The 102672-nt window shown below is 40.4% G+C and overlaps 3 protein-coding genes across 4 annotated transcripts; 1 reads left to right on the forward strand and 2 right to left on the reverse strand.

The window, feature by feature from the left end:
* Positions 1-2194: 2194 nt before the first annotated feature.
* On the reverse strand, positions 2195-68372 carry chchd6a (coiled-coil-helix-coiled-coil-helix domain containing 6a). 2 transcript variants are annotated; one of them, XM_062392655.1, is made up of 9 exons: positions 68170-68372; positions 64605-64698; positions 62896-63094; positions 61952-62096; positions 43849-43872; positions 42578-42661; positions 36898-36968; positions 26090-26225; positions 2195-2778 (listed from the first exon to the last, which is right to left on the reverse strand). In XM_062392655.1, exons 1-9 carry the CDS (start codon positions 68251-68253, stop codon positions 2755-2757), a joined length of 861 nt encoding a protein of 286 aa, XP_062248639.1. In that variant the 5' UTR covers positions 68254-68372; the 3' UTR covers positions 2195-2754. The 2 variants fall into 2 exon arrangements, with proteins under 2 accessions (XP_062248639.1, XP_062248640.1); XM_062392656.1 differs by lacking the exon at positions 43849-43872 and having other exon boundaries at positions 68170-68371.
* A 398-nt stretch (positions 68373-68770) lies between these two features.
* LOC133956251 (E3 ubiquitin/ISG15 ligase TRIM25-like) lies at positions 68771-74501 on the reverse strand. The gene is made up of 4 exons (XM_062391154.1): positions 73751-74501; positions 72571-72710; positions 71410-71577; positions 68771-71171 (listed from the first exon to the last, which is right to left on the reverse strand). The coding sequence occupies exons 1-4, from the start codon at positions 74375-74377 to the stop codon at positions 70463-70465; spliced, it is 1644 nt and encodes a 547-aa protein (XP_062247138.1). The 5' UTR covers positions 74378-74501; the 3' UTR covers positions 68771-70462.
* Positions 74502-95765: 21264 nt separating this feature from the next.
* Positions 95766-99652, forward strand: LOC133956888 (twist-related protein 2-like). The gene is made up of 2 exons (XM_062392247.1): positions 95766-97409; positions 99072-99652. The coding sequence occupies exon 1, from the start codon at positions 96113-96115 to the stop codon at positions 96755-96757; it is 645 nt and encodes a 214-aa protein (XP_062248231.1). The 5' UTR covers positions 95766-96112; the 3' UTR covers positions 96758-97409; positions 99072-99652.
* Positions 99653-102672: the final 3020 nt, after the last annotated feature.

Here is a 102672-nt window from a genome sequence, read left to right on the forward strand (position 1 = left end):
AAAGAGCTACAGACCAATTCTAATCACAGGTGGGAACTGATGTAATTATAAGTATACATTACGTTAATATCATAGAGTAGTCCCCTTGTATTTGCATCACACAAGTCAGATGTTAACACCAGATCTGGACAGGGCCTAATTCATTCAGATCAGGGTTATTCACCTTTTACACTGGTTTTGACCCCTTATTAGGAGGTTAAACCCTATAGGACCACTCACCATGAAAAAAAAAAATATAGGTCTTCAAGTGATTCCTGTCCAAGTCCAGTTGTTCTCAACTCAACCCTTCTTGGACATCTCAGGACATGGTCTCCATTTATCTTCATGGCCTTGATGAGCACAGTTTAGTGACTTGCTGACTTTCTGGAAAATCATGGGCAGACATAGCCTGACGTTGTCAGACTCACAATTCTAGTCAGAACGTGAACTGCCCGACCAAAAATGTTGTGGGCGGGGGCTAAGTTCGTCTGGCATCCAGGCTAGGGCAGACATACAGTACACACTATTCAACACATCTTTATTGACGAATACACTCACAAGACACCATCAATTTCCTTAACAATCAATATTTCTTTAGTGTCTCATTGATGATCATACTTAAGTTCTCTAGTTTTTTCCCCTCAATGGGAATAAAATTGACTGAAAATGAAGAGAACAAATTATACTTTGATTGGAGATTTTAATCACGTCATCTATTTGAGTCATTTTCATCTGCAATGCTTTAATGGCACTGGCTGGAGGACGAGCACCATCTCAGAATATCAACATAAGCATTGTTGCAGTAGTTGTATTGAATTGTGCTCCACATCTTGGTAGAAACCAATTAAGACTCTGCTTCCCATTTCAGACTGGACACAAACCCACTAACACTCATGAACATTGTTTTTTTCTCTTAAGTGGGAATGGTTATAATCAGTATTCTTATCCAGGTCAAATGCCTGCTCACCAGTCACAGGTATTAATCTGTTCCAGTGGTTATGAATGACTTGACAACAGAGTGGACACCGTACCTTCCACCACTTCTCAGCCGCACAGGTCTCCATCATCCAGGATAATTATCATACAGGAAGTCAGTAATTTCTGTGGCCATCTGTTTCCGTTCAAGCAACACCACATCATTCAATCTGTATTTGTGTCTTAGTTTGAGAGGCTGAAGGGAAAGATATGTAAAAGCTACAAAGGAAAAGGTAGAAAGCAACATGAAGGCCACTTGACATACAGTGTTACACAAATAATAAAATAACTGAAAAGTAAACTTTCTAATGGCAATGTGAAATGATGCAATCCTGTTTTCAGAAAGCGTACCTCTGTTTAATGTGTATGTGTCTAAATGTTGTTGTAAAAAGGTGTTTAGGTGTATTAACGGGTCTTCATCATCAGCAGCTTACCTTTTGTCTGTCTATTTCACAATGTTTTTGTAGTCACTCCTTAAGTCACTTATCCTAACAGCAGTAAAAAGTTCATCAGCTCTACCAAGGAGTTTATGTTCTAGTTTGTTTGTTAACAAACTCACAGACAACATGTCGAGGCAGAGGGACGCTCACGCTGGTTCCTGATTTCAAGGGTTTGTTTTTCCTCTCCTGTTGCGAAAGTGCTTGCTCATTGTGGGAAATCGTCGGGTTTCTCTATAATACTGTGAGGTCTCCACTTCACTATGGAATGTGTCTCAGGATAATGTGAGTTTTAATGTGCTCTATAATTGAATAGGAATATCTAAAAACTTCTAAACGGTAAAAGGATGGGACATGGGCCAAGAAGAAATCACTTGCATTTTTTCATTAAAAATTAGGGCCTTATTTTCATATTTTCACTGATTACCAGGGAATAATTCATGGATCTTGATGAAATTAACCAGGATAAGAAGCAGACTGAGATCAATGAGTGTGATAAATTTGGTGCAGCTTGCTTGAATTTAAGGGAACTATTGGGCCTTGTCTGAGATATGTGCTCTACTTAGTGCTATGCTAGTTAATTTTTGTATGTATATCCAGAAATCTTTTACAGCCAACCGTTGCAGTATAGTTTCCATTGCCACCTACTCACATTAATATTGAGTTTGAGTTGAAATCTGACTTCTGAGGAAACGATTAATCACTTAGTTGAAATCAAATGTGCAGAGCATTGAATCGGAATTTAACATATACATAAAAACTAAGTGTGGGTTGAATAAAACAAAGTACAACCACAAATGAGACCAGGTATGAATGGTTTTAATAAAATCATATATTACAGCACAGGTCTGATGAATTAAAGTCATGGCCAGGAGCACCTGAGCTTGTTCCTATGTGGTAAAAAAATTAAACGAACTAAAAAACTTCAAAGCAAATCAACTCAATCAGTTCTTTCAGTCTGAGATCAGAGCAAGGACGATCCCCAAGGGCCCAATTCAGCTCCAGCCTGAATGCTTTACTGCGTTCTCGAGTACAAAAAGCAGCAGAGGTTTGGACGTGAACCTAACTCTATTCAGCTGACGGAGGAGTGACCCTGACTGTATCTGAACACCTCTCTGACTCAGACCATGAACCAAATACACACACTCGTTCAAAAGTGTCCCTGTAAAATGTATTAGTGCAGAATAGTGGAGCAATGTCAGCGGAATATACCGCAGATAAATAGCATAATTTGAAAATATTGAAAACAAGGCATGCCGACAGCAAATCAACTCTCTCAAAAGTAAAAACAGGAGTGCAACCATTTCTGCTCTTAGTGCCAAAGTAAAAGCCTTCGTCTGTGTCACCCTTTTCCTCCCACTCTTCATCCGTGGTTGACCTGCAGGTTCTAAGAAAAAGAAAAAGAGAGGAAAACAAGTGATGATTAGACCATTTCAACTAATTTCCATACAGGTATGACCTTTGAGATGCTCTTAGGCGCAAGGACCTTCCATATTTTGTGCACACTTTGCCACCGTTCACAGATCACAATGCAAAGGTCATACCTGGTAATAGTAGGGATTATCGCAGTAATGGAGAGAGGTGAACTTGTTGACTACTGTTACTGTTTTTTTTATATCGCAAAAAACTGTAGCTCCACATGGAAGAGAACAAGAAGAGAATTTCCCTCTTGTTCCCATCCGATGTTGCATCTTATTGCTGATGAAGTCTCAGTTAAGCATTTGCTGTGTAAATTTTACGAGAATTTTCTTTGTGACCTACTATATAACCAAATAATTAACCTTTAATCTTTAACGCACACAAAATTTAGACATGGAATGTTAATCTGACCTTTTGCGCTACATTTCATAAAATCTCTTTACAATAAACCTCTAATTGCAAAGCCTCTTTTATAGCTGAACGCTCAGCTAATGGCATCTGACGAGTTTACCCTTCATCCTAAAGGTGGCTTCATTAGCTGTGCTGCCAAGTGTATCATTTAAGAGCAGCAAGTTGGGAACGTGGTGTAATGAGGTGAAATATATTAACAGCAGCATCAAACCCAACCAATTATACTCTTTTCAAATCTGTGCCTGCCCCACAGATGCAGTGGTTCCTAAGATAGAGGAGAGTTAAGCTGTTTAAGTTATGTAGGCTTGATTTAAGTAATGAAATAAACCATCCATTAGTGAAAAACTTGGATCTGAATAACAGCTGACTAATTTCATGTGAGCCATATGACAGGTCTTCATACTTATACCAATATCTCTATTAGTGAAATTTGCCTTCAAATAATAGTATTTTTTTCAAATTACCATAAGCAATTCTCTTTTACTGGTAGATTTGTCAGTCAAACATTTCTTCATCGATTAAATAACAGAAACATTCGTAAAAATAGAACCATTTAAAACTCTGTTTGTCCCAATTCAAAAATCTTGAAGTGGGGAAATCCATCTTGTTGGGAGGATGCGACTGAGCGCTCAAAGTAGAACTCTTAGTCAAGAGATCCTTTGGGAACCTTTAATGAAACCCTCTTTAAAAGGTTCAGTGGAGAACCTTCTGTCCATCATTTCATCTTGGCTACAGATTTTTTTTTAATTAAATGGGTTATAGTGATACTTAGAACCAATCCTTATGCAGAAGTACTACCTGTAACCCATTTCAGTTGCAGGTAAATGCTCATAAACAATCACAGCACTCCTTAGCATGCTGGTCCTCTAAGGGAGAGTCAGTAACCTCAATTAGTAGTCCATCAGGTCTAGCTAACTCCTATATGGAAACAGATACATGTGATCAATAACAGGAGAGCAACCTCCACCTTTATACAGCAGATCAATGGGGTCCTTGAAACCCAGATACCATTATTCCCCAGTTACAATATAAAACCAAGAGGACTTCAATCAGGTTGTGTTCATCAATTAACACCTTGAAATCCTGGCGAGACGTTCCATAGAAAAACAGACCCTATGAATCCAAGGTGATAAATATGAATAGAGCTTTGGCATCTTGCAGACCTGATTTCAAATTGATCAATATTGTTTAGTGATACACAGCCTTGCTAGTGAGATTGTCTAAACAGAACATATTTAGTAACAGGGCATCATAAGATGCTCATTGGCGTTAAATGTTAAATGACTGGCCTTCTATGTGGAGGTCAATTAAGTCTTTGAATCCTTATTAGTTATAACATATGCTTGTTGAGAGAGATAATATCCAACAAGGTGGCTCCTGGCTTCGATCGGATGCTGATTACAAGGGAGGCTTGACCCTGACTACTTCATCTCCCACACAGAATCACAGTAAACAGCAGATCAGATATAATGAGGATTTTGTACAGTTGCAGATGCATACAACTCTTGGATATATGCATTTAAAGTGGATTAATTATACAAGAACAGTTCAAGGCTGAAATGACAGTGTGTGTATCATTTACGTGAGTGTTTGCAAGAAGTCCCACTATTTCTTTAAGGGGAGGATCACGCATATAATCTGTGAGCCTTTAAGAAGAGTATGATTATTATTGCACTGGATATATTAAAGTCACACAAGTTGGGATGATACGTTTTGTGGAGGAAAATGGATTGTTTTTGAAAAGCAGTACATTTACTCAGATGGGAGAGTACAACATACAGGGAGGGTTGTTACTAAACACAAAACATGAATGAACCCATGTTCTGCAGATATATAAAAAGCATCACATACAGAGTGTACACACCACAATATGATCTAGAGATATGAACTGTATCAATTAAATAGATTGATTAAGGCTGGAGATCAGAAATCTACAGCCATGCTAGCTGCCCTGTTGGGCTGCACTAAAGCAAAATGGTTCTTTTGAGTTAATGTTTATATTGAATAGCATGACCAACATAGTCACAATGCCAATGTTTATATGCTGATGTCTACGTTTATTATGCTAAGCATATTAGTTATGCAAACAAACTATCGATAATAAGTATTTTTGTAGTATTGGACAAAATTATATTTGAGCTAGTGACGGTCCTCTATGATCACCAAAGCTACTACAATTCATCCTACCGGGTTTCTGCTTCAAACTTCCTAGCAATTTATCAAGTGCTTGTTCAGGCATTTTAGATAAAACTACAAATGTCAACCACATGTTTGCCCCCCCAAAAAGGTTGGAGGAATCACCAGCCATGTTCTAATCTGGATCAACATTATTGATGGACTGCCTCACCTATAAATACCACCAACCATGGAGCTACACTGTAATTATAGTTAAAATATATGAACTGATATAACTGTTGGCCTACCTAACTAGAGACACATTATAAGAGATGAAAACATAGCAATAATAAGTTAATCAATATCTGATATTGTTTGTGGTTTGTTTTAAAAAAAACTGAATTTGAACTTGACATTGAACAAACTTCACTTTTCTTTCTTTTGATTGACAGCGACACTGTTTACCTCACTACTCCAGTGAGATAAGAGCTTTATCAACAGCATCTCAAGATGCTGCAGTCGGAGCTGCTCGACCATAACTTAACAAATATCAACATTTTATCACTCCTAGTTTTTATCAAGTGGAGTTGAAGTGTGACCACAGTAAATGCTTAGGAATAAAGATCAATAGAATGTATATATTTTTTTTTTACTTGACGATGTTGACAGTTCCCAGAAACGGAACCTGTGCTCATGTTAAATCAAATGAGCATTTATATGGTCATAAAATCATAAATCTACAGTCAGAAATCAATCAGACTCAGCCGTGCTTGGCTTGAGAGGCTGGACAGGAGCAGGGTTGTTTTAGATGAACACGGCTCCCACTGAACCTGCAATCCAGCTCCTGCAGTCCATGTGGAACGATGCAATGAGCTAAACTGACAGAAAGCTAGGGAACATTGACCCACATCCCGCTAGCATAGACTGTGTGGTGTATATGCTTGGAAGTGTGTGTGTGTGTGTGTGCCTAGAGAGCATGTTATCGGCTCTAGGCACTGCAGAGTTCAGTCCAGCTGTGAAACTCAAACCATTAAAACCACTGAGAGACTCACAGAGCAGGGTGATCAATATGGCTCCCTGCTCCTGTCCTCTCATCTCATCCCATGGTTTCCTCTCACACTCTCACATTCTCTTCTCCTATCGGCTCCACTATATCATTTGTTCTTTTCTTCTCTAAACCACTCTTCTGTTTTACAATTTTTCAAGATCTCCATTCCTCATTTCAACTTCTTCCCTTTCTTCTCTACTACGGAGCTCTATGTCCGGAAGTGAGAAGGCTCTTGAGCGCTCAAACTAAGGTGGAAAGAATGGCAACATGCCTTTCATGGCTACACAGACACATTGAAGGACAAGAGGTGGTGGCCTCTGACTTGTACTAACACATTTCATCAGGTAAAATCAGTACCTCTCATATAGCTGAGAACCTGCATCCAGGTGTGGGTAACCTTTGCCTTGCAGTGTCTTCCACTTACGAGGTAACAGGATTCTGATGCTATTCTACAAAGATATATTTCCTTCAAAATAGCGAAGTGTTGTAGGTATTATAAAAAAGGAAAAAGAAAAGTTAGCTTTTTCCCTTAATTTATAATTATCACTGACAGACTTTAATTACATACAAAATAAACTTCCTCTTCAATCTAAAAATAATCTTTGCAGTAAATGTGATAGTATGTAATTTCCTCAGCAAGGCATCGGCAAGGACTTAAAGCTCTGTTTGAACTAATCTCCATGACAACTGGAAAAACCTCACCTGCTTAAGAACATTTTTCTGATAAGAGCAAAACTCCAGAATAGCAACCTAATTCACCTTTTGGTCAGATCATCAACATGATCTGTTATTGACCTTGTAATCACAAAGCAAAAATTAGGATTAAAAATTTGTATAGGCCAGTGCTACATATATGTTACATTGGTATAATTGAATTTGAACTAGGAATGAATTGGTCCTATATAAGGATGAGGCTGGAGTTAGTCTTTATTTTTCTTACTGTCAATACATTTAATGAAAAGATAAAACCACCAATCTAGTGCATTTTTTAAACTTCCCTCTCCCTTTGCTCAGCAAAAAGTCAATTGCTCATAATAAAGACTAAATTCAGCAGTAACACATATATAGCTTCGTATAAAAAAAAAAAACTATAGTTGTAATTGTTTCAAAAACAACTGGACACTGTAGATAATAAGCAAGGGTAACATAAACAGAGAAAACTGTACAACAGTATATTTTTCAATTTTTATTTCCATCTCTTTGTACAATTTGGTCCTTCAATTTAGTTAATTTACTATGACAGTAGGACATGTTGTCACTGTACTGACTTATAGATCAATCGTCATGAAGGAACGTCACACAGGGCTACAGTGCAACTATGGCAACACTGGAGATCTACGACACAGAGGAATATAATTGATCAGGCTTTGGAAACAGACAATATTTAATTAGTGGGATTAGTTTATGGTTTGGTATTTGGTGACAGAAAGAAAAATCTGAACGAGCATCTGATATATATTTTAAAGACCCGGTCAGGTAATGATCATGTGTTCATACAGATATAGAGAACCTTCAAGGTACCTTTTACCAAGTACTAATAAGTTTGCTTCATATATGACCAACATTTTACAATTGTGGGTAATCCATGTTTTCACTCTCTTTGTTGCAAAGATTCAAAAGTAATTGTAAAGGAAGAGGGTAAAGGATGATGAGGGGAAGAGATGTGGATGAGAGAACATAACGCAAAGATTGTTTCAACCTACTAAGTTATTTCAAGGCAACCTAGACAACCAGCTCTCCTCCATTTCTATCAACTAAAAATGAGTAAGAACTAAACAATAAGTTGATCGGTTCATAATATTTTCATATAATCAATTCTACCAAAAAATGGAAAAAACCCTCAGGTCCTCGTGTGTGAGATGCAGGAAGCTTATTTCAAATGTTTGCTTGATAAACAACTGAAATCATTTATGTTTAATCAACCTAACGACCAACTGGACACCAGAAAAAAAATGGTTCTGTGTAATAAGTACACATAGAACCGCTCTTAAAACTGTATCTGTGCACTTGTACTGTATTAGAGAAACCTGGTAACACTTCACAACTCACCCACTAACAAACTAATGGATTTCCCACCTGTTGCTCTAATTGAAGATCCATCCTGTGTTAAAGCAGACTAAGAAGACGTGCTGTCGTTACATCACACTGCCACCCAGATAGTATGTTTGGTCCCTGGGCTTTTACAACGAGCCTATTTTCATTTCATGTGGCTCTAGCCAGTAGATGAGAGACAGCGGGATGGGAGTGGAGACAGAGACCAAAAATAGTAGGAGAAGGAGAGAGAGAGAAACCAACAACAAGCAGAAAGTCAGGAAAGGTAGACGAGCAGCAGAAGTGTGCCTGTCCACCATTTTACCTGACCCAGCCTTGAATTGATTGGAAATCCAGTTTATCTGATGACTGGCAGGCAATTGGAGCTCCCTGGTGATAGGCTAAGGCTCTGGGGTTGATTCGCCTGAACACTCCACTACTGTGGGATGGAGATGGAGGGGGATGTGGAGGAGAACATGTTCCCCAAAGATTGTCTCCACTAACAAACTTGATTTCAGGTTATCGTGATAACCACCTGTCCACCACTTCTTTCAAACATACATGAGCTACGGCTGCAACTAAAGTATATCTCCACCATCAATTAATCTTAGAATTTTCATAAAATCAGTGCAAAAAACAAATTTATTTACAATGAAATGGAAGAAGCAAGAACCATGTTATTACTAATATTCATGAGTTGTATAGAGACACCGTCTCCATCGTGGTCCGAATAAGTGTCCCGGTGACATTTCTAATCGCCTTATTTAAAGGGATAGTTCATCGGAAAATGAACATTCACAAAACACTTTTAGAGTTTCTATGGTTTCGAGTTGAAATTTTAATATCGATGCTCACAAAACACTTTTGATACCACAATCCGATTGAATTTGGCTGCAACACTGTTTACCCCTAAAACTGCAAAAGTTTTTTGTGGACTCACCCACCCCTCTGTCAGCAGAGTGGTGAATAGATATTGAGGGAATTTCCATTTTAGGTTGAACTTTGGCATGCTAACGATAAGACTGTTAGCATTAACTAAAGCATTAGCAGGGATGTACTGGAGCCTCTAAGTCTTGATAGGGTTACCACAGGGTTCACTCTTCATTTAGAATAGGAAACGTTTCATAGACACAGAGTCCCTTGCTGCTAAAAGCACTGAGAAGAAGTGGAGAAACTCATCCTACTGCTGTATTTAGTGCCCAAAGGCGAAGATGGCTTAAAACGATATAGCCAACACTCAAAGCAGATACCACCCTCAGGCTAATTGTAAGGTGAAACTTTGAGTTACATCAACTAGTAGCATGGGCAAAGATTTTTACTTGACAACAGAACACCACAGGTGACAATATCATTAGTCATCGTTCTGGTGCAACATCGATATATGCTGCCTTCTGTACATTTGCCAGACAAATCATTGTAAAAACCTGCAGTACAACAACAAAAAAAGCAATTTTCAGAGTTTCACATTAAAGTGAACTTGTCAACATATCACTGGGAGCAAACAATAATGCAATGGTATTTATTTATTTACAAAAAGGCCAGAGGAAGAAAACATCGATCTCCTTTGGAAGTACAGGGTGTGAATTGAACAACAATCACAAAAGCAAGGCAGGCGTCAACTGAAAAAGAGAAAGAGAAGGTGGAGAGACAGATGGATTGAGTGACAGTGGGACACAAAAGAGAGGCTGGTACAAAGTGGACTGTTCCGACAATGTTGAGGCTGCTTCGAGGCGACAAAAGCCACCTAAAAGCCTCGCTGTTGTCCTCACTTATCGCAGCTGGGGTTCTTTCTTCCACAAAAGCTCCTCTTAAGTGTCTGCGAAAGACGGTGATGAAATTCTGTCTAGAATATTGGTGTGAAATGCTCTCAGTATGTAAGCATGTCTAATGCTTATGCAGTTGAGGTCGCTTTCCGCGGAACATAATACAGTGCGATGTTGAATTATGAGTGAGACCCCCATCAGTGAATGCAAAAAGAAAAGAAGAAGGTTGGGGGTCTGGTGGTGCAAGCAGACCAGCCCGGTGGCATACCGAAAGGTCAGGGTACAGCTAGCAAGGGGGACAAAAGCTGGTGAAAATACCTCCCTCAGAAGGCTGTTGTGCGTTCCCTCAACTCTTCCCCCCCCCCACGCTCCAGGTCCCCACGCTCCCCCGACCCCTTCCCCCCGTTCAAAAGCTTTGAGGCATCTGAGGGCCACCGGGGAAACTCGAGGCAGATGAAAGAGGAAACAGAGGCTCTAGATTTGGCTTGATGTGACGTTCGATTGCTCACTGCAGAGCAACAAAAGACGGGAAAATGGGACAACAGGGGGGGGGCTTGGTAGAGAATTGGCAGATAGAATACCAGCAAGAGTTACAACTCTCAGAGAAAAATAAGAATACAAAAAAAAAAGTCACACGTGCAACACAGCAGTAGCCATGTTGAGTAGAACAGCAGCCACACTGTAAAAAGAGTGTTGTATGCAAACCAGAGGGTATCACAGAGTTTCAGTCCACATGCTGCCACACATGCTGCCACAACAAGATAAACTAGGTCCTATTTTACAACAGTAACTTCATCATATGTGTACGTTTGTACCTCAACTTGCTTGCATGTGTGAAAAGGATGCAGTGATACATGTGCCATGGCTGTTATGACCTTAAGGCTTTCTACCATTGTTTCAAAGGGTATTTCAACCATTCTCTATTACAACTCCATTAAATTGACGAAGTTACAAACAAGAGTCTCTTGTTTGGGTGACAATATCAAAACAACGGATCCTTCAGTTAACGTAATACAATAAAGTAGTGTCTTTCATCAAAACTTCCTGTTTCACTTTTTAAAGGAAGTCTCAAACATTTCATCAAGCTTCTTTTTTCAAAGCCACAAAATACTCACTCTTGATTCATATTGTGTATAGTGTCATGTTTAATTACTTTCATCTTTATGGAAAATTTAATTGAATTTTTCCGTTTTTTTTTAATAATATTAATGAATGCTTCGTTTAGTATTTTCTCTGTTATTGACATGCCGGCACATTGCCCTTTACATTACCTCACTTAATGTACACGTAAAAACACTTACAGTTCTGTACCTTATTTTTCATTCTTGTATCCTTTTTTTAAATCCTTACTCATTTAATATTTTTTTCCCTCTCATTCTGTTGTTTTATCTTTTCTATTTCATATGCTACGCTTTCACAACCCTGGCTCTGTTATTATTTCCTACAATGAGAACACAGCAGGACATGTAATTTACAGAGCAGACATGTAGGCTGTTGCAAAAAAGCTATTTAATTTTGGTCGGACTCTAATTCTAGATTATCATAACGATGTTCATATTCAGTTAAACATCTGTTTGAAATGTTTTACACAGCACTGACTGGCTCTGCACTCGCTCACAAACACATTCAAAATGGTGTCTATTTGCAAGAACAAAAGTATGCTTCTGATCGTTTCTTATCAAAGTTTTGCAATGCTGTTTTCTTAAAAAGTCCTCAGCCTTCCTACTGAGTGAGTAATTTTCTAATTCTGAAGCCTAATTCCCTACATAAACACCTGCTGGTACAGGCCGGCCATTTCCCTGGAGCTTGGAAAGGCAAGATAAAAAGATAAAACCCACAGAGTACACGACACGAGACAGACGGACAACAAAAGAGAACGAGTAAGAGCAGATAATGATGCTCAGGGGTGATTGGTTGTGATCAACTGTACAATGATCAATGCCGTCTTGAAAGGAGGAAAACCTGATGGTTTATGACGGACGGAACAACTGCCAACAGTATGAAAATGAAATCAATAAGTCGACTGCAGAGCAGGGGGAGAGAAATGGAGGAAGCAGCTCAGAAAAAAAGAAAAGAAAGGAAACAGAGGAGGCCAGGTGGAATATAACAAGGGAGACAAAAGAGTGGAGCGGACACGGAGAGAAAGAGAAATAAAGAAATACGGACAGACGCAGAAGCTAGATGAAAGGTTGTGATGTGAGAAGGCAGGCAAAGAAAAGCACAACTGACAGATGAAGCAAGATTTCATTAAAGATAGATAAAAAAGAAGGAGAAAAAAAACGGACAAACATTCAAGTTTTCTACAAACCGTGAAAAGATGATGAAAGTAATTGTGTGCTACTATGTATGTGTTTATGTATGCAGGTAACAAAGAGCTGCTCTACACATGGTCCCTTGTTCTCTGTTCTCAATTAGCCTGAGCAGAGAAACAATGACCACATGTTAGAGCAGTCAGAGCAAGCAAGGCAAGCAGTGCCCGACCAGTTAAAGCTGAAATCAGACATAAATCAGAACAATACCAAAGTGGAAAAGATATTTCCCCTGTACATCTCAGACCAGCAGCCTGTACCATTAGGGATCTGATATTGTCTGTTTAAATCATAGAAAGTATAGAGGACATATCTGCACATGTAAGTGTATTTAAATGTCATATTGACAAACTCTAGTTTGAAAAAAGCAGCACTTGTCGGGTCTTTATTCGTGTCAATTTGTGGATTATCTAGCTCTAGACAAGTGTGTCATCGTCCTCCAAGTGTGTCATCGTCCTTCACTCAGTTTCAGCAGTTCTGAGATCAGTCACGATATTTCACACATTATGACACACATGCCCAGATATGCTTGAAAACTGCACTTGTGTGTTTCAGATGTCTTTTTTTCTAAAGCTTTAAGAAGAAATGGTAGAAAGTAAACAAGCAAATCATGCTGTAATTGAATAAACTGGTCTAAGTTGTCTCACTATTAATCTAGTGAGAAGTGAGGCTGTACTGTAGAGCGATACATCAGGGAGAGACTGCATGGAGGATATGGAGAGAATACTGGATTCTCTATTGTCACTAGAGTCTGACATTGTAAGTTAATGGGAAATATGTTTAAGCTTATCATAGAAGCGTTCCTCTAGATAACTTTCCTATATATTGCAGATTCGATGTTAGTTCAAATGAAAACTATTAGGTTGGTTCTTTGATTCTGCTCTCATATTTGTAAAAGTCAACATATTCCACCACGTTAAAGATAATCACTGCTTCATAAATCAACATTGTTTTGTCTATATTCAACAGGATATAGGTCAATGGAAAACTGATTCTACACTGACACTAATGAGTGTTCAAAAAAACATCCCTTGATTCCTCAAAACAATATTGGCATCCAAATTTATACAGCTAAAATGCAAGTAGCCACATTCTCTACAAAGGGATTTATAAAATCCTAGTAAGAGGTCAAATGACCACCTGTACAAATCATAACAGCTCTGACTCGATTGGAATTGGAAAGCAAAATATTATCATGCTCAACACTCACACTACTGTATCATCTCAACTGCTCCAAACTAAAAGCATAAAGAATCCATGTTGAACATCTGTCAGCACGAGTAGACTGTCACACAATAGTTTAAGGTCAACTGAACCCTCCTGCTGTGGAGTGTGCAGGTTCTTTGGGGGCCAGATCATTTGTTCAAGAACTCACAGTTAATCATGACTCTTTAGCTGCTTTCAGACTTGCACTGAACCCCTGATAATCCCCTGAAATGATCTGGAGGGACTGTGTGTTAAAATACAAATGTCAGAGTCAGTTGCTACGGACATTTTCTGTCGTTCATGTATGAGTGGTTTCTCATTATACATATCTACAATTATGTTTAATTACTATATATTATATTAAATCATAACCGTCAATTCCAGTTTCAGATAACTAAAATCTAACTCTGATTAATCATTATTCAAGTTTAATTTATATCTACAACATCATACTCAACTAGCTGATAATTAATTCAAGACATCTCGAATTTGGATTATGACTAATCAGAATTAAATTGTCAATATCTGAATGTGGAATTATCATCATAAATAAGTTGCAGATATCTGGAACACATATAAACAGCATCAGAAGATCAGAAGATATTGTCTTTTCATCCAATGAATAATATATTAATGGAAAAAAGAATCAACAGATTAATCGACAATAATTGAATGTGTGACAAGGAAAAACTTCAGAAGTCCAGATCTAATTGTGTTGATTTTCCGGGGTCCATGTCTGAAAGCTGCTGATGTTTGTCTGTATATTTGGGGACCTTGCTGTGTTACAGATGGAGAAAAAAAGAACATCTGCAGTGCCTTAAAAGTTTGTAGAACTGTTGTATGGAGAATAACTGAGTGAAAAATTGACAACTTGTTGGTACATGCCCAGAGTGAAGGTCTGGTGAGTCTGAAGGGCATCCAGCAGCGTGTGATGCATCTGAAAACATCTAGAGCCTAAGGCTGGCACTATCAAGTAACCGTTCTAAAATAAATACATTTTCAAACTGTAACGAGAGTGTTGGAAAATACAGTCACTGATCTAATGATTGTCCTGCTGGTAACTGTTCCCTTTTATTAAAACTCAGAAACGTAATACTGGCACCATTCTTATTATTAGTTTGATGAGCAATGTGAGGAAGCATTTTGGATTCTACGAAGAAAAATACAGAATAAATGTGAAATTGCTGGCACATTTTAGAATTAAGTGGCATGGATTCATACTAATTTCAACAAATTGCACATTTGTTGCAATTTGTTCCCAACAAATTGTTCCCAACTGGATCTTAATGGGACATTGGTGTTTATAGTCAGAGTCTTAACCTATGATCCTCAGCGACGCCCCTGCAGTCATTACCACTGTTCTGTTTTGTACTTACGCCACAGCTCCAGAAAAGCTGCACTTCCATCCTGGGATCACCACATCGCTCTACAGTATGCCGAATACTGATTACTACTGCTAAGATAACTACTGCCTGTGTGTGCATCAGAAAGTGTATGACCAGAGTATGCCAGAGATTGTAAGTAATTACAAAATTTACATACAAAAAAAATACCACACTACACCACAGCATTCATTTTACATACACAGACGTAACAGCTAATGACAAACAAATAACTTCCTTGGTAAGCTGCAACTTCAGTTATAAGAAAGAGATACAAAATAAAAGTTTTGGTCGACAGAAATTCATCACAGCCCTGATTATGATACCGTGTTCTGGTGAGTCTTTATCAACTTTAGTTCAAAGCTGTAAGCTGGGGCGGAAAAAAAAGTTTGAGGATTTCTTTTAGGATTTTTTTCCCCTTGTCTGTAGGCAGTCACAGCTAATGAGGGGAAAAACAGCCCTTTAACTCGGAGCAAAGAGGAGCAAGAATCTGACACAAATGTTCTCCAAATGCATGTCACCTTTTTAAAGCAGTTCTACACCTGCACACAGCATGAACGACAACCTCTGAATAATTGATTAATATATTATTTTCCCTCTATGTTTTATTCCTGTTTTCTCTGGTGGGCACGAACTCAGAGTGGTTGGAGCACAGAGTCATAGGATCGTGTCAAAAGAAAAAAAAAAGGTCTTTTCTTCACAATGGTACGTCATCTTTGGAGAGAAGTTCTTGATTTAGAAAGTGGATAGAGAAAAATGGAGGGTAAAGCAGGCTACACTATTTCAGAAGCTTACTGTGAAACTCCATGCCTGAGTTTTGAATCTAAGAGAGATTCTCTCAGAAGAATTAAAACAGAGAATTTAAAGAAAGCTACAAGACACTGTTATATTTATTCATAGATAGCAATGTGGTGAATATGGAGTTTGACAATTTGATCGCTTCATAAATTTTGTGTCACAACATGATAAGCAGATAAGCAGGGTATGTGTGAAACTTTCCCGACGTCAGTGTCAGTGAGTGTGTGTGTGTGTGTGTTGGTGTATGTGGTCAGTTGCAGGTCCAGCAAGCAGCTCAGGCTCCTCATTCTTCTTCATTAGTGCTGACTGCTGAGGGGCCTGCCTCCTCTTCCTCTCTCTTTCTACATCTTTTCATCCTCTGTCCATCTCCATCCCTTCTTCCATTGCTATTACTCTCCTCACTGTAGCACCCATATTTTCCATTCTCGCAATTTTATCCTCCTGATCTTCGCTCTTTTCTACAAATAGCTCGCATCTGGACTCACGCCTCCCCCCATCTGGACTTGTCTTATCTGTCTCACTCTTTCTTCTCCATCTCCCTGCCTCACAAAGGGTCCTCCCCCCCCATCAACCCTCGTCTGGCTCCACCTCTGTTCTTCAACCTTTCCCCTCCCCCTCTACTCCCCTTAATATTTCAGTTGCTAGTTTGTTTCTTCTCGTTCATTACTCTGGTATATGTTCATGTAATGTCTCTCCGCTTTGCTATAATATTATTCAGTGGTGGTCTGACACTTCAGTGATATATTTGCTTGTACTTGTAAGGTACACAATCATAAGGTGCACGGGCAATTGGATGAGCACAATGTCTAGCGCAAGTGCATGTAGGACTCGTCCAAATCCAGTTTAGCTACTTTCGTGGTGGGAAAAATGGTCGCTGCAGTAAGCACATGGTTCAAAAGATTTGTATTTAGTTTCTTGATTATTCACGAGTGTGTGGTGGGTGTAACATGTAATAGACCAATCAGAGTATAAGCTCCCATTCCCTTTAACAGTCAGGTATATTTGCCCCATGACCGACTGATATTCTAAAGATGGATTTGTCACATAGTAATAAAGAATGCTTTCCTGCAGAGGAAATGTATCTACTTGTGCGCAAAGTGGAAGTGTACAAGAAAATGTATGTGTATAGTGAGCATAAAGTATGTGTGTTGTGAAGCAGTCCCATTGCCCTTAAAACAACAGTGAAATACTACAGCCTGGAATTTAAACCAGATTATGTTGGTCTATCAGGGATTCACTTACCACAGCTTCGAGATGGGCTCTTAGCCATTTAAACATCATTGGAGCTGGATGGGAAAACTGTGACAGTCTGACACTATCAAAGATGTTGTGTATGGCGTTGCTTCGCTCTGCGGGTAAGATAGAATCCTGAGACTTTGGGCTGAGAATAGAATAGATATTTCCAAGGCAACATCAATCTGATGCCATTTGATGATTACTAGGTAGTTATTCATCAACAGGAACAAACTAAATACATATTGATGACTAGAATGTAAATAAAGCATTTGAAATATTCACTTTCTAGCAGTTGAGGTGTTTAAATCAGCATAAAAATGAGAGTGTATTGTGCTTCGAGCAGTAACCTCTGTAAATCAGTCTGCAGTGATTCTTACAGTGTCTGTTGTCACAGCCGCTTTATAAACTTTATGAAAAGTTTCTCGTTCAGGTCTTTAAATCCCTGTAGCCATCTGAAGGCAACAGAGTAAGACATGTTGATAAATTTGATATGAAAAGTGCTGTGTCAAAGCACAGTGGCACTACAAGCAGCTGCCTGTGTTAAACCTTTTGATAAATCTTGGGGAAATGACACCAGGCTGCCACAGAGTAAACCCATACAACACCACATACATCAGATTGGTCCAGGGTGACTTGGTATTCTGTTGTTAAAGTGGAAAATGTCAGATTAGAGCGGCTCATCAATCCAGTGCGTCCTTGCCTTCTCACTAAATTTGTTTTAAAGCAAAAGTATTATCCCATGTTTTAATCTTGAAGTGCCCTCCATTGCATTGCTGTTGTGCCACATTTTATGGTATGATGTAACCGACAGACACATGTGACAGAGTGATCAGATAAAAAGGCTTCATCAACAATTTATTTTATTTATTTCTATCATCAATGTACATGTTCATTCAATAAAAGCCCACACCATCTGCCACTAGATGTTCGCATGGTCATGCCACGCTGCACCATCCAGACAATATACTTTCTTGGAGAAGCCTTTTTCAGGTTGTTGTGCAGTCTCTGTCGTGCGTCACTGGGATTACCGCAGCTGTGATGAGACCAGTAGTATGACTGGTTAAGAATGAATGTATTGATCACCACAACCTCTTTTATAATCCAACTCAGCCAGTCTTTCTTAAGAGTTCCATTGTCACAACCTCCTCCACCGTTACCATGTTGTTGTCAGTGCTGATGGATGCATCGCCTCACAACCATACCAACATAAAGTATGCATGAAAGCATGTGGGCAGTGAAGGTAACATAGTTTGAAATGGAAAAATCTATTTTAGAAGGCAGCATAAATGAGCCTTTTGACTGTTATAATACTTTCATCAGTCCTCAGCACAAGGTTCAAATACTTTTGTTCAACATAGGCTGTTTGGGTTCTTTTACTTAAAATATTACATTTTTCACTCCTCATTTGAATGTTCTCCCATTCCTTGACCTTTCTACAGTAACTTGTTATCTTTATCTTTATCCATATATTTGTCATTGGTCTTTCTCATCCATCCCCCTTATCTAAGAGTGTCAACTTGTGTGTATCTACAGAATCTCTTTTTTGTACTTGTCCTTAGCCCTCTTTTTGTATTTTTTTCTTCTGTAGGTTTGTCTATATTGTTTTCTGTCAGCAGTGCAGCTGAGCTGCTGTGATCTTTGTACCAACATGATTCCTGTTCAATCAAGAATAAGAGGGAAGGTAAAAGAAAATCAATATCACCACTGTGATTCACTGGCTTCGCAAAAATCAGTGTGCATTCAGATTGGCAACAGATAGAGATTTATTATCATTGTGTCAGTATTGTCAATAGGGGTTTTCTTTCCAAATGGACTTATCAAAAGTTGATGAAACTATTTTCTCTTTCCTCCCATTTTCTGGCGTGCCATCCACAGGGACTCGTACTCATACAATAAGTATTCCTCAGAAGCAGCACGCGGGCTACTGCACATTGAAGCTGTCCCATTTTGTTAGGCCGTAGTAGTGGTACCTCATAACTGCTACCCGAGCAGAAGGTGTTATGATAAAAGGAGTCTTTCACCTTAAGGAACTAAAGTCAGCCAGATGTTAAATGTGATGGATACATTTCTAAATTCTGCCACTGAGAAAGCTCCATCTTGACACAGCACATAGGAAATCTGCAAAGGGGCCTCTGATGGGCAGTAGTGATAATTGATCATCCTTTCTGCTATCTCACTAACCTGTAGCCCTGGAATGACAAAGCTGTCAACAACTGAACAACCCAGCAACCCCGCCCTTGATATCGACCACTGTTCAAGGATATCTGCCATTTACCTGACTTCTTCCAGGAAGCACCACAAAGGAACAACAAGCTGTGTATAACTAGGTGTTCCCAGGCCAGTGGAAATATGTAGTCCCTTCAAAGAGCTCCTGGTCTACCTATGGGTCCCCTCCCAGTTGGGCAAATCCGGTGAAATGACCAAACCCTATCAACTGGCTCCCTTTAACATGGGATAGCAGTGTCTCTACTCCAACCTCACGTTGAGCCTAGACACCTTACTGTCTCTGTATGTCAGCCCTGTCCAGGATGTACCCCACCTCTTGCCCAGTGTACTGACCTCTGTCAGACCTTTGGCTGAGGTCAGTCGATGCAGTAAACAAAGTGATGCTAAGTTCTGATTTGACAGTATGTAAGCTATCTGTTTAGCTCTTGCTATAGAGTGAAGCAGCAAACATAGCTCATCTGTCAATTTCAGTTAATGTTCTCTGACTCCGTCACAGTTACTCTGTTGTTAGATCTGTTTTTACCATTAATTATCTAGACTGAAGCGGCCTGTCAGATTTACATCTTTCCTGCCAGCTGTGTGCCTCCTGGTCCATATAGTTGTTACCGTTCACACAGTCAATTCTCAGTTTCAGGTGCATTTGTGTGTAAGTGGCATATCGTTCTGTCTCTCCTGTAAAAACTGATCATTCACTTTATAGTGTTTGTATTTGTCACTCGGAATCTTTTGCATGACAACCACATAGATCGACAGCAACTAATAACCAAAAATCTTAAACATAATCATGTTTACATTTTAACATGACAAGGCATAAAGCAGAAAAGTGAATCAAGACAGTTTCAGGTATACAGAGGTAGAGGTGTTTTGAAATCAGTTTCTCAGTCAGCCTGCTGCTCCTCAGCACTCTCTAAACTTTTTTTTATATTTTTTGCTTTGGCTTTTGCTCGACTCTGATCCTACCTCCTTCTCTATCTCTGTGGTTCCATTTCGGCATCTCAATCTTCAGTCCGACAGGCAGCTTTTAACTTTAGGAGCAGCTCTCCGGGTATTAGCCCCAAAGCCTGCTATGTCTGTACTCCACAGCAGGGCTCCGGATATATACCTGTGAATGTGTGTACGCCTCAGTAGTTGGCCTTGCTGAAGGGGAAAATAACAGCATTTAAAGATTCAGAGCTTTAGACTGCTGAGCAGATCCCAGCCTTGCTGCAGCTCCACATGCAGTATATCTGGGAGTGGACACAGTCGACTATATGTTTTTTTTTAATTTTTTTTTATCCCAAACTCTTTTTCACTCCATATATCCTTCACCAGCCCAATTTTTCCTCTCTATGTTGGTGTTTTCACTCTCACCTAAACAGTCTTTTCTTTATTTCTCTGCTCATATTTTGTCTTTTGCTTTCTCTTTTTCTCCATTGTGAACAGAGACTCTGACACTGATCAGCATCCATGCCGGTCTCTCTCTGAGACTGGCGCTAAATGACCACAGAATCCTACCAGGTTTACGGACGATATGTACATGTATGTGTGTGATGTTTATGTGTCTGCATCTGAGAGTGCAGATGAAAGACTAGATCATCCCCCTGGACCGGGCTGTGTGTATGTGTCCGAAGTGGCAGTGCCCATGTCAGGCTCAGTCTCCCAGAGAATAATGATGAGAGTTTGTCTGCTCTTTCTCTGCAGACTCCGTGGGGACCCCCCCAGCCCATTTGCCATCAAAAACACATGCACACGTGGAGATGTTAGCGTAACCCAGCTGGAAGACTCCTTTGACATGCAGGCCTGTTCACTGACCTGCTGTGACACTGATCAAAACATATCACAGTTGTGTCTGTGAGACTGGAAACATAACAGAGACCCTGGAACAAAATAAGCCTCAAATTAAGACCTTTTGCACACAAGCTCAGAAGTCATTGTCCCTCAGAGGTTTTCTTCTATCATTGAACTCTTAACGTTGATTGAATGAATTAGCAGCAGTCTCCTAATACAAAATTTAAGAGATTTAAACTCAATTAACCGGTCATGTGAACATGAAAACACTAGGCTTAGAGCACACATGTATTACAGAGAGGATTAGCAAACACTGTTTTGAGGACATGGTAAAACATCACAGTATCATATCGCCTTCCAGTTTGTTGGAATCAAACACCTAGCACTTCAAAAATTGAATATGACAATTAATTATGAATAACTTAACATGAAAACACTTCACACTTTGATAGAGACAAAAAGGAAAATCCTCGAGAAGAAAGTGCTGAACTTTGAAGTTCACTTCAAAGGTTGATAAGGTGAATTTTTGAGGCTGGGATGAATAATCTATTATAAAACATAAACCAAAATACTGATTAATGCAAAGTCACTAATCAGTAGAAAAACAAAACTACTTATATTTATGATCTTTATATTAACATAATTAATATTGATATAGTAAACGTAATATATTGTCATACCCCAATTGGTGCTCATCTTAGAGTTCACTAAATATGAGGCGAACCGTTCGAAAATATGCAAATTGTGCCAATTTCATCAAAAGTACAATACTTATGATCTTTTCATACTACTGCACAGCTTATACTAGATCTGTCAATTGAGATTTTGATTTTGTCTTTGAACGTGGTTTTCTCAAGGTGATGGGTTACAAAGATTTTTATTGTATCTTCCTGTCGTGAACAACTACTTGGCATCTTTTTAGGTTATCTAAATGCAGCAAAAACAAAGTTGGGCAAGGAAACGATTATTGTGACAGATACTGCGAATGAAATATGGATCAAGATTTTAGCTGGAATGGTACCGTGTGGATTTCATTTGAATCCTAATAAAAAACAATAATGATGTTAATGTGATTTGCAACTTCCCCCCGTAAAAAAAGTTATCAGGGATACCCAAACTCACTGTGACAGCTTCTAAAGACAGAAAATGGAGGAAGAACTTTATAAACTTTCAAATTGATGGGGTGAAAGTAAGAGAGATGCCTTGGGGGCCAATCAGAAGCAAGACCTTGATGTGTAGGTTTAAGCAGACTGCAATATAGCAAGCTATTCACACACCCCCCACACACGCACAGTGTATGATCTGCTGTGCTCTTTTAAAGACGGTCTTCAAAGCGTCTCCACTTCACTCCTCGTTATCTCACACTAGCTAATGTGAGAAAGAAAATTTTTCACTCTGTTGCGCACATGCACGCTAGCACACAAAAACACACACACACGCGCACACATGCACACAAACACACAGACACACACACACACACATAAAGAGCTCACTCATTTGGTTCTCAGAAGTGGACAAATACAAGAGCGCAAACATGGGGTCAAAACCCATGTATATAAATGTGCTTTTTTGTCTGCATGGTGTAATACAAGGCATATACAAAGGCTCAGATGATATTGACAGGGCACACACGTACATGCAGCCTCACTCACAAGCACATTACATTAGCGCGACAACAGAGGAATCAAGTTTTGGCGGCGAGCTGATTATCACATGCTGTATTACTGTATGCCAGGGGAAGCCTCAGTACCCCTGAGCAATGCAGTAGAGATGTGAGCTGGGAGCAGCATGAGGTAGATTAATACGTTGTTTGGGTGCATGATGAGCAGCTATACCTTCAAATGCTTCTACTGTAAAGACTTTTGAAGTGCAGCCCCCCCCCCTCCTCCTCATTCTCCTCCTTGCAATTTCTCCTCTAACTTTCTGTGAATTCATAACTCAAAACTGCTGCAATGATGCAAATACTTGAAGAACTTGTCTTTGCTTTTGAATAATACAGCAGCAGGTCCCACTGAGGAAGGTTGAGCACTGAAAAGTAATGTACAAGGGCTAGGTTTTACTGAGTGCATGCATAAGAAGGGATTCTTGTCTGCTCTCTATGTTGCAAATAAAATTACACTGCTGAAGAGGAGAATCATCAGACACGTCAAACACATCATAAGTTAGATATATAAATGAGAATATTTAAAAACAGTACTGAGTTTTAAAAGGGTTTCAAAGAAGTAAAGTTTAGGTTACTGTTCCCCTTCGTTTCAAACAAGTTGCAAACTACATTTGAACTAAATTTATTTTACTCCTCAATCTTTATTTTTCACCATCTCCGGTTTTACATTTCTTTTCTTTTTTTTCGGTGGTGGTGGTGCATATCAGCTCCCTGACCAGAGCCTCTTTCTTCGTTCTGGTAGCCTGTCCAGGAACTTGGTCATGCTAGTGCCTTCCAGCCCCTTAAAACCATCGCCCCTCTTTACATTGCTCAAGTGAAATGGCTCCACCTCTTATCGGAGGTAATGTAACAAGGGAACATGATTATTCCCACCCGTTTACCACACTGTGATGGACTGAAGACCACACAAACACTGTGGACACACCTGTCCCCTGCCCATCACGCTGCTGATAAACCAAAAACACCACGGCCTCACCTCCAGGAGTTAACGCAAGGCCGAAATAAGTTAATTTACCAAGCATCTCACATGCAGCAGCCAGCTGGATTGCTTTTTGTTAGCTCTCCTGGACACAGAGAAACTTTATTCAGTTGTGCCTCTGGTAATTTTTATAGGGGATGCACTACTTGGCCCCACCACACACATTGATTGTATTGGCAACAACCTGGTGAGAACACGGCACAAGGGGGGAGTTGTGGTCGGAGGGAGGCTGGTGGACATAGCCAACAAAGCAGTTGCTTTGAATTAAAATTCTGGTTCAAGCAGCAGCCGTGGAAGTCATTTATATATCAATGGCGCTTAAAATAGAATTGACTCACTTACTGTTGTCTTTCCATTATTTATATATTATTTTTATTGCTTTGCTTTTCTTATCTCCTTTTATTGCATATTTATGTATAAGGTTTGGAATCAAATTCCTCAAATTACAGGTTTCAAACCTCACTTCTTTGCTGTGATTAGGGACTTGGTTAAAAGATGAGGTGTCGCACTTAAAATATTAAAATATATATATAATGCTAAAAAACATCAAAAAGCCTTTAAACAGTCTACTATTACACAATCTGATTTATAGTCAACCAAAGTCTGCAGTGCAAGCATTTTGGTTTCCCACCCTCCTAGAATTCTAATGGTGAGAATGCAGATACAGCCTCATCTGACTGGATGAGCCTCTCTTATTGACACCATTTTTCTTCAGTCGATAAGTTAACTAACTACCCCTAAATTAATAGCAAATATCTGGTTTTACATTCCCTTTAACTGCTTGCTTTCAGAAGACAGCCTGTTTATCTTAACTCTCTCCAAATCATGTAATGCCTGTAATTAGAACCAAAAGAGAGCTACAGTGCCCAGGAAAACTTTAACTGAAGACTTATTTTATCACAGCCTTGAATGAGTTTGCCTTGAAGAGGTGGCACTGGTAGGAAAACAAGGTTGACAGTGCTGAAAAAAATCATTCTTTTACAAATGCTCAATCTGAAAGCTGATTTGAATGACAAGGCTGTTATTGCTATGTAAAAACCTGAAGGGGTCGCGCTCAAAACCCTTTTAACCAGATTCTCCCTCCTTTACTTGCACAGAATTATCTTTAAAAGAATATGACCTTTTCTGTAACATCAAAGTGACAGCAGCTGTGGAAATAAAAAACATTTCTCTAATATGACATTAATAATTCTTTTGTAAGAAAGTTGCAATTCAAACCAAAATAAAACTCAAACACACTTTCAAATCTGTCACCACCACTGATGAACAAAAGTGAAAAACAACCTACAAATGTGGAACTTTGCAATCCCACAGTTAAAACACATTGTCTACTGTATTTTTTTTTCTTCTATTTAAGCAGTTTTCTTTTATTGGGATTTAGCCATTCTATATTGACAGTACTTGCCGCCCCATGTGAAAACCTTACAACAAAACAAGACCCATTTTGGAGGGGCACCATTGCTGCGTCCTGGGGTTAGTGTCGTCCAAGACTATTGTTATTGGTTTAAAGAAATACAAACAAGTAAGAGCAGTTTTTTCACCCCGATAGCAGAATGATAATGAGTACAGCCGGACCTCGATCCAGCTTGGTCACAGCACCGTGGAGATATGTCAGTGGCCATGTGAGACTAACGTTGTTTTGATGTTGCGTATTGTAATTTGGAATCACTGGTGTGTGAATCACTGTGTCTGATATAAAACGTTGGGGGGGGGACCAATATAGCAAGTTATTGTTTGTTCTAGTTTTATTGTGAATGGATTTTGACCTATTGCTTAACATTAGGACTATTATCTCAGTAACTTCTCTATATAAGTTTCATGGGCTGCAGTAAAATACTAAGCAGTGTGTGTAATTAAAGATGTGTTTTTTGTGCATAGATTCTGTATTTACTCCATCAGGATATAATGATGTCTATGGTGATTGTGCTGGTGACGGAAAACATATGTATTTTTGAGTAAATCTGTACTATATTTACCTTTATCTCAGAAAAATCCATTGACGTTCATCAACAATTCTGGTCCTTCACTATTGACCATACGATGTGATACACTAGTGATTTTTATTTAATATCATTTATTCGTTCACTCTTCCCCTCCTTCATTTGCTGATGGCGTTCTCTAGCACTGTTTGATGTCTTTGTGGGTTGATGGTTGCGTGGTTGTCATATGGCATGTGAAATGCCTGACGAGAAATGCATAACCAAAACCAGGTGAATTTATGACCATTATTATTAAGTGTATTGACACCAACATGCCTTAAGAGACGGCTGCTCATAATTGTTGTTTGTGTTGGTGAACTATGTAGATATATTAAACCATGAGATCTAGATTTGAACAACTCTTACCTTCTTTGCAGCGTTGATACACTGCATGTATGTTTTGGCGAGGTCTGAACACTTTAGAGTCTGGTCTCGGTTGTCCTTGTAGCAGGATAAAATCTGAGTCTGGAGGCCAAGACACACTGGGTCTGTGTTACGAGGCCTGCGAAAACACGGACAATAGAAAACAGTTAGGTTTGCTTCTCCCTACCTGACTAAATTCGGTCTTGCAGCGAGATAATAAAGTCAGAAAAAACTAGTAAAGAGCAGAAGCTGAAAGATTTCTAACAGCTGATCTGCAATATTGAATGTAGACAGTCGACAATCTAAATGTTCCTCTTGATGTTTTCTTTAAAAAAAAAATTATGAATCTGAACCGAAGAGTCTGTTTCTGTAAACAAGCTGAATCCAGCTTCTGACAGTGTAGTATAGAACATACAGTGAGAAAAACGAGAGAGAGAGAAAAACGTTCTGTTCACACAGATGCAGCCTGGAAATGAAAACTGAATTTACTGATAAGTGCCAATGTCTTGAAATGATCCCAATGTGCGAGCGAACAGGCATTTTTCAAACTCTTTTCTAAACTTGCTTTAGGAAGAAATTATGCCTTTAGCCGTGGTATCCATGGTAACCATGGTAAAAGATGGCAGCAGTTACAGACATACAAATAAAAAATGCATGACAAACATGTCCTTCTTTCTTAACAAACCGACCAAACAAAAGAAAAAATGTGAAATGAAAAGCTATTCCCAAGCGGGGAAAATGTATCTGATTAAATGAAGCAAGACAAAGATGAAAAAACAATTAACATTTACACCCACTGCAACCTGCTTAACAAGCTAAGGTGTGCATAGTAAGTGCTTCATTTCAAATCATGTAATTAGTGCTAAATCACATTTAATTAGGTGGATAGGAGCATACTGATCAAATACAACAGAAACGTGTGCACTGAGAGACTGAGCTTGCTTAATTTGATATGAGGGCTGTATTATAATTGGTCTTTGCCCGTCTATCTGTCAGATTGTTAACGATGGCGGGTTTACCTGTATACCTCACTGTAATGGATTCTGACTGATTGAAGCAAGACCAAGCAAGCCATGAACACCCACGCAAGTATAAAAAGGCAAGTGCACAAATGCACATGGCCACACACTTTGGAGCGCACTGTCAACATGAAAGTACTATGAACATGTGCAACACACAGACACACACACGCACGCACGTCTCCTCCACGTTGTGCCCAGAGCATACACACTATCTCTGCGAGGAGCAGCTGACACCAGATTTCATTGAAAGCCAAGTTAAAGGCTCTTTTTGGCTTTGATTCACAGAGGAGAGCTGACCCCAGTGTTTCATAGTCGTAGCCACACAGGCAAACACACACTTGCATGCTTTTTCAGCAACAGTATCGTGAAGGCAAAGGCAGTTGATGAGAGAATGGATGAAAGAAGTAAAAGAGGAAAATAAAAAAAGAGGCCCAGGGAAAAGTGAGATAGAAAGATGAAAAGGGAGGGATGAAAAATCCACTGCTGTTCACTTAGAGGCCCATTTCAAAAAGAGGAACGACAGTCAATCATATCTGTTCCCCCACACCACCTCTTATGGTTAATCTTCCCTATTTAATCTGTCTTTTTTTTTTTTTTACTTGATTGTCTTCTCTTCAACTCAGTCTCCTGTCTTACTACTCCCTCGCTCGCGCCCTACATTTCTCTTGTTACATTAACAACCTAGAGAAGATGACACCAAAGTGTGCCGTCTTTATCTCTCTCTCCATTAAAGGCTCCCGAAGATAAGGAACTCTCCTTTAATTTGAAATAAATGGCCTTCATCAGGGAAGCCGAAGCCCCCTGATAGCGCGGCGTGGTTTATTAAAGGCGCTTGAAGCAGAAAATTGCTTCAGCCGCAGCAAAAGCTAAAGCTCTGTCCACATGCTACAGCAAATTGAAGGTGAGGTCTTAAATCAACAATATTAACTGCGCCGCTTCCAAAATAAATAAATAAAGAGAGGGAGAGAGAGGCGGCGTCTGCTTTTTAACTGGAGTGAAGTAAAGCAGCATCCCTGACAGCTCGTCGAGCCATGGAACGGCGCGTTGTGGTTAATGTGTGCGTATGTGTGTGAGTGCGTGTTTGCTGCAGGAGCAGTACATTTTTCTTTACGCATCTGTGAGCGGAAAATGTGACAAAACATAAACAGTAAGATTAGCTGCTTAATTAATGGTGCTGCCCATTATTTTTAATCTTCAGCAGCGAAGGCGGAGGCGGACGGAACACAGAGGCTTCCGACTCGTGGACATCGCAGACCAGCTTACCAAGACGGAGAGAGGGAGGGAAATCAAAGGGGGGAAATTGGTAAATGGAAAAGACACACAACACACCAAGAACTACAAAAGTTACTGGCAAAGCAACAAGCCTGATAAGAAGAATGCTTTATTGCCTCAAAACCATGCTTAGTTAAGAGTGACAGTTTTTTTCCTCAATAGCTTGGGCTGTACATGTGACACATTGTTTTCTTTTATGCACCATTTATTTCTATCCTGTCAACTACAAAGTGTCGGTATCTCCACTGCGTTTCAGGCAAGTAATTAGAAAATCTTGTTAACATCTCATAGGAAGCAGTGCCTTAGGAGGGGAAAATTAAGGGAATCCAATATTGTGACTGACTTGAGTGCTACAACACAAGTGCAATCAAACTCTGCAACATCTTGTTAGTGAGAACGAGTCCTAACTTTTCCCCCTTTTAATGTATGTTTTTAATGTGTGGAAATATACGGGTTCATCAAATAAACATGATAGCAATGATAAGGAGTGGAAAGACGAAGCCGGGTAGTGCATGTTACTGATTTTCTCCTCAGTCCGGCAAGAAATGTCTCTATCAGGTTTCTCTGGCCAGTCATCAACCTGGGCATTTTGTCTATTTTTGTCGACCTTCTGTTTCTGGAGTCCAGAAGCAGTCTTTGCCCTGAACAACTTGGGCTCCCACTATCAATCATCGTCTGTTTTACTCTCTCCTCCATTTCTTCCCCTTCCAAGTCTTGTTGATTCATTGTCTGATACGTGACTTATCGAGGCAGCTGCTGCAGCCATTCTTGTGTTACTGTGGGGTATATAGGCCCGTGTATGAAGGGGACATATGGCCTATATCTGATTTGATGACTGAAGAGAGAAGATCTATAGCCCTCTGATATTTGTATTCCAGGCGTTAGCTTAGAATAAAAGAGGCGGAGAGAGAAATGAGAAAACACCAACCTGCACCACTGCAACTAATCAATCAACACAATAGGAAGCTGCTTCTTCCAGTTTCACTAAGTTTTACTGCACCACATGTTAAACATTGTGTGTAATGTACAGGAAAAAAGGTCTTGCCGACACTTCTGCTGTTGATTCAAGCCAATTGAGCGAATCGCATCAAAGTCGACACAGCACTTTCATGTGCGCTTCACAATTCACATTTGAAGAGTGAAGCTGATAAGATGAATGGTTCTTAGATATGCAAGCCACATACAGACAGAGATTTTTAGTAGATTAGCAGATACATGTCTAGCTATTCTTTTGGGGAAACCGTCTCATTCTAATCCAGCATTCAAATAATTTGCTCACTACTGGACAGGTCCAATAATGAGAACATGTGTACTAGAGACTCTGGTGTACACAGATCCAACTTTACTTTCTGAGGCATAAACTGTAATTTGACTAGTTACAGGGTCAGCATTCCTCTAATGATGGTTGTACCATGGCTGGCTTGATTAATACTAGTGCTGAGGTGAAGTAAAGAGAAACCAAAGAAATTATAACAAGGGAAGAAAAGGGCGAGAGAGGTGAAGAGGAAAACAGCTTGAGAGACAGAGTTGCCTCTTATCTCCAGCCTGTAGCTTGTATGCACCTGCACCCTGACAGCTTTTCAATTGACTGAGGGCACATATCCTCTTCTTCTCTATCTTGTATCTCCACTCTGCTTCACACGTCCTCCCCCATCTCTCCATTCCTATCACACCTGCAACCAGGAAGAGAGTGCCCTCTATGTACTAGAGCTCAGTATTTACTCTGTCTCTTATATAAACATGGATGATGAGGCACAGTATATTGTCTCTTCTGATACTCCTTTGTCAATGCTGCCCATATTTTTTTCTTCTTACCGCACTCTGTAACGTGACCCTGCATGATACTTCATATATACATACACATGTAATGAATATGTCTAGGTCCAACTCTCTCCTGCTTATAAATATCCACTAAAAATATTTTAATCGCATTATAACAGCCAACCCAATAAAACCTAAACACAAATTGTTTCCCATTAAATCAAGGTCAGGATCATTGCTCTTATGAGGCTCCTCGTTACCATGGACTATTTTGTGGGTAGTATCAAAATTCATTTGTGAGTTTGCCACAAAAACTTCACTGACCTAGGGACTGTGCATTACATACCAGTGTCTGTTTAACAAATTGAGCACTGTACATTGTAGCAAGATGTCAGCCACGCTTCTCACCTGTTCTACAAAAATCTGACAACACCATGTCTAATATGTAATTTTCACATTATTTTACAGGTAGGGTTTTACAGTTTTTAACTATACGTTTAATTGCCCCCCCTTGAATGGGACAGACACCTAAAGGACAACCTTGGCTTTTTTCAGCTTGTAAAGTAACTTTACAAATAAAAATCACACTGACCCTAGTTTGAGCCCATAAACGTTTAGTTTAATCAAAAACTGTTTTACTCCGGACATTTGAAGCTTTTGTGGTCACATATCTAAACAGCTACTAAACTAATAAAAACTCCAAACAGCAGAGAGACATTTATTATGTTTTTTTATAAAATCTCGAGTGGGCAGCTGCTGATTGGTAAAAGACGCAGGCTTATGATAGGAAAGTTGGCAATTTAAAAACCTGCACTCAGATACCACCACTCCACCCAGTGAAAGGGCTGTGACTGGACTGGACGGCGGCGTAGAGCCTGACAGCTCTTGTGATGGAGTGTGTTGAACATAAGCACTATACATTCTCAGGGTTGGAAATGAGAAAATTTGAGTAAATTGTTCAAATGTGCACATTTGTCAGTAAAACAAGAGTTGTTTCTTATAAAGCATCACATTCAGGATGAACAGAAATGGCCTCTTCTTATACAATGAATACCTTATATTCCTGACAGCTGTACAATCAAGGCGGACTGCGGTTGCATGAACAGTTGCTGTCCACTTGATAAAGTTAATAACACAGCTACCATTACCATTCAAATCAGGGCTAATTATTTAGTTTTTCTTCAAAAGGCCACTTTAAAGTTCAGTGGCATTTAATGGACACATCTGAAATGTATCTGGGTCCAACTTCAGTGAACGACATGTTTTTGCCTGGCTTTTCTCTTACAGCACAGCAACACTGCCTTTTTCAATCAGACTTGCCTTGCCAATGTTTCCAGCCGTATCTCTGAGAGATCTCCGCTGGCTGGTATCATCTGACAAAGGCTGGGAGGATCTGACAAAGGCTGGCTATTAAGGCTAGTTCAGCTACTACTGTTACAGACAGCTGGCCTTGTTAAAAAGCCTTGGATACTGACCTGAGCTGCTAGACGTGGACATCTGCCTTGTCCGTCTCCCTCTCGCTCCCGTTCTATTACTTTCACCATTGAAGAGGAGGAGGTTGTCTCTCTTGCTCTCTCATACAAAATGTATCTGAAAAGGCAACAGTTTCCGTCCTCCTGTCTCCCTCAGTCTTTCCGTAATTACACAGCTGAAGGTTGTGGACGAGTGACGGAATTCAAAAAGCCTTTGTTAAGTAGCCACAGTGAGGTGTAGCAATCACTGTGGCATTGTGGGCCTGCTGCCACAGACCACTGCTAAGAGGCCTTGGTTTTCCGGTGGCAGCACCAACAAGAGTGTACACATGTCATAAGGCAGGGAAGCTGTGCTGAACCACTGCAAATATCATGTTATATTTGTTTCAAAGCTATCGACTGACTCTCACTGCAAGATTGGACCTCACTTAGACTTTCAGCGCCAGTAGTCTCACCCAGGTTCAGCAATGCACTGTCCCAATTCACTCCTTCACCCTACTCCATCGTTTTGCGAGTGAAGGGATGGTGTTGTCCCATTTCTCTATGTGATGCACGGGTAGTGGCCATCTAGTTTATTCAGGACCCCCCTGCAAACGAAGGGGTAGATGAAAATTCCTAAATGCAATATGAACGGAGGAAAACAATCAACATGGCGACTGCCTGGGGAAAATTGCTCATAAATTCAAGTATGAAATCTACAAAAACAACCATGAGAAAATGTCTAAATCTAGCCGAAACTCTTTTTTTAATCAAGAAGCAAATTAAAATGTAATGATTAATGCTACATTTACATAAGCGATGTTAACATGCCAACTGATTGTGTGTTGATCAATAGATCAATCTTTCCTGCAGTGGTCAGATATAATAATGTTAGTTGATATTGTTTGTCAGCGTAATAAAGTTGGTCGGTTGCTGATGGAGTAGCGAGTAGTGTACCAATTCACTGGTGAAGATTTTCTAACCCTACTCCTCGTGGCTCCGTTTGGAGGGGGACACTCCCAGGGAAGGGCACTTCATATCTAAGGGTAGAGCCAAGGGAGAGGAATTGGGACAGGGCCTAAATCTACACAAGCTGCAGCTGGAGCTTTAGTGTTCAAATGTACAGAATCATCTAGAGACCCAGTGGTGTAGACTTAAGTTCTAAAGTTGTCTTGCTGATGCAAGCCTGAAGTCACACCAACATCTACAGCATTATGTAACCTGACGAAATCTGTGGATTTCTGTGAGGTGGAAGGTCTACGAAACTGTGCTTCAGTGCTAATACAGACTGGAACATGTGATGAGAAGTGGTTGATTGGGGGCCTGTGGTATTTGTATAATTTAACAATTATATTGTTTAACTATTTATTAGCATTTCTTGCTCTTTCATGTATAGTATTGATGCTATATGGCTGAATGTCCTGATAGTGTTGTTTTACTCCCCTTAACAAAGAAAGAACAATTATTGAAGCTTACATTATGTGCTGGAGAGGACAAATTATTAGTGTGACTGTGGTTGTTGAGTTATGTTCTTGTGATTTAAAAAACAAAACCAAATTTTTAAATAACTATATATACAGTACATAATCTATGCATTTTATTCATGACCTACATTGGTGTTGTTAAATATTTAAGCTTATAGACATAAATGGCATATGTTAGTCTAGAAGATTTTTCTCTTCTCCATTTGGTTTTCTCTAACTTATTTATTTAGTTATATGTAACTTGGATCCCTGGTGAGCAGTGCATACAGTCAGTACATCTGTGCTGCAAATATGAAGGTTTGGTCAGAGAAAGCAAACCGAGACAGGAAGAGGAAAAGACAACAATAGGAAACCTGATGATTTTGTTCTTCTACGCTTCGCTGAGTTTGATATTTCAGAGCGCTACAGGTGTCATTCTCTCTCTTTTCATCCTCTATATCTTTCGTATAAACACAAAGGACAATGACACAGAGTGGCCCTGTGATTGTCTGGGTCTCTCAAACCACAGTATGCCGGAAACTAACACTGCCATTTCACTTCAAGGATTAAAACTGGATTAACACACACACAGACACACACACACACACACACAGGAGCCAGGGGGGGGTTAGACACCTCAAATATTATAGGGGCTTTGTTCTACCGCTCCGCACTGAGACAAAATTCACTCAAAACTGTTTACAGTTCAAAACCAGAGTCTGTCAGAAGTTTCCCACTGATTTCTCAGGAGCTTTGTCATCTGAAAATGTTAGAACACCGAATTGTCTTTTGTTTTCAAATACACACATACATACAACGTCTATCAATTTCCTGGCTCTACCTCTCTTTTACTAACAGCAAAGGCATTTGGAATTCAATTAATGTGAGACAATTTTCAGCGTAATCAAAGCTGCAGTCGTTACAGCAGCTCAGGCAGTTTGCATTTTAAATTTAAGATTTAAACCTTGGTACTGAGCTAAAATCATCTATCTGATGCAACTATTTAGTCAAATTCATTGACTGTTGAGTGAATGTAATTCTGGTCTGGCTGACCTCTTGGTATCACATGTTAACATCATGTGAGAAAATCATTGTTGTTCACCTTATATATCTCATATATTAAGCAATAAAAAAAATACTTGAAAATCAAGTTACTTGATACAATCCAAGGTTTCTCCTTATGCCACAAGGGGAGAAAACGATCAATCTGCGACCTGAACAATTAAAGTTGTTTGTCTCTACCCACTCAGGACCCATTGAGCATCTCCTAAGATAAAGCTACTTTTAGGTCGGACATTTTTCTTCATGATTACAGTGAAGAGCATGTGATGTTCTTAGGAACTGTTTTAGTGTGGTAAGGATTTTGAAGAAACACTACTCGGTAAGGTTTGGGGAAAGATTGTGGTTGAATGAAAAGAAGTGGTTCAAATAATATACACAGGTCATGGAACTGTCATTGATCATAGATACCTTGGTGACTTCACTGGTTCCTTTCACACGGGAAACAATTTTATTGAACCTCCAATCTCAACCCAACCTCACTTTGCAAAGATATGATTTGCAAAACGTTTTGTGGTGACTAGACCATAAACACCCCAAAACTTGAACATGAGGTTCATTATTGTTACAATGGAGACAGAGGTGCAGTTCATCTGCGGCTGGTAGGTTCCAAGGACAGGGACAAACAATATATATTAGGTTGTTTAGTTTGAAGGACTTGTTGAAGAGATCACACAGCTGAGGACGTATAAGGAGCCAGACATGTATCTGACTTATCACAGTGGGAAAGCACCGGTGTAACTAACATTACAATGACTCCATTCTACTGAAGTGAACCATGGTGTAACCACTTAAGTACACATAGGCAGATCAAAAACATCCCATTTCTGTATTCTGACAAAGGTTAGGTTTAGACTAGATTATAGAATCAATGAACACCAATCCATTCCCTAAAGCCTGCAAAAGCCCCATATAATTTACCATAAAGGTACTGCCATACAGGAAGAGTTGGATTGTTTTATCTTCCTTGATAGAACACTCATGGATTCAGAATACCCTCCTTCCCTCTCAACACACACACACACACTCAAGCAGAGGATTAGAGGTATTTCTGTACGGTTTTCCCTAGAGGTAAGATCACCACGGTCTTCAACATCAGCACGGATCAAAAGCATGCTGCAGTAGACTAATGGGAATCTCATATTCCTAAACTGCAGATAGCAGTGAACAGTCACTCAAAATTATGGAGAGGATGTGTTAACCTCCATGCGAACACACATTGAGCGGAGTATAAATGCATGAATATAGTCCAAAGCTTATTGTTGTCGCTCAACCTAACACTCTGTACAAGGTTTAGTTGATAAAGTAAAGTCAGCAGGTAATCCTCTATTCTTTGTTGGTTTAAGTCATCCAGTTAGAATTGAATGATCATGCAAATGTAAAACTCTAAATCCTTGGTACAGTTTCCTATTTTTGGAGGCTGCCACCCTTAACTTGATCACTTAGGTGCTTTATTCAGGATTTAAAGATAATGGAAAGAACCAGTGTTAGTCATTGTTTTCCTCAATGCCTCAATTTAGTTTGTCTCAAGGTATAATGTATACTTGAAAAGCTTTGAAGAATAATTATAGTAATTCACAGCTAATTTGCTTTTGTCCAATGCACCTATATATAGGTTTATAAACATGTTGACACTGGAGTGAAAAAATAAATTGACATGGACGACGGCCCTGCCTTGACAGCATTTGGCAGCTTGTTCAGTCATGAGGGAAAGAAAATTACACCAGTCTGTGTTTCATCCATGCAAGGCAACTTTTAATTGTCTTAACTGTCCAGCTTTGGTGCGTCTGTGCCCAATGCAGCCTTAGATTAATGTTCTTGGCTGAAAAAAGAGCTTCCCTATGTGGTCCTCTGTGGTTGGAGCCCATCCGTTTAAATTATTTCTGCGCATGTCCAATGTGGATGATTGCCTTGGGCAGACGCAGAACACACTGGCTTGGGATCATCCCTCAGGAGGAGGGAGAAGATGTGATGTGGTTAGGAAGGAGAACATGAACAAGGGCAGCAACCACCATTGGTCAAAACTAAACTAAGAAATTCGATTTTTACAATGGGATGTTTAAGTTTACCATTTGTCATAACTAATGCCTTTTAAATACATTTTAGAAATGTAGTTTTTTTTTTTTCTAAAAACCCACATGATCTTCTTTTTCATTGGCTTTCTTTTTTATTAGCAAGGTTGATAAAAAATTCAAGTTGTGGACATAATATGAGAAAAACATTTCCAAGAAGTTGGCCACAAGTTTAAGTCTGCCTTCGGGGATAGGGACACACTGAAGGACATAAACAAGTATATTTTGTCCTCACCCATTAACACTGGCGTGGCTGTACGCTTGTCTTTTGAAAGCACCGTTACTGGTGTGACACCAAATTTAACAGCAAGTCAAGGCCGGGTCTCCAATGTGAATTACAGCTGTGTGGTTTACAGACTGCAGAGGTAATAATTAGGTACCTTCTCCCTGGCTGTGGCTCATTACAAGTCCACAGTGGGAGGCGAGGATGGGGAAATAGGGTATTGTTAAATTTAGCTTAATTAAAGCAGCCAATTAAAACACTTAGCACATTAGTCAGGTTTGCTCAAGAGATTGTATTTGTTTAACTAGTTAAGAAATGAGGAAAAGTGCAGATTACTATCAATCACCGCTTGTTATTCTGCTGTTACATATGCTCATGTGCGTGTGTGAGTTGGTGGGTGCGTGTGAGAGGCTTCAGGGAATAATATCACCTTAGGAACTGCAAATTAGCTTGTGAACATGTGTGTGTGTTGTGCATGTGTGACTCACCTCACGTGTTCTTCAGTCTTGGAGGCAGCTTGGTGGAATTGGTCCTTGCTCTGTTCGTATCTTTCCCGATTCTAGACACAGGAGAACACAGGAAGACAAACCAAAAGCATTAGTTGAGCTCTTTCCTTTGTTTTTTTTAAATATGTTTTTTTTATTTTCTTATGTTTCTAAATGGAAAAAGGCTTTTAGAGGCTTTTTGTAGTGGATTACTAATTCAGTTTTGTATGAAAGCACATTTACTATTACATTTTAGTATAATTGTCATGCCATACATCTTTTAAGACAGTTTTGTACACAAGTACTTCAACTGAATTCCAACGTAGTTACAGTTGTGTTGAATATCTATAGAATATTCCTTTTAACTTCCTGGAAAACTGACATTTGAGTTCAACAGCCTAACTTTAATGATAACAATATACCATAAATAAATTGTTCACAATCGTTTGTGGATTCCCATTATTGACTCTTTTATCAAATCAAATAGACTTCTTGCCTTGGTCTAATAGTCATTTTATTTTCATTTACTCTGATTATTGTCCCAACATAAGACCAAATAACATTTTTCCCAGTCTTAAAGTTTTAGAGCCTGGAAGCTTTACCACAGACTAAAAGTACAGTATGAAGGAAAAGTTGTGGCATTGCATCCAAATCCCGAGGATGTTTTTTTTTCTGTCTCTTCTGGCAAACTAAAGCTCAGCAATAATGACTTGCATTACTCATAAATGTTTAAAGAAACAGTGATCAGGTACAAAAGTATTCCCGACTTTGACTTAAACTAGATTTACATAATATCTTGAAATGCAACACAGTCCCGCATTAAGAATGTAGTGACTTTCAATGATAAAGTATGAACAGCTGACTGTTTTTATTATATTTTCAAGTCAGAAATGAGTCTGTGATGTAAAGGATTAATGAGATCCAATGTCTCACACTTTAACAGTCAGAATACTGGGTCATGCTGGATCCCCAGAAATGAGTGTGTAGTGTAGAAGTGGGGTTCCAGCCAGAAGCTGCTCAGTGATCATAGGACGAAACACTTTGTGCAGCTTTGGACAACAGATAGCTTTTTTCTTAAATGTATAGATAATTTTAAACAATATTGTCTTTTTCTATCCAATTCCAGATGCTGCATTAAACAGTAGCGCACACAGGGTTTCTAATACTGCATTTACTGACACATGTTTCTGGTCAAATCAATAGAACCTGTATTTACATGCGTTTCAGTTCAAATCAACCCCCAACAAAAATGCAGCCCCAATGCAAATGAAATGGATTTTGAAACAATGGATAGCAATTAAATTAACTAATTAAATTCATTTGCTTTTTCAGAAATTTATAAGCTTTTTTAAATAACAAACAATGCTCTGTTCAGATTCAATCTCACTAGTCCCCCCCCCCCCCCCATCTCCACCTCGTCACATTGCCAGACTATAAAGCCTTACACATGGTCCAAGGCACATCTCACACCTTGTTTGCATAAACACAGTTGAGGTGTACTGTGTTTCACTTTACAGTTTATATCTATTAAAATGGTGTGTGCTGTTCCTACACATTGTTTAGAGAGCCCATCGAGGCTCAGATGTATTTATGAACACCTTGTCAAAATGACCAAAAATAAATAAATCATAGTGACATGCTGACAGAGAACAAAGGAAGACAGTGTTGCTTACACAACTATGTTAAAATCCATCAGTATTGCCTGTGTTATTAGTGTTTTATTTTTTCTGAATATAAGCAGGTTCATATAACACACGTGCATCACACGAATGTGCACGCACAATCACACCCACGCATCAGGACCACTTCAGTATAAAGTATCACTCTTATACAGAAAATAAAATGTCCCTTTTGTAAGAATTAATCTTAATACTTTACTCATGGGGTAAATTAATAGGAGTGGGAGCATTGATTACCATAGTGACCTGAAGGGGTGTTCAGAGGATTTCTGATCCAGCTGTCATCTGCCTTGTTTATACTATTTCTACACTGGCACTGAACTGACACCAACTTTAATCCACTCATTTCAGATTTTTTTTTTTTAAACGCTTTTATACTGCCCAGGACACTGCATATCCTTGTATCTGTAATAGACACCAGTCACTGTTCCTCATCCTTTGTAATAGGCGTGACTCACTCATACAACACAAATTTAAAGCTAAATAAATTACAACAACAACGTTTTTGTGTTACCTGAGAAAGTTATCTAGCAGGTACAGGGTTGTTTGAATATCCAAGTTAAAATTTAAGCTAGTCATATTGTTTTAAGCTGATGTGAAATACAACATAACAAATAAATGTTCCACACAGTCATATGTGCAAGAAGAACAATTCAAATTGATTTAAACATTTATACCAATACCTCCAGAGGATCTGACAACATTTGTTTTCATATTTATGTGTCTCGCAGTGCCTGCGTCTCCCAACCACATATTCTAATTGATTGCAGCTGGTTGGATTTTGTGGAGTGTTTACCACTGGGGAACGACGCAAGCATACTTTTTTTTCTTCTTAGGGAAAAATAATGAGGTGACTGGAATGTTAGCCACACGCTCGCAATGTTTAGAAACATTAACTTATTATAAAACTCCTATCTTCATCTCCAGATGGGCGCAGCCTCAGTGGAAATGTTGTTAACAAGATAAACTAATAAGCTGATTCGAATCCCTCGCTGCAGCATTTTGAGAAGATGGCTTTTCACAGGATCAGAGCGTTAAACTTTGACTCTATATAGACCCCAGAGTGTTTGCGTTTCCATAAGAAAGTGCAACACAGCAGAAAAGTACAGCATTTAAAAAATGCTTATCTCAAAGTCAATCTGACTCAAGAGCTAACAGAGACATAAACAGTATGTTGTGAATATGTGCCTTTAAGTTCATATACATATGTGCGTATACACACACATACGTACACACACAGTCAAACGCACTTAAATATATATGTATCTACATATATGTATTCAGTATGTTTAACACATACATACAAATATATGGAATTCTGTATATATTTTGAGGTGAAGATCTGATTATAAACTAGACTATATTTAGGATTACTCAAGTAAAGAAGGTTCAGGTTAGTCACCAGGAAATGTATATTTAGTAGCATCGTATTTGTGTGTGTGTGTGTGTGTGTGTGTGTGTGTGTGTGTGTGTGTGTAGGCCATTACTGACAGCATATCAAGCAGCCTGTCAGAGTTGGAGTATGATTATTATCTCCCTCTGTACGCCCTAATTTGGGTGTGTGAATGTAAGAGAGAGAATGACAGGCCAGTATGAAGAAGGAGCGAGACCATGAAATAAATACTTGCACCATCATACTAGTGTGTATATATAAGCCAGAGAATTGAGAACTACCGTGTATTGTTTTCCCATATTTTTAAAGTAAGACTTTATCCTGAGCGTCGGTTCCCAGGTAGTTGATACAAGGTACTTGTCTTTGTGCTTCCCAGTGCATATTGAGAAAGGTCATGACACTTACATCTACATCTTCATCCTGTAAGTGTGTCAATGCAAAGAGTGGGATAACATAAACCAAAACCTAGCTCAGTTTTTGGTTCAGTTCAGCTGAGCAGTTTGAGAAAATCTCAAGCGTTGAGAACATTTTGAGCAGTCAAACAGACTAAAACCACAGCAATGCAGTCTGCAAACACACTGAGCCCGGCAGATACACACATTAACTCACAAATATACATGTACAGCGCACATGCAGCTGAATATACAGTATGCATGCAAAACACGACCCTGATGTACACACTCACACACACACACACACGCACACACACACACACACAGTCTTCTGTAAACAGACATCCTAAGCTCAGCAGCAAATACAGCTTGTGCCACTCGTATGCCAGCCTGCCAGTCTACTGCTCCCTCTGAAAACCCAACCTGTTACTAATGAGACCAGCACAAATAGCCAGGCAGCTGACACCCAGACCTGTGTGAGTGTGTGTGTGTGTGCATATTTAAAATGTGTGTAGGGACAATTTACCAAGGTAATAAATGGGCTGACTGTGTGGTAAATAAAAAATACAGATTTTGTGGTTTTGTGATGTAAGCCAGTGTTTATGAATACTTACAGAAATTCATGGAGTAAAAGAAAGTAAGACAAAACGAAAGTACGTCAGTCGGAGAAAAGGAATGAAAGAAAGTAAGAAAGAAAGAAAAAGTCATCAGCAGAGCCTAACAGGACAGGATTGGACATGCCTAGTTTCAAAAAGCCAAAACTTCAGATTTAACCGAACAGGGAAAAGCCTGTTGCTCGAGTCAGTGACTCTATCCGCTTATTGTGGCTTACGGCAGACCCACTAAACGTAACTCCTACTCACATGAGCATATGCACACAGAAACTAGATTTAAACCATCAGAGCTTTATCCCAAACTCGTCTTTCACGCCTTGTTTCCACATAGCTCTGTGTTCTTATGTGAGTCAACTGGAAGTGTATTCAATCCTATAGTAACCGCCAGGATCGCTGATGTGTTGCAAAATCCTTTGGAATTTGCTTCCTTGTACATTGACATTTCTTTTTTAAATAATTAATTAATTAAAGTTAAATAGATGTGGGAGAGTTCCTTTTTATTTTCACATAAAATTATTTATTTCTGTATATCAATACATATATTGATCACAATATATTCAAAATAAATAATGTACTTTAACCAGCTATTTTAAATCAAAGGATTTTTGTCCTGATATTGCTCCATGTGCATATTCCCAAAGACCAGGTGGTTTTGTCGAAACATGAAGAATAAAAGTTACCAAGTCTGAAGTCTGTCATCAGTAAGTTGAAGGTCCACAGGGGGCAACTGTATCTTCGGTGATGCCACTCTAATGTCACAGTTTGCCCATGTGATGCCCACTGCTGCCAACACTCCCCCCGCCCTTAGGACAGGCTTCAATTAGGCATGGTAAACAGAGCATAATACTGAGATTTGACACATAATGTCCAGTAAAGGTCTTCTGCAACCGAGAACCAGAGGAGTGTTTCTCCCCAGAGAGCCTGTGGAAAGGTCCTCCTTGTGTGGCGCCCTGTGAGGCTGAGACCTAACTTGAGACGAACAGCTTCCACACCTCTCTGCCTTGTAAATGTCAGACAGGTGGATGAAAGAGACTGAAAGGGCTTGTAAGGGCTCTCAGGAGATGCTCAGCCTGGATCAAATTCTCCGCTTTTTCGTCAGATCTAGTGCAGACTGAACTTGCTGTCTTACTCGGTTGCAGCTTGTTTTAATTTACTTCAGACTTGTACTGAATGCTTCCAGTGCTAACACACTGTACCCCCTGTATTGGCACTGCAGAAAAACATGCATCCTCAAGGGTAATATCCCTTTAATACAAAAGATACTAATATCTGAAAGGGTTTCAGTGTTGGGAGCCAAACACCATGTTAATCATGTAATTGCAATTGTTTCAGCAGACTCAGACTTGTAACCCAGATCCTCTCTAGCCATCCACTTTCTTCGTATATATACACAAACATGTGGAGAGTTATTGCACGTGTGTGTCTGTCCCTGTATTTTTGTGATTGTAAATCAGTGTATGTGTGTGTATTTTCATGGAGATGTTTAATATATTTATACATTACACATACATCTACAGCTTTGTCTTCTCTGGGAGTCTGTGAAAGCCTCTAATAAAGTATTTCCAATTGTGTGTCTGTGTGCGTATGTTTGTGTAAATGTTGTACCCTCTTCTCCAGTTGTGCCAGCTGTTCCTTGTAGAAGGCATCCAGCGCTGTGAGCTGGGCATCTTTCTTCTGCAGCTTCTGAACCTAAAAGATAACACACACACACAAAGACAAATGTCTGTGATTATCATTTAATATCGTACAAAGATGGCTCCACACCTGAGGGTAGGGCCCCGACAAGGGGTCACAAGTTTATTCTGGGAAAATTCAAGATATATAGAATTGGAAGGTGAAGAGAAAAATGTAGAATCACATTTTGGAAAATCCTTAGAAGACATTAATTCCTCTAAAACAATGTTTTAAAGTCCAAAATTCTGAATATTCATTCAACACAATGAAAGCATTTTTTAAGTACTGATGCTGCAAACACATTATTGTACATGCTAGAATGTGACACAAAGACATCCCAGCATGTGGGCCAAGTGGCCAACACTCGTTAGCACACACCCACTCTCTCAAATAATTGGCCATATAGTCTTAAAAGGCCTGAGATGTGAAAGATCAAATAAAATTCCATCAATAGCCTCAAATTACAGCTTCAACTTTCAACTGCCCCTCTATTCAGCCACCCATTTATTGATCGATAGCAAACTATCCATTGTGTCCCTGATTGTGCCAGCACAGAAAAATGAAGCCAGAACCTCGGCACACTAGACATCATAGTATTTTTAGGTAGTTCAGTAGCACCGAAGATGGAATACATGCTCGTATGTTCACAAAAACATGCCATGCACGAACAGGCTCATGAATGCACATGCAAAGCCACAAAACACTGACAGTGACAGAAGAAAATAAAAATAGGAGGGGGGTACACAACCGAGAGTGAAGTGAAACAGAGAAAACAAAAACAAAACAAAGTTCGGAAAGAAAAGAAGAGCAAACTGCTTTCAGAAATGTACTGAAATTGCTTCGTACTTTTTCTGAACTTCTCTTGCCTGCGCGAAGGCAGAACGTCAGAATGTCTGCGTTTGAAAATGTGATGGCTGCAAAACTGAGAGTATAAATATCTAAAAAACTGAAACTTTATTAAAAAAAAAACTTCTTGACTACATTAGAGTCAGTTTTCTTGAGTTAGAATATTTATTAAATAACCTCAATTGATGAAATAGTCAATTAGTAACTGGATTGCTGGAGTAGAGGATATTAGACTCTAGACATTCATGATGTTCAAATGTTATTTGAACATCATAGGGAAATAAAAGAAACTGCACGGATTTGAAAATTTGAAATGGAGCGGAGAGAAGGAGTTTTAAAATTGTGGCTCAACTTACCATCCCCTCTATCTCATCTGGCGACTAGAGAGGTTGGGAAATGGAAAGTGAAAAGAGAAAAGAGCAGCGGGGCAGAGAAACAAAGCAGAGTTAGGAAGGAGAGATCAAGAAAGAGGGAGAATGAAGCACAAACGGTCGGTGGATACAGCTTTAATATAGCACAGTGTTGGTTAAGGCACTTTGTAATCTTCTATATAAAATACATGCAAATTAGTCACAGTTTTGAAACGTATTAGGTTCTCTATCCATCCATCCATTATCCAACTTATCCCTTGAGGGTTGTCGGGGAGCTGAAATTGGGCGAGAGGTGGTGTACTCCCTGGTTGTTGCCAACGTACCAGGCACGGAAGCTGGAGAACCCCATAGAAAGACAGGCAGACACAAGGAGAACAAGCTACTCCACACAGAAAGACCATAGCTGAAGTGCGATTCGAAAAGGGACCCTTGCTCTGAGGTGACGGCACTAACCCTGCCACCTTATTGTATCATTCAAACCAGAAAAATCTTTTTTATGGACCTTTAAGGTGACCATAGTGAAGCCTTAGCCCTTCAGCTGAATGTTAAAATGGTCTTCTCGTTTCACACTCAGCAAATGCAACCTTCTTCTTCATGTGGCTATCAAATTACCTCTTGTGGTGTCACAAATCAAAGGTTGAGAAGCTGAAACTCTCCAACACCAGAAATGTATTATGTTATTTCTGTGCCTCAGAAATCAAATTGGCTTTAATGAAGTCATGTTTTCAGAAACATCAAGTTAAGATACTGACATTTCACCTGTAATTTACACTTCCCTTATGCAATGAAAACCGTTTGAAACCGAACAACAGTTGGCCTCCAGCAGTTTGGCTCCGGCAAATCATTCCCTAGGTTATAAACCAAAGTATAACCATGAGGCAAACTCAATGTAACTTTGAGTATACAGTTTGTGGTTCATAAAGTTCAGTTTGACACCAGATGGGTATTAACTGGAAACCTGACATGTAGAAAGTTTGAATAATAACTAACGTATCTCTGTGATTGGCAGGCTGTCAGACAGTGACTGAACTAACCTAATGTACTAGATCGCATGCATCTGCTCCACCCGGCAAATTAATGCCAATCAATATTTTCGAAGCACTCTTGTCCCCGGATCTGAATAACAGCACATTGGCCCTGAAAAGCAGCATCAGTAAAGAACCAGCTGAGGTGAGGAGAGTCTACACGCACACACACAACCACTAACACAGAAAGGAAGATTCATCATAATTATCAGGGCTGCTGAACGCCAAATCAAATCAGAGCCGATCGTCTGTGTTTCATAAACAGACCCCTAACCGAAGAGAGAAGGAGAGCGAGGGGGCTCCTGGTTCTGATGTGAGAGATACATGCCCTGTGAGCTGAAAAGCTGCAGCTGGTGCATGTAAATGCAGGTGGGAAGAGGAACTGTTCATGTGTTAATATTATGTCAGACAAGTATCTGTTTGGCAGCGATTAAGCAGAAACAGAATGGATTTAATTAAAAAAACACGGCTCTCCTTCCTATCTGTAACTCTCTCCGTGTCGGCCCCGTTTTAATTTGCAGTCAGAGAGGAAACTGCGAGTGAATCAGATGACTCCTCTGGTGTCCCTCCAGGGACCTCGGAGTCTACGGTAGATAATAGCCAGCCAGGCGTGACTTTACACACAACACAGCGCACCACACCCACATCAAGGCACATTCAAAGGAACACATGCACACAGAGGATGGCTGAGGCTTCTATGGTTATGTTTGTTTCATCGGTCTCTCTTTTGGGATACCAGAGAGTGTCTGTCATTCATTCAGTCTTTTTTGTCTATACTATGAAGTGTTATCTGTTATCACGTGTACGTGCTCTAAGGCAACACTATCTCTACATGAAACAAACACATCTTGGGGCTTCGTTGTAGAAAGCGGATATCATGGCCAAGACTCTGTCTTCCATTCACCAGCCACCATTTACAGTCCAACTGTTTTCTTTTATCACCAAAATCAAACATTTCTTCAAACGAAACACAAACAGTGATACTTTTTGAAGGTTTTTTAGGTCCAGATGATGTTTGGGCTAACCTCCAACAACATATATCTGCATATGATTGTAGATAAATTAGAAAAGCCAATACATTTTGGTCAATGTGCTCCACTTTTCTTGCACTCCACATGCACGGTTTACCTGCGCTGGCTCCAGAGTTCTTTTCCGCCCCTACAGATTCTGCCCATAAAGACGCAGAATCTGATTATAGAGGTTGGCCAAGGTGAAATTAACCCAAAATTCAACATACACAGTTTATTTTCTCCAAAGATGTCGTTACATTTGCCAAGGAGGTTTCACCACAAGAACTCTAACTTGAGAAGGATTAGTCCTCCATATTGGGTAAAAGTATGATTTTGATAAGTAAATATAGGATGTAGGACAAATGAATAAATGATATTCCATCTATGAATGGTACAACAGCAGAATCAGCCTAAGAATGGATAGACAGCTAAATAGTTTTTAGCTTGAAGATTTTGGAATGACGAACAAATCAAACAAACACACAAAAGTCATCTCCCAAAGGATTATCCCAAAACCAAGTTAATCTTTAAACTGAGCGTCGAAGCTATGCATTTGTTCATTCTGTAATTTCTGTTTTAATTCCTGTGTGTTATTTGAGTCAACATGGGCTCACTGGCCAGGTGCACAAAAGGAATCCACTTTGCAGCGATGATTGACAACAAAACAGTGTTAAATTATAGGGATTTTAAGCACTGTGCTGTTGGACGTACATAAAGTAGTACATAAAAGAGCCACACAGTTGCCAAGAAAGAAAGGAGTTTCCTTTTACTCAGCACTTGAGTTAATTTAAATATTCTGGACATAAAAAAAACTATTCCTGAATATAGCTTCAACAGAAATATCTAGATAACTATTGCGGATTTAAATCAGCATATTAATATGCTCTGATCTCACATGCAAACTTAAACTGATGTATCTGTTTAAAAAGAGATTTACAGAGATTTAAACAAATGCTGCTTGTCACATGAGACATCAATTTTATTTCCCCCTGGCAGTTTAAAATAATTGCTCTAAAAATATCCTAAAAATCGAAAAAGACTGTAAATGCTGGAAACCAAAGGGAAAAACTAATTCTTAACAAATGTAAACAAGTGCTGAAAAACAACATCAGTTATTAATAAGGTGCAAAGTTGAATATGGCAGATGTTGGCTCAGGGCTAAATGGGAGATTGGCTTACAAACGTGTTACTGTATATCATTCCTGCCTGGGCACCTTCTGCATATGAAACTATACTCGGCACACAGCTTGAGGTGTGACGCATCTATCTAGAAACTACAGAGAGAGCAGAAGAAGTGTTAATGTGTGAGACAGAATAAACAAAATAGAGCAATTTGTGGGGGAAAAACAAGCTGGGAATGATAACGGTAAAAAAGAAGAGACAAAATCAGAGCAAGAATGAGACAGCAAACATCTGACTTCAAAAAATAAATCCTGCAGAGACGTTTACACAGTTCCCATTGTCTGTGATCAGTTTTGCTTTGCTGACTGGAGCTTCTTTTAAGAAATAAGGAACAGCATGGCAAACAATCAAAAGTTCCCATCACAGTGCACAAGGCCAAACATTAATGTGCACGCCCAATTGACTGAAGGAGTCTGAGCCAATGGAACGACCAAGACACCAACTAACAGAGACTGCCATCCTCAGACCCGACAGCCCTGTCGTGGGGGTAAAATTCTTATGACAGCGGGAACTATTTAGAGTCAGAGATACTGCATCCGACCCCAAAACATGATGCTGGTCATCCCTGGATTTCTACCTGGCTGATAACATGACTCTGTGTTGAGGTTGAGCAGCATGAAAAATGTTGTCGCTTATTTGCCTGATCAAACCCTTTGACCTTAACCCGTGACAATCACACTTGCAACATACATAATTTAAACAAGGCTAGTGTGGAAAACACACACACACACACACACACACACACACACACACACACACACACACACACACACACACACACACACACACACACACACACACACACACACACACACACACACACACACACACACACACACACACACAGAATGAAACAGCAGACAGGAGACACTGCGGTGGACACAGTGAACAAGGCCAAGTGATTACAACAAAAGTTGACAACAGCTATGTTCGCGACTGTCTATTCAATGAAAAGTGACATGTTTCACACAATCACAGAGTTCTGGTTAAGCTCAAAGAAAATGCATTAGTTCAGGAAAAGCTAAAACGACAGCAATCTGTGAGTAATTATCTTAAGGTGCTTTCGGACATTCACTGAAGTCCCAACATTCTCCTGAAATGTTATGTAGGGATGGCCAGCTCTATCTGATTAAATGTCAGAGTTTGCCCATGTGAGAATACACCAGGAAAATGTCTGGAAAACTCAGGATAAGTGAATTTTTAACACTTTCATGTTTGAAAACAGCTTTAGTTAGTCAACTTATTTACTGTCAGAGAAAAAAACAACCTATTATTAGTTAAGCAGGACCACGACCAATTTTGACTAATTCAAATGTTCTTGCTGTACTTTATCCATCTTATCAATACATGAGGTTAAAATTAGGCTTTATAAATATACTGATGACTCACTCACAGAATACGGAAATTATGTGACATAAGTGTCGTACTGTTTAACTCCTACTTTGACCACTCTTTGTCCATTTTTGGCTGCAACTGTCTACATGTCCCACTGCCAGTTGCACCATGGCGTTGACCAAACACCAAAACTGACATGTGGGTGTCGATCTGTTGCCAAGAGAGCTCGTTTAGATTTTCCACAAATTGTCTGTGTAGTGCCGAGGCTCCAGGGTTACAAGTCATCAAAGATGTCCAATGAATGAGCTCCTTGAAAGCCGAGTTAACTTACCCATGGATGCATTATTAGAATTGGACATTGAATTCCAACCGTGAGCTGGATGAAAATGAAATTTTTACCATGTAGTTTACCATGGCCCACAAACAGTTTTACAGGAGTCTCGTGTTCTGTGGAAGACATGGATTTTGTTGCAAATGAGAGCAATGTTCCTTGTAGTAGCCAAGACTGGACAACTTTCACACCCTTTGGGTATTTACGAGAATGAAAGGGTTAACACAGGTTCTCTTTTATGTTTGGAAGGGGAGGATGAGGTGAAGGGAATTCAGCGGCCACATGCAGCTTCACTTCATTATGTCACTTAATTCGACAGACAGCAATTTTAATACAACCATAAAGGGACAGGTATATGGATACAATTTGTCCACAGATAATAAACTCCTGATAACACCGGTGATACAGATTACAGCAGAATTTGACAAGAAAAGACAGCATTAAATTCTGCTGTGGGTAACGCTGCACTTTAAACTGTGCAGTGTTTCTCATTAATTACCAAGACTGTGACAGTCCACGTCTCATAATAACATAAAAGATTTTAGGAGGTTTTTGAGCAGCTGCTTCATTGTATAGTTTACAGCGCTCTGCACCAGTTTCTGTTGCTCACTTGCATGCTCTCTCTCTGAAACACGTTGAGCCAGTGAACTTCAAAACATCCCTAAAGTTTTTACACAAAATCCTCATCTCACTTTTAAGTCAACTCTCCTCATGTCATGTGACAAGATATGTGATACTCTCATGTTATATCTGACGAATGTGGTCACAACAACTGAAACGTAAACATGAACCAAATTTTAAATTACAGAAAAACATCAACGGTGTTGCCAGTGGGTGAGTTATGTTAATGGTATACGGCTGAACACTGTGGAACACCGGTAACACTAAAAATAAGAAAGAAAAGAAAGTAAAGGAAGAAAAAATAAGACTGGTCAACAAATTAGAAAAAATGTATACGCTGCAATCATCTTTTGGTATGGAACAATTGTGTCCATTTTGCTGAGTACATTAAACCGACAAGTACCAAGAGCTGCCATCGAAAGCGATTCACTTTTGTAGTTTCGTTTAATAAATATTTCATCAGATTGTTCTTTTATAAAAAATGTAGTAAATTTAACAACTTTTTATTCAGGCAAAGTTTCTTGTGTTAACATCATTTGACAATCACGAATTTTTACTTGTTTGTTAAAAAAAAATATAAAAACCTTCTCACTGAGAAAGGTATTCGAAAAAATACTGAATATGAACAGAGACTCAGGTTTCATAACAGTCCTCAATCTTTTAGAAATAATTACAGCTGAACCAAACCCCAAAATACAACTTTCAGACACTAAATTATCCCTCATTAGTTAAACGCCCTTAAATAGGAACATGTTTCTTTCACAGCCACGTCTTACTCTAGGTTTGGCGACTGGGCTGAAGGGAAAACAGATGGCGGCTGGCTGAGCCGATGGGGGGCCTACTGGGTAGCGATATCAGCTGTGGAAGGCCAACTCCCTGATCCAGTGCAGCAGGAACACACGAACAGAGCATCCGGGGGCTGTGCACCAATGTTAACAGTCCAATGGATGTTGAGAAAACCACATGGGCAGGGAATACAAGTGTTTGGGCTCACAAGTATCTCTGGGACAGACGCGTATAAATATAAACGCATCTCACTCTTCCCCCGTGGGCAGCGTGTGTGCTGTGTTGCCATCTGATAGCAGCAGCAGTCTGTTCTCCCCCTCTCTTTATTTACTCTGCTGCGTTTATTTAACACATAGCTCCCAGCGAGGAAATAAATTAGCACTCAACAATAATCTGACTGATAATTACAGCTAGGCAGCATACAGAGCGAAGAGTGGTACTCCTCCGTTTATAGTTTTACTCCTTTTACTCTGATTGCTTCATCTTTCACGTGATACTCAATCTTTAATCTTTCCATTTGTTGTTATGACGTCAATCATGATATCTTGACCAATGTTCTCAAATGGGGGTCCGTGGCACACTGCCAGGGGGTTCATGAAAAGTTAGTATCTAGTAAAATGATCCCAATATTTGGGAATTCTCTGTGGACTTGATAAAAATATTGTATAAAATGTTGAATATCTTTCGTAGACATTTCTGCATCCCTAGATCTGTTCAGTTGTTTTTGTGTTATCTTGCTTATAAACAAATATACAAACCAACAAACAAACAAACCACCTCAGACTTATGCAGGAGATCAATAGCGGTGTGTTAACTTCTTAATTACCTATCAACGTCTCAGTTAAGATTTTGTGTGCTTAAACCTGAATTGCTTATCCAAAAGTACCTTACCTGAAGCATGAGTCACTGCAGTCAGAACTTATTTGTGTGACTCACTCAACTAAATCTGTGTTGCATGAAAGAAAAAGTAAAGAAATCTGGCAGAAGTCTTTCCAGCTCACAGTTGGACTTGTTCCTGTATAAAAGGTCCAGGTGTTGATAATAACAGGAACATCAGCCCAAGTGTCTCAGTGAGAAAAGAGTGGGACACAGAGCCAACGTGAGCAACACCGGGACCCTGAAAATGAAACAGCTAAATGCAATTCAGCCGTCATTCATTTCCTTAACACCTGTTTTTTCCTACTGTGACATGTTCAGCTGCACTTTGATATTGACTAAGCTCATTAAATCTTTGATGTTAACTCCCAAAACGAAAAATGCTCCCTCATTTGTTGCATCATCTGTTTTTCTGCCAGCAGACGTGCTGCTGGGACTTTGAATTGAACATGTCAAGAAGCTTAAACTCTGTAACTGGAATCAAACCCTGCTGAAAATCTACTTGTAGGCTGCCGTGACTGAATTTCATTATCAGCCCAGGGTCGGTGTTAGTTCGGCGGCGGCTTGCAGTGGTCTGTGAGTGAGGATGATCTTTCTCTGTGAGAGTTAAGGACCGAAGGAACAGGCGGAGGTGTTGAGAATATTGATTTTGCCGTAATAAAATGTATGTCCTAGTCCGTTAGGGAACATTGTGGCACCTCTCATCTTCCCAGGCTGTATTCCAGTATTACAGCGCAGAAACTACATTTAGCATTATGACACAGTGTACCTGCCCCTTGACTGCTTCAGTGACCTATAGTGTCCTCATGGCTTATGTGAAAATGTGTCTTTTTGTCATTGCGGACCACTCTAACGGAGCTGAATTTGCAGCAGCATTGTTGTTGATAAACGTTGACAGAAGTCATCTACTCCGACTCCATTCTTCTCTCAGTCCTGTTTCTAAGGGTGCCGAGATTAACCGGACTCTTCCGCCTGCGTACATGGCTCGCCTCACCTGACTATCTGACGGAGCACAGGGAAGCAGGCTTTTGAGCAGCCTAATAGCTTTACATGCAGAACCATGTCAGTTCCTGCAGATTACAATTACTGATACAACCGCAGGCTTATCTGTGCTGCAGCTTCCTCTCCGTAGTCTCATCCATACCCATTCCTTCACCCACCTCTTTCCCCCTATTTCCTTCAATGCTACTCCTGCTGTCTCTCCAGGAAACCCTCATTTCCCAGCATTCCCTCTCTCTTCTGTTCACCCCCCCATTTTAATACATCGTCTCTTCAACAGCGATTTTTGCTTACAATCACTTCCTCCTAGTTTTTATACCCGAACACTGGAACAAGTGAGAGCTCATATTTCTGAGTAAAATGTACACAAATTAAAGTGTGCATGTTCAGCATCTGCACAGTAACACTCTGTAAATTGCTGCTACAATGTAAACCCATTTGAATTCAGGACAACATCTGTGTGCTGAGCAAAGCAACTCATTTAACCTGTTCTTCACTTATCTAAAACAGCATAATAGCAGTGTGTTACCATATGTCGGACTAAATAAGCAGTCAGAGGCGTACATGATAAAACATCAAGCAATTCAACAGCTCATACCTACTGCTATAATGAAGCATGTCCCCATCTGCCTCGGTCTGTTTCATTCTAATGTGTGTGTGCGTGTGTGTGAAAGCAGCCGATACCCTAACACACTTAGCCAAAATCTGAAAGAGTGTGTGAGAGAGACACAACATTGTCGTCGTCCCCCCTCCAGCAGAGAATCTCTGGCTGATTACAAGAATTTAGGTATAAACAGGAGAGGCAGATTTGCCCAATCAGAGCCAACATCTGTCTCATTCCGGCAGTGCTGTCTGACAAACAGATACCGACAGGAGGGATCCCAGCCATATTTCGATCCACTGCCGCTTCAGAAAAAACTAGGAGTCAAACGCGAGAAATTAAGCAGAATCTATATTCGTAAAAAAGAGTTGGCAGTGTTAGAGGAGAATTCCTGAGATATGAGGCATATTCTGCAAAAGTTTTTATAATAATGTACTGTAGCAATAGATTTTGAGCAGAAAGCAACCACAGACAATGGTGAAATGATGCATGGGTGCATAACACAGGAAGAATCCTGTTTAAACCCACACATACTGAATTACAGCAGTGGTTACCAAAATGGGAGCCTTGGGGATTGGGTGTGACATTAGACCTCCCCCCCACCCCCCCTGGTGCAGCAGCAGCATCACTGGTGAAAAGAAACACTGAAACCTAACATGGAATCAGAAGAGCCGAGAATCAGCCATAAGGATGAAGAAAATGGACCAATTAGTGAATACGTAACACTCTGCAAGTACTTTAACGTTTAATACCTGACGTATATTTAAAATAAATTATACTTACTTTTACTCAGGTGATACTTGTACGTAGTACATGTTTGTCTACTTATTTATAATATTTATTAAGTGAAATGCTTGAGTACTTCCTCCACCACTGCAGAATTGGAAGTCAACTACAGGGCTCACTTGAGTTAGAGCTCTTATTCCCTGCAGAGTCCCCTGAGGCAGACATGATTATGGTGGAGGGCCACGTAGGTCCAACCCTGTGTCACTTCAAGCTATTGTATCCCTCCCCAGTAATGCCTTAAGCTGAAGAGCTTGGAGCAAAGCATCAGTTAGAATAGAATTGTAAAGTAAAAAAAATATAATTGCAAATGTTCTCAAAGAACCTCCTTGCATCTGCACATCCCAGTGCAGTCACATCCTTTACTTTGCAGTAAAGTTTTTTTTTTTAAAGTGTAGTGCCTCTTTAAAAAACCATGACCAGTACTAACATACTGGGATTCTATGGACTGTGTCTGAGACCACCTTAAAAACCCATGTAAAGGCTTTATCGGATCAAACGCAGTACTGACCTACACTGAAAAACTGCATATAAAAGTATCATGATTAATTGGAAGAGTTTAATTAACTGTGGTTGTGAAGCTAAGTATCCTGACCTGACTCCATTTGAGCGTTTTATCTTTAAATTGTTTTACAAAACCAACTTTTTAGAGCAGGATGAGCAACAGGGTCAGTTCAACATGGATCAGCCTTTTGGTGCCATCTAGAGTCTAATGAAAGAACTGCGTAATCCAGCATTTTCAACAGATCTCACTGTAGTAAAACCCACAAATGTAACTACTTCATAAAACTTAAGTAAAAAGGAAGTATACAGAACTAAATCCCTCTGTGCAAATACCAACCTTTAAAATTAGCACCTAACCTAATCTTAACTTAACCTCCTTTGTGGAAGGTTTAAATGCATTTTAGAAGAGAATTGAAATGATGTAAAAAATGTCACTTCAAAAATCTCAATGTCTGGGATGTAGCTGTCAGAGAGACATGACATTTAAAGAGGGGAATAAATCCAGTCTGCTTCTAAAGAAACACACTGCAACTCAAAGGTTGGTTTGCTGCAAGGAGCATTGTGTGTTGTTTTTGGAATTAATAATGTATTTTAAGAAATCAAAGCAGCACTAGGTGAGGTTTCCTGTTTTTTCAGGTCCTAGTGTTGAAGGCAGATGCATATCGGTCAATGTGTTCCGTGTCTTTGTCTCTCCAAATGGACTGTTAACCTGCAGCCAACCAAAGCCTGCTAAAAAAAGGGATTGGTCAAACTTAAATCTGGTTTCTAGCCTACAGATTCTGCAAATTTTACATTCATAATCTGTTTATACAAATTAGGAGTTTGGTCATTTGGTTGGACATTGATATTCAGTGTACAGATTTTGTGTTTATTTAGTAGAGTAGTGTTGATTTAATGTACAAAAACATTAAATAGGATGTACCTTTTATAATTGCTCTAATCATATAAAAAAAATTCAGCACACATTAACTTTAACCAACTTACATTTGTCCCTGAGACATTATTTCCTGGTAGGATGCAGCTCACTCACCCACAGCCATGTTCAAAGACTGAGGGAAGCACGGATAGCATTGGTATGAGCTGAAGCTCCGTCAGACGAAGTTAAAGGGCAGACAATAAAATAAGCCTCCCTAATTGTTCTGTGAGCACATAGAGAGAGAGGGAAATTTACCATATGCTAATATGACTTATAACCTTTTTTTGCTTTCAACAGACGCCAAGAGGCAATTAATACATTATAAAAAGAAAACTCCCTTTTAGCCCTTTAGTTCGACTTGCTTCCTTTCTTTCCATTCTCCTGTTCCCCTTCTTTCATTCTGAAATTAATCTGCGGAAAATTTGCCTTTAACAAAGACTATTCACAGAGTCCGGCACGGTGGATGTGGGCCTTGGCTGACAGATGAAGAAAGGGCCAGAGGAATGGCGGGATCACGCAGTTCACTCTGAAGAGGACAAAGGACAGGATGAAATGGGTGAGGGAGCGAAGAGGGGACTAAATGGAAGATGCCACACATCATTGTCTGGCTCTCTCCTGACTTGTGACTCAGTGCTGAGCCCACGCGACCAGGACAGGAAGTGCTATAGTAACCTGTGATTCGGTCTCCGCACACCTTTGTTCCACATTCAAGGCTAAACCCTCCTCATCACTCTACAGTGACTCTTTACACACTTATCCGCCACACATTTACATACACTCTCCTCCTCTTCCTCTTTGCTAGAACTCTGCAGGTCATCATCCGTCACGTTAGAGCCTCAATCTCATCATCACCACTCAATTCGAGTTTTCATTTTCTATCAAAACTGTGCAAAATGTTCAATCCATTTGCAACTTTCTTTTTCATCAGACTCTACCCCTTTTCACCCCTACATAATTCCAAGGTTTCAAAGCAACATCACGAATAGTCACTCCTCCCCTCTCCTCTTTCCACTGCGGCTCTTCTCTTCCACCTCCTCCTGATCCTCCAGGAAATTGTCAAATCACTCGTGGAGCCTTTTTTTTTGTTTTTCAGCCTTTTCATTCATCCCCTCCTCTTCAGCTCAGTTCTACAGGAAACGGGTGTCAGCGTCTCTTTCACTCCCATTCAGTCGCTGCTCCTCTGCATTTCTCAGCCTAACCCTTCACAAAATGTGCAGTCACTTCTTTTTCACCCTCGCATCCTTCTTGCTCCCAATTACTTAATCAATACTTAATCAGCTGCCACCTCTTATTTCTCATTTTCTGATATGTTCAGTCATACCGATCCTTCTCTCCTGGCAATATTGCATCACTGTCATCTTTTATAAATTTCCCCTCAAAGGGTGAGAAATGAACATGGGCCTGCTGCCAAATGTTAATTGGTACTGACCATGGCAGCTCGCTAACTTGCTAACTGGCAAGATACCAGCAGCCATGCTACCAGGTACTCTAATTTGGGGACACTGCTGTGAAAATCCATTTGAATCCTTACAGCAGCACTCTGGGTGTTTATGATTCCACTAAGTAGCTACGGACAATATAAGTGATAATAAGCCATATTTAAGATATGTATGTATTTATTAACAACAACTACTACATTCTGTGGTCAATGTTGTGATCAGTTCTACATGTACACTAAAATTATGTTTATATATATATAATATTAGAAACATGAGTTAATATTTCTATGAAGGATTTGAAATGAGTTGCTAGTTTCTGAACCTATATTAATTGTCAGCTTTGTTCTATATACTATAACATAAAGGGTGAACAAAGGTACTTATACATGTCAAGTAACATTTTGACGTTATTTTTGGCATAGTCGTGGTTAATTCCTGTAACAAGTTCATTTATAAAAAACAAGTAATGACTAAGGTAATAATGGGACTATAATAATAACATGGGACTAGTATATTATTGGAAATGTATGACCAGTCATTTTTGGAGCTCAACAGAATCAGTGCTGGATTAAAAGGATCAGGATCTGTCACTCGAGATTTCAAAATTTCTCCCTTTCACAATACAGATTCGGATACCTGGATTAACGAGTACTGATCCGATACCTGTGCATTTGAAAAAATAACCACTTATAAAATGTATTTAAACAGCTGCATGCTCCTGACCCTGTATGAAAGTGATTGCTATCAGTAGTCTATGGCCTTGCTCATGTTTTTCACATACTCTACCAGACTACTGGTGTTCTAACTGGCGACAACAATGCCAGCGCTTTACTTGTGGGGATTTTTCCAGGACTTGCTAGCGTTTTGGATCATTGAAAAAAGAAGGAAATTGCAGGAAAGGAAAATTCCAGTTGTATCTGGCTGGAGCTAATATAATTTAAAGACATTGTTTTGAACCAGTACACAGATGTGTGCACTTGCCGATGCCCAACCTGGCATTTGTAGCAATACAGAAGGCATTTTCTGATATCGTTATCGGAACAACTCTGTCATCTCAGCCTCTGCTGCAGAAGTGACTGTTCTTTTAAATATTTGTCACATCTGAGTCCATTATGAACTTGCAAGGCCACAATCTCTGCAATGCCTCTTTCAGATGATTCAAAAGGAGAAAGCTACACTATAAATGCAGTGATATTCAAAAACGGCAAAAGGTAATATTGTCGCCATGAATTCTATATTTCTGACGTGAAAAAAGAAAGCAAGAGCACACATTCCCCTTTTCAATGTTTTGATACTTTGCTTCAAAACACATAATGCAGGCAGGACAGGGAAACACACACGTGGTGGTGTCTGTATCTTTACATCGGTGTAATAACTAGTAACAACTGCTCAAATATACCACAGTCCTTAAGCTTGCTTGACATGTGCAGAGAGCTTCAGCTGATGAGTGATCACACTCACTGATTCCACAACAGGGTAAAAGGAATATCTCATTTGAGTTGAGACTCTGAGCGAGTCTGCCCTTGCATTTACGTATTCAAAGCACAAGAAACAGTAATTACAAGGAGCCCTCGGCATCAGGAAGTTGCTCGACTGGTCATTCTGCGCACGACGTGCCACCACCATCTTTCTAATAGGAGTGGGAGTGTGCTGGAGTGGAGATAAGGCAGGTGTTACTGCGTGTCTCGACATGGGGGAGGTAGGTGGAAGAGAAGGTGAAGCTGGGGAGGGGGGGGTGTCACATGAAACAGGCATCCGCTGGTGTGTAAAACAACCTCCCCCCCTCCCTGTGACTACACCTCTTACGCCACACCAGTCCTATCTCCAGCTCCAGGAAACTCTCGGGGTGCTATTTACCGCTTGCAGAGCACTGATAATACTGTCTCCAGGGCAGGGCAGAAGAGAGTGATGGGCCGGGATACAAAAAGAGAGAAACAGACGGAGATAGAGGGCCGGAGGAGGGAGAGAAGATGCGACGAAGAGCAAGGAAATGAGGCAGAGAGGAAGTAAAGAGAGGAGGAAGAAAATGAGCAGGAAGGAGAGGAGGAGGCAGAGGGAGAATCAACATGCAAATTACAAATGCATTTCCAAAGACCCAATTTGTGCCTGTGCAAAACGCTCCAACGTGTGATTTAACCAGAGAAAACGGCAGCAGGCTGAAACATGAATTGACCCTCGACACAAACTCATGTCCTCAAATTGACCTGCTTTTACACAGATTCATCTTTCAACTCACAGCATTTTAACTCTTAAGTCTTCGGTCTAACGCTCTGGGATGAAAACTGACCACAAAATAAGTCAAACAGAGTAAAGAGCCGTAGAGTCTGGGTCAAAAAATATAGACGCCAGTTTATAAGTTCTTAAAACCTGTATCCTCTCAAACGACCGGCAGAGGGCAACGTCATTGGTTGGGAAAAAAAGTTTATTAGAAACAATCTCTAGTTTCAAGACTTCTTCAATACAACATGATGTTTATTTGATAAATAATGGTCTCATTTAAGATAAAAGACACTATGGATAGGAGCATGGGTTGAAGGGGTGAGGGGATTTTTCACATTATCCACCAGGTTAACTTAAGGACAGATCTGAGAGAACATATGGCTGTGAATGACAGTCAATTGCAAATGATAAGGGACTTTATTTTAACTACTATAATAGTCTCTTTTCATCGAGAAAACAGGAAATATAAGGTTGTTTTTATGTTAGTCTTTGTCAACAAGCGAGGCAAGAAAAAAAGCTTATTTGCGAGTTGTGTAGTACTGCTAAAACAATTTGCCACTGTCATACATTTCTTTGTCTTACAGGGAAAGACAAAGCAGAAGAACAAATGCCAGCAAAGCATTGCCTAAGAAGTTAGACTATTCATCTTTTGCCACTAGGGACTTTTCTTAAAAAAATGTCATATACCGTTTGTCAGTGGTGTCACACTCGTTCTCATGCTGACAGGGACTCTGGGGATAAGAGACATCTTCTTTGCCAACAAGGAGGTTACAGGAATGCTAAGGCCTAACACATCAATATTTTATGATCAGCATATTCATGAAGGAAAATGATGAACAGGTACAATGTGTTGTCAGCAAAGACCAGTGTCTCATTAGATGAGTTTTAGAGTAAAGCCAGACATGCTGTTCAACTTCATATGCAACTTCTATATGAGCTGAATTAACAGATTTTGTACATTATGGAGAGATTCCAATTTAACTGCACAAAGTGTTTATTGAACAGCTGCATAACTACGGTTTCTCCTGATGAATCAGAGTAATAGGCTTATCCAAATGTTAATTTTCAAAATAACCAAAAATCCTTAAAAAAAATCTTTATAAAAAGTATTGTCCAGTTCTCAGTTAAAGGACTTCAGATAAGAAACACAGCCTAATTTTCTTATTTTCAAAACAGCATATCTCCCGACTAGTGGGACAATATCATGTTTTAATACAAACTATATAAAACATAATTTATAGCACAATTCATCAATCAAATTGTATTTGTATAGCCCATATTCCCAAATAGCAATGTCTCCCAGGTGGGGCATCCTCTGTCCTTAATAGGGATGTCAAGAGAACCGATACTTACGATACCTTTCGATACTAAAATAACAAAACACAGACGATGCCCATTTTTTTGAAGCACCGTAAGAACCGTGAGCGCCGATGCCAGCTGTTAGCATCGGTGCTCACGGTTCTTCTGGAGCTAGGGCGCTGATCTCTGAGCAGCTGAGATCAGAGAAACTCAGTGTTTTCACTGTTTCCACTCATAAGAAGCAGCCGGTCAGTCAGTGAGCGACTGCTTCACGTAAACGAGCTGTGATCTCACTGTGTGCTTCGGTCCCCGCCCCGCTCACTCGCTCAGAGACACAGTCTCTATCTCGGAGCACGCGCGCACACACATACACGCACACATCGCCCGCTTGTGGTATTTCATGACGGCCTGATGCGATGATGATTTAAAAAATGAACGTGAATGTGACTTTCACTCACGTTCAACATATGAAAACTGATTTGTTAAGTTCTCCGTTCGCGAAAAATATGGGCAACATGCACAGGGAGCCACTGCAGAGGGGCTGAAGAGGCGCATACGGCTCCGTAGCCGCAGGTTGCCGACCCCTGCTCTGGAGGATGACGTGAAGCATTTTTTTTACCGTGGTATCGAAATTGGCATCGAGAATCGTGTTATTTTACTGGTATTGGCCCCGACTACTGAATTTTTGGTATCGTGACACCCCTAGTCCTTAACCCATACCCTCTTAACAAGAGTACGGAAAAACAACCAAAACATAAATATTAACAGGGGAAAACGGTGAAACCTTAGAAAGCCACATGGGATCTCTCTCCCAGGACGGACAGACATAATAATATTTACAACATTGATTAGAAGAAACAGTTTGTGACATAAAGAAGAAGTGTGTCAATGTTTCAAGTATTTATACATAAGACAATGTCTGATCGAGATGAAGGGAGCCACAATGACAAATGAGTGGAGGAGTTATTGTCACCGATGGTAGAGTATGTGAGTAGGCCTACTGTTTATCTTGCTATAATCCACAATCAGATGCCATCGCAATCAGAAGCCTCCACGATCCACAATTCAGAATGTGTGCTGTTTTGCTTTAGTCCATATTTAATCGCTTTACACTGAGCAAATACAAATTCTCAAACAAATGTGGAGCTTATTCATTATTAACAAATGACTCGCCAGATCAAACTTGAGGAACAAACTCTCTTAAACAAAAGCTGAACAATTTACATTTTCTATAAATACTGGACATTCAATATCAAGTAACCAGTTCCATAAGTGAGCCGCACATATCTTACAGTGGGCCCCACATGGTCCCATTCCATATCCTTCACTATGGCAGACTGGTGCATATTTGTGCAGACCCAGAAAATAAGATAAGAGGATTACAGGGGTTGGAAGACACACATTATATGTTGTGTGGCTGCATGGCCAATTGGCCACTGTGTTCTGTTGTCACAGTTACACACTTAGATTATGCCCCTCACAGCTCTGCCAACTGAAAGAAGGCTGTATGAATGTGTGTGAATTGGAGAAAGTGACGTGTACTGTTAAGAGGAAGTGGTAGTGTAAAGTGGTCTGTAACAATGTGACAGCGCTACTTACATACAGTCCTTTCACCATTAGTGATGGCACACTGGAAATTCTCCCTCCACCCGTGACAATACCGGTGTTACCGATTACGCTGGACATTTTACAACAAAAGATGTGTGTGCTCAGTATCTGGAGAACTCCACTTGGTTCTTTAACTTTAGATAACGCTGTAGGCAGCCTCACCCTTAGGTAGAGTTTTTAGCTCACATGTCCTCTTATTCGTATGCACACACTGCAAACAAGCTCTATATGCTAGCAGATATAGCATCCTCTAGCATCCCTACTTCTGGTAGTGGACTTTTAGGCTTAAAATACAATGTTAATGATGCTGTTTCGGGTAGAATTTGAATGTCGGGGCTTCTGGATACTTGGCTTACACCACAGGAGCAGTATGGAGGCATGTTATGTTTTTGCTGTTGTTTTATCACGTCTCCTTGGCTGCAACAATGTTTACCCCTGAGACTCCAAAAGTGTTTTGTGGACTCAAACACTTCACCCACTCCGCCATCGGCATAGATTATAGCAAATAATCAGTGAATTAAATGTGTGTGTGTGTGTGTGTGTGCTTGCCTACCAGTTGTTTGAACTTCTCAGCTTCCTGTCGTGTGTGTTGTCTTTCCCGGGTCATGGCTTTAGTCATCTCCTGCCTCGCTGCCTCTCTCTCTTTCTGTGCCTTCTTGGCCAGCTCCTCCTTAAGTATCGTCTGCTTTTTCTCAAACCTGAAACACAAGTACAATAAATGAATACATAATCAAGTAAAACACAATATAATTCCGACATTTGTTGCTTTACAAAGTCCTCAGATCATGGTCAAATGCGTTGGGCTTAAATATCCACAAGGGGGCAGCATATGCCAATATTCAGGCTGGTCAAAGCAATTGAGAATCTAAAATGAGCTCAGAAGATTAGGATCTCCACAGAGGGATCAAAGTAGCTGCAAGTTTCAACCCTGATATTAAATGTTTTCAACAACTTTGAAATAACAGTGACAATTCTTCACACAAGACTTTCATAGTTTCTGGTCTATTCTATTTTTCAAATGTGCCTCCTATATTTTTTAACGTATGGTATCCAACCCAAAACAACTGGCCCTTTACTTTAAACTTTAACTGACAACTTTAGTCCCTATAAAGCTAAAAACCACTGTTCCATCAAGCCATGCATCGTCTATACCACAGACTGGAGCCAAACCCAGCTGACATTAGGCGAGAGGCGTGTTAAACAATGTAACAGTCTCTAATGTGTCACAGGACCAACCTGCAGAGACAAACAACCATTCACACTCACATTCAAGCTACGCTCAATTTAGCGCTTATGCTAATGTTACCCCAGTCTCTTGTCTTTGACTGTGAGAGGAAACCGGAGTATCTGGAGAGAACTGACATGGGAAGAACTTGGAAACATGAATCAAGTGGCCGTACAACCGTGCTGTGCACAAGTTCTGATGTCAGCAAAGGGAATTTTGATCATGCATAACACATTAACAAATTTAAGTCAATGTTTGACATTCAAACCCACCTCTTCTGGTCTTCTTTAGATTCTGGTTTGCTAGTGTTGGACGGGGTGCTGGGCGGGGTGCTGGGCGGGCTGCTGGGCGGGCTGCTGGGCGGGCTGCTGGGCGGGCTGCTGGGCGGGCTGCTGGGCGGGGTGCTGGGTTGGGCGCGGCGCTGTGAGGTCTGCGGAGGAGGAGGGCTTGAACTGGCACTGCCAGAGGCACCTGCACAAATACAGAAAGGGTATCAAGGGTAAAACACCTTTTACAGAACACGAAAGTATAATTTCAGATATAATTCAGTTTCCTTCCCGAAAATTACATTAAAAAATGTGGGGGACTAAGACTAATGGAATAAAGACAGTACTGGTGTAATAAAAATTCCAGCAGATGTCGTTGTTTTTTAACTGCTGCCTGATGAGTGAGTTGCTCAAGTCTATTTATAGTGTCTCTGCAGTTCAGCAGAAGTAAAAGTCTTAGTCAACCCAGATTATCCTGGTGACACCTGCCATAATGAGCTCAAAGAGACTGGGGGATATAACTATCAGAGACAATGATCCTCTTCAGAACCAGACAGAAGAGTTCGACAGTAAGTGCCTGAGAGACAAAAGACAAATAAGATATTTACATTTTTATTTAATTGAGCCTTATATTTGGATTAACATCAGCTCTGGATCTCAAAGAGTACATTTTTTATGTATTCATATCATTGTTTCTAAGACCTTGTTTTGGAAAATTAGAGTTATAACCATGGTAATCTGATCCACGGGTCAATACAGTAATTACTAGATTTCTATTGATTAAATTTTCCATACTTATTATGATTATTATTATTGTCTTGTCTTTCAATGTTCATTCCCCAAATTTGTACTGCAGTTCCTTTTATATCCACTGTGACGACATTACACACGTATGACTGTGTAAGTGCTGCACTTCAGTTTGTCACATCTGACCTTGATATGTCATAAGAATATGGCATTCACCTGCCAGGTCTAAGTCTGTAATTATTCTTCAACATAACAACAAAAAAAAAAAAGGAATCTCTTTTGCATGACACACGTGTGTGGAAGTACAATCACTGTAAGTACCTGTGTTGACAGTATTGAAACAGCACAACACAAAGTTTGCACGTCCTCCTCATGTCTGTGAGGGTTTTCCCTGGGTTAGTCCGCCTTTCTCTTACTGTCCACACGTGCAGCTTACATTTATTAGCAAACCCAGGTGTGAGTGTAGTGGTGGAGCTTGATTCTTTGTCTCTATATGTTGGCTCTGCCATATGCTTTGGATCTCTCCAGGATGTATCTCCCCCTCACCCAATGTCAGCTGGCATTAGCTCCAGCCTCCTAATGACTCTTAAAGAATAGATGATGGATGGACATTAACTGTGACACAGCAGACTTTAACACCTTTAACATCTCAGCGACACTCGTTCTGGCTCCATCACATCTGGGCTGAGGTTTTCATGTCGACTGAAGACTTGCCCAGCACGCTTTTCTTTTTCTTTTTTTCTCTTCTCAACTGACCCTTAGATTCAAAAGTGTTTACATGAGCAGGGCCCTGTTCATTAGTAAATGTAGGATTTAAATTGTTATAACTCAGTTAACTGACAATTCAAACAGGCGTTGTTGACATTTGCATACATGCTCCAGAGATGCAACCTGCCAGATCAGCTCTAATAAAAGAGGAATACAATGCAGCCAGATAATGGAAACCCTGGCCAAAAGGTGATTGGTACCTGTGTCTTTCTGAGTGCTTGAGTTTGCCGATGGTGTGCGCACTGGAGCAATGTTGGCTACTCCCTTCATCCTCTGTAGAACATCTTCTGACAGCTAAATAGAGGGGATACAGGGCAAAAAATTACAAAATGACAAGGATTGGCAATCTAGAGATACAGAATCAACACAGAACTGCACAGAAATTAAATGCTTTTTTCTCCCTCATTTTGTTTTCATCACATAACAATGTTAGGCCTCCCTTTCAAACAACCTAATAAAAATTTACTAGACTATGAAGCATATCATGCACATCATGTGGTGTCATCTTTATTCAAATGAAAATCATTCTTTCATCTTTCTAATCCTTTGGCTTGAGGGAAAACATATGAAACGGCCAAGTATCCCCAAAAAAACAGAGGATCATTGCAGCTGTACTTCGTTTGTGTGTGTGCGTGTGTGTGTATGTGCGTGTCTGCGTGCGTATGTGTCTCCAAGGAAATGGTTAAACTTAGCTACACCAAAAACCACTGGAGTCACTGACTCACTGTTTCTATGACTCATAGCATGTGAATGTTCAGGCAGCGCTGCCAAATCATTATCTGTAAGCCTCTTTGTTTTTGCTTTTTACATTTTTACAAACAAGTTCACAATCACTGTGATGCATGGAAGAAACACAACTATTAACATTAAGATTCTGTGGTTTATCAATGGCAATCCAAAGGTTGATTTACTTTGACAAGCTAGCATTTGGTTCACCATGTAAAGCTAGGTCTAAAGATGAATTCAAATCCTCTTTGAAATTTGTCTATTTTATCCAACAAGTTCTCAGAGAGGAGGAATGCTACAGATTCAATCGCACCACAGACATTCACACATTCTCTTTGGGTGCTTGAATACAAGTGGAATAAAAAGAGATCAAGGTTAAACCACAAGCTGATATCTTAAACGGTTAAGGCCGGCGCATGCTTCTGCAACTGCGTCGGCGGCTTTTCACGCAGCTGTGTCGCAGGACTCTTTGTCATTCAAGCTTCCCCAAGCGTTGCGCCTCTTACAAAGCAGTTCCCCGCCAGAACACTAGGCGGAGTAATGTTTTTTGTTGAAGACGACCTTAGAGACGCCTTCTTTCTTCTTCGTCGATTGTTTATTTACATAGCTTCTATTTGGTCCATATTCGTTCTTCTAAATCTTCCGTGGTTTCTGCCGGTATTATCGGGGCATGAAACCGGAAACTAGACTCAGGACAGGATGTAGTAAGCAGACCAATCACAAGCCTTGCGGGCTGCGCGAGACTCGCGTAATTTTTTCGTAAAGTTAGAAAAATGACGCACGTAAGCACGTAAGAAGAGATACATAAGCACATAAGGGGCCCAGAAGGGCTCTTGCGCTTGCGGGCCCGTGAAAACGCAGAAGCATGCGCCGGCCTTTAGTTTTAAAATTCACTCGTTATCTACTCACCACAATGCCTATGGAGGGGTGGGTGAAGTGTTTGAGTCCACAAAACCCTTTAGGAGTCTCAGGGGTAAACAGTGTTGCAGCCAAGGCAACCTCTTTCTCAGATCAAATAAAACAACATGAAACAACATAACATGACTCCATCCTGCTTGTGTGGGTCATCAAAGCCCCGAAATTCTTATTCGACTTGAAACAGCGTCACTTACACTGTGTTTTAAGTCTAAATGTCCACTACATTTCTAGCGATGCTAGCGGACATAGCGATACGAACGCACAGCTAGTGCACGTCTTTGGGCTATAGTGCGTACAGTTTTCTGGTGTGTCAGTGAGAACGTGATCCTAAACCTCTGAGGAGGATATTAATGGACATTTAGGCTTAAAACACAGTGTATATGTTACTGTTCAAGTCGAATATGAATGTCGGGGCTTCTAGAGTCTAGACACTAGGATGACATCACATAAGCAGTATTGAGGCATGTTATGTTTTTTTACATCTGAAGAAGGAGTCACCAGTTACTTCATGGATCTTGGATTTGGCTGCAACTTATCCCTGGAACTCCAGAAGTGTTTTGTGGACTCAATCAGTTCACCCAGCCCTCCATTGCGATAGTGGTAGGTAGATAATGAGAGTATTTTCATTTTAACTGATGTTAGGAGAGTGCTCCATATGTAAATACATCAAAAAGGCTGTGAGGGTCAAGGTGTACTGAATACTGATATGTTTTTAAATAATAAAAAGAAATGTAAAAGAACTCAAAATATTTGTATATCAATAGTATTTGCATTCTGTCAAGCAAACTATTTTAAAACTGTTTTCATTTATGTTATACTGCTATTGAAAATAAATAGAATCTATGTCTAGACATCAGACAAATGCACTGTGGTATGTGCCCATAGGCTATGGTTGCAAGTATTAGCCAATTAATCAATAGGTAAATTACCACATAATTAATCTGCATTGTTTTACTGAATAAATAGTAATATTTTCTTGCTGTTATCGGCTTCTTAAATGTGAGGTTTAATGTTTTTCTTTTTCAGACTTGAGGATTAACTGAATATCAATGGAGTTTGGACTGCTGAACATAAAATGTGACATTTGAGAACCTCAGTTGATCAGTGTATAAACCTTTCACTCTTTCCTATCATGTTATAGACACAATAATTAAGCAATTACTTTAAAAAACAGTTGATTCTATAAGTGAGGATGAAAATAATGATTAGTTGCAGCCCTATGGATCTCAATCGACATCCATCGTAATATGATTAATTGTGCAAACAAGCTATTATCATAACTCATCTGTACAAAATAGATGTTTTTTAAAGTCCCCACGATTAACTATATTTAAAGGTTTCAGTATTGAGCAGTGTTATATTTGTGACTTCATATAAAGTTAAATCATCGTTTCATGTGTTGGTCATGACTTGCAGTGGGCAAAATTCCCACAAATCCCAAAGCACTGGAAGGCAGCGCTGTCATTAGGCTCACAACATCAGACTTCATGCGAAAAAAAAGAAAATGTAAAACCAGCGAGTTTCTCTCGGCTAGGCCCATGAGGCATAAGATTATCTCCGTGTTGACTGTGCATCACATCCACAGTGCAGCCGACATGTTCACCTCAAGCACCGGCGAAGGTTAACACTCGGTTCACCTAGGTGCGACCTGGACGCCCTGGTGTTAGCAAACCAGCAAGGATCTGGTTGAGCTGTGGAAATGAGGGATTTCCACTGGTCCTGGTCCTGCCAGGTGGACAATAACCTCGCCGAATGTACCAGCACACGTTGACTGTTGTTAAAAGACACTAATCACATGCCAGATATGTTCCTGAGCCGATGAGCAAGGCACACTTCTACCATGTAGCGTATTGGGGATGAGGTCTGGTGCAGGGAATAAGATGTGTTGAAAAAGCCCCAGGTCGCACATCAACCTGTCACTGCCCCTCTCCTCACATCCTCCTCCTCCTCCTCCTCCAGCTTCAACCGGCACCACACTGCCTGACATCCAGAGGGAACCGTGGACCACCGGGTCAGCTGTACCAGCCACACGCTAACAGCTAGTTAGCACCGGGCAGCACCGTAGACTGCCCTATAAAAAGATTAGCATGGCTTATCAAGCGCTAGCCAGATTAGCATTACCTTGACTCCACGGAGAATCCGGACTCTGTCCTCATCGTCCACGCCGAACGACACCTTCCTGGTTGTACTCTCCCCTGAGCCCATGGTTGTGTAGGTAAAGTGTCACCTCTGCGAATGGACGGGGATGACAGCGTCATGAAAAGATGAAGTTAGTGTCCAGCCCGGGGACAGAATCTGTGACAGACGGGATCGGGGTTGCCAGATTCTTCGCAAGCATCCCCCTCTCGTAGTGATATGTAAAACCAAGACTGTGTTTCTCTGGGAGATTAAGCAACTAATTAAAATTGTTCATGAAGAAAATTCATTCTCAATGTGTTTAAATTTGTATTTAAGTAAAATCATGTGTATTCAAGGAAAACAATTTATGACCGAGACGTCGTTAGTTTCCTGTCAACGGCCCAACCTGGCAACCCCACTGTCAAACCTTACACTCTTAAATAAATTAAATGAAATTTTTAAATCTGTGGAGGCCTAAGGAAGACTATATTAAATCTGAAAATAAAATAAAAATTCACCCATAGCCATGTCAGCCTTTTCATTTCCCACATATTATACCTCAGTAAAAATAAATGAAATGAAACACATCAGGGCAGTTTGCATTTTTATTTTAACCTTGACCATATAAAAACTGTTACATTTGATTTTCAAGTTGTGCAATGGACATTAATCAAATGTTAATACAAATTAGAAAATAGGATGAAACATGAATAGTGTAAATAGATTTTTGTATGTTGTATGCAAAAATTCATAATGCAATCGTGTAATGATCTCATAATGAAAACAAGTCTTTTTATTGATTGTAACATGAACATTATTAAAATGCGGAAACAAACAGCACCCTCCATTGCATCTGTCAGCCATTTAGGCTTTCTTCAGTTAGGGCATAGGTCATTATAAAAGGAAAGTTGTAGGTAATAGTAAGATTATTTATAAACAAATGAAATCAATTTAAAATCAATTCTCAAAGATACAGATAACATTCTGAAATAGATTATGCTTTCTTTTTGACTTTTTAGCAATAAGGTTAAAAGGGGAATTAAAAAAGTCTAAATTGCTAAGTTTAAATGAGCATTGTACCATCTGAGTTTAAAAAAATCTGACTTAAAGAGTTTTAAAATTATATTTTAATGACCTTGTTAAAATGAGAATGTGTATCAATTTGCTGAGACTATCAAACATAGAATAGGTATTATCTTGCTATTTGGGGGCCTGTTAAAAGTTGCTTACCGCTGTTTTTTTATATCCTAATTTCGATTTTAAAAGCTTTTACCAATTCATGCATTCCTGGCCATGAGGTAGGCAATAACAGAATCCAGTTCCCTGAAAAAAAAAGCTGTGTATTGTCAGCAAATGATGTAATGATGTTCCCCAGTGGAAGCATGGAAATTACACAGATCACGAGCATCCAAGTAAACCCATTTCTCAAGTTGGTCAATTAAAATCTTCGATCGCATCAAAAGCTGCACTGAAATTTGAGGGAGACTGACAGCCACTTTAACACACCCACTCTGATTATCAGGTCATTTTACAAATGTCAGTGCTGTGTCAGTGCTGCGGTTTGCTTTTCTAAAATGCTGTTATTGGTTCAACAAACAAGACGTTGGTTATGAAAATTTTTCCATGGAAGTTTACTGAGGAAAGGTAAAGTAGAAATAGGTCTGTAATGATCTCGCTCTGAGTAATTTAGACAGAGGCGTTTACTGTAATGTGGGAGAGGACTTGGAACCAGATCAAAACCGCATCTAAATTAACCTGATCATGAGAAACAAAAATAATTATTGTAAACAAATGATCTCATATGATTAGTAATTTTTGTATTGCAGTCATGCTTAATAGTAAATAAACATTTTAATAGCATGGCATCATAAAATGGTTTATAGCATATTAAGTAGATTTATTTTCAGGTACTTTTCACTTTTACTCCTTATCAGCTAACCCTTTAATTAATAAATAATAAGATCACTGATCCAATCAGAGCGTGCACGTAACATTAGAACCCTCCCACTGCAGCGGTAGCATCACTGCTTAACCAACATCTAAAGTAGAGTTTTGCATCAGATAACAGGCTTCACTCAGCAAGTCCTTGTACTTGTAATACTTTAACTACATTTAACAGCACTTACTTTAACTCAGGTATAGAAAATGTCTATGGTAATTTTTCTTTTACTTGAGAACATTTTAGTCTATTTATTTGTACCTTTGTTGTTTGAGAAATTCCTCCACCTCAGGACTTAGGCCAGTTTACTTGGTTGAACAGACAAATATGCAAGGAAAGTATTTAGAAATTGACATTTCACATCCCACTGTTCAGAGTGATCCAGGAATCTGGTGTGTTTGATTGAATACCAAACACTGGGTAAACTGGCTCCCTAAACACAGCCCTGAAGGTATGCAGGTGATCCCTGCGCCCTTTGGTGCTGTGGAACGATAACGTGCCCCCCTCGTAGTCCAACGCTACCTCAATCCTCAGCGGTTGGATAGACGTTTCTCCCAGAGCCACATTAGAGGAGGATTGGCACACTGTCAGCTTGCCGTTTTTCCACTGCAGTCGCCAGGACACAGAGTTGTGTCCCAGACGACTGTGGTCCCCACGGCGCGGGATGCTCTTGTAACACACGCCCAGTGACCACATGCTGTTGGCCCCCACCTCCACCACCCATACGTGCTCACCACTTGAGAAACCTTGGCTGCACAGAACCTGTGGTGCACTTGTGAAACGCTCCGGGTGCTCTGGGTACGGCTGCTTGCTGGAGCTGTACTTGACCGTACGCAGATCATTGGACACGATCAGGCTGGGATGGGCGCTGAAGATGTTGAAGGAGAGGTCCAGCGGGTTGAGGATGATGTGAAGAGAATCCAGGAAGCGGGTAATTTCTGAGCGGAAGTCTTGGGTTTTGAGGCCTGTCAGGACACGCCTGGTGCTGAGCGGTGCCTTTGAAGGGAGTGTTGAGGGAACGGTGACTTCCACAACCTTTCTCATCTGATTTTCAATTGTCAGGAACCTAATGGGCAGAGAAGGTTCCTCACTTCATTTCCGCAAACATGAACAAACAGATCTTTATAAAGGGACTGGGATAGAATTTCTAAACTCATACTCTATGTGTGATACATATTATAATCCACACAATTCTTTGACCCAAGTTCACAATTCATCAAAATAAAAGCTTTGTCAGTCAGGTCTGAAGCTTTATTATTCTACAAGTAGACTTCAGAGAGAGAATTACTTTAGTTCTGGTGTACCTGTGTATGAAGATGCATGGGTCAGTCTCACTCAGGGCCTGTGTTGCACTTCGCTGGGCATCCAGTAACTCCTGCTGTTGCTCTTCCAGTGCACTCACTCCGAGCTGCCAGCTATTCCTGCGCTGGCCTCTCTCCTCCTCCAAAAGCACACGCAGACGCTCCCTGTACCTGGAAGCCAAACAACAATAGTACATGAATAGAATGTTAAAACAGGTCACATCATAAGGGTGTTCCAACCACAAGAGTAATTAATATGAATTATCATCACTAGCATATCTATTCAACTACTTACCCACGACAGACTTTAAAACTAATGAATAATGAGACATCCTACATTTATCAAAACTTTAACTAATCCCTGACGTTAGTTCCCTGCTCATATTTCGGTGAAAAGGTTTACTCCTAGGCATAAAATGCAGTTGAACCTCATTCATTAGATGACATCTTATTTCAGTTTGAATCTACACAGTCCCTCCCTGGTCTGGCTTGTCCAGCCTTAAGAAGGAATGTCTGTTATCGTTCAATCAGTGACAATTTCTGACAAAGGCAGAGCAGTCCTGTGAAACTCTGTTCAGCCACCATTATATGATAATGAAGTTTACTCATTTTCACCTTTAAAATAAGGTTATTATATCTTTCTAATTTAAATACAGTGTTTAAATATTGGCATTAATACCGGATGGTTTTTTTAATGGATTCAAATAATTATATTTTAGAGACTCGTGTTGTTGAATTGTGACTTGATGATAATAATTAACCGACATTAGGCGACTGAATGACAGTTCCACTAACATATTTACTGTCACCTGCTGTGCTCAGTGTCTAAGTGAGCCAAGTCAAAGTTTGACAAATAAAAAAGTGTGCTGACATATTATTTATCAAGAGTTTAAGTCAAAACATTTGCTGTGGACTATATGGGTCTGCTTTGTTCAGATTTGGCCAAGAAACATCAGCAACCACACCCGCATTTGCCATCAGAGTCTGACGTCAAACCAGTGAGAGGAGGACAGAGAGACTAACACAAAGCTCTCACATAAAAATTAATTATAACTTGTGATACAAGACACCGATTTAGGAAATACAGAGCGTTTAAAACATCCTTCAGTATGTCAGTGTATCTGCTTGAGGATAATCTCTACCCGCACATGTACAATCTATTACCTGTCCACGAGTGCAGCCATACTGTCCATGAGTGAGACAGCCTTGTTGATCAGTTTGTCACCTATGGCTTCGGAGGCTCCCTGCTCCTCTGCTGTTTTCTGAAGGAGAGTCTCGGCCATCTGCAGCCTGCAGGACACAAGCTGCAAACACACATTCAATGCATGTGTGTGTTAAACACAGCAGGAGGAAAATCTGGAATGACTGGTTGATCTTTTCTGACTCAGGGAAAAAACATAGAGCATATTCTCATGTGACACTCTCACAGCTGCTCTTCCATTCCCATGATCTCTGTGAATTGACAACAGTACTGTTGGGGCTGGGCAACAAAATTAAAAAATAATAATCACAATATCGCAAAGGTTCATAATTATTGAAATAGCTTATGTTTTGTGTCAGCACAGTGGGAAGGTATTAACACAAAATTAAAATGTGTTTAAACCACAAACCTTCACTCAGGAGCAGAAATCAGGCTTTAAACTCAAGATGAATAACATTGGGACATTATCATATAGATTGATTCATGTTTTTATCTTGATATAATTTCAGACTTTTTGGAACAAGGGCTAAGCACTTCTGTATTTAACTTAGTCACCTGGAACTGAGATCTCCCGTTATCATTGTTACTTAAACAGGTTCTTCTTGTCTTTTGTATTGTTGTCATTCAATGGTTTCCACGTAGCAGCCAGTCACTTTATTCAAACCTCAAATGTTTCCATCAATGTTTCACAATAGGCATAAAATATAATGTCCTCATTTTTATATAACAGTATTTATCCTATTTATGTATCATAATATAAGGTAACTTAGTTTTAATTATTGTCAGGTTGAAAGTTTTTCAACATTTTAGAATTTCTTCATGGAAAAATTTACAAATCTTTATAAAAAAAAATTGGCAGGTTCAGTGAACTAATATCTATGAATGTGTGAAATCTGGTGTGGTTTGATTACATTTAAGGGGATTGTACTGAGTTTCCCATTATTCTTTTTATCCATGATTGACAAATTGTACTTTGTACTTTCCATCCAGCAAACGTCTTGTCAATTATTTAATTATTCAGGAATTTGACCAGTGAAAGACCAACGTTTTCTTTTGACATCGGTTCCATACATCATAGATATTTTAAAAAATGGAGTTATAGTAAAAGTCATGATAAAGCCTGTAAAATCTATTTAAATTTACCTTATTGCGGCTCGCCAGTGCCCGCCTCATCTCTTCTTCGGCCACGCTGAAGGTGAGCACATCATGGTTCTGGTGATGGCCCTGTGTGATGCATGTGCTGCACAGCGAGGTCATGTCATTGGAACAGAAGTACTCAAGTTGCTGCTGGTGGACAGCGCAGCCCTTCACCCCCAGCTCATTCAGAGGCTCCACCACGGCGTGCATTTTGAATGACTCCTTCTCATGGTGTCTCTGAAGGTGCCTGGAGCACAGGGACACCTCACACTTCAAGCAGGACTTCACAGCCAACGCTGGCTGGTCGATGCAGTAGTCGCAGAGAACTTCCATGGTCTGGGGCAAAGTGTCGTACTGCCTGTCTAGATGCTGTATGGTGGCCTGGTAACCCTCAATGATGCCGCAGAGTTTGAAGTTCTTCTGGAGGGAGCCCGCACCCTCAAATTCCTCACGACATTCCGGGCAACGTGGGAGCGTTTCGCCACACTTGTCCGTGACGTCCACGGACTTGGAGATGCAAGCTCGGCAGTAGTTGTGCCCACAGGGTAGAACCACTGGGTTGGAGTAGAACTGAAGGCAGATGGGACAGCTCAGCTCGTGAACAAGCTGCTCCTCCGGCTTGGACAAAGACATGCTGAGAGGCGATGGTAGCTTCTTACTGTTAATTCTCTTCTTGTGAACGCCCTCTATTAATCATACAACATATCTACCTTTGGTTTCTCTGCTTTCTTGTCTCTCAATGCCACACGTGAGTCTGAAGCAACAGCTGGTAATATACAGAGCAAAGGAGGAAGTCATCAGCCTATCATCATCATGTATTTATCTGAATGGCAGGAGGTGCAGGACAACATTCCTTTTAAAGAGGCCCAGTCGTCTGTGATGCCAGAAATTGACACCCGCATCATGGCTGCTGTTGATGGTAAAAATATGTTCCACGTGAGAGTTTTACACACAAGCTCACAGAAATCTTTCTCAGTGGATTTCCATTTGCACAACTAGGAGAAAATTCAACGGAGGGAATGCATTGCACTTAATCTCAAAAAGAGAAAAGTTTTATCTCACGGCATCGCTGTCTGGTTCATTGTAAGCATGGAAGTGTGCACAAGTCTGTTTCTGCATGTGCTTGGTCCACATAATATAAATGGGGGAAGCTGGTACCATACACAGGGAAATCACATGGCTCAAGTCTCCTGTTGACTGTAAACACTTTGGGGATGAAATACCCATCGACTCCACCTCCTTCTGTCTTGTAGTGTTCCATGTTTGGTGCGTTTTAAGGTCACCAATATAAAGCAAAGATGGGGCAGAAAACAATAAAGTATTGCAGTGAAAGCGAAGAGCTAAACCATACAGACCAACGCAGTGACAATAATGATAACTGCAGGTACCGTGTCCGGAACTGCTTGTTTGACATATTAGTCTATAAGACCTCATGACAGGTTTCAGTTCATGAAATAGATGCTGTTTTCTTATTGACTAGCCTACAATTTTAAAACATATATACAAAACAAAAATAACGTTTAAATATGTACATTATTCACCGTATCTACCATTATGTTTTGTTGCTGATAATCATCACATTTCTTCATTATTATACTGTACTGAACAAAGTTAGAAGTGTCTGACTCCAAAGATTTACAAATAAAAAATCAATGAGACAGGATCATTTAAATTTAACAAAATATGTCAACTATGACATGACAACATGAACACTATATTAACAGAAAAGTATAATTTTCAAGTATGAGTACATATGCATTTTATACTGAAATGAATCTCAAGAGGTTATAAATTTAGCTGTATGTTGTATGTCATGTTAACCACAAAATCATAAATAGATGTAATTAGTCTTACATTTTTTGCTTTTTATGCAGACTATTCAGATTTGATTATTGTAACACCTTATTTCAAGGACCGCCGTTTGTGAGTACTACGTTTTTAAAAAGTTGTGAAGTCTACAGCTAAATTATTTATATAGTAGTTTTCTAATGACCACTCAAAGTGCTTCACATCAAGAAATACACAGAATTTCATCAACCACTGTTCCCTCATTAACCTCTGTCCTTATCCTGACCACTACAGCCAAACCGCATCCCCTCTGTTCCTGTGCAGCCATAGAACATTTATAATATCTCCTGAGGGACAGGTTAGTCTTGTGACTTGAAGGAAACAAGGCTCACTGTGATCACATTTTGTTTCAGCTCAAGGAAATGTACCTGCAGTGGAGAAAACAAGCTTGAACAATGACTTCTAAACATCCACACCCAGTACACCACTGTTTCAATCAGCTCAGTCAAAGTTAATTATTCCATCACATTTCATTTAGCTGACGCTTTTATCCAAGCTACTTTCAAGAAGTGCATTCAACCATGAGGGTACAAACCCAGAACAACAATAATCAAAAAAGTAAAATTTTCATCAAGTAAGCCAAACTTTAAGTGCTGCTATTTATTTCATGTTATTCAAGGTAAAGTCGGAAGAGATGTTTTTTTAGTTTGCGGTTTTCTGCTATCCTGATGTCATTGGGGAGCTCCTTCCACCATTTAGGAGCCGGGGGAGAAAACAGTCGGGATTTTGTTGATTGGTTAGCTCGCAGTGAGGGAGCAGCAAGCCAATTGGCAGATGCAGAGCGGAGTGACCGGGCTGGGGTGTAACGTTTGACCATGTCCTGGATGTATACTGGACCTGATCCGTTCGCATCACAGTGAACAAGTACTAGTGTTTTGAAATGGATGCGGGCCGCTACTGGTAACCAGTGAAGGGAGTGGAGGAGCGGAGTAGTGTGTGTGAATTTAGGTTGGTTAATGACCAGTCGAGCTGCTGCATTCTGGATGAGCTGTAGAGGCCAGATAGCACTAGCAGGTAGACCTGCCAGGAGGGAGTTACTATAGTCTAGGCATGAGATGACAAGCGAGAAGGGGACGTATTCTCCTGATGTTGTGCAGCATGTATCTACAGGAACAGGTTGTTGCAGTAATGTTGGCAGTAAGGGAGAGTTAAATTTGAGTGTTACACCAAGGTTTCCTAGCAGTCTGTGTGGGGGCTAACACGGAGTTGTCAAAGGTAACAGTCAGGTCATGGATGGGAGAAACGTTTCCTGTTTCTTGAGAGATGTCAGTCAGACAAGCAGAGATTTGTGCTGCTACCTGTGTTTCAGATTGGGGAAAAGAGAGGGTTAGTTGTGTGTCATCAGCATAACTGTGGCAGGAAAAGCCATGTGAGTGAATGACTGAGCTGAGAGAGTTGGTGTACAGAGAGAAGAAAAGGGGACCCAGGACGGAACCTTGAGGGACCCAAGTAGTGAAAGTTCCAGGTTCGGACAGAGAAGGTAGCAAGGATGAGAGCAGGGAGAGAGCACGTTAGCAAAGTTGAACAATGAACTCTGATGTAATCTGCTTTAGCTGCTGCTGTATGTTTCAATATGTCTGTGGTTTATGGTAGTGTGTGATTGTCCACAGATTCTCATTTATTTTTGAAAGGAAAGTGATGCCAAATGAACCTCACCCTTAGTCACTGTCTTTTGTCTCTCATCACAGCCACAATGACCTGGTTACTGGAAGTTGGACGTGAAATCATTGCCGGCAACCCAAATCCTGAACATCAAACTGAACCGGAGGATCAGCATTCCTGCTGCGTCAGCAGACATTAAGTTTGATTTTCCAGAAATCTTCCAAGCTGCCTGGAAACCTAGACTGCCACCTCCGCTGACTGCTTGCTGTGAAGAGCTTTGTTACTTTTTCATTTTGGGCTCAATTTTTTATTTATTAAAAGAAGTTTGGAGGTTTGCCACTGCTGCTGCCTTGTCAAATTGTACTCACTGTTGGCTTTCACACTATTGGAAGACTAGATGATATTCTGGTTGATAATTTTGGTTATTACTTGAAAAGGTTTCCATTCTCTAATGTTCAGAAAACATCGCTTTCCTCATAGTGTCAATTGCTGCAGCTCCTGTTTTCAACCTCTTTCTAAAACACTTAGCTCAGCTAGGATTGGCTAGCTGGCGCTCTCTGTTGTGATGGATGTTAAGGAAATGTTTGACTCCGCTTTCACTTCACCTGGATTTGTTAGGGGGCGTGCCAGATTAGGTGTGCATAATGCCATTGTGCGTCATGGTGATGTTAAATCATATCGTGATAATGATTTGAACTTCTCTGCCAGAATACTGCCAAGATGTTATGGGAGTTTCAAGAGCAGTGTTTTCGCTTGGAAATTTTAACCTGGAGAGCTTTCATATACAAAAAAAACGTTATAACACATAGATGAAATGGCCATGATTCATATTTTCAGATTTTCACATGACTGAATAATGAGTGGTGTAATATATCTACCTATCCTTGTTAAGGATATGTATTTTATTAAACCTGACAAACTTTAATAGTTAGCAATGTTTTAGTCAAAATTATATTTGAAGACAAAAGGATTAAAGGAAACTTGTTTGCGGACATGTTGTCATGTTAAAAAAAATGCGGAATTTCCTGTTTTGGCAGCAAGCCTGTCGGATAGATTTTGTCCGACTGGCACAGAGAATAGAAAGAAAAGAAAAGACAGACAGACAGCATCAACTAATGTTCATTGTATTTGACAGGTCCTGTGAGAAGTTTTTCTTAAAACCAGTCTGACGCTGGTGAGGTAACTTCATGTCTTAACATGTTGAAAGATATAAGCCTCCGGCTCTAGTGATACTGTACCTTCTTGTGTTAAAACCATGGTCTGGTGCTCATGTAAACTTTTTCTCCTCTTGCAGTCATTATTTGTCTAACCATTCAGGGATCCTTGGGTGAATCATATGCAAGCGATTGGGGTCAAATCAAGCCTTTTGTGCAAATTATTGTATATTCAGACATTTATCAGTCATTTACCAATAATATTCTTTATTATTTCAAGCAGATATGTTGGGACCTGGCATTTGTGAAATATAGTTTCGGCCTACATGTGTAGTCAAAAGCCTAAAACTGCGTGTCCTTTGTTCTGGTGAAAACCAGAGCCTCCAGAACTCTGTCTCCAAGGGTGCTACAACGTCACACCAAGGTCGTGAAAGCCGACCAGGGACACAAGTTTCAACTCCATTGTTCATCCTGGGCCCCATGACCTGTGAGGTCACCGGGCCAATATAAGGCCAGGTGTCCCCCTGTTCACTCTCTTTTCATGCAACGGCGAAGGGAGAAGCCTGGCTTCTCCAGCTCACATCTTTTCTTTCCATTCACCTCTTCGAGAGGAGCACACCATCTCTTCAACTGAGAGGAGCCCACCTCCAACTGCAGCTTTCCACTCACCGAGCGAGGGAAACCTCCTCCAGATCTAAGCTCTACCAACCTTCAAGCAGCGATGCGATGTCCTGCCGGAGAACTTCACACCACAACTGAGCTGCACAGCCCAACAGAACCACAAAGGCAGGAGCCACAAACCAGCAAGACGACTTCACAGAGCTTCAAACAGCACAGCATTCTTTTTTCCCTTTCCATTGACAGATAACACAACTGGAATTAATAATTATACTAGGCTAAGCAAGACTGTTCATTCGATTCCTTGTGATGTTTATAAGTTTGATTTTTGTTGCTGTGATATTTTGGGTACAAGTTATTTGAAAGTTAATGTTAGTTGTGGTATTCAGTCTTTCCTTGCATATATCTAGTAACTTTCTCTAATTTGCCACACACACAGACACACGCATATATCAGTACCCATCTTTCTGACCCCCGCTGCATGTCGTAAACATTCCAAAGGGGGGTGTCCGTTATCTTTGGTCCGGTCAACCGCCATTTTGGAAGCACGCAGACTCATAAAGACACACACACGCATACTCACATACACCTCTTTGTTTAATAAGTACACTGCTGGTAATTTGTGTTTTTGTACTTTATTATATTCATAATAAATGTTTTTCTTTCACAAATGTTTTTTCATTAATGTTGAATTTTCCCAACCTCTACACTGTCAATAACTCTATATCCTTCAACTTGGCTAACTATCTATATGGTAAATTTGGTTATAGTTATTCATTTAATTTTTAATCAAAGTTCCAAATTCGTAATGAGTACTTATTTGAGACTGAATCAATAAGTGGGCTATCTTCTCCCTTCCTTTAAAGGGTGGTGACCCAAGGTAACTTTAATCAAGTAAAGTTATTATTTAGTATTAATATTTTTAATAATAACATTCAATACTTTATTTTATTATTGATAACCAAATTTATTGAATGCCGAAAAACACTCCATTTTATGGTATCACGTTTAATGCATTATTGCACAACAGATAATATATCCTCCTTACAGTCCCCTCTATGAAGTACTGTCAGTCCTGGACATAGATGAAAACAACCATGACTAGTCATATTGCATCTTGCTAAACTTTACAATGCATGTGTGTGCAAGAAGTGATGACAAGAGGAAGTTTGTCATCATTTCCACTGGAAACTTTAGGTTACTTTCGTAACCCCGGTTCTCTGAGTAGCATGAGTGAGATGTCTTACTATGGGATACGCCCCTCGCGCGTATTCACAGAAGCACTTATTCCAATTCGCCAGCCCTGATAGGCTGGCAGTCGTGACGTCCGCGTCAAGGTGCCGCACCTTAAATAAGGTGGACGCGGCATCACACATCATTCAAAACAAGCACACCTCTTCTCGCTTCACCCCAGTAGCAAGAAGGGCGGTCTGGTGAGACATCGCACTCATGCTACTCAGAGAACCGGGGTTACGAAAGTAACCTAAAGTTCTCTTTCTTAGCATTCGTTTCGATGTCTCACTATGGGATATGGAGACTCCCGTATTGCCAGACAAGCTTATCTCGGTGACTGACCACCAGCCCCCCCCCTCACTTAAAAGTGAGATCCACATTGGAGCCCACGCTCAAGACATCGTGGGTCAGGCCAGGGTATGTGACATCCAACCTGTAGTACCTCGCAAATGTGAGGGGAGAAGACCAGCTAGCTGCAGCGCAGATGTCTTGGATAGCGACTCCCTTGAACAGGGCCCAAGAAGTCGCGAGACCTCTAGTAGAATGTGCCCGTAAACCAGTCGGAACCTGAAGGCCTGAGCTGGAGTAGGCCAATGCAATGGCATCCACTATCCAGTGAGAAAGTCTTTGTTTGGTGACAGGTTTGCCCCAGTGGGGCTTAGCCCAGGACACAAACAACTGATCCCCTTTTCTAAAGCACCTCGTCCTTTCCACATATGTGTGTAAGGTACGGACAGGGCACAGCATGTGTAACCGCTGCTGTTCTGCAGAACCATAGGGAGCATACATGCTGGATGTACAGATAAAGCGTGAGGGAGCAGGGAGAAGAACAGTGGGCACTGTGTGTTCCCCCTCGACGCAAACAGATCCACTGTTGCGTGGCCGAAATGTGACCAAATCTGAGCTACTACAGCCGGGTGAAGTTTCCACTCCGCGTAGAGAGGATTTCCCCTGGACAAAAGGTCCGCACCCACATTCTGAATTCCGGGAACGTGGGTCGCTCTCACTGAGAGGAGATGCTCCTCGCCCCACAATATCAGTCTGCGTGCAAGAGTGTGTAACTGTAGAGAACGTAGACCCCCCTGACAATTGATATACGCCACCGTGGTCGTATTGTCCGTCCTCACTAACACATGATGTCCCTGGTGGAACGGCAGAAAATGTTTCAGCGTCAGAAACACTGCCATCAACTCCAGATAATTTATATGGGCATGTTTGAGATCTGTGCTCCACATCCCATTCACGGATCTGCCCTCGAACACACCGCCCCAGCCTGACAGGCTGGCGTCCGTTTTGACCACTTTTCTGGCAGAAATTGTGCCCATGCGCACCCCCGCTGTCAACATAGACGGGCGTTGCCATGGTAGCAGCGCGAGAACGCAGGACGCGCAAGCCGTTACACTGCGGCGTCTGTGGCGCACAGGATCCAGTCTGAGAGAAGCCACCCAGCGCTGAAAATCTCTCATGTACAGCCTGCCCAGCCTCACCACCAATATTGTTGAGGCCATCAGTCCCAATAACCTGAGGCACAGTCCGTATGTGACCCGACGTGTTATGGCAAAATGAGAGAGAGTGGACCTGAAAGTGCGCACTCTCTCGGCTGACAGGCGAGACGTGTAGGTCAGTGAATTTAACGTGAGACCCAGAAAGGCAATTTCCAGTCTCGGCGTTAACACACTCTTTTCCCTGTTCACCACAAAACCGAGATCGGCCAGGTGAGTCAGTACAATGCTAGTGTGCGCCGCAGCCTCTTGCTCTGAGCGCGCCAGCAGCAGCCAGTCGTCCAGATAAGTGGCCACGCGTATACCCCGCTCCCTGAGGGGAGCTATAGTGGCATCGACACATTTCACAAACACCCTCGGGCTCAGTGACAGGCCAAATGGGAGTACCAGGTACTCGTACACTGTGTCCTGAAAAGCGAACCTCAGATATTTCCTGTGCGGAGGATAAATGGGAATGTGAAAATACGCGTCTTTCAGATCGATTGATGTGAACCAGTCCCCCGGTCGGATCAAACGTATCAGCGTTGAGTGTGTCAGCATGCGAAACTTGTACCTCCTGAGATACGAGTTCAAAATGCGAAGGTCCAGGATGGGACGTAATGAGGTCCCCCCTTTCTTTGGGACCAGGAAATACCTTGAATAGAAACCCTCCAGTCCCTGCCTGTGTGGCACTATTCGTATGGCTTTTTTGTTTAATAGAGCTGATATTTCTTCCCATAACACCTGGGCCGACTCTCCCTGCGCACGGGAAGCGATGAGGCCGGGAAAACGGGGGGGCATTGTGGTGAATTGAAGCCTGTAGCCTTTGGCCAGTGTTCTCAATACCAATTCTGACGCTGTGCATGCTTTCATCCAGGGCCCCCACACTGTCGTCGGTGGAGACTCTTCGCTGTGAAGCGGGCGCGATCGGCGCACGAGCTCGCGTTGCTGACAGCGGCGTGTTCCAGCCCGAGACACGCGGAGCAGACCTGGTGAGTGTCCATGCTCGATATTTTATTTACACAGGTGCACAGGCGATGGGCATCGCCTGGTTGCGAGGTGGAAGGAAGCTTTGCAGCTTGATCCATTTAGCTTGGTGTGCTAAAGGGGAGCGAATTATGTGATAGTGATAGTCGCTTTTAGCTAGCTCCGGTGGCAGGCAGTGTGGTGACCGCAGGCTCCCGGTGCCGTTTAGCTAATCAAATAGAAGCAACTACCTATGGTGAAGGCAGTCGCATCGGCGTTTATTCCACTAGCGTCCGGCGATGGAGGTGTTAGCTCTGGTCTGTGGATAGCAGCTAGTTAGCATCAACGCCGATTATAAGGTGGACGCCACGTCCACCTTATTTAAGGTGCGGCACCTTGACGCGGACGTCACGACTGCCAGCCTATCAGGGCTGGCGAATTGGAATAAGTGCTTCTGTGAATACGCGCAAGGGGCGTATCCCATAGTGAGACATCAAAACGAATGCTAAGAAAGAGAACACCAGACTGTTGATAGATCTGAAAAAGGACATTGTACTGTACACAGTATTTCGTACTTATGCACTACATAGAGCTTGATCGCGTGTTTATAGACTATATATAGTATGAACATACTGTTACTAAAGTATATACTATTTATACATATACATGATGCAAGTAATACTTTTTTTTTGTCTTTGTTTAATCGTTCACAGGCTTGTAGAGTCAAGTATTTAAATAACCTGTGGTCAAATGTAGGGCCTTGTCTCACATTATGAGTCAGGATGAGACATGGAAGTATGGAACTAAATTCTTTATCATCAATTTTAATTTAGTCTGCATGATTTTCTGTGATGTCTTAGCAGCGTTATTAATGGGAAAGAAATACCAAACAATCTCTAAATATCAAAATCATTGAAAATAAAAGAAAACCTTTGAAAAAAAGAGAGATTTTTTCAAAGGTTTTGACCCATGATACAGATTCGACAAAGCATGGTGATAATGGCTGTAAACTACAGGCCTGACATGAGCATCATCTTGAACAAGGATATGGATTTTTCAACAATATAAATTTTAAGCACTTGTATAACTCTTACCTATGACTGTAGCCGTATAAAGCTCTACATACAATATTATTAAGTGTGTATCTTTATAAAGCATACAGCCATGGTTAGAGTTATACTATTACATGTCTCTAATAAAAGGTTAGGCAAAGTTTACAGTCTGTATAAGTACATCCTCATAGACACAATGACCTCTAGTGGCACTAGTGATTTTTACAAGATCCATCAAGCAGGTTTTGAGCTTCCAAACGACACAGCAAAAGAGAGATCATGTACCTAATGGTGCTGTTAGATACCAGTTACAGTGAAGGACGACCCTTGCTGTGATTGATGCATGGTGACCCTCTCTATCTGTTGTGTGCCTGGACTTATGCAACGCCCCAGAGACCTCCAGAACGTGGTCACATTGACCGATCTTCACAAAAATCTATACACAGGTGTATCATGACCAGACAAAAAAGTCTGTAGGTGCAATTGGAAAAACGCAACAGGAAGCCTGCTATTCTGCATTTAGTGGCCATTTTGGCCATATTCCACATTTTTACTTTGATATACTTGTACCAGGGCTTTCATCAGATCAACTTCAAATTGAGATCAGTGTCATCACAACAATATGGAGATAAAAAGTTATTAAAAGTTAGATTTTTTCGTCACACGTGTGACCGTGGTGTGGCGTCAAAGTTACACGCCATGAAAACACGATGTTCTGGACCATGAATCCTTTGATGCTCAGCCGTAAACAAACAACACCACTCCTGCAGTGTCAGTGTTCAGAGATCAGAGGAATCTTTATTCTTGCAAAGGTAACGTCTCTCTCTTTCCCTCTCTCAGAATTGGACATTATCTCATTCCTTGTAAATATTGAGGTACAGCGAAGGTTCATCCTTCGCCAAACGAGACCATGTTGTCATAACTCCACTGTGCATTGTCCTATCACCACCAAACTTCTGTTGCATGATCAAAGTCCAAGCCTGAACAGCTCTTTGTGTCAATATTTCCTCAGTCATTATTTATTTTTTTCAGGCAAAACGATGCAACACTTCAAAATGCATGTGCACGCTCAGTGCTGCTTTGCAGTCCTAACATTTTTAGAAATTGTATTTATATTTATTATTATTAGGGCCTGAGCATTATGTAAGGATAATTCTGAGTGCAGTGAATGGGCTTTTTGAGGGCTTCAACGTTCTCAAAAGTTTTTAATTTATATTTTTATTTAAAATGAAGACACATGAAGTAACATTAAATCACATTTAATTTGCATTTCAGATTCATGGCACTCATTTGGTGTCCTATGACTATGGTGGAGTCATGGTTCTTTTTACAAATGTTTCTGTCTCATGAACCAATGTTACGTTCTCAACGTTACCTTGTTAGGTCAGGCTACTATCAGCTTCTTGCGCCATTGACCTGCTTCTTCAGCAGCTGTTTAGATGATTTGTGTCTGCATTTCAATAATGGATATCTGGTTCTGAATCAATTCCTATGAACTGGAATATACATGGATTGGTTATGAAGATATTCTGAGGAGAAATAAATAATGTGTTGTGGCATCACAAGAGGGCGGGTTGTAGAGGGGTGTTATGTGCCTCACTCTGTGAGAGGCTGCCTCCCCACAAGATGGCTGCCGGGAGGACTGCATCTCCCAGAAGGCACTGCTGGGGGAGGTGCCAAGGTCTCACTCATTAAAGCTGGAGCTCAGGTGTGCGAGGGGAGAGGGAGAACAAAGGAGTGGAGATCACCACGCAGCAGGGAGCAGGAGACGTGGACAAAGATCCTTTGGAAAGGATCACCCTGAGAAGCCAGTGGATGGAGAACTTGTTATATTACTTTGATGAACTTTATGTTTTGCTTCCTGAGAGACCTTTTTGTTAATTAATAAACCAGAATTGGTTTGAAACCCATTTTTTTGGACTTCTCTCTGCTTCTGTGACGCACTGCCCTACACCCTCTTTAGTGGTTAAACCTACGGTGATACCACAGTGTATAAACAACATCCACTTATCCTTACCGTACCCTGAAAGCAGGTCAATGTCGACATTGATGAGGACGATTTGAGGGCTGCCTCCTTTCCTGGAACTTCACCAAAAAACAGTGAAATCACAAGTGCCTGTTATAAGACTATTTCCCCAAATCTGATTTATTGTTTAAAGAGTAAATATCACATTTTCTTCATCAGTAGTGAGAATGCACTTTCACCGTGTCCTGACGGAGGTCGAGGAGTTAAAAGCTCATTCAGTTTTATAAGATCTAAAATATAATCATGAGGAACTTTAAATCTTAAGAGTCAAACATTGAGTCGGTGTGACGTGGCTGAAATGAGTTTTCAAAGCAATGTCTTTCAGGTGATCTGAAATTAATTCAAGATAAGACACGATTAGATAAAGTTTGATCCACACAACAGGGAAATTCCGTTGTCAGTCATGATATGGTAGACAAGTTCATTTAAAACGGCAATAGAATAAAAAAAACCATCTTGCTAAGGCCCATCGCATTTCACCCCTTAGCCCTTCCCCTTCGTATTCCTGTGTTCATGTGAATGGCAAGGTTGTCCCAATACATGTTGAGACTGAGGCGTAGGGGTACCCACAATGCCTCGCGAATCACCCGCAAGCTGGGAGAGGTACACACAAATGTAGTATTTGCTCCATTAATAAGGTTGAATATAACATCTTAGTTTGATAGCATTTCAATTTATTATGGTGATTTCCCAACAGCCTTAAAACAAAAGGTTGCAATGCGCTAACTTTAGAATACTAACAATCTTTTTTTTTTTTGCATGATAATACTGTATTTTCACATCGCAACAGCCCTCTTGGAAGCCTCACTTGATTGAACCAGCGTATAGCAGCAAGAAACTGAACCTAACTGCTCCGCTAATAACAAAGCATGTCGTCTACAGAACTCTGCGAGCAGCCTGAAGCTATGAGCTGTTGATTCATACGTGAAATAAGGCAGAGCAACCAAGCTTTACAGTTTCAAATGTCATTGATTTACCTGCATTTGCAAAGATTTTATTTAGATTTTTTTAATTTGTCACTTTAGTAACTTCAAACCATATCATTTGTTTATATAAGATCTCAAACATTTTAATTAAAATGACATCCCCAGCTAAACTTTTGACTCGTCTGTTTACAACAACCACTACTGACATGGCCGGTTTCTTGCAGGGCAGTCCCAACTCATAGGGGAAGATTCCAACCACCACAGCGCCACGGCTTGAATTGGGATTAGGCAGAACCAAGGTGTAGTCGGAAGAGATGTGTTTACAGCCTGCAGCAGAAGATGTGTAGATTTTCTGGTGTTCTGATGTTGATGGGGACAATGAGATCAACAGACTTCTGGCCGTCCCCGGCTGCGCCTGCTGTTCGGGTTGGTACCAAGATTTTGAAGCATCTCACGGGAGGTAGAATGAAAGTCTCCATGTTTCTTGTGCAGGTTGTTAGAGGTTGTGGAGGGATGGACTCAAATGCTGCCGCTCCTGCAACTTTACTTGATTGATCTTGGCTTCTGTGAGCTCAAAACTGTATTTCTTACTTTTGGCCCTTTCTGTTTTAAGTGCATAGGCCAAATGAACGGTTTTCATCTTTTGTTTTTCAAGAGAGGCAGTGTTACTAATTCTCTCCTCCAAGACGGCCCTTTGAATCTGCTCCTGACATAGGGTTTCTTCGAGCTGGGCCTGTTCCATCATGCTCTCTGACTGTTGTGTCCTGAGCTCCTTGTCATACATCAGTTCCTCTGTGTCTGCTGGGCCTCTTTTTAGCCTCGCTAATTTCTTATTTAGTTGCAAGAACCTGGCTTTCTCCTTCTTCGCTTGTTCCTCCAGTTCACCTTTTAGCCTCTTGTTCTCAAAAGCCAGCTGTTGGTTTTCAACAATGCTGGCTTGATTCTTAAAGATAATATCATCTTTCTGCGACATAGTTTCTTTAATTTTTGCTTCCATGGCCTCGAATTTACCCGTGATATCGTTGTTCTGCAGGCTTAGTGTTTCAATTTCATTCATCAGTAACTCTTCATCCGCTGAGCCTCTCTTTAGCCTCGCTAATTTCTTATTTAGTTGCAAGAACCTGGTTTTCTCCTTCTTCACTTCTTCCTCAAGTCTGCTGCAAGCTTCTCTGTCTTCCTGGTGCTGCTGTACAGCATCCTCAAGTTCACCTTTCACACTCTTGCTCTTGGTAGCCAGGTGATGATTTTCCTCAGTCAGATTGTCTAGTGTACGCTGCGTGGAGATGTCGGCCACATGTCTTTCACGTACAGCATTGAAAAGTGCAATTCGTAGCTTGTTGTTCACAGAGGCAACTTGTTGATTTTCACGAGTCAGAGAGTATAGTTTATCTCTTTCCAACAATTGCTCCGATAAGGTGGCGTCACCAGCGAGCTGCATCCCTCTTAGAGCATCCTCCAATTCACCTTGTAGCCTCTTGTTCTCAGAAGCCAACTGTTGGTTTTCATTGGTCAGATTGTCCAGTTTGTCTGCATCCTTCTGCTGCTGGATTAGGGCATCTTCAATTTGGGCATTTTTTCCTTCACTGTTTGCGAGACGTGCTGTTAACTTATCGACTGAATGTCGGAGCTCAACAATGATGGCTTGATTCTTAAAGATTATATTATCTTTCTTTGACACGGTTTCTTTCCATTTTGCTTCCATGGCCTCTAATTTACCCGTGATATCATTGTTCTGCAGGCTTACGGTTTCCTTGTCATACATCAGTTCCCCTCTATCCGCTGGGGCTTTCTTTAGCCTCTCTAATTTATTATTTACTGGCAAGAACCAGACTTCCTCCTTCTTCACTTGCTCCTCAAGTCTGCTGCAAGCCTCTCTATCCTCCTGGTGCTGCTTTCGGGCAAACGCTTTCTCATGAAGGGCATCTTCAAGTCTGCTTCTTGGCGTCTTGTTCTCCGAAGCCAGCTGTTGATCTTCATGATGCTGTTGGTCTTCCCCTGACCTGCTATCAGCCCTTTCTGTCTTCATGTGCTCAATTGTTGCTTCCCGACAGGATGTTGGAGCTTGCTCTTGATTCAAAGACAGAGTTTTTGGGAGGGCTTCTTTTTCTTTTCGCTCCTTCTTCAGGTAATCTTCCAATTGAGATCGATCTCTTTTTAAACTGTTCACGTTCACTTCAAGAGCAGTTCTGGCTCCTCCTTCTTTCATGAGGTCTTTTTGGAGATCTCGTTTCCTTGACAGCTCCGATTCAATGAACTGTGAAATATAAAACTAATATTAGTTTGTTGTTCATTCATGTTCATTCTTGAAGAAGATTTGTTAAATTAGCATATTTATATATTATTTATTTATTTAATATAATGTAATGTAAACATTCAAACTCGACAGATTAACAGGTAAATGAAACACGGAATTATTGAAATTTAGTTAATGACTGAAATTGATTCAATAATGCATTTAACTAACTTAATAGAGCTACACATCTTAAGAAAAACTGAATGTTACTAACAAGGATAATTCATAATTTAAACATTTTCTGGTTTTTGCTTTTTTAAAGCTAAAGGATGCAGCTGTGTTTAAGTCAAAGAAATAATAATTTGTGTGTGAGAATTGTTTATATCTTTTTATATCTGAAGACACACTTACCTCGTTAAAGTCCTGAATATCAGAGTCTGGTGAGATCAGCGGAGACTGAAACGTAAAGTAATTGTTAGTTTGTTGTTCATTCTTGAAGAATATTTGTAAAGTTGTATTTTTATCAAATCATTAACTTGTTTATTTTACTCCTTTGTATCTGATGTCACAGACTAACCTCCTTGAAGTCAGAGAGATAGTCAAATTCCTGCAAAGTTTCCCCCTCAAGGTCCTCTTTGATCTCCTCCTCAATGTCCTCTTTGATCTCCTCCTCAAGTTCATCTGCAGTCTCCCCCTCAAGTTCCTCTTCGATCTCCTCCTCAATGTCCTCTTCAATCTCCTCCTCAATTTCATTCATAATGTCCTGCAGAGGAGAGTCTGGCGATCTCAGCGGAGACTGAAACGTAAACTAATTGTTAGTTTGTTGCTCATTCTTGAATAATAATTGTAAAGTTATATATTTATCAAATCATTAACATATTTATTTTACTCGTCTGCTTGGGTAGCTGAACAAACTTGACAAAATTACGGGTAAATGATACAGACAACACAGAATTATTGAATTTTAATGAATAATACATTGAATGCATTGCGATGAGTTACACGTCTAAGGAAAACTGACTGTTATTAACAAAAGAGAATAATTTGCTCATTAATTATTTGTTAAATGAATTAATAAATAATTAACATTTACATTTTCTTCACTGTTGTGTAGGAATTGTTGAATCTGTTTGTGTCGGATGTCACAGACTTACCTCCTCGAAGTCAGAGGGATAGCCATAGTCATATTCATCTGCCGTTTCCCCCTCAAGTTCCTCTTCACTCCACTCCTCAATGTCCTCTTCAATCTCCTCCTCACGTTCCTCTCCAGTCTCCTTCTCAATTTCCTTTTCAATTTTAATCATAATGTCCTGAGGAGGAGAGTCTGGCAAGCTCAGCGAAGACTGAAACGTAAACTAATAATTAGTTTGTTGTTCATTCATGTTCATTCTTGAAGAATACTTGTAAAGTTGTTATTTATCAATTCATTAACATGTTTATTTTACTCGTCTGCTTGTGTAGCTGAACAAACTTGACAAAATGACAGGTAAATGATACAGACAACACAGAATTATTGAATTGTAATGAATAATACATTGAATGCATTGAGATGAGTTACACGTCTAAGGAAAACTGATTGTTATTGACAAAAGATAATAATTTGCTCATTAATTATTTGTTTTATAAACTATTTCATAATTAATACATTTTCTGATTGTTGTAATTTCAATTCTAACTTTTTTTTGCCTTTCATACGTGGGAGATATTTGTTCTATTTTATTTTGTTTCGTTTTTTTTTTTTACTTTTTTTGCCTTTCACACGTGGGAGATATTTTTATTCTATTTTGTTTTTGTTTTTTGTTTTTTTATACCCAATGTTTACCTTTGTATTTAAGGAAGCAACATTTCCACCAGCAGTGAACGAGTGAAAAGATCTTATTTAAAAGGCTTCATTCTTGTAAAATAGGAAAAAGTCTGATAGCAGCTTTATTTGACCTAAGTTTAGTTTGAGCACTTTATCATTATACCTCATTTCAGTTCCTCGGAGCGAAAACTGAAACATAAACTAATTGTGAGTTTGTTGTTCATTCTTGAAAAATACTTTTATTTTTTTTAAAGTTGTTATATTTATCAAATCATTAACATGTTTATTATTTATTTATATCTTTATCTGTTTTTAAATGTTGGCAATTATGTGCGTTCCTCAGAAAATCCTCAAGTTTACAGGGTTGTTTTAGAAAAATGCTTAGGTCTTAAAGTGCGTTTTTTATTCTGCGCCTTAGGTCTCAAAGGAATAAACATTCTATTAAAATTATCAGTGGAGAACAAATATATTAAAATCTAATAAATCTTTTACTCACTTATTTACATGGTGACTCCTCTTTACCTCTTTTCCGTGAGTCAGTGTATGCCACTTTGTAAAACCATACGTTTTCAACCGTGTGTGTGTACAAAAGCTCCACATGTGATAACATTCTCCTATTTCTCATGCTGGAAATATTTATGCTAAGCCCTCATTTGAGCGTGCAGTTCAAACAGACAGGGTCCTGTGTTCTTTCCCCTGTTTCCAAAACGAGTCAGCCTCCGGGGGGTCTTCCCGTACAAAACCAAGCATTGTGAGCGAGACCCCGACCATCGCCCTTCCCCTGCTCCAACATATATGTGTTTATATCAAGAACCTGATATCCATTTTCCACCCCTCCTCTAGCTCTGAGGTATTTATTTTTAGCAAGCGAGGGACAGTTTCAAGGGAGCTGTGATCTGTAAATAGTTGTGATGCATCACAGGTGTGCCGTCGCCCACAGAGAGGACGCAGAGTCTGATGATGTTTGAAGAGAAGAAGATGAAAAGGAGTCAGCGGTCTGCGCACACAGACACTGATTTCCACAGCAACAATTTGAAACGTTGTAGAGCAAGACTGCAGCAGTAAGTCATATAAATATTTCAAGTCATTCAACACCAGGCTGATTGTGTTTATATTACTTTAATCATAATGTGACCACACGCCATGTTTGAGGATATGCTACTCATACTCTCCACCTCCTTACAGTACTGAATGGAATGCTCTATTTTGATAATGGATCAAATGGCCATGTGAAACTCCTCTGACGTTAATTCTACCAACTTCCAACATGTCCAGTAGTTGTGGATTCCTGTCCAGCAACTCAACCCTCATTGTTTCCAGTGGCAGAAGGCGACTTTATTTTCTGATACACACATTGTGCACAATTAACACGTTTGTGATAAATATAATGAAACATCAAGTAGCTTAGAGACGGAATAAAGGAGAGCGTGAACTCAACACTTACACTGATCAGGTCAAAGATTAATATACTCTGAATGTGCTCCATTGCTTTACGAAATCCTCACCATACACAACGGAACTTATTCAAGGAGCCTCTAATCAATAATCATCATCATTATTAGTCACAGCAGATACATGTATCTGCTGTGACTCCCTTTACTTTTTAAATGATCATCTAACACATCTAACAATATTCATATTATGTATTTAAATCTGTTTTTATTTACCCTCTGCTTATGTGAGAACTCTGTAAAATGGGATTGTTTGTGAGATATGTGAAATAAATAAAGTTAATCTTATCTTATCTTATTTTATCTTAAACAATCATATCAACGGAAATATTGAAGCATTTAAAACTTCTCTGTAGCCAAGTTATCCGAGCTAACTGTTTTAAATACAAACAAGGCTTTGCTCCTATTTCACCAAATAGATTTGTGCGAATCCTCAAGGCCTAAATGTGTTGAATGCATTTCGTAATAACAGTAACATTTTAAAACATTGACAGTTAGCAGCCTTCTTTCTTGTTTTAATTGTTTTTTTAGTAAGACAGCGATTAAATGCGCACTTTTTCTAACCACTCTCCCCGACATTGTGCGATAGAGTTTCTTTCTTTTGGTTTCTCTGGAAAAAAGTTAGAAACCTTGACGGATAAAATCACTAACATTTATGGTGTTGAGACCTCTGAGTTTGGTACGGATCCACATTCTTTTTCCCTTTTCTTACTTTTCTATTATTAGAGCTATAGCAGAGGTATGCACTGTGTTGAATGCAATTCTGGTTTACTTTTTGTAATACACTATAAATCCCTATGGTGCATTTTATACTTTGCCTTTTACACATCTGAGCTGTTCTATGGCAATGACCCAGCAACCAGATGCATTTAAGGGCTGTACCTTGCAGTGGATTGGGGAACCTTGGGGGAACCCTGCAGTCTGCCCACAGTGTCATGAGACAAACTCTACAGGAAATAGCCACAGAGAATTTGCTATGTTTTTGAGTAAATGATTCAGCTCTTCTATGCTGTGCAAACTTCATGTTAACTACCCTGACCTGCCCATGCTGAGGGCAGCAGATGTTATGTACATCCAGCGACATTAACAACTGAGCCATGATGCCAAGATGAACAGCAAGCGGCAAATTAAGAGCAGCTGTGATAAAGAACACACTGTTCATATAGAAGGTTTGCCTTAAGACTTACCAGCTAGGTAGTCATCTGAAAGAGATAGTTCACTGAAAAATGGAAATGCTCTCATCATCTACTCACCAGTATTCCGATGGAGGGTGGGTGAAGTGTTTGAGTCATCAAAACACTTCTGGAGTCCCAGGGGTAAACTTTGTTAAAGCAGAATCCAATATAATTGAAGTCAATGGTGAGTCCTTCTTCAAACGTAATAAAACAAAAAACACAACATGCCTCATTACTGCTCATGCTGTGACATCCAAGTGTCTGCAAGCCCGACATTTATATTTTCCACTAAACAAGGTCCTAAAAGTCCACCCGAAGGGACTAAGCTAGCGGATGTCAACACCACCAATGGTTCGTTAATGCACATCGCGTGAAGATATTAGTGGCTTAAAACATGGTGCAAACGACCTAGTTTCAAATCAAAAATATAAATGGCTAATTGACACTTGGATGACACCACATGAGAAGTATGGAGGCCTGTTATGTTATCAATTTGTTGACGTCTGAAGTCTAGGTCAACATTGACTGTAATTGTATCGGATTCTGCTGCAACAAAGTTTACTTTAAAACACAGAAGTGTTTTGTGGACTCAAACACTTCACCCACCCCTCCATCGTAGTAATGGTGAGTAGATAATATGTGAATTACTAATTTTCAGTGAACTGTCCCTATACTGTCCACACTATCTAAATACTTGTTTAGTTAATCTCCATATTTCCTTGCACACCTAATTTCAATCCTGCAAAGTTAAAATACCTAGACAAATGCTCATGTCTTTATTTCAATCAGTGCATTTCCCTCATCTGGTCAGAGAACTCCATGGAAGCCACATCCTGTGATGCTTCAATGGAACTTTGTACTTTTGAAACAAGCAGAAAGATGGCAGCCGAACACAAACCCATGATAGGACCATGCAAAGATTCAAACTGGCAAAGAACTGCAACTCCAGTGTGCTAGATTTCTTTAACACCGGTTAATAGGTGGTTAAACCTTTAAAAAGGGAATTGAGTCTTTCCCGGTTGCCAGTAGAGGAGTTTGCCTTTCTGATTTTCCCCTCCAAAAGTAAATTTCATCATCACAAATGCACTGACAAATGAAGATCTCGCTCACATCGCTGTCTTACCCAATTAGCGCGCTCACCCATGTTTCTTGTTTCCATCACTGCCAATCAGGGCCGATACAAGGGCATCATCTGTGGTCAGACAGTAGAGGTCCCTCTTCTTGTTGTGGAGCCATCTTTGACATGACATGAGTTTTTCTAGTTCTGTGCAAACCAACAAGTTTTCCAGCGTGTTCATCACAGCGATCCATCTTGTCTCTGAAAAAGTATCACGCAAACAATAGACTATTTTCTTACAGAGGTGTGGTTGAGGGCCAGGCAAGAGGCTCACCCAGAAAGTTTGGAGCGTGAAGTCCACATTGGACCTGGACCAAAGCTTGTTCTAGATGTAGCTCAGTGGATGAAAGAAACTGAAATGTCTCAAAGGCCTCCTTCTGATTCTCAAGACTCATTTTTGCCTTAATGCTGTGATTAGAGTGCCAGCTTTCCTCCCTTCAGGTCTATGCTCAGAATCTACAGCCCAGTCGGACCCAGCAGAATGAAATTCATTGTTATTGTTGTTTTAAAAACACAAAAAAACTCTCTCTGTTAGGCCTATCATGAAGTATTATAGCATCTCATTTGTCACATTATGTATTTACAGTAAGCTCTTTATTTGCTCATAAAACCTCAAAATCTATTTCTGTTTTATAAAAATCTATTTTTGCCATATGTTTTACAAGGATGACAAGGAAGGCCTTTTTTTATTCCTCTTCAATCACTTCAATTGGCCGATCAGACAACTACAACAATATAATTTTGTTTACTGTTAAGATATATTTCTTAAGTCCCCAATCGTCATGATTCCATCTGTCTGGAATTTTGCATCTTAAGAAATATCATCACATTTCACTAAAGACCTAGCAGGTGGCAGAAGAACGTAGGTGACCTTTGTCCAACTTTCAACCCAGAAACAAAAACATTTGTGGAGGTTCTTTTACAGTTTTTTTTTCTCTCTCTCTTTTCTCTGAAGTATATGGGGAGCAGTGTTATGGAGAGGACAGAGAACCAGGCAGAGAGAGGGAGGGGGGTGGTCGGCGAGCTTTGGAGGAAATCTGGAACCTATAAACTTCGGCAACTTCTATGACAAGAAGCAAACGTCACAACCGTTCAGTTGTGTTGGCTGTACGACACACCTTTGTCTCCGCCTCGTCCCTTTGATCGGACCGATTCCTTCAAATTTGTTCTTCCTGTTGTCTTAAGTTCAGCTGTCCAAAAAAAAGACCTCCGGACCAATCAGGGAGTCAAATGGGTGGGAAGCTGAAAGTTTCACGGTCCCCTCCCTTTAAAAGTCAGATTCGGGCTGCTGCTGTCTCACATGCAGCTACAGGAGCGGAGCATGAGAGCAGTCCAGTTTGCCGATGCAGTGTATGCACTGACAGAGAATGAGTAGAAATCGCTGGCAGATTTCCAGGCGTGTGGATGAAGAAGCATTGTGGCAGTCTATACCTTGGAGGTGATTATGCTCCCATTTTGGCTTAACACGTTTAGATGTGACAAAGGGAGAATCGTATGACTGTTGGAGAAGGCAGAGCGAAACAGCAGAGGCCCAGAGGAACACAGAAGGTAACGGAGGGAGTTTCTGAAGACGAACGGAGCCAAGAAAACTGTGTGAGAGGAGCAGAGAGGGAGTGGAGAGAACCACACTGAAGAGAAAAGAGAACCACTGAGATATTCAAAGAAGAAGAACGTGGCCAAGCATGAGAGAGGAGGAGCAGTCTAATGATGACCACCCTGAGGGAGGGGTTGTTTCCAGCCAGGAGAACATGGGTAGACCACCTTCGAATGCATGTCCCGTTGTTGTAGCCACACCAGGGGCCACCGGGCGTAAAAGGCAGACCGGCTCACATCCGGAGGATCACGTCGCCACAGTTGCTCCTACCACAGTAAGTGATGATAGCAAAGTCAAGCCAGGGGACGAGATCCATGTCTACACTCCTGGAACCAAGAGAGTTAAGAGGAGTCCTCTGCACCGGCCACCTTCCTCAAGCCCATCCCTTTCCCCTGTCCCCGGTCCTAGTCCTGGAGACCTCCTAGCCCTCGAGGACCCGCACGGCCAGCGGGTGATAGCCAACATCCGGGAGCGTCAGCGGACACAATCTCTGAATGATGCCTTTGCCTCGTTGCGCAAGATAATCCCCACACTTCCCTCTGACAAACTGAGCAAGATCCAGACCCTCAAGCTGGCATCGCGCTACATTGACTTCCTGTACCAGGTGTTGGAGAGTGACGAGATGGACTCTAAACAAGCTGGATGTAACTACCTTGCACATGAAAGACTGAGCTACGCCTTCTCTGTGTGGAGAATGGAGGGGGCCTGGTCGTCCATGTCCGCGAGTCACTAACCCCGCCTGGAAGAAAGATTTGACTTTTGACTCCTAAAAACCTTACGCCTAAAACCTCCTCATGACGGGAGTATTCTTGCAGACACCTGACAGTGGACTCACAATAATAAACTCCTCAACGTAGTTCATCTGTTTGCCTCAGTGGAAAAGACTATCTGACACCTCGATGAGAAGAGAGTTTGGTAGTTTGAAGCCACTACCCTTTGATGTAAATGCAGTAACCATTGTTGTCAGACCAGACAACTGATGTAAATATGAATTGTTATCATTCTATAGTGTCAGTTTCAGAGAAATGTACCAAAACAGGGACATTGTGCTCAGTGTGTGATTCCTAGCAATTTTTTGAGGATTTTTTTTTACGACACTTGTCCTTTGTTTACATCGATCACAGGGGATGACAGGACAGGCATGTGACAAAAACAGCCGGACATCATTCTACATACAATCAATTCAACCAGCTGACGGTTAAGGATGCCCTTTCCTTAATGTTGCCTCCACATGACAGCACGGCTTGTTCCTCCAGGACCCCCCCCCCCCCCCCCCCCCTCCGGACCCCTCAGCTCTTCCTGGATTTCGAAGCTTGACCTCTGGTTTAATCCCTATCTTTTATCACCCTTAACTGCCAAGGGTCAACATCACATCATCGTCATAGGTATGCATACTCTGAGCCACATCTGATCTTTAGTTCATGTTTTTTATTTGATTTTATTTTCTGCATTGAAGTACTATACTGGTTTTATGTATGTAATATAGTAAGCTCAACATGTAGAGAAAGCAGGGATGGGATTAGGAAAGGTCAGAACTTGAAAGACTAAATTTGATATTTCAGACCTCTGACATTTCCATACCCTTTCGACTCCTACTTTTCCAAGACTCTGACATACTGTGAATCCCTGACCACCTCTGAACCCAGGCGACAGTGGAAAAAGGAGTTGCGGGCGGCTGTCATCCTGACTAAAGTTTCTTCTCTTTTTACCCAAACCAAGCCCCTTTGTTTCTTCCAAAGCCAAAAAAAAGCCTCTCCTCTAGAAATTCTTTCCTCTCCTTTCGGCCCAAATTCGCTTGCGTTGCATGCAAGCACGATACAGCTACGGCAAGCTGACGAGGAGGCGTAATGAAAACAAATGGTCCTAAAAAGCCATGAATCATGTGTGTTGCCATCAAAGGGAGAGACTGATGTGGCTTCCCGCCGTAAAACCACTGGGAGTGATAGAGGAGGTGAGGGCTGAGTTATATGCACAAAAATTAGCTTACATGCACAGGTATTTGCATGCGCACGCAACGATGCACAAAAACATACACATACATGTCTTTTCTCTAAAAGGCGACATAATAATTACCAAATTATAGAAAAAAGACAGTTGTTAGAGTTGCTGTACCTATGATTCTGTCCGTACGTAAAACAGATGTTAATGCCAAGCAAAAGTCAGCGGCAACATAAGCTTTCATTTCATATTCAACCAAACTACAAAGTAATAAAGGTGGCCTTGCTGTTTGTACTCAACACATATCAATGACAAACCACTTGTTCCTTCATTCGCCAGTATGCAGCAACCTATCATTAGAATGTGCAGGGAGGTAGCTAATGTTTCCAGCTCCTATAAAGACCCTTGAAGTATTTTTTTACCGAGCCCCAGCAGTCAGCACAGTGTGGGCCCAGAGGACGGACCTTGACTGACACGTTAGAAGCAACTTGACATTTCAAATAATTCAGCTCTGGTACCAAAGTGAAACAAAGCAGCCCTAAGCAGTTTACATAGAAAGTTCAATTTCAGACAGCATTCGTCAAATTACTGAGACTGGAGGACAGCCACATTTAGAAAAACAGTGATTCACTGAAAAAGAAAACTGTGCGACCAACTTTAAAATGACTGATATTTGATGACTTACAAATGAATTAAGTTAAACTTAAAAAGTTATTTTGCTATCTTTAATTTGAAGAAACAGAATTCAGTTGCATGTCACCTATTAACGTATTTTTTTAAAGCTGGTAATACATTTTCTTTTTTAAGTGTTGAGTGCAGTACAGGGATGTTAGGGAGAGAAGGTATACAACAAATAATGGAACATTTGCTTCTGCTTTTATGCGAAGATGAAATTAATTAAGAAAATGACTTATCTTCTTCTTTCCATATAATATTATAATATAGGTGCCTCATTAATGTCTTCTGGAGCAGTAATGTGGGAGAGTCTTATTCATACGTCCAACATTAATTGATATAAACATTAAACTGTGTAAAGTGTGACCGTCACAAACTCTTATATGAATATCACTTGTTATCGTAGTAACATGTCTGTATTTCTATCTTTCCAGCTGCTGTATAAAGTGACTGAATCTTCCTTGTACATCTCTACTCCTTGCTACAATTTCTAGTCATGTGGATTTGATGGCAATGGAAACCTTTAGGTACCTCATGTTTGAATTAAGGAGAGAGACTGTTTAAGAGACTTAATAAAAGGCAGGATACAGATTGACATCAGGACGTTTCTTTGGACCAGCCAAACAATCTAAAAGATGCCATATATCGAGAAGATAACAACATTACTGAAGAAGTTGTAGCATTTTTTGTGTTGTTTTTGTTTCATACTGTTTTCCCCTATTCAATTGTTCAAAGTGAATTTATACAATTCCTGTCACCGAAAAAAACTAATTTAACCTGCAGTTTAACCAAGACTTCACCTTCAAATGTTAGTGTGTTCATCTCCTGTGAATCAGTTTACAGAGGGTGGCTGTGTGGCTGTGTGTTGCATTTACTTGAAGACTGTACAGTGTGGTGCTCTATGTGAAATGAATGACACACTTTGACTGATTATAAACATCACAAGCAGAGAAAGGCTTGCAGACCAATATGTAGTGATACATAAAGGACACAAAAACGTATTTGTGTAAGAAAATAAAACTGCCTTCAAACTATTGCTGACGTTCCAGTTGTTTCTTAAACTGGCCGAGGAACAGCGCAGAGATTTACTGTTCGTCCTGCTGGCACCACACCCTCTTTGTCTCCTGTCTCACTTATTAAACTGTCTCTCTTGTTTTCCCTTCCTTCCTCCTTCCCCCGCTCTCTCCCTCTCTCGCGCTCTCTCTCTTTCCCTCTCCTTCTCTCTCGCTCATTTTTTTTAATGAGGTCTCTCTGTGCCTTTGCCTGGCCGGTCAGGGACAGTTAATTCCCCCAAAAAGAACATGTTAATGTGCAATTAAGGACTCAAGGAATATTTATAGCCTGTATGGACTTACCCTCTAGGTTGTAACTTGATCCTATTCCAGTTGTGTATCTTGGTGCTTGAAATCATTAAAACTTTGGACAAAAACACTGAAAAGAGAAACAGCATAGCTGAACTAAACTGATCAGTAACTTGCTTTTGTAATTTAGTATCACCGAACATTGGCCATATTGCATTATGTCAAACCATGACAAAAAAAAATCCTGGCAGTGAACTGACTGTTAGTCCCACATCTATCACAAGACCTCATACATATAAACAACACACAAACTTTGTCCCAATTCCGGGGGCGGCTTCTTCGGAGGATGTGGTCTACGAGGCAAACGAAGACCAAACGGAAAATAAACGGCCTGTTCTATGGAGGATTTTTGTGAAACGCGTCACCAGTGTGTCACGCCCTTACTGCTGTCGCTTAGCAACAGCTGCAGTCAGATGCGACAAAAGTGTGATACTGACTTCTTGATGCTTACTGGTGCCATGACATCTTTGAAAAACAGTTAGTGACTGAAAGCACAGTTAATTCTGGGATAGGTTGACCTTTGGAGGATCTACCTGTTGGAGCATTCCTTTCATTGGATGGAAGGACACATTCTGAATTTGGAAGAGCATTTGAAAGAGGACAGCCTGGTCACATTGCTGTGATGCAATCAGTATTGAAAAGCAGCCGAAGGATGCAGCCCCTGACACAGATGCTGTCTCTTCAGTCCACTGATTTTAAGATTAAGATGCAGATTAAGATGCATTTATTAGTCCCAAACCCATGCACAGACATGCAAAGGCACACTCATGCAGGTAGGGAAATTTAGTCTCTGCTTTTGACCCATCTGGTGACACACAGAGCAGTGAGCGAACCATGTACGGCGCTCTGGGAGCAGATGTTGGGGGAGTAAGGTGCCTTGCTCAGGGGCACTAGACAGGGTAGGGAGACTCTTGGATTTTTGGACAGATCAATCCAGGTTCGTCTTTTGTTGTCTCTCCGTGGAGTCGAACCAGAGACGAACCAGAGACCTTCTCTGCCCATAGTCCAAGTTTCTGCCACCATGATTTATTTAATTCTCAGTGTAAGTTAATAAAAAAAAGCAAAGGTAGAGTCTCTCACACACAGAAGAACATTTTTTTTATATATATATTCAGTATTCGAGAGCTTAAAAAATGTATTTAAATGGCATTCAACATTTAGCTGCACTTTACATTAAAGTCATGTGGTAATCTGCTGGCTGTAAGGCTGCTGCAAGCTAAAGGATAATCGGGCAGATTTTAGACCTGATTTTCCCCTTCTGAACATCACAGGGTTGGTGCAAGTATCTGCCCAAAGAGGTTTACAAAATAATATTAATGCTACCCATTAAATTGGAGCCTCCGCAATCTCAAATCGTAAATATCAAACTTGTTGATATAACCGGTATCGTGACTTGACTGGGAGGCGTCACCAACCAGATGTAGCATAATGGTACAGCTGTTTCTGAAAACAACAACACATTTCCAACTCCTTCCAGCTCGCGCAGCAAAATTTATACTCCTTCTCAGCTATCATTTCATCAATGTTTTTTTGTTTTCATTTTTTTGCTGCAAAACAGAACACATGACATCTGTCCTCCTTCATGTTTTTGTTTTTTTAAAGCGATAACCTCACAAGTTTTCCACACTCCAGTTCTTAAGGTGGCAGTAATGAATCTAAAAGTTGTTTGCCAACTGCCATAAAAGACTGAAGAAGAAGAATTAGACAATTGCAAGTTTCTGTGAGATTCCAAATCTCTTGTTTCGCCACTGTGAAATTGTTTCCTGCAAACGACAAGTGTGTGGTCTGACGTTCTTGCCAGATCATCCAGTGTGTGTGTGTGATGACGATTAAATGATTAAAACATCTGTTAAACCTGTCAATATGTCTGAGGTCTCCCACGTTGTTAGAATTAGTCAAGAGCTAAAAATCCTCTAGTGTGCACCAGGTTTCACCAAACTCTGACTTGTAGAGGATTGAAGGATTGGTGAGTTTTCAGTAAAGGCTCTGTTCAAACTCGCAGGTGTTTCCAGTTGTTCTGATCTGACGTCTGCAGGTCCAAGTTAGGAAGAGAATCAAATTCACAAATCTCTCAGCTCCGTCTGCACGATGTAAGAATCAAGCCGTCCTGCCCATCACAGCTAACCGTAGATTGATGGTTGGTTTTTAGATTTCAGATTCAGGATTTCTGCTTTTTTCAGGGGAGAGGGCTGTACTGACAAATGTTTTAGAGCTGAAGTGCTGCACAAGGCTCAAAGTTAGTTATTAAAAATAATACAACAGTGAAATTAAGCTCAGCCAACAAACCCTCCCTGTTTTAATTTGAATGCGTTCAACAGAGTCATATGACACGTTGATTAAGAGAAGCTTTAGTTCACAGACCTGTTGAGCTGCTTGTTCTGTGGAACCTGGCTTTCAGCAGGAGACTAAATCGAAAGCTGATCACACAGAGATGTCACATCTGGGATGAAATGTCAGATCCAAGAATTCACGTCATCTCAAGACAAAATGTACCCTGATGCTTATAGAGCCATGCAGTGATTAAACAATACTAAAAACAGATTATAGCACTGACCATAAAGGTTGAGGCTGAATCATGTCCGCACCTATTTCGTTATCTTGTCTACACGCAGCACAGAAATGGAAGGTTTATGAATGAGATGCTTGTATGACCAACAGCATTCGGTTTAATTGC

The sequence above is a fragment of the Platichthys flesus genome, chromosome 7, assembly GCF_949316205.1.
Source record: "Platichthys flesus chromosome 7, fPlaFle2.1, whole genome shotgun sequence".
NCBI classification, from domain to species: Eukaryota; Metazoa; Chordata; class Actinopteri; order Pleuronectiformes; family Pleuronectidae; genus Platichthys; species Platichthys flesus.

What these genes read in the sequence shown, in the direction of transcription:
- chchd6a (XM_062392655.1), bottom strand. Translation starts at nt 68,253, where the DNA reads ATGGGCTCAGGGGAGAGTACAACCAGGAAGGTGTCGTTCGGCGTGGAC. An exon ending in TCTAAAGAAGACCAGAAGAG is followed by an intron (nt 62,097 to 62,895) that starts GTGGGTTTGAAT and finishes CTTGTGTTTCAG; the next exon opens with GTTTGAGAAAAAGCAGACGA. An exon ending in GTATCAACGCTGCAAAGAAG is followed by an intron (nt 2,779 to 26,089) that starts GTAAGAGTTGTT and finishes TCTTTTTCTTAG; the next exon opens with AACCTGCAGGTCAACCACGG.
- LOC133956251 (XM_062391154.1), bottom strand. Translation starts at nt 74,377, where the DNA reads ATGTCTTTGTCCAAGCCGGAGGAGCAGCTTGTTCACGAGCTGAGCTGT. An exon ending in CACTGGCGAGCCGCAATAAG is followed by an intron (nt 72,711 to 73,750) that starts GTAAATTTAAAT and finishes GTGTGTTTGCAG; the next exon opens with CTTGTGTCCTGCAGGCTGCA. An exon ending in CCATGCATCTTCATACACAG is followed by an intron (nt 71,172 to 71,409) that starts GTACACCAGAAC and finishes TCTGCCCATTAG; the next exon opens with GTTCCTGACAATTGAAAATC.
- LOC133956888 (XM_062392247.1), top strand. Translation starts at nt 96,113, where the DNA reads ATGAGAGAGGAGGAGCAGTCTAATGATGACCACCCTGAGGGAGGGGTT.